General features: G+C 46.9%; 2 protein-coding genes and 2 long non-coding RNA genes across 6 annotated transcripts; 1 reads left to right on the top strand and 3 right to left on the bottom strand.

Moving 5' to 3' along the window:
- Positions 1-34,876: 34,876 nt before the first annotated feature.
- Positions 34,877-40,549, bottom strand: YIPF5 (Yip1 domain family member 5). Of its 3 annotated transcripts, none has more exons than XM_030504651.1 (6): positions 40,459-40,549; positions 40,163-40,249; positions 38,451-38,623; positions 38,173-38,318; positions 36,587-36,768; positions 34,877-35,959 (listed from the first exon to the last, which is right to left on the bottom strand). In XM_030504651.1, the coding sequence occupies exons 2-6, from the start codon at positions 40,237-40,239 to the stop codon at positions 35,797-35,799; spliced, it is 741 nt and encodes a 246-aa protein (XP_030360511.1). In that variant the 5' UTR covers positions 40,240-40,249; positions 40,459-40,549; the 3' UTR covers positions 34,877-35,796. The 3 variants fall into 3 exon arrangements, with proteins under 3 accessions (XP_030360511.1, XP_030360509.1, XP_030360510.1); XM_030504649.1 differs by having other exon boundaries at positions 40,139-40,249; positions 40,459-40,538; XM_030504650.1 differs by lacking the exon at positions 40,459-40,549 and adding an exon at positions 40,320-40,342 and having other exon boundaries at positions 40,139-40,289.
- A 6,494-nt stretch (positions 40,550-47,043) lies between these two features.
- KCTD16 (potassium channel tetramerization domain containing 16) lies at positions 47,044-108,067 on the top strand. The gene is made up of 3 exons (XM_030504689.1): positions 47,044-48,014; positions 48,299-49,436; positions 99,119-108,067. Exons 2-3 carry the CDS (start codon positions 48,605-48,607, stop codon positions 99,568-99,570), a joined length of 1,284 nt encoding a protein of 427 aa, XP_030360549.1. The 5' UTR covers positions 47,044-48,014; positions 48,299-48,604; the 3' UTR covers positions 99,571-108,067.
- Positions 108,068-115,766: 7,699 nt separating this feature from the next.
- On the bottom strand, positions 115,767-137,321 carry LOC115615929. The gene is made up of 9 exons (XR_003994178.1): positions 137,119-137,321; positions 136,461-136,647; positions 129,482-129,665; positions 127,100-127,233; positions 124,046-124,474; positions 123,812-123,930; positions 120,752-123,337; positions 118,129-118,263; positions 115,767-117,116 (listed from the first exon to the last, which is right to left on the bottom strand). It is a non-coding gene; the product is annotated as an uncharacterized LOC115615929 (long non-coding RNA).
- Positions 137,322-138,281: 960 nt separating this feature from the next.
- LOC115615930 lies at positions 138,282-143,273 on the bottom strand. The gene is made up of 4 exons (XR_003994179.1): positions 143,151-143,273; positions 141,760-141,846; positions 140,077-140,256; positions 138,282-138,339 (listed from the first exon to the last, which is right to left on the bottom strand). It is a non-coding gene; the product is annotated as an uncharacterized LOC115615930 (long non-coding RNA).
- Positions 143,274-143,614: the final 341 nt, after the last annotated feature.

The following is a 143,614-nucleotide window of genomic DNA, read 5'->3' as shown; positions in this document are numbered from 1 at the left end:
AAGAGTGTGAAGACTGAAATGAATATCACTTCCTAATCTTTAAAACCATTTTGAAACATGAATATTTTATTAAGTACCAAGTAACCTCACAAAGCAAGAGAACTAAAGTGAACAAAATCCTTCTAATTGCATGAATTGTCTGGCCTGATGGAAACCTAAACACAAATCAGTGTGAATGAGTCCAAAATCATCATCACACATGAAGAAACCCCCATGTCAGAAAGCTTCTCATTGCACCTTCCGGCCATAGGAACCCCAGACCTTCCTGGAGCCAGGACAGTCTGTTTTCCAGAGAACACACACATCTTATCACATTATTTTCATGGCTATTTTCTGCAGGGAAGTTTGAATTCTCTACAGGTTTCAGACAAGAACATGCAGAATTACTTTCCCAGAACTGAATCATTAGCTTTTATAGATCCAGTGGCAACACTTGAAAATAATGACCAAGCCATTATTCATTCCCATGACATTTATTTTAATAACATTAATCATAATGAACTCATTTGGTATCAGTGTGGGTGTCCTAAGGCCGCCTATGGAATTCCTGGGGCATGCATTAACTGGGCCCTTATTTTTATTATTTTTCTAGAAGTTAATCTAACTGTGCCTGGAAGGTGCTGGACTGGCAGAACCTGGTGAAGAGTTCTCTGCTTACCTGGGAACAAATAAAAGTCACTTCCTAAAGCATGGATGCTTTCTGGCTGGGTTTTGATGGGATGCGGGGCCAGAAACCATTTCCCTGTCCCCATGGCAGGACCCTGGGCTCTCCCTCCATCCCCATACTGCTGCCTTCCGCGGGGGGGCCCCACACAGCTCAGATACTGCTGGAATCATAAGGACTATTTGGTAAGTACATATAGTCAGAACATTTTTTTCCCAGGCATGGACACGCTGCCAAGGAACCAAGAAGTGGTGCCAAATCCTGTGTCTTTGCAGGAAGCTGTTAAATGAACCTCTTCTTTCTGTGAGCTACTTTTTAATCGAGCGTGTTCTGCAGAATCAAAGCTATAAGATGATATCTAAAGAGTACACTCAGGCTCGTAATAGTCGGTCTCTTAGAAAGATAACAACACAGCCGATCCAGACTCTTCATTCCCTAATCCAAACACTGCCTTGTCCATAAATATTTGTGTTTTAAAGCCCCTTGCATTGCCAGGAGCAAGCAGGGAGAACAAAAATGTACCAGACTTTTAAACTGAACACTAGAAATCCTGAGAGAGAAGCCTGATCTTTAGGTAAATCAGTTTTCCTCCTAAAGGAAAAGCAATCACATTTGACCTGGATCTCTATAGAGAAGGGTGTAGCCATCTAATGATGAAAAGCTCAGCCAACATTTGCATCTCAGAAACCCAATGCAGGGACCCGCATACAAGAGATAAATTAGGGTAAAAACCACAAAAAGAGCTCCCCAGTACTGCTGAAGTCTCTTCAGCTTAATTTTAGTTCAAGAGCCACATGTCCCTCAGTTGACAGCTCCTTTGAGGTGTAGCAGAGCAATGAAATTATACAAACCCTGGCTCCTTTTTCTGCTTTATGGCACATTTCAAGAAGAGTTTATAACCACCCACATCTTTGAGATTCTTAGATTGTCATAATCTTGGAGAAAATACCCGAAATATCCAGCAGTTGTGCATTAAAAAACTGTTCTTCAACTAGACAAAAAGTAAATGTGAAGAGAAGGCAGACTACCGATGTTCTGCGATGAGAACCTCAGTTATCGCAGCTCCCAACAACACTCACATGGTATCAGGAACAAGTTTAACAGTTATTACAGCTTTTGCAGTTGTGGAATTAGTGTTGCACAGACAGGACCTGCTTTTACAACACTGCATTTTATCTCAGACAGTTTACAATCAGACTATTTTCAGTTTTATATTCCAAGCCTCTGCAGAAAGAACTTTCCAGTAATAATGCAGTGAATAAAATGCCTACATAATCCTGGAATGAGTCAAGCTGAAGGCAGCAGATAATACAGGAACCCAAACTGCTCAGTAGTTAGACCACAATCTGCTTTCCACCCATCTCTGAATAGGCTTGAGGAGAGAAAGATGCTCAACACTCAGACATCTCTGATGTCTATCAGAAGAGCAGGATGGCTTTGTACCCCAACACCCGTGTGAGCTGTGGCTCAGTGATTGTCCTACCAGCTGAGATCAGTCCTGGTCCCTGTGAAAAGGCTATGAGCAGATGGGTGAGCACTTTAATGTGTGCTCCAAAACCCACTTTCAAGGGACAAACTTCCCCAGCAAGGATGCCCATGGAGAAACCACAGCAGGGCAAGTGCTATTTCTGGAGATGGAGTAGGCAGAAAAAAGAAAGAAAAGAAAAGGAAGAGAGGGGGAAAAAAGCTGTGCTGCGTCTGCAGCTTGTCAGTGATCTGAAGCATCCTAGCAGCTGGGACTGTGACACTGAATGTGACAAATCTACAGCTGCTCTTTCATGCCAGTCTGCTCAATGCCTGAAAAGAGTCAATTTAGCAAAATTCACCAGGCAGAGGATAAAACTGGGTCTGCAGAAGGAAGAGCAGCTATTCTCTCTCCATTGCAGCCATAATAATCTCTTCGCAGTCAGGAGTGAGCTTTGCTTGGAGTAACAGTCACACAGAGTCATCAGTCCAGCACAGAAGTTACCCACTGTGTGGTAACCCCTGAGCACACACAGCACCCTGGGCTGGTGTGTTCCCCAAGGGCTTGCAGCAGAGCCCACGGACCTTGCACCCAACCCAAGGGAAGCCTTGGTCCAAGTCATCTGATTGGGAGCAAGGAATTAAAACCTGTCTGACCCAAGAGAAGAGATTTCGGACCACCCAGAGCCAGCACATCAAGGATGCTCATAGGCAGAGCTGTGAGTGCGATGCCAGAATAACACTTGCTTTCCATCTTGCTTGAGTATCCTGTGTCTTTAACCTAGGCTATAACAGAAAGACAAAGGAATAAAGAAAACCTGCAGCTTTTGGGGGGAAAGAACAAGCTTTTTTTTTATATAATATATAAAAAAAGATTTAGGTGAAGTTTGAGTTACTTCGTTATTTCCCTCAAGATTGTTTGTTCATTCTCTAGTACTGTTAACAATGAAGCAGGAAAAGCAGCCTCGCTGCAGCGCCAGGCAGTGCCCTTTTTGCTTTGGTCACAAATGACCAAGAAATAATGAGAACAACTTCAGCACTAGAATCTCAAACCTGACTAGTCTCTCAAGGCATAAGAGGCATATTTTACAGCTCTGCAGGCCTGAACTTTACAGCACTGGACTCTGACACTTGCTTGTGGAGAAAGAGATGACCAAGTCTTAAAAAAGTCTTTCAAAAATGGAAAGACACTTTGAAAGGAAGTACTAAAACATTTCACTCAGAAAATGTCAAAATGGGATGTTTGACATTACCTGCATTTGTCATCCCCTTAGTGCCTTCACCCTCCTAGAAATTAAGTTTTCAGCAATGACGACATGATTACCTGCAGCATTTTCATTTCAGTGATCTGCACTGTGCAGGAGCTGCTCATCAGCTTCTCCAGCTATACACAGTGCACAGAGACAGCTTTTAAAATTTTTTATATGTCATCTGTAGAACAATTACTGCTAAATCTATTTCCACTTCCATTTCTAGCTTTTGGGGAAGAGTTCTGAATGCCTGGGGAGTCCATGAGCATGTGCTTCACCATGCATGACGAGAAAAACAGCATCATAACCACATCTAAATCATAAAAACCTTAATTTATACTTTTGTTAGGATACAATATATGAGAATATTTTATTAGAGCTGCTTCAAAAATAAAACCATCATTAAACAAATGAGATTCTGATTAATTGGTATAAACCAAACCATGATATTAGTCTATACTATGCAGTTAAATTTTCTGATTTATATCTATTTCTTAGCTGCAATTACTTCTGTTTTCGTCAGTACTTGCCACCCGATGCCACTACCTATTTCTCTATCACAGGCAGCCAGAAAAATCTTTATTTGTTTTTTTTGGACACCACTTCTTCATTAACCAGGCTTAGAAGAGAAAAACCCAAGCGTCAGAGTCGTTATTCAGGCAGCCACAAAAAGTTTTCAATAGAGGAGATGAAATTCCAAGAGCAAGCAAGTTTTAAAATATGCTCTCATATTTTTGGCAATAGCATTTGAAATCAATATTTTCCATTACCTCTATAAATGGGGACAGAATGCAGGGTAATGTTTCAGCTGCTAATATCTTACGGCCTGATCTATATAGAATATCTGCTTCTTGTGGTCTGATTGCATCAATTCCTCATTCACCATACAAATGAGGCTCCGAGTTCATTAAAAGGGGAAAAACAATCCCCATAGTTTCTACTTGTCACTTCGGAGACTGAGCTGGATTTCAGCAAACTGATGGGTGAGGAAGATCTATGAGCATGTGCACGCTTGTCCTCGGAAGCCGCATAAATCTCCCTATAAACCCCGTTCCAGGCTTTCTCTAACCTTAATGCCTGAAACACTGGCATAGCTTCTCTTGGCTGCAGTAGAAGAGACACTCCTGTCAAACCAACACACCTAACGATGCTCCAGAAGCAGCTTTCCTTTCTCTCATCAGCCATTTGATGAAGGCACAGCAATGCAGCGCTGCCCGCATCGCTCCTCCAAGGGGTTTGTGTGGACAGAGTATGGAGGAATGTTTTCAACATAAGCACAGATTGGGAACCTGGAATTGATTTTTCTGTTCAGGGCCATCCGCAGCACTGCTCTGGTACTGCACAGACAGAGCAGGGGAGAACTATCAATTCACATCACAACTCTCACCTCATATACATCCAGAGGAAAAACCCTCTATTGCTGACAAGTTGGAGAGCTTGTACTTGGGGTTTGTGATTTGCTCAGTAAGATTCCTGGTTATGTACCTGGTAACAGAGACATGCAGCTCCCATTGCCTTTACCAGACCGTTCACAAACAGCTCTTACAAACCACAAGGCTCAGCGAACATCCTTATCAAACACTAATTTCACTCCCAGGCAGGAATCTGGTGACCTTCCCATCAGTACTGCTTAATGCAATCTCAAGGAAAGCAGATCCTGCAACTGTAAGGTACATCACACACACGTTTAAAGCACTGTAACAGGGAGCTGTTAAACTGTCAACTTCAGGTGACAAAAAGCCTATTTTTCACTCTTGGAATGAAGAGATGACATACCAGCAGGGTGGATGGATGGAAGTCTGAACTGAGATTTCAGGAAAGGCAGTTTAGTTTCCAGAGCCCAGGCTCTGACCTCTCATTTGGAGCTGATGTCTGTTAGAGGCTTAGACTGGCCTAATATTTGATGGAATTCTGAAAAATACAACCCCAATGTGCTCATGCAGAACCTTCAAAAAGTATCAAGCAGGAACAACCTCTGTCCTTATGGAGGTGAGCTAATTTGGATTAATAAATCTGAGGGGAACACCCATAGATCATTCCCTATTTTGTACCTTCTGTGCTGTAGGAATAAGGATACCAATTTCTAAAATCACAGCAACCTGGAAGAACTTGAGCCAAACCATCAGGCCATAATGAACAACAGCCATGTCATTTCCAAGGCTCAGCATGAAGAAAGAGAGACGCATTAGCTACATTTAGGTCTTACATTACAGGAGTTTCAGTGTACTCTGGGTATAAGACTCCCGATACTCTTAAAAACTATGTCCTTGAAAAGGTAATGACTATGTCAGGCAATGAAGTTAAAATAAGAAATGTGAAAGTAATAAAACACTATCCATAAGCCACAGCAGGAGCCCAACCTTTTCACCTGCTGACATGAAAAAAATGTCTCTTTTTTCCAGAAGATAAGCTGTGAGAGATGACTATTCTGGAAATTACATTTTAGCTCCAATGAATCACATTTTCCAGCTTGAAGTCACTCACAGTGAAAGGACTTTGTGCCTGAGTACTCTTGACTTCCAGAAATAACGCTTGGAGTGGCTGGGAGAAAATAAACCCCTATGGCTCCAAGAGGGATGCACAGATGGTATTTAGATGTACTTCAAAATCTCCCCCCAAAGACCACAATCATCCATTTTTTTATCTTCCAGGGACTTTGAAACAGGGAGTTTGTGCTCCCCTATAAAATGCTACCCCGCAGACTGTCATAGGCATCTTCTCCCAACGATGAACTATCCAAATCACCTGAGAAATGATACCGTACATCTGTGCTCTCTTGCTAGCCAGGCTTTATTCAAAAATAACTCCATCTATTTCATCCTTTGCATCCACAAAGCCATCACCTAAATCATCCTTCGCTCCTGGTTTGGATCCCACCTCGCAGCACAACTCTCTGGAACTGCCCCCACCCTCCTGCATCGGCACCTGCACTGGGGTCACCTGCTGCCTCCTTTTACACCCCAAAGCAGCTAAGTCTCCCTTTAGTGCTGTGCCCAGCACATGGGCACACCACCAGTGCTGTCAGATAACTGTAGGAACAGTAAAGAGTAATGCAGACAGCTTGCTTTGATGCCTTCACATAATTTACCTTAACACTTTCTTTCTATACGTTGTTTTCTCTCTGCTGCCTTCCACATGTTCTACTGCTGATGCTAATTATGGTTTTAAATGCAAGATGAAAGGGACTTATCTAGTTGCAGAAAATTATAGTGCTTTATGTATTCATGTAATTGACTGTTTTCCTTTTCCTGGATATTTACATGAGCCATTAATTTTATTTTCTTTAGGTATGGAAGTTGGAGCTTCAAAATAATCATTTGGCTTGTTTATTTGCAAAAGATCCTCTGATTTAATTATTTACAAGAATTATGAATTGAGAACGATGAATAAACATGTGCAACAATTAATAGATGCTTTGTTGAATTCTCCTATGGAACCAGATGGTCTACTGATGCATGTAAATAGATCATTTATTTCATTTGGAAATCTGAATATTGAATAAGAAATGAGATATTTGCAGTTGAAGACCTTACCAAATGTTAAAGCTAATTCAGAACAGAATTAGGGAAGGGATTATACAGAGTCATATGGAAATAAATCCAGGGGCCTCTTCGGGATGATCAGCGTAGTTTAACATGGGCTCATCACAAACCCTCAATAGGCATAGAAGAAAAATATTTGTCTATCTGAACCTTTTAATCATTGCATTTTACATCAGAAGTATTTGTTTTGTCTCACCGGCTGCTGACATAATATACAAACTTTCCTGGTGGTTATTAACCTCCAGTTTTTACATGACTGCTTCAAACAGAAACTGTTTACAAGTTGATCATGCGGTAAGAAGTTAAAGTTGGATGGAAAAACCAAGACAAACTGAGCTGCACCAGAGGTACATTTGCTCCTTGACAAGCCACCATCACTGCTCCTCAAGACATAGTCTACAGAAAAAGACATATCTGAAACCCAGACTCTCAAATGATGCTGCTGTGACATGTTTGCAAATAACCACAGCAACAACAGTCACTCAGACACCCATCACTGTGGTTTAACAGCTCAATAGTACACACAGGCCTTGAAGTCATTGATAAATAAACTCATGGATGCCCTGTAAAGCTGATTTTCACTGCCCACTTTAACAGTAGAGAAAGTAAATACAACTGTGACCTTTCCACAGATCAGTAGAGTACCAGCACTCTAATTAATTGACTCTGTATATTATTCAGGATCTGTTATCACAGTGACCCTGGAAAGGTGATTTATGTACACAAGTAGTAAGAGCCAGTTCTCATCTTGCTGAAACTGGTATAAATCAGATCCCTATGAGGGTACACCAGGGCTAAGCCACATAACTGAGAGAAACAGGTCCCACATCTGCAGTCGGGATCTTCATGCACAGGAGAACATGGATCCATCCAGCTGGAGCCAGGGATGCTCAGGAGGGGGAGCTGAAGGCTGGGAGCCAGTAGAGCTGAGCAGAGGGAATTGCTCTGACCACAGGACACCCTTTCAGCAGCTGAGCAGAGAGATCTTTTTAAATGGGAAGGAGGAAATTACTCCTGTGACAGAAGCTTTTTGAAGCCCATCTCAAGTTTAATATTTAAAATGGCCAGTTCCAGGTGTATTAACACCTCTCAGCTTTCCCACGGAATGAAGCTCAGAGTGCATTTGTAGCATAGCAACACGTGCCTGCGGGCACACTGGAGCTGCTACTGGCATAGATCAAACCCTCACCTCAGCTTGACCAGCTTTTCCAGGGAAGAACACAGAAAAATGCCACTGGTGGGTAAATCCAAGTTGGCTCCAGAATCCAGGAGGGTCAATCTGGCTTTTCTATGGTATGGCTAACAGAGTAATCTTATTTTCCAGGCTTTCTAAGTACAAGAGAGTTTGGTACCTGGCACCTTGTAGGGACCCAGTGACCCTTTCCTGAATGCTATTTCCTAGAGCATTACTCTGCTCATGAGGATCCTCATGGGAATGCTCTGCCCTCCTGCAAAGACTCATTTTCTCCATTTTCTTTCCTCTGGTGTCTTACAACACAGGTTACTTACAGCAGCAGAACAAAGAGCTGGTGTTAGTAGCCTGTTGTAACCCTTTCCTTTGACCAGAACACCACCCAGCAAACCTTGAAACCTGTCCGTATTGCTGGAACAGAGTAACAGAGAGGATGCCAAACCCATACCTATGGTAAAGGCTGTTCCTCTCCAGGGACAAAAAGTGCAAACGTGTGTTACTGTAAGGAGTAAATCTTCAGTCAAAGCCCTTGTAATTCTTTTATATTCTAGAACTAACTATAAATTAGATTTTATTACACTTAATGGCTATAGCAGTTGTGTAGATTCAGTATCGACTTCTTTAGGTCATAATAGCTGGTAACAGTGTGAATTTTTCATCCCTTTCGGCCAAGAACTTCGATACAGGAAAACAAAGAAATTAATTACTGTAGATCTAAATTCAGGAGGCAGGCTCCGAACACAGAGCTGCAGCAGAGTGGGAGGTGGATCCCTGTGGTGGGACATGCCTGGATATCCCAATTGGAGAAGGGGGGTCCATGCCTCACATCCCAGCACTGCATTGCTGATGCTCAGAGGTGAAAAATGCAGCTTGGGAATGACTTCATGAGTGTTTTGAATGCAGTTCCCAGGTGAGCCTTTGATTTCTTATCTTTCTGAAGAGCGGACAGCAGCAGTGTTCTGTACATACAAACAAATAGCTTGTCTCTGCCTTCCAAGGCAAGAATTTCTCCATAGTCAGGTGGAATCTCCTTCTTAGAGACAGCCAGTGGTATTGAAAAACTGCATGTAATCCTCTTCCCTGTGCACTAAGCACTGCCTGTGCAAGTACAGCAGTGGTGTTTCAGAAGACAGCTGCCTGGGGTACTCCACACCATGCCTGCCACCGCTGCACAATTAGTTTCAGTTACACATTTAGGAACTTACATGTTTGTTTTGCATTGAAGGTATTTAATTTTTGTGCAAATTTCACATAAGATATTAAGAATCAGACAAATGCTGAGACCAAGCAGCCAGTTAAACTGATATTCCTCTTTTCCAGTGAGAAATCACAAATGGCACAAGAAAGCTGGAAAAACCAGGTCCCCCTGGTTAAGGTCTATTGTCTGCTGGAAATACAGATGCTAAAAGGTTCATTTTCAGCAAAGCTCAGGTCTTCAACAGGACGAGCTTCATCTGCTCTTCAGTCCCAACTTGCCTACCTGTGATATGCAATAACATTTACCTGCTTCAGAGAAAATGATGATGTTTAATTAAGGACTGTTAAGCCACTTGGGACACTTGATGGCAAAGTTTATTCTTTATTATCAGAATAATCAGCCCTTAATGAGTAAAAATGCAAATTACTGGCAATAAATTCACATGCACAAGTCCCTCCAGCTTTTCTGTGAGATTATTATTTCACATTAGTGCTGAGTGAAGCCTCTTCCACCAGTTGAGCTCACCTACAGCCATCGTACCACAGGGGTGCACACGCATTTCCCGTCCCCAGAAGGGAACAACCAGCTATTGTACTGATGGGATATCTAGAGCATGTTTTCATGTTTAACAACATATCATCGAATGAAACATCAGTCATAACCAACTGATAATCCGAGACCTGAAACATCCACATACACTGGGTACTTGAACAGCTTCTGACAGAAGCTCCCCCACCAGTTACACCAGCTGCTGTGGACATCGTACCATTGTATTATCTCTACCAGCACAAATATTGATCTAGTTAGCCAACTTCAGCAGTAGTCCATCTAGTCTATAGACATACCTTGGCTAGGCCAGACACCTTCTCAGCTGAAGAGACTCAGACTGTCTCAGACTGTCCTGATGAAGTTAAATGGGGGTAGGTGTCACACAAGAGGTGGAATTGAAAGTTAAGTTTTAATTCTAGCAACCCCTGTAGACCTCAGCAAAGGCAAATCCCATGTGTCAAGTCATGCCTAAGCATACACTGAAAAACAGCTTGCAAGAGATGAGCCAAGCAGTGGGCAAAGCACAGATTTGAAAGGAATTGGCTGGGGTCATGGGGCTGCTGTTGAGCTGGAGAGGATGAGAACATCTCAACAATATGTTCTCTTGTTTTACAAGCTGCATCTCAGTGCCCTGCACAGCTCCTTGTCACTTGTTTGGGGGCGGGCCAATTCAACTGGAATCATACTCTGTTTTGTCTCTATTGTTTTCTTATGTCCTAACACTTCACAGATAATTACCGCTGCCATTCAGTCATCTTCATCTTCCCCCAGCACAGGGACATCACATGTATAGTATTCTATACACATTATTACAGTATGTGCCCAAGATTAATCATGGAGAATGAACACAAATGCTTGACATTACTCACTAATGTGAAAGAGAAAATACTTCCAGATGTACACATGCTGTCCCAAAGGTAGACATGGCAGAGGCACTTTGCAGTATTTTAGTTGCATTTGGTGTTCATGGGAGATTCATAAGCAGCATCAATGCAAAGCAGACAGGGCACAGACACTTTGTTCCAATTCTGCACTGCTGTAAAACCGTTTTATATCGACTACAACACGATTTTCCTTAGCAATTACTGGGTAAAGCTATTGGAAAGGCAGAGGTTTAGAAATAATAAAAAAGGAAATAAAACAGAGTCAAAGAATCATTAGTGATAAACTGCAAAGATTTTCATAGCTTTTAACTATAAGAGAACAGAAGGAATATACTTTTATCTCCTTTCATTTTGAGCTTTGGGAGGGCCTGAAGTCCAGCTGGGATGATGGGAGTTCGCAGCACCAGTGAAATCAGCTCCTATTCACATGCTGGGCACACAGGTTTACAATGCTGGTGCTACTGGTTATTTTGACAGCTCCTCAGTTTTGCTTTTCAAATTCTAGGAAAGTCTCAGCACAGATATAAAAGGGCCTGTTCCTGAGACAAGAGCTGAGCAAAATCTGTCTTTGTAGGATGGGCTAACAGGGAGAATCTGATACCTGGTATGCAAGAGATTAATGCAAATGGACATCCTGGAGATTAAATTATTTCCCATTTTCGTCCCTCTCCCCATTTACAGCACCTCCCATTAAAGCCCATCTGCTGTTGCAAGAGAAAGCCCAACTCTTATTTACCCATATATTTCTTATGTTATGGGTTATTTTAACACTACAATGCAAGTTAAAAATGGTAGTGAACAGTGGTTGCAACTGAAACCTTCATGATGGCTTTGCTGCAGTTGTGCATGCCAGTCACACAGAGGAGCGCTCACAGGTCCCGAGCCCTAAGGCACAGGGTACACAGCTCTGTTCCCTGTCTGCACTCCATGAAAATGAAGTGATTTTATGAGGATTTCACAGAGAAGAGTAAAAGCCTGAGCTCATATCCCTACATGAATCTTGTGACAGCAACTGCAGCTGTGGAACCAATCGTATTTGAACCATAGGCTGAAGTTTTGGGTGATGGCAGACACATAGGACAACATATGGTGAAATACCCTTCAAATGGGATTGTAAAGTGCCCACTGCCATGAGGCAGTGTCAGGAAATCCTTAACAGTGGCAGTATTTAGTCACCTATTTTCCCCCAGCAAATATTTTGAAGTCTTCCTGCATTTTATCATGGGATAGGAAGGTGTTTTTGCAGCAGCATTCCCAGGCAACATCTCATCTCCTCTTGCTGAGCATATTAAAATGTTCCCACGATTTGTTATGAAAGTGCTATTAGTTTTCTGATTGAAGACTTCAGTTACTGACTGCATTTTCCCATTACCAAATCAGCGCTTTCATTAGTGCATCCCAGAACCCAATCTGGCACTGACCACAGGAAAAACAAAGACTGTGCAGGCACACATGATGTCCTGGGTTGAATATGCTTCATCAGGAAGGACAGCAGAGTGGCAGAAACGAGTGGCACACTTTTATTCTGCTCTCCATCTGTCTACACACAGCTTTATCCAGAGCATCATTAGCCTCTGGAGCATGAGCTTTTGTCACCACTCAGTCCCTGGCCAGTGGCCCTGCTCACCCATCACCAGTGGCCAAGTTCTCCAGGACGGACAGGCAGGAGGGGCTCCCTGCATGGGTCTTGGATGGTGTCAGCATCACACAGCAGATGGAAACAGCTGAACATCAAGCACTAACACCAGCCACCAATATAAAAACCCAAACCACCCATTTGCTCTTTGATTAAAACCACCACCAGAGCTGCCTGCCCACAGGTTTGGGCAGCAAACCCTCATCAGCCTTCCACATCAACTACAGACACAAACACTCTGTTTCCTAATTACCTGTATTCGTAACACCAATTGACTCCAGGCAGATACACAATCAACAGTGATTTATGGCAAGCTGTTTTACAGTCAGTGCATGTGGCACTGAAGTCACTCAGGCAGTGGGACAACGGGTCAACCTTCACAGCAGCCAGTCCCACACACAGCTGAGGATGGCAGCTTTTCCCTCACACACTCTTTAGCAAGGTCTCTGATTCTTCTGTAATCTTAAAGCTAATTAACCCAGCACAAGGAAAAGCTCAGCATGGGGTGATTTCCTTTTGTCATTTTTGTTTGGTTTTGTTTTTGATTTCCAGCTTTTCTTCTTGCTTTCTGAAGAACTTCAATCCCCCTCAAAATATAAATACATTCCAACCAGACCTCAGGACTTAAGTTTGTTATTTTAAAAGCCCTGTAATGACTCCTGGCTTTCTTCTTCAAGGGATCTTTTGCCAAACTAGGACTTACTCAGTGTAGCAGCTGAAGTTGGCAGCCACAGCATTCAGAGAAACCTCAAAACTTCACAAAGCATTAGCTAAGGTGACATTGAGATTCAACAGCACCTTCACATCATCTGTTCCCTGGTAAAAACCGGCTCAAGGGCAAAGCACACTAAACAGTTTTGTCTTCAGAGAATCACAGAATGGTTTAGGGTTGGAAAGGACCTTAAGATCATCCGGTTCCACCATCCCCCTTTCCCCCACCATGGGCAGGGACTCCTCACATACATCGCCCAAGGCTCTGTCCAACCTGGCCTTGAGCACTGCCAGGGATGGAGCATTTACCACTTCTCTGGGCACCCTGTGCTAGAGCCTCACCACCCTCACAGGGAAGAGCTTCTTCTTTACATCTAACCTGAACTTCCCCTGTTTCAATTTGAACCCATCACACCTTGTCCTATCACTACAGTCCCTGCTGAAGAGTCCCTCTCCAGCATCCTTGTAGCCCCCTTCAGGTACTGGAAGCTGCTCTGAGGTCTCCCCACAGCTTCTCTGCTCCAGGCTGAACAGCCCCAATGTTCTCATCCTGCCTTCATATGGGAGCTGCTCCAGCCCTTGATCATCCTTGTGGCCTCCTCTGGACTTGCTCCAACAGCTCCATGCCCTTCTGATGTCGAGGACACCAGAACTGCACACAGTGCTGCAAGTGGGGTCTCACGAGAGCAGAGTAGAGGGGCAAACACAGCTTAGTATCATCACAAACTTGCTGAGGGTGCATCAGTCCCACCGTCCATGTCACCAACAAAGATGTTGCACAGGATTAGTCCCAACAATGACCGCTGAGGGACACCACTTGTTACCCATCTCCAGTGGTACTGAGTTAGCTCAGATCCCCTGGCAGCTGAGTGCACCTCAAGCCAGCCCCTTCCTCACACCTCAGTAACCACACTCTGCCTCTGGGGTTGGGGTGTTTTGGTTGGGTTTTTGGAAGTTAAAGGGCACACAGTAAATAGGTTGCAAGTGGCAGTGTTGTGGGCTGGAGAAAAGAGGTGCAGTTAATGGAATTTAAGTGATTAGCTAAGCTCAGGAGATGCAGCCACCTCCTAAGTGACTATGAATATTCAGGTAAATATGTTTAGCTGAAATATTGAGTCATCAGCAGACACCACATGCACAAAATGTACTCCTGCCTATTTTTCATTAATTTAAAACCCAGTTCTGGCCAGCACTCCTGACAGCTCACCATGGCACATCTGTAATATCTCAGGTGTGTTATCTTCCAGGTAGGTTTGCTTTCTTCTGACATGTTATAGAATACAGAAGTTAACAGCTCTGCATGCAGCAGCTAAATCTACATAGATAAAAGTTGGGGTTGGGAAGGGAGAAGAGTTAGATTACATGTTTTTCCTTACAGAGGAAAGACTTATTTACCATAAGACAGTGCTCGATAAATGACAAGCTACAAGGATTTCCAGAAAGCAAGGGTGGAATTCTGACCCAGGGCATCCACCCTGTGCAATGTGTGGAAGCACAAACTCAGCAGTTGAGGAGCGGACGGAGCAGGTGCTTTGCTCCTCATGCAGTCAGGGGAGCAGCAGGCACCGGGCAGAAGATTTAAACTGAAGAAGGCAATTCCTGAGGATTAGGAAACAGAGATAAAATCATTCAGGAAACGAATGTCTGCGGGGTGGGGGGGAGGCAAAGAGCACTCAAGCTAATATTTTTCATTAATGGCTGAGAAGTGGGGAGAGCTGAGCTGGTTTGGATGAAGTTTGACACAACAGCAGTGGAATAAGGACAATAAATTTCTGTGATGCTAGAAACAGGGAAAACACAGGCAATGTTCAAGGAGGAGCTGAGCAAGGAGTCTGAAGCAATGGTTCATAGCCGTTGTAAGCATAATGGGAAGGAACTAGAAAGGAGCACAGGAAGAAAGCTGGATCCCCTGCTCAGCCCACTGAGAGCCAGTTGGCAGCTCAGCACATTGGATGACACAAGGACCAGCAGAGATAGCTCCTCTTGCCAGTTCATGGAGTGCATTTCATGCATTTCTCACCAAACCATTTGAAATGGGCTCACACTCACTGCTCCAAGAGAGCTTTCTTTGTTTTTTGTTGGTATTTTTAACACATTGTTGTCCTAGCAAGTTGTTTCAGGTTGCACATTGTCTGATCCCTCTGACAAATCTGGCCCCGTATCCAAAATGCGACAGACTGCAGACCAACATGTAGGCTGGAAAGATGGTGACTAAAGGTCAACAGTGCTCCACTGGACTTTGGGAATCTTCAGCAGCCAGCACCAGGAGAGACAAGCGCTGCACTGGTTTTTATGTATTTGTTTTACATTAAATCACTATTTGAAAGCAGGACCAGGAGCTGCTGCTGCTGGTCCCACACTGCACGGCTGCTGAGCAGCTCAGGTCACACTGCTGCAGGGACATGCACCATCCCGCACACCATCCCCTCTGGCCTCTCCCACCAGACAGCATGACATCAGCTTACAGTGTCAGCAGCTTCTGGAGAGAAGCATCCAGCTGGTAACTCCGTGTTGGGCCATTGGGACCCCCCATTGGTCCCTTGCTGGTCCAAAGCAGATTCTCAAGCTGCAGTTTTACAGCCTGCTCTGAACAAGCGCCAGCAGAATTCAGTCACTGGGGCAGTGCGAGAAGCCAGATAAGTAAAGCAGGAGGTAAAGATGTGACTCAGATCTCGGAGGGAAAGTGTTGAATCCGTTTCACTCAGAAGTCACATTCTCCCCTCTGAGCCTGGCAGCAGCCTGGAGATTGAAGCCCAGCAGGGTCTGGCAGCCAGCAGCAGCATCGCTCCCCTCTCAGCACACCCAGGGCTGGCTGAGGCATGGGGCTTTCTCATCTTCTCTTTACAGTCTATTCTTCTAGAAGGGTCTACAGCTACCACATCTCTGCCGTTCTGTGTTCAATTTGGAAGCCATGCATCTGTAGCTGGAGAAATCCGTTCCTGAAGGACACGGTCCTTGCCAACACCAACAACTGGTTTGTGTTTGTTTCAGTAAACGCTGCCATCTCATATTTTTAATGTGCTGATGGAGTAGGACCAAAGCTTTCCTTGCTCACTGGTGGAGACTTCAGACTGCCAGTGATCTATTTCTATAGGTTGGCTGCAGTGACTTTTTCTCCCAAATCTCTTGTTTCTGTTGTGTGGAATTTATGCTGTTGTTCAGCTGGTGCTGGGTGACTCCAGTTCTTTCCAAGGCTGCATATGGCCTTCAGTTATTCTGTGCCCAGTTCCCTGTAAGAAAGCCTCATCTGCCACACAAAGCCTGTACTGTTCTGGAAGAACATCTCAAGCACTGCACAGCTCAGACTATCTGCTGCCACTTCTCCAAGGCCAGGTTACAAACACACGCTCTGCATTTTCAGAGTGACTCATCAGAAAGTTACCACCATCAGAAACAAACCTATTTGCCTGGTATCCCTGTTTAACCCAGGACTTTCTGACATGCAGCAGAAGGTGTTCCCTGCTTTGGGAAAGGAGTGAGATAGGGAGAGAGGAAGAGCTGTCTGGATTAGAAGATGCACAATGAGATTCCTTTGAAGTTTCCTTTAGCATCTTAAGAGAATATTATCTTTATACTTGACATCTCATCACTAAGACATTTTTTTTAAAATCAACAAAACAATTCACACAGAAGCCTAGTTTACTGCTGCTATTAATCTCTTTACATCTCCAGTTGTTTTAACAAGTGGAGGGCAGTGTCTATTTAGAACAGGTTTAATATACAATCAGTAAGCATCTCAGTTTTCTGATATTCCTTAGTCTTTCTCACTTGAAGCACAAGTCACATCAATACACTTAAAAACTACTGGCTTCTCCTTCCCAAGTTAAAGTCGTCTTCTGAAGATGAACACAAAAGGACCTTACCCTGCCACAGGGTAAATGGTACCTGCAGGCGAGGGGGAAGCACAAGGCAGCAGGCAACAAGACACTGCCCAGAGGGGAGGGCTGGAGATAGAAGGTCTTTTTGGATGGAAATCTGCTTTTTGGGTTGGCTTTAGTTGTGAAGTCAAACCACACCTTGAGAGGCCAGTTACACTGTTATAACACCATTAAACATTATTGTGCCGTTCACCTTAGTAACCCCAAGGCATAATGTCCTGCTTACAAGGGTAGTTCTGATGCTCCTCTGTCCCCAGGCTGTCTGGCTTCAGCCTGTCCAGAAGCTCCTAAATCCCTGCCAGAGAATCCTCCCTTAGGGCCTACAGAGCTGGCAGGTGCTTGCAGCAGCACAGAAAAGCTCTTTTCAGATCAAGACCCCATTTATTCCCCCTCAACTGAAACAAGATGCTCAGGTCCTTGAAAAGCGGAGTCTGTGCAATGAGAGGCACCTCCTTCCTGGGCAAGGTGTCCCAGACCAGTGATGCTCCATTCAGAACCAGCACTTTAATTGCAGCCTCAACACCACAGGACTTTCTGGGCCAACAGTCGGTGAAAGCTGAACATCCAAATCATGGTTTGAATTACTGCTAACAGAGCAGCTTCACTTGCATGCTGGCAGCTCTTTATAGGCTAACTACTTTCATCCTGGTGCATGGATATTTCATCTCCAATAGTATGAAAGAGAGAGAGAAAACAGAGGTCCCAAATTTCCTTAAAAATAATCCATCCCTTTCTCATTATGTGTGAGCTGGGGAGGAGCAGAACATCTGTATTCTTGGCTACAGAAAAACAGCTGTATCATTTCTAATCCGAATAAGCTGTGTTGTAGCTCTCAGTGAGCCCTTTCTTTACAGTCCACAAGCTCTTCTCACTTCACTCAACACATGGATCTTATTTAAACATGCTTAGTGATACAAAGAGTAAAGGAGAACTGGGAATAGAGTGGTGAGGGGGAAGTTAGGAGAACAATGAAGTGACAAGTTTGCAAAAATCTTACATTGATTTACCAATTTCTGGCAGTTTCTGGCCTGCAGGGTACAGAAACACATGCTCAGGAATACCAGCAAAGCACAACTGAGCACATGCACATTGCCATCAGCTTCAGAGAAATCCGAATTTTTCTCCAAAAGCTAGTAGAGATTTCGCCAATAAAATGGCCAAAGAAAACAAGGTATCATTAGGAATGCCCATAGTCTTCCAAGCATTGGTTTAAGTATAGCCTATAGATAATACTGGACTTACTTGAATCTACTCCCACTTGGCAGGAAAGCTAATCTTTTCCTTCCACAGCTGTCTGCATAGATGTCCTGTCTTCTTAATACATCTAACATCTAATTTAATACCTATTAAGTGTTCTGAATCAGATACAACTTCTTTCATTTTAGGGAATAAAAGGAGCTGTATCAAACACAGAGTTTGCACACACCACAAAGAGCGTAGAGAAATTCATAAGATACGAACAGAAACCCAGTTCCCAAGGAGGGCTCCTACACAGCCATCTCTGTGCCACCCCTGTTCTCTGACAGGTAAGCTAAGAGGGTAAGTCACTAAAACATCTCATTACAAACACTTCAAAGGTTTCTTTTCAGTTTCAACCTGTTCCTTTTAACTTTTTTCCAGTATAAGCTCACTGTGGTTTCAAACAAAACATTGCACCCAACTAAACATGTCAGTTTGACAAAGGTCCTTTTCTAAGAGCTTAAAGTAGAAGACTTAGAAGCAGCACACCCTTTTTACAAATGGTTTTTCATAAATTAATATTTCCCAATGGAAAAAGAGGTGATAAGGATTTCCCAGGCACTACCATACATGTGTCTGGGAAATACTGCCGTGATTACTTTGGTAATTGGAAGCATAATGACTCCTATCATATACCCTGGTAACTGCACAGTGCTCTTCTATACACTCCCAATAGCTTTATTCCTCCTGCCTGTCCCAAATAGCTGAGCACATCTGTAAGATAGCCAAAGCTTACTGAAGAGGTGCAAATATATTTAGATGAATACACTGAACTTGAGAACCAAACCCCATGCCACAGAATGTACTAACACAGCCAACAGCAAACACGGCTGGTAACAATGCTGCTCCGCTTTCCCAGCCCTATCCACATCGTTAGTATCAACGACAGTAACAGGATATCAGAACAGCAACCAGTTGAAACATGTGGATATGCAGCTTCTGACCCTACTCCACCCCATGTTTCAATAGCTTTAGCTTTGCATTCAAGAACTGACTCCTCAGTCCCACATAAAGAGCCTTCCCTGGCAGCTCTAACAGCACATTTGTTTGCTAAATAGTGACACTTCATCCATCAGGCTGTTGGCTTCCAACACAGTCCTAAAGGTAACACCATATTTTTACTAGATGTTCATTTTAAATCCATCTGTTTTTCTGTATTTCAATGCATGTATTACTGCCCAGCAAGGGCACCTGAGGACAGAGGGGTCACCATCTGGAGACACAAGTCTCGCTCCAGAGAGCAAACACTCCTAGTAGAAAAGACTGATGGAGTAAATAGGGCAATAGTTCAAGCAGCCTCTTGGTTCAACATAAAATGCAAGCATTGCGATGCAGCACGAAGTGTCACACTGGCTTAGATCTGTGGCATTCTGCCATTTCTTTGGATGTTTATGTAGCTACACAGCACTGCAAAGTAGAGGCCACTACATTATTGACCTCTTCTTGGTGCACCAAGTGCCTATATCTTATGTTGCTTCCTTTTAAAATTAACTCTCAACAATTCCATAAGCTAAGGGCTGGCATTTATTACCAGAGGTTTTTAACTGAGTAAAGCTATTAGAGAACAACAGCCTCACGGCTGAAACATAAGGCTGGAGACCCTAGGAATCTGTTGCTTTACAAGTCACGCCATGCATTTTATCTGTCACCCAGTAAAGATGGCCAGATCCTTCCGGACACAGACGCCTCATGTGAAAATGAAGCTGCAAATGCCTGTACTGCTACAGGCAGCTGTAAAAGCTTTGATATAGCAAGTGGAAAGTGTGCAAGTGTTACTCCAGGATAACCCAAGCTCCAGTATTTACAGTATGAGACAGAGGACAATTCCCTGGTTTTTACCCAGGGAATTCCCTGGGCAGTCCCCAGTCACCAGCACCAGGACCGTGGAGGACTTTGGTGCCATCAGGCTGGATTTTCTCAGGACACTCAGTCTCCAGTGGGTTTGGGCTCCCCATTTAGCAGCAGCCCCAGAAGTCCAGGGGCTGCTTTTCCCCCTCCCACAGCCCTGAACTCAGGCTCCAGTGACCTGGGCTGGGTGCCTGCACCCACAGCTCTGCACAGCCTTGCCAGAGCCTCTGCTGCTTCCCATGCAGGATGAAGTCCTGCGGGTCATTAGGAAACACTCCGGATGCAATGCAATGCCCTCTGCTCCCACCCACCCCTTGGCACAGGGCTGAGCCCATCTCCCCATGTCCAGCACCCCTGGAGCAGAGCTGCCCCAACACAGCCATCAGCTCTGCAAGGACCTTCTATCCCAACATAGCCACAGCAACAGAGGAAATGAGGGATGAGGACAAACAGAGCAATGCTACAGCTGTAGAGACATCATCAACAGGAGATTTCAGAACCTCGTGCAGAAGTCACAAGTTTTACCATCTATTACCCCAGAAAGCCACATCCACAGTAATGAGGGAAACAACTACGACAACCAGGAGCCATTTGCTGCAGTCTCAGAAGAACCATCGAACAGACAAAGCATCAGCAATGCCTCAAACACTCATTAACAACAACGAATTAGAGCCCCAATCCAGGGGGGGCTCCTCAGTGGCACAAGACATACAGGAGAACACTCAGAGAGAGTGGAAAAAGCCCGACTCCTGCACGCACAGCACCGCTCCCCGGCCATCGCTTCCCGGGATTCAGAGCACTGATGGGAATCAGGAGCAGCCTCTCTCCTCCATATTTGCAATTTTTCATGCTGTTGCAATGTAAACAGTAGTGACTATGGGTAAATGTTAGCTTTCAATGACAACCACTGTACATATAGATTCCGTACAGTTTACTTTGGGTGTTTTGGTTAGAAGGTCAGAGTAGTGCTCAAATATTTGGAAGAGGCACAAAATTTATAGCACCTAAGAAATTACAGCACATAGTAAACACACATGCACCCTATTTATACATCTATACATATAAAGAGAAGCAGCATGGCTTTGGCAGTTAATTTGTTCCTGCTGGAAGGCAGCATACAAGAGGTAAAGCTGTGTGCATGGCCTCACCCCTCCCTGCTCTTTGGAAGCACCTTCATTCCATGGCACATGCTAAGCTAATGCATATTTCTGTTTACATTATCTTTAATTACCACTTTTCACACGCACTATTGAGCTCACACTCACAGCTCTGCCTCTGCACAGAGGGAAACCTCCTTTCTGAGGCCCCTGCTCCAGATGTTTGTCTTCTGGCAGCAGGGCAGGACTAACCCAGCTGCAGCAGAAACCAGTGCTGTGCCCCAAACCAGCTCACCTCCACCCCACAGGGGTGCACGCTCCTGAGCTGTGCTGCAGGTCACTGTGTGCAGGCAGCTCCCTGTACCCCTAAAAGCCTCCCTCTTGAGCTCTGCTCCCACAGGGGAGCCTGACCTCCCTTCTCCTATGCACACTTTGCTGTCAGCAAGAAGGGGACAGGTTTTTCTGACTTCTACATCAGCAGCTCACAGCCTGCTGGTGCCTCTGGACAGCTTCCACATTGGGAAGCTGTCTCTCACCACACCTGCAAGGCCATGGAGATGTGTGATCCCACAATTATAGGTCAAGAAACCTCAGGAGCAGATCATCCCCTCCCTCCTTTTTGCACCAAATCCCCAAAAAGGGCAGGTGTGAAATCCAGAGAAATCAGGATAGTCTCCCCAGGGAGCCCAGGTGTGCTGTGCCCAGTCATGAGGGACCTATAGGTAAGGCAGGCAAAGCACATCGATAGTCCTCTACAAGCACAGTGAGACACTGAGAGCTTAACCCCCACACATGTGTGAGCACAGGAAGGGGCTGAGCCATGTCCTGCAGCAGGGAGCTGCCACTCTCAGCCATCGGGAACAGCACCGGCCCCAGGGCTCCCATTGGGATCACCTCAGCCTGCAGGGATAAGGATGGAATCCCTGTTTCTCCGTGTGAATTTGCTGTTCTGGCAAGCACTGCACCCAACCCCCCTGCAGCACACCTTCCCAGCAAGGGATGCTCCACCAGAAGGAGCCGCCATGCCTGGCCCAGCCAGCAACTCCGTGAGCAGCTCCATGGAAGCTTAATTATGGTTAATAGAAGTTTGAAGCTGCAGCTTGGATTGTGACACAACAAAACTAATTTCTCCAGTTGTTCCAAGAATGACTGGAGTTCACTGCTCCACAATCCCAACAGCAGCTCCCAGCAGCTGAACGGTGGGCTCTCTTTCTGATAGAGCAGAGCCATGATTTTGCAATGCAAACCAGCTATATTTAGGGAGCCCACCAAAGCAAGAATGGTTATTATTGAGAGAAAACAATGGACTTGGTTTCCAGAGTTGTCTTTCACAAGACAACACTAGTGGAAAAGCTCCTAACCTGGGTCTGAGGAGCAGCCAGCCAGCTCAGGGCAAACACAGCCCATGCGGAATAGCACAATGAGCTGAAGATTACCTGTACAGTCACTTGTCCAGAATGTCAGATGTGATTATTAGGATAAGCCTGAGAATTGCTACTATTTGACCACCCAACAGCCAGCCCAGAAGCCACATCCTCCCACCAAGCCCAAAAGCAGCATTTTGCACAGAATGATTTTTAAGTTATCCCAAAGAGGAAGCCCCAGTTTCTTTTCCCTCAAATAGAGATTTACAGCTTCAATACATTCACATTCTGAGCAGGACCCCCAACAGACACACTTTCTATCCTTTATATTCCAGCTGCCACCATGGCTGAGCTGCTGCAGATAAAGCCACACCGGAGCTGCCCCTCAGCAGCTTCTGCAGCGCCTGACTCCTGGGCTGTAAGCAACAGAGAAGAGAAACTGAAAAATAAACTTCAGTTCTTCACAAAGAAAGGAGTTTAAAAATCCTCATAATTGAAGTAAAATGTGGTCATTTTGATGTACATCTCTTTTTCCTTGGTTTATTTTTAGAATTTTAGTTGCCATAACAACATAAAGTATTTCACTGTATAGCATATACTGCAATGAGTTTGTTCCTCCTCTTCATGCACAGCAGAGCCCCGAGCAGCACCTATACCCCAAAAGGGAGGGATACTCACTTGCTCTAGGGCACTCACAGCACCAATGCAGAGCATTCACATGCTACAAATGGCCACCAAGAACAAACCCAAGAGCCAGGACTGCACCTACAGCAACCTGGGCATACACAGCATTAGGCACATGGAGAATAAGCAGCCAGAGAAGCAGGTACAGCAGCACAACAACCATTTTCTGGGTAGCAACAACTGTTACACAACCCCCAAGGAGCCCCCCTCTCACACCCCACTCCCCCTACCCCAGAGAAGCACTTACCTGCACCCAGCACTCTCTCCGCAAGCAAAGGGACCCTCCAAAGAAGAGAAGCCCCTCGGCTGGCTGCACATATAAGCAGGGCTGCAGGATGGGGCCCACCTGTGTGGATGGGGCACACCTGTGTGGATGGGCACACCTGAAGCACAGATGATCATTACTGGTCCTTTCCAACTGACCTAGTCTGTTCTACGTTCTCTGCCTGCATGGACGGGGCACACCTGCAGCTCTGCCCCTTCCAAACCACCCCCTGCCCAGCCTGCAGCACCCCACGCTGGGGGCAAATGAGGGGCTCTGTGCTGCCTGGGGCTGTTTTTGCTGGGTGTCCCCTGCCCTGGTCCATGGCTGAGCAGTGGGCTGGGAGCCACCTTTATTGAGTCTCCCCATTGCCATCCTCCCCATTTCCGTGCTGGTTGTATGTGACCTTTTGAAGGACTGTTTTTGCTAGTAAGTACTGTCGTTGCTGTAGCCACAATGACCTAAGGCTATCAGCAAGGGAGAAGGAGATGCAAGAGTGCCTCTTGTGCTGGTGCCGGTTGCATACAGCTGAGGACCGAGGGGGGTTGTTAAAGCTTGTCCTGCTGCCCAAGAGCTGGGGATGTGCAGCAGAGGAGGGAGCTGGGCTGTAACCCCTTCACTGTGTGCTCGGCTTGCAAGCCAGTGAGCAGGGGGTGGGTTTGCTGGGATCTGCTGCTGCCAGGCTTGGCAGCCCCAGGGCCCTCTGCAGTAGGCAGAGCCTCATCGGGATTAGTCATGTATAGAAACTGCTTATTGTTTCAAAACATGTTTTATCTGAAACGCATTTCTTCTGCTTGAGCAGTGCTCTGCTTCCCAAGAGCTGCCTGGTCGGTCACCAGGTAACTGGGAGAAAGGAGTTGGGATGTTGAGCTGGGTTCAGGCAGCAGAATGGCTGCTAAGTGCAGTTTTAACATGTTTTCAAATATTTATGCTCTTGTTTACCTTTTCCTGCAACAAAAATGACAGTATTATTTTCATACGAAACAAACCAGAGGCAGTGGCAGCAGGTTAATGCTCCTGGGTACTCCTGCTGTTCCGAATCCTTGTGGAAAAGCTCTGCTGGTGGCAGCTCCCATGGCAAACCAGGCTCCAGCGCCCAGTCCTGGTGGAGACGGACACTCTCACACACAGTGCGTGGCTGCAGAAAGCACATTCCATGTTCAAGCAACTGAAGGGCTTTAATTAAAACCAGTGAAAAGAGTTTTATGTATAGAAAATACTGATCTTCTCCAAAACTATTTGCTCTGCTTGGAAGCTGACGCTCTGCTTTAAGTCTGCTTTTATATGTCTCTCGGACCTGAGTTATGGCACATTAATTATGGCCAGAGGCGATGAAGAAGTGTTATTCCTTTACAAAGAAGATGGAGAAATGCAGTTAAAAATAGCTCGTAAGGCAGCGCTGTCAGGCACAGGCGTTTTCCTGCCCCCGCTGGATCGCTGTTTTCCATAGACCGGGGAGGAATTTGCTCGCAGAACATATGGAATTTTTATATTACTCAGCATAATTAAGTGTAACTGGTTAAATGAGCGGCTGTGGCGGTCACTAGAACAGGCATCGACTTCTCCCTGCCAAGTCAGTGGCTGTTGGCCAAAAACTCGTTATCTTCCTCCTCCCCTTCTTTTATTTAGGCTCCTGACATGGGGTTCAGCTCCTGACGGAGAGGACAAGGGAAGGGCCTCGGGGCTGCCCTCCTGGCGCGAGAGCAAACTCACTGCAAGCTCTGAAACCAGACCCAAGCGATGGATGGGTTCTTGTGGGACCTGGTGCCACCTGGAGACCTCACGGGGGTTTGTTCCATGGGAAAGGAGTACTGAAACCAGAAACGCCTCCCACCTTCTGGGCAGGAGAACAGAGTTCTCTTTAAACACGTCAGCCACGCGTCAGATGAGACTTTGGATAACTCACAGGTCAAAGTGAGGGTTTCCTCCCTTCTGCTCTGACATACCTGCGAGTGTACTTAAAACAGCATCACGACTTTGAACCTCCTTGCTGGGCTCTGCTGTCATCCAGCGATGCTGGAGAGGATGCTCAGGCTTGTTACCCTCCCAGACCCCTCCTGCAGTGTTCGCATGGCCCTGACACAAGTCTGGAATCAGAGAACTGATTCAGCTGAACATTAACCTAATCCCGCTAAACCTGAACCAGACGTTCCTTGGTCCAGCTCCACAAGCCCCTCACACTGGCATTGGCATGTCTCAGGAGAAAGTGTCCAGCAGCTTCAGGAGCAGATCCCATGATCCAGCAAACATTAGAGCAGCTCAGAAAAGTGGGTATACACAGATTGCCATCTAGTGGCTTCTGAAAATGAGCATCATAACTTCATTCACTCAAGTTTTGATGGTGTGGGATGCTCAGTGAGTCTAACTATTGCTGCAAGGCTGCTCTGGAACGGTCTGACCCTGTGACAGTGCCCAGGTCTGGAGGTTAAATTATATTCCCTCTGTTTTCTTCTTTTATTAAACCTGTATTTGAAATTTTCAGGATATTTTGGGTAGAAAGTAAGGCTAAAGAGTGACTTTGGGAAGAAGGTTCATTGTTGGTGCTACTTCTCCTGTGTGAAACACAGACTGGGGGTCAGGAATGCTCTGAGCATGCTCACACCTTACACCAGGTTTAGGGAAACCCCAGCAGCCCTGTCAAGATCCTCACACGTGTGTGGACCTTTAGGACATGGCCTTTGCCAGCAGCCAGCTTGAATTCAGCAGCAGCGCTGGGTCAGGGCTGCCCAGCGTGGGGACAGGAGCTCCTGCACACGCTTGGCTGCTGGGAGCTGCTGAAGATGCTCCCATGGGGAAGACTGGATGTGTGCTCTACACGAGCCAGCCTTGGTAACCAGCATCTGCACATCTCCTGTCACAGGGTGTGACTCATCTGACTTATGGCAGCCTGCTTTAAGATCAGTGCCTTATAGAGCTCATTTTTTTCCATTGCCTGTAAATCTTTGAATGATTTACTCGTACGACTACATCTGCATTACAGATGTATTATAGTATGTGTATATATATGTACAAATGTATATATGTATATTAGGCAGGAGTTCTTCCCTGTGAGGGTGCTGAGGCGCTGGCACAGGGTGCCCAGAGAAGCTGTGGCTGCCCCATCCCTGGCAGTGTTCAAGGCCAGGTTGGACACAGGGGCTTGGAGCAACCTGCTCTAGTGGAAGGTGTCCCTGCCCGTGGCAGGGGGTTGGAGCTGGATGAGCTTTAAGGTCCCTTCAACACAAACCAGTCTGGGATTCTGTGATATCCATCTGATCAAGCAAATCCCACAGCAGGTGAGTTGAAATAAAGGCTGAAAACAGTGAGAAGTATTGAGAACCACAGCATTATAAATGTAGCAGTTAAAACCAGTTCAGTGGTTCAGGTAATGATGTGGATGACTTGATGATGATGGTATAGATTAATGATCAAAAGGTACAGATAGATACACTTTTGTTCTGGTTTGTTTTTCCCAGTGGAACTGGGGACCTGGACTGTGGTTCTGCTTTGGCTGCTTGGTGACCTCCAGACAAATTATTCCCCTTCTCCATGTCTCAGTTTCTCCCTGTGTGATATAGAAATGATAATAATTAACTGACATCTTTGCAGAATGGATTGACGAAAAAGGAAAAGGCATTTTATAGCAGGAGAAAACTGGAGGAGAATGCTAATCCATGAAGCATTTTTGGCTTTCTAAGCTTCATCAAGTGTTGCATTCATGGGTTACTCTTATGCTTGAAAGTCACCCCTCTTGCCAAGATGCATCATCTGCAGATTTTCCACCTTGCTTACTGCAGGCTGTAAATAAGAGAAACTTGATGATAATAGAACAAAGCCGCAAGGGCCTGAGCTGGGTAAAGACATCAGCTTCTCGAGCCTGCTGTGCGTGTGTTGCTCAAGGCAACGTGGATCCTGGTTTGCCGGGGGCTGGACGTGCTGCAAATCCCAGTGATGCGGCTGGGCTGCGAGAGGCTCCGGCACTGAGTGGTGACAGTGGGAGAGATCTTGGCAGGGGTGTGGAGGGGGTGAGGCGCTGTGCAAGCACAGGCCAAGGCTGTCTGAACTGCCAGAGGTTCTTGGAAGAAAGGAGCAGTGTTTCTGCATTAGTGAGCACATCCATGCCCAGCGCACTCCGTGGTGCATCCGTATGCCCGCCCAAGCCCCTGCGATGGTTCAGGCTGTAATCAAAGGTTACAGACAACAAGACCATAGCAACCAGACCAGCAGCACCAGGTGGTAATCTAGACATCAAGCCCACCCATGTTAGAGTGAGCTGTTTGGGGAATTATACTTCAGGTTTCCATGGAAAAGACTCCCATAGAACATACTTCCAGCTGAATCCCTGTGTAAACTGAAGAGACGTTTCAGAGCTTCAGCTCAATGTTTTTAGTGGGTATAAAAAAGGATTTTCTTTGCCATTTGTGTGCATGCAAACAGGAAAGGCTCTGCTGCTCTTTCTGTCCCGTATTCCCTCATCAAGCCAATCTATGATTTACAAGGTAAAATTTTGGATGTCTTGTAAAACTGTCTGAGAGATACTGAACATAAACAGTGCAAAGAACAACCATTTTTGATCATTTATTCTCTGCATCCTGTTTACAGATGCAGACAGGTACCACCAGGAGCATCCCAGGGCTGCATCCACTTGGGGCCACACTCCAGCCTGGCGTCATGCAGGGTTCGGTGCCATGAGAGGGAGTGAGGAGTGAAGGGCAGGATTTCTTCCATGTCACCACATCCACTATGCACACTGTGATGATTTGTGTATTCAGGGAAAAGCCAAGAACATACTCCCACCTGAACAGTGCTCCTGACTCCTACATTTAAAGAGCTTCACAAGTAGGGATGGATTTTCCTCTCTCCCTTCCTGTGTTTTTCAGTTGTTAGAGATATTACAGCCTGCTATTTACCTTGGTCTGAAGCTCTGAGACCTTTTGTGGCTTTATTTCCTCCTGGTATTCCCTAAATACATCACTGTATATTCACAACACATCTCATGAGAAGTGATAGGAGCAACATGTGGCAAACATCAGCCCATTCCATGCTCACACATGTTCAGGTGATGCGCTGGGAACCCCCCAGCAGCTCCTTGCACTGCTGCGGGTAAGTCTGAGCCCCTTAATGGAAGCAATGACTGGTGGGAAACTACCCCAGTAACGGGCAGGCAGGAGGATCATTTCTAATTGAAGCCCTATATTCACCCCAGGTCTGAAGCAAGAATAGCTATGAGGCAGAATTAGGCCTTTTAAGCTCAATTAAAGCTCAGGCAGAACATTACAATCTTCACACTTACCACCCAAGTGAGGATCACTTGACTGCTGCAAATTTATTCCAAACTAACAGTGGTGCGAAGGAGGGAAGAATTAATCCCATGATGTGGGCTTGGACCAATCCATCATTTGTAATTATGATTTTCTTGTCTTTTGTCAATGTGCATGTGTAAGATTTAGTTCTGATGCTTTAGTCAGACATGAGTGAAGTTGCCAGAGGTGAAGGAGTGAAATGAGGAAGGGAGGCCTGTTCAAGGGAAAAAAAACCCAACAAAAAGCCTCCATGCAAACCTTGGTGTTCAAAGCAGATACTGTTATTTAAACATTAAATAAATGAACAGAAATAAACTACCCCATGGCATCAGAATTGTTATCTTGGCTGCGTAAACATGTGAATAAATAAATGCATTTGGTCTGAAAGACACTGAAATTAAGTTAACATGAAACATCTGCGTCTCTCAAAGCTGTTACTGACATATAAAACTGTGAATTCTCAACCTCCAGATCAAACCTACCATTACATGATAGTTAAGTACATCTAGTTGAGATAAAAGGATTTAGATTATAAGAATTCCAGGAAAGCACGAAATGGCCAGAGAAAACATCAAAGCCAATCGCAGCTCATCAAGCTGATGTCCTTGTTACTGAGCCTCTGAAATCCACACCCAGGCCGTTCTTCCATGTAAGATTATATTCACAGATCCCTTTTCATTGTTAAGCTTTTAAGAACAACACAACTGCTGAGCTTTTATTCAGATAAAATGTAATTAGATGGTTTAAATGTTTTACCAAAGTGCACTTTTTCATTGGCAAAGCCCTGGACTGGTAACTGGCTCAAGCAGAGTCACTCATGGTGCAGCGCTCACCCAGAGTGGCTGTGACCAGTGACACTGCTCTGGTTGCTTGGAGCAACCCCCCTGCTCCTCTGCAGATCTCTGAAGCTCCGGAATTAGCAAAACCATTTTGTAAGTGATGACCTGAACTTGGGCTGGTTAATTCGAGATTTGTTTAACTAAGGGCTGACTACTAAAATCAGTGACCTGGTTTGCAGGGGACTGAGCAAATATCCCTCCAGACAAACAACAACTCAAAGCAACACAAGGACCCTCTTCTCCTGTGCTGTGCAATCCAACAGCACTCATAGCCACTGTTTTGGATATATTTAAAGACTGAAGTAGACCCAAAATATTCAGCAGTGAAATTATGTCTGAAAGGCATTGGGAAGGTTAAAAGACAGTGCTATTTTTATAATAGTCTTGTCTGATTATTTCAGCTTCTTCTCTAAATAACATCTCAATGGTTGATGATGGTAAATGAGGCCATCAAGGAAAGTTTGATGCATGTTCTAGAAAAGATGAGTGAAAACAGGCAGCCCATGCTAAGGTAGAAGGGAAAGTAACAAGAGATCAGTAAACAAAGCTGCAAACAAGACTGACAAAAGTTTCTGTGAATATACTAGAACAAAGAGTAAAAGCCAAGAACACGAGCAGTGGAGGGCAGCAAGTGCTGTGTGACACGCAGGTTAACGCGCCCTCCATGTGTGTCTTCTCACCAGAGCACCAGCTGCGGCCAAAGGCTGAAACCTTGACGAGGTTAATGCTATTTCTGTACATTGTGTCCGTGGAGGCTCATGAAATGCACTGGAGGGTGCTCAGGGGCCCGGCTCAGCCACCTGCGGGTGTCTCGAGGACACATGCAGCAAGCACGGGGATGGGGCCGCAAGTGCTGCAGTCACGGAGGGACAAATAAAGCACTTTGTAAGAGGAGGACCTGAGGAACAAACATTTGTGCCTACAAGGAGGCTGGAAAATAATGAAAAGAATTGGTCTGTAAATACATAGAAGAAAATGAGGTGACGACAAACAATATGGGATTGTACGGGAGAAAGCAGGTTAGGCAAACCTAGCTACCTTCTTCCCCAGGTAACTGGTCTTACTAAAGACAGGGAAGCAGCAGAGGAGATACTGCGACAAGAAACACAGCTCAGAAACATTAACTGTGGAGGTTTAAATGTGAGCGCAAAATTGGGACTGCATCACTATTGAATGTAGACAATACAGCCCATCCTCAGGCTGCAGCACTGACTGCTCTGATCAACTTGGGAGTGAAAGTTAGAGAAGAAGTGGAAGGCTTTGGAGGTGGGATTAGAGTTCAAATTGATCTGCAAAGTTGGAGAAATGATCTGAATTGTTCAGATGGAATTCAGCCCAGCACACGATGCTATTTTAAAGAAGAAATGTCAATGCCTATAAGCAAGATGGGTAACCACAGGCTCAGCAGCACTTGTGTAGGAGAGGGTTTGGGGCTGGCAGTGAGTAGTCAGACAGGGCTTGTTCAAGGAAAGAGAAGAATGACAGAGGAAATCAGGAGTAGTTCACCATTATGTAAGGGGCTGCTGCCAAAAGGAAAAGAATAAACTGTCTTTCATGTCTATTGTCACTAGTAATAATAAAGTGCATTAAAGGGAGGAAAAAATAGGAAGAAATAAGCCTGACATCGTGAACCATTTTCTAATCATAAAGTTAGCAGAGCACAGACAAGGTGTTCAAGGGAGATTGTGCCATTTCCCTCCCACTGGAGTTCTAAAGGACAGGTCAGACCTATTTGGCAGAAATGAGATAATCTTGCCTTTACATCCGGCGATGACTCCTCTGGGTCCTGTCCACAGCCGAGAGCAGAGGAGGATGTGGGAGCAGGCACAGGAGGTGTCCATGGAGGCGGCCAAGGGAACAAAGAACGGGGGTGAATCCAATGGGCAGCATGGGAAAACCAGGGAGCACTGGAGGGCTCCTCATGCAGCCCAGACTGGGCCCTGCCTCCTTTCCATGGTGGAGAGTGGGGCTCCACCACTGTCTATATGTGTTCCCACCCCAGCCCCATGATGGGGAACCTGGAGAAAGGCACTTCCCTGGGAACCAAGCTAAGTGCTCACAGAAGGTGATGAAACGGGGCATCTGTAAGAAGTGAAGGCTCAAAAATCTTATCTAACCTAACCTGGATAGAATTCCATGAGCGTGGCCACTAGACTGATCATCTGCCAACTGCTACAAGACGGTGACAGGCCAGGCACAAGCCTGTGGTTTCATGGTGTATCTGCCATGCGCAGAGCCCAATCTGACTTCCCTGGAACTCTCAAACCCAAAAGATAACCCCCACTCTTTGTATCCTCAAAGGAATGCTAAAGGCTCTCAAATCCCATATAAAATGATTAAAGGCGATTCTGTACCTTGCCAGCTCAGGGCTTTAAAATAAACCACATGGTCATTTGGCAGAATTTGGCTGAATGCATCTGTAAGAAAGCAGAGCAGCAAGTAATGTGACATCTGCTATTGGCATTAGTTAAGTGCAGCCACTGCAGCCTGAAGATCTCCTCACCTTGTCCGAACCAGTAATTTTTAACTGGGACAAAACACTGGAATGAGAAAATGATTCTCAAGCACAGACAGAAACCAAGAGGCTTCCTGCAACGTGACCAAAGCAGCTGGTCAGAAATAGCACAGCTTTATACACAGAGTGAGCTGCAGCAAAGGTTTCCTGTTGCCAGCAGGGCTACCCAGCACACACGGCATCTCTGCTGATGGGACAGGCCACGACTGCAACGAACCCCTTCCCACTACAGGGAACAGAAACCTGACAATAGGAGAGGTTTGACTACCTGGAAATGGGATTGCTACTGATGTGGGGGACAAGCAAGGAAGGGAAAGGCTTCCTGAGGCTGAGCTCCTGAGGCTGAGCCATGCCAGCTCCGGGTCCTGCCTTCCAGCAAATGGAAGTGATGCAGTACAGCAGTGATGGGAGCACATCGGGTCTGTTGTACTCATGGGACATGCTGCAGGCCCACCCAGTGGAGAAGCAGGAAACAGCAAGCCGCAGTTACTCCATCCCTTCATTTCTTGTTAGGATGCAGCGTGTAACACTAAGAGCAGACACTTCAGAGCACCTTGGTGAAGACACAGAGTGAAGGCATAAGAGCACAGAAGAAACATGCTTTCCAGTAAAGGCCGTGCCGTTTGTTGGTACCCACAGAAATGTTGTCTACAGAATCAAACCGGACTGCAGTCAGCAGCTGCCTCAGAGCCAAACTAGTGACCTGAAAAACAAAGTCACTGTCAAAATATTGACAAACCAGGACAGCAGATGGACAAACTAGGAAAGGTACCTTTTACCTGCTGTAGAATAGGAAGAAATTTCAAGATTGGGTGTGATAACGATAGTGGCTTTAAAAAAGCAACACCAGCATTCATATTTGAATGCTTTAAGCTGAGTAACGCAAAATGTTATGAGAATGCAAGGATGGAAGCAAGTAATGTTAGTATTTCACCTGAGAACTGGATGAGAGGAGAATACTGATGGTAACAGACTGTGGGGGAGAGGTCAGATTTAGAAAGGAAAAAGAAAAAAAGACCTATGAAGTACGAAAGGCAAATGCGGGAGTGAAGAATTACAGCACAGTCTTGTCATTCCATGCGATGGCAAGATTAAATTGTCTAAAATGGGACTAAAATTGAAGCAAGATCTAGGACAAAACACTATTACAGCAAATCAATGGAATTGATTTTGGAAAGGCAATAAACAGACTTAATGGCATCACATTAATTAATGTACCAGAAACTGGGGATATTTAAAACTGCCAGTCTAGACATAACCCTGATTTATCAAGTCCTCTATGAATTAAAGTGCTTGACCCCTTCTACTCCCACCCGCTTCTGCCCTGCCCCAGGAGACCAGTCAGAAATTCATTGCTAAACTCTCCACAGCGTGAGCTGAACACAAACTGCTCCTGAAACTCATTACTCAAACCTCACTGCTTGAGTGGGACGAGCAGCATCCTCTACTGCCAGAGCAAGGGCTTTGTGAGCATGTACCTGTGTAAATAAAGACCTCTTCATACAGCCTCACCAGCTGTATTGCCAGAGCCATACTGAGACAAGCTAATTTTAATGGCTTTTCCTGCACAGTTTGCTCGTGCTGTTGTGAGAGAAAAGGTTCTTTGCAGCAGTTTAACCTGTAACTAATCACCCTAGAAGCCACCTACAGCATCAGTGCAGGCTTTAAGAAATAAATCACAGTGGTTTATGCAAGGTAAGCCTCATGAGCCTGCTTCACTAAAATACAATATCCAAGTATCAGAACCCAATGTGCTCAAGAAAGTATGTGAGCTTTTACACCTACTAGAACAATTCTGTATTTAATTAGGCCTCATTAGAAAAGGTAATCACAGTAATGTATTTGCACAAATACAGGACACTGTGCTCCATCAGCAGGTAATGTTCTTCATTAAAAAGAGTAAGAACTTTGTGCACCAGGGCAGAGGTGGTCTACTAATGCAGAGAAATCCTACCACCTACCAAGAGCAGAGTAAAACATGTTGCCATTTTGCTAAGAGATAAAGAATTCAGCTGCCAAGCACATTCCGCTCAATGAAATCAACTCACCACTTATTTAGGATGATAATTTTTAATAAGGTACCAAAGCAGAAAATTATCTGGGCTCTTAAATTCATTCAGGAAGGAAATTGAAGTTTCTTATGTGTGTTTTACAATTCACTGTAACAGCCAGTTACAGAACACAATGCAAGTCACAAACGTTCTGTGCATCAGTGTTCGGTTCTTACAGGCTTTAGACCCAGGACACTCCCCACAACTCCCAGTGACACAGGCAAAAGCTGGCTCTGGATGTTGGCAGTAACTTCCAGTGGCACCAGGAAGGTGTTTTCAGGAGAAGGTGCAGGATGAAGGGAAGAGCAAACAAAAACGTGTGCTGAGCCGTTGAAATCATTCACTCCCATATCATTAAACGAAAGCTTCCCTTGAAGCTGCACCCACACCTCCAGTCTTACCAGAAGGTGTTAACGTAACACGGCTGACCGGCGATTCAGCTCCTGGAGTCTATGAACAGATCATTCCATGGATGTGACAGAGGAACATCAGACTAACACCTGCGGGACAGTCAATGAGATGAAGCGCTCATGCTCTCCCTCTTCCCACACTTACAAGAATTCTCATGACTAACATCCCAAACCAGATTATACTTCTCATTTGTGACTGAAGCAAAGACCAAATCCACTAACTGAATAGTTTGAAATAGGAGTTTGCTTCAGTATTGAAGTTTCTCTTTTAGTAACTGAACTCCATTAAAAAGGAAAATTAGAAAAATCAAACCATCTTTTTCAAAATCCAAGGAAAATTTAATCAATATGCCTTAAATTATTTTACAGTAACTACAATACTGACAAGCATAACATTTTCAAAATGGTGTTTTTCTTGGAAGTACTGCAAAAGAGATTACTCTTCATCTACTAGTATGTGCACCATCAGGAGAAGAAACTCTAGTTGAAGTCATCTTCAGAAATCCAAGGTAACATATAGCTACTCAAGACATCCAAATGTATTCATATTTCAAGTGTGACAGAATTACAGATCCCTTTAACTTTTAAGCATGTTTTCTAATTCATAATTTAAGTATTTTAAATCCTGAAATACTACCACATCAAACGAACAAATAAATAAGACTAATGAGCTTAAGAGTGTATTTGTTAAAATATAGAAAATAGTCTAATTGCTTCTGTTCATTTGTGCATTTTGCTTTTGGTAAGAGGGGACAGGAAACTGGTTCTTTATTACTGCAGATTTATTCAGATATCCCAGATCTACAGCACCTGCAGTTCTGGAAACTCTTTCGGATGAAAATCTATAACTGTGATCCTTCTCCCTCCCTCGGTCCCCTAGAAAACAAATCAAAACAAAACAAACAAACCCCCCTCAAATGAGCCCCACAGCCCTCAAATAAACAACCAAAAGTTACTTGTCTAAAGATACAGGAATGGGAAAGAAATTACATTAACTTGAGAAGCATGGACACTTATTAAAGCTATAGACACCTCAGGTCAATTGAAAACAGTATTCAAAGTCCTAAAAAAGTGAACACGAGACATTTGTTTTCATTGTTCCAGATGATTCAAACCAGGTCTAAGTGTCGTGACAGCAACACCACACAGTTGTTTGCAGCTGCTTCTGGTCCAAGTGCATGTTCCAAGTTGATGTTTCCATTTTGGCCCACGGGAGTCCAGCATTTAGACAGTCTGTTCAAAACACGGAAATGAGAGCAAAGACGCCGTACAACAGCGCGCAGGGGTATGCTACTAGGAGCTGTTGTCCTTCCATTGCTAAGGCAGAGATAAAGATTTTGGAAGCAGAAAAGCTGCACCAGCCAATGATTGCAGCCGTGAAAATAATCCCCAGCATTCCCCTGCAAAGAGAAATAAACAGAGAATTCATGTAGGCCATGTGTATACCTGCCCACAGGAGCCGTAACTGGGCTCCTCCCAACATCTCTGACAGATCCCAAGACAAATTTCAGCTTTTATAGTTGACATTAAATGAAACAGCTCCAGTAGAGACTTCGGAATGATATTCAATTACGACACTATAAAAAATGCCCCAAATTAACTCTGTGCATATGAAATGCAGAAGTGATGAGTAAAGTAACTGGAGCAAGTTCTTTCTTTCAGTCCCTAATTTCACATGGCTATGAGGAAGCACCGATCTTCTGTTTGTCAAATTCAAATTTGCATCTTAAATGACGATTACTTTTAGACTTTACAAATTTGAATACAAAATTGTGAAAACAAACTTGATATTGTTGAGTCTATGCATTTAAAAGCTGTTAACTGACTTTCAGACAAAGCCAATATTCACCTATCTTCTATCCACCTGGAGACTGTCCATATTCATGGTTCTACACTTAGTAAAGATTCCTGTCATATTCAAATTCTATGCAGCTTCATCACTCCCTATGAAAACTCCTTTTAATAACCTCCTTCACCACCTCACGAGAAAGGAACCTATTACCAAATTATAAAGTTTATGTACTTACTGCAAGGAAAACACAATTGCACAACTAGAAAGTAGGATCATGGGAAGAAGACAGTATCCGAGGACGCTGGCGACGCAGCCAAACGAGACACCCGTCATGCTCATTAAGTTCAGGAGACAAAACATCCCTACACATCCGATTACACTGATGCCATACACGTAGCCAAACTGAATTTTACCAGCCTGAAAGTCAAGCAGAGCAATGCAGGTTAGTCACCAGAACGAGTAATGCTTCCCACCAGCACCGGGATGAGGGCAGAGTGTTCACAGAGCACCTTCGTTTTCTCCCTTGTCCCACACCCCTATATCCAAATTCAAGAGGCAGGATTTCCCAGCACCTGAATTCCACCTGTACGTTCTAGGCATCAAGAGGTACATTTAGACTCACTTCAAGTATCTTGATGAACAGAGTTTGATTGAATTGTTATGCTTTGATCTGAGCTGCAAAAGCCTACGAATTCTCCAGGATTCAATCTACTACTCATGTGGGTTGCACATAATAATCTTTACAGAACCAGGGTATAAAGACCAAAAAATTGCAATTTGGGAACTTAACAAAAAAAGAGCTGAAGTCTTAAATTGTGACAGACTCCACACAGTTACAGCACACGGAAAGGATAAAAATCCCCAGGAAGAGCTGCAGCTGAGCCATAGAGCACCGGGAATGATTGGTAGAACTAACACAAGGAGATTCTAAACAGTCAGAATGGGAACTCTGCTTACTACCAGGCATGCAGAGAAGCACACATGCACCATTTAACACACAGCTATCCTGTCTTCATCCGTTTTTCCAACAATGAGATGGATGCTTCCTTTCTAACACCGAAGTGCACTGACACAATGGTGTGCACCCCGCAGGACACAGGACCAGGCAGCGGCTGAAGCTGCTACTGTGTGTGGCTTTGAGCTCTGTCACCCACTGACTTCCAGACCAAGTTTATGTGTAACCCACCTCTCTTCTTCCTCAAGCTCCATGGGAAACAATCAGACCTGCTTTACTCTCTTTGCTAGGCTAAACTTGTTCTCTTTCACTACACTCAATGCTTTTAAAACAGAATAAAAAGCACACAGAAGAAAGTAATAATCTCTTAAGAAAAGAACGTTCAATGTATCTAGTAGAAACATGTTCATTAACTTTACTGGCCTAGTTTCCATAAATAAAGTTACTTATTAAAGTAGGCTTGAAGTCCCCTTGGTACCAAACCACTGTGTTCAAGTGTCGTAGCAATGTGAAATTTTAGGCAAAAACTAAATGTGGTGCCTCAAGACATTTAGAGACAAGAGCTTGTTATAACTATTAAAGGTTTCAACGACAAGGAAGATGTTTGCTGCTGCTCTGTCATTTCATAATTGACACTTCTGAGTCATTAAAGTACAATCTTATTTCAATTAAGCTCAACTAAAAAAAGCTGCTGACCTAGTAACAGGTATAAACAACTGAAAGCAGGTTTACTTTCCGAGTGTTTCACCAGGCTGACTCTTGATACTGACAGTCATCCCTAAGATACCAGGTAATTTGGCTTTTTTCCCCAGTGTTTCCAAGAATATTAACACACAAACGGGAATCTTTGGCAATCAGTATCTTACCAGTAGTAACGTGGCTCCAAACGCTAGACAGAAGACCACTGGTCCAGCCAAATCAGTCTCATTCATGATGCTGCCATCTGCTACTTTCAGTGGGTGCAGCACTGTTAATGTCTTCTGCCAGATGTGGTCAAAATTGATCCCCAATTCTACAAGTTACACGAAAAGAATTACGCGCGTTCATTTCAGTTTTGCCCTTCCTGTTACCCCCAGTTGCTTCACTCAGCTTATCCCCAAAGCGGGAAGAGTTCTGGATTTCAGCCATAAAGCATAAGTTATACCTTCTAATAGAGGAGGCTCATCCTCAAAATTACTTCCATAAAAAGACTGTGCTGAAGTCGAGCTGTATGTCTGCGTTGGCTGGTAGATCTGCCCTGTGTAAGGCTGCTGCTGCTGCATCATGTCGGGAGGGACAAATCCACTTTGCTGAGAGTATTCGTAGCCTCCATACTGCCTGCAAGGAACGACACGGGATCACAGACAGGCACAGAACTGTATTTTAAACACCTCCCTGCAAAAGCAAAGCTTCTTTTCACAGCAACCAATCCTTCCTTCTTTTTATAAAGTGACATTAGATGATCCCCTAGTTGGATCCAGGCCTTTTGGGCATACAGCCACGTCCACCATCCAAACCCTTCCTTCAAACCCTCCCTGTTAAGCTAAACAAGATCATTCTTGCTATACACACTAATACTGCTTTCTGGCTTCAAGTCAGAGGCCTGGAGAAAGGAGCATTACCCATTGACTGAATCCCTACTACAGCCTGCAACAGAGTAGTAAAATTGTACATCTCAAACCTATTTAGATATAGGCCATTAAATACTACTGACATCTGACGCCAGCATTGATTTGCTATTCAGAAAGTTTATTTACAAGCTCCCTGTCAGAGGAGGAAGCTGTTCACACTGACACTTTTGTTCCCCTCCATATTTAAAAAAGGAACTTAGTTAAAATAAATCAATAGAGAAAAGAGCTGTTTTCCCCTTCCCTTGGGCACCACATGTGGCAGGCACATAAGAAGAAGGATATGCACATTAAACACATGATGACCTACAAGACATGATGCAGAAGAAGATAAAATTAGGATTTTCAGTTTCTATTTCACATATTCTTGACTAGGTACTAACAAATCAAGTTATCCTGCCCTTGGAATACTTTCTATTATAGATATTGTATGTATAAGAATATACATTGGTATGTTTAAGCCGAATCAAAGCTATTTTCTGTTTCTAAACAAACTCCTAAGTTATTCTTGCTACTAATCATTTCCAAGTCTGACTACAGAGATTCTAGTAAATGTCTCCAAAACATTTAACTATGAAAATATAAACATAGGGAAGGAAAATCCAGTACTTGTTCTCCTTCCTTTCCCTGCACCAGCAGAGCTCAGCACAGCATTGAGATCCCTCTCAGGACACCAATGGGCATCGCCCTGCTCCATCTATCACAGGCACCCCACGGCTCATGTACCCAGCCCAGACCCTCAGCCTGGGGCTGGATATTCCCAGCGGCCTCCTCAGAGCTCCCCCCCGAGGAACATCCACCACTGCTGACTGCTGCTGACGCCCAGGAACCCCCACTGACATTGCCAGCTCCTTTATGGGACACTGCAGCTGGTTTGTACCCCCTGAGTGTCTGCAGATGGGCTTACAGAACATCGATATTTCTCCTCCCAAAGTTTACCCTTACAATCAAGACAGCTCACACAACCTTTCTTTCCACTTTCTAATCTCTGATTTAAAACCTAGAATGCAGAGTACTCAACAAACAGCTGCTTTATTCCTCTATTTACAGAACGTAAGTTATGCTGCTCATAAAGCAGAGCAGCAGGAACCCACTGACAGGCCACAGCGGGCGGCTGGATTCCAATCCCTTCCCGACCAAACCCTCCATCCCATCCACCCCACCCCACCCCATCCCAGCTCAGCACAGGACGCGGCACACGAGCTCAAGGGGGAGCGGGCGTTACTCGCCGCAGGGCCTCCCGCCGTACCCGTAGGGCTGGTTCTGCTCATCGATGCTGTAACTCGTCTGGAAGAACTCGGTGTTGAAGCTGTCGAACCCGGACATCGCAGAGGATCTGCAACAGAGCAGCGGGGCTGGCGGCGCTGCCCGACCCGACCCGACCCGACCCGGCCCGGCCCGGCCCAGCCCGGCCCGAGGGGAGCGCCCGGGGACACCGAGCGCTCCGCCGCGGGGCCTCCCTGCCCGCCGCCGCCCCCCCCAGCCCGGCCCCAGCGGCCGCTCCAGGCTCCGGGGCCACCCCGCGCCTCCTCCCCGCGGACCCACCGGCAGCGCCGGGCCCGGCTCCGCTCCCGCCGCCGCAGACCCTGCGACGTGTCACCCGCGGCACGACCGCTTCCGGGGTCAGCGGGGCCGCGCGTGCGCACGGCCCCCCGGCGGCGCGCCCGCACCGGGGCTGCGCAGGCCCCGCCCCTGCCGGCGTGGCGCCGCCGCGGTGCCGCGGGGACGGGGCGCGTGGCAAGATGGCGGCGGCGGGGCGCGGCGGGGCACCGGCACCGCTCCGCTCCGCACGGAGCCGCCGCAAGCCCCGGGGTGCGGCGGCACCGGCCGGTGTGAGCGCCCGGCCAGTGCCCTCAGCTCCCCGCACAGGAGCTGGCGTGGTCCCTGCGTTGTTAATCCCCCCGTTACAGCTGCGGCTTGGGAGTCCGTGACTGCTGCCTCCCGTTGTGCTGCCTAAAATGTGGGGAAAAGCAAAACCCTGGCTTTAAAATACATGCAAAGAATAAACTTTTGTCCATATTTCACCGCGTTATTGGTCGGTCCCTCTTTTTCCTGCCGGTATGCTGAGGTACCGCAGCATTAAACAGGAAGAGTAGCACTGATTTATCGCGAGGTGAAGCTGCAGAGCCACCGCCTGTTACTCGGTTTTACTGTTACCCGGTTTTACTGTTCCCTCGTGGTGCGGCCACACTGGCACGCCCAGAGCTAACTGCGGTTTAAATGCCCCCATCAGCACCGCCTGTGCAGGGACCCTCGGCCGCAGACCTGGGGCGTTCCTGCAGAGCAGGGGAGACGTGTAAAACATCTCGGAATAGCTGATCCTTCCTCCGGGAGGCACGGGAGCGGACCCAGGCCCACAGGGAGCACAGGAGGGTTCCAGTGGGGACTCGGTGCCAATGCACCCGGGGTCACAGAGGAATTTATTGCTAAGCAAGTTTTCAATTGTCAAAAATCTCTTTCCAGGAGATTTTCCCCATTATTAATGAAATAAAAATTGTGCATCCTTGTATAAATGTGGAGCAGCGTAGGGATAAAATGTGATTCAGACAGAACTCTTGTTGACAGCAGCGGAACCAGGGGTAGACTTTGGCCTAGAGATAGGATTTTGCATGATGTTCATTTAAGGTGTTCTGGTTTTATCCCAAGGCCACAGCTCAGAGCACAGAGTGGTTTTTCCATGACCTGTCTGGATCTAAAGGCAGCAGCGTGTGCGCTGTTCGCTGCGCGGGTGGGAGCATTGACGTGAAACTGAAGGAAATGGAGCGGGCTGAGGGATAAGTCAGCAATCACTGTCACTTGATGTTAGACCTCTTATCCTTTCACACATCCTCACTGAATAATGTTTTCTGAGGCCAGACAAAAAATTCGCTATAGCCATGAATCTTCATGTCATTATTAAAGACTAGGCATTGCCTGTCCCTCATGAATAAACTGTAGTTGCTGGGAATGCTGTGGAATGGAGAAGAATGACTGAGACTGTGAGGACACTGACGTGAAGAAGCTCCTTTCCTTCACAGTCCCTTGTCACTCACTCTGTTTATCCCCCTGGTTTCACCATTTTGCTCCCGTATTCTCACGTAGGGCCGGGGGAAAAGGCTGTATTTGCACTGTCAGAATTTGTCTTTATTGAGTACCTGAGGTGCTGGTGGTGGGCGCAGGAAGACACGAGAGCGCATTGCTGGCGCGGGTGGGCTCTGAGCAGAGCCAGGCTCAGGAACACCCTGGCTGAGGCAGTTTCACTGGCACTTCACAACGAATGAATTGCGATGGCTGCTTTTTCATTTTAATTAGTTTTGGCTCAGGACACGAGTACAGTTATTTTGGTACAAACTCACATGTATTTAAGTTTCTTCTAGTGATCTCACTTCATGTCAGTGTAGTCCTGTTCCAAGCCTCTCCTTCAGAACACGTTTTGTGGTGCAGCGAGCAAACCTGTGGAGTGTGCAGGCTACATCAGATGCTGATGACTCAGTGGCGCTTTGCTGAACCCTGTGACTTTGCTGCAGTTCACTAGACAGTAAAATGAGACCCAAATCCCGGGCAGTGGGCTGTGCAATTGTGATCTGCTTGTGAAATGCTCTTTGGCTGGAAATCTCTGTGGATTTGTTTAGATTATTAGATTTTACTGGCAGCTTAGGCTGAGCTTGCATTCATGATTCCTCTCTGCACTGGGCGTCTCAGCATTGCTGTAGGGTCTTGTCTGCTTCAGCTTTACAGGACAAATTCACACCCGCCTGCCGCAGGGTGCAGCCTGATACCCGCCTGTGGCTTCAAGGGAAGCTGTGACACTGCAGCCACACCACTGCTGCCTTCCTGTGGGACCCGGGAAGGGTGTCAATGGACAGCCCCGCTCACCCTGCCCTGCCTGAGGACGTACAACCTCCACAGGCATCAACCCTCCCATTCCACCTGGACACCTCCAGCACAGCAGTGGTTATCTGGATAGCGGATGTGGCTTTGCAAAAGGCCAAAATGGCTCCAAGATGGGAAGAGTAAAGATACTGCTAACATTAGTACATGGGTTACACAGTGCTGAGGTCATAATAGTGCTACCCAGGGAAGTACAAACTTTGCTTTAGCTGTAACATTAAAACTACACCAGTGTTAATAATGGAATAATTTGAACCACACTGAGAATAAAAGTATTATTGAAACAACTTTGGAAGTGTGGGAGAAGGGAGAGAGGAGGGACGAAGACGTTTGCTGAAGCAGGCTTTGCTATGGCAGAACGTGTAAGAGAGAAGGGGAGTCCCTTACAGATGGGGGGCTGAAAACAACAGGTTTTGCTTGAGTTTAGTCCAGGGGTGCTGCTGTGAGCGCCTGAGGTCTCTGTCCCCCTGTACATGCTGGGCCTGTTGCAGTGCCAGAGTCCCCCAGGACTGTTTGTACAGTGAGTGCCTTTGTAGAATAGTGCCTGTGAAATTCTAAAGGACTTGTCAGCGTTGGATATATCAATTCCTGCTCAAAACGTTACCTGATGTCCAGCAATTGTTATCTAAATCGGTGGCACATGTTTTTTTCCCTTACTGTGAGTTTTTGAAAGCCTAGAACACTGTGCAGAGCATTTGCTCTGGATTTGGTGCGTGGCAGAAGGAGAGGACAGTTTCCTTGGCAGAAGCTGTGCCCACACTCTGTACATTGCATGATGGAAAACACATTGTCGCGTGTGTCCTGTTGGAATCGCCAGCCTCGTGCCATGCCCGTGCTCACGTGCACAGCAGCTGGGAGAGCTCTGCTGCCCCTTTGCCTTCTTGTGATGAAAATGCATTATGCACTTGAGTTATGAATTAAAGATCAAGGGCAAATCTGTATAATGCTTTACTATGTGCTTGTTAATAAGCCCTGCTTTGTGGCACTTGCTCTTTCGCCAGCAGGTCCTTTTCCAAGGGACATTCTCACATTCAGTGTTTCTTTATGCCTTTTCTTCAAAGCGAGGACGTGTTAGGGCTTCTGACTCACACATGCTGCTGGACTGTAGCAGATGGGGTTTTCACTGTGTGCAGTTCACACTGCTGGATCAGGGGACAATGTGCTATTTTACCTCAGTATCATACTTTTCCTTGCCTGGCTCCCTTCCTGGGGACTCTGTTTCCAGGGGTACCTGAGTGATGGGAAGACCGTTCCACTCCAGGAAGGCTTGTAGTTCTGCAAGAGCCTGGTGTTTATTCCTACCAGGGCTCTGTTACTGTTCTTTGTGGTGGATGGAGGCTGGAGTGGAAGTGTTGTCTGGAACGCTGGCACCTGCCTGCAGGACACGGCTCTGCTGCTCTGTTCCTTTACATTGCTCTGACAATAACCCAGAACCGGGTTCAGCGCATCCGTGGGGGTCAGACATTTCTTCTCCCCTTTGCCATGCCACCCTGCTCAGAAAGTGCGCTCTTCTCTGGCTGGGTGGAGTTTTGCCCTGGCAGAATGTTGTGTTGGCTCCGTGTTTAGCTAGGAGGCTGCTGAGGAGTGCTGGATGTTACAGGAGATGTGGCTGGAGGATCCTTGGGTGGCACCTTGAAACCATTTCTGAATCAAAGCAGAAGCCTGGAGCTGGGAGTATGGGTTTTCTTTCTTCCCTTTCTATGTTAATTATTGAGTGTAAAATCCACCCAGAGTGATGAAAGTTCTCATGTGGCTTCTTAGCTGAAATCTTCTGTCCAAAATCCAACTTAGCTTTCTTTTTTTTTCTTTCCAGAATTACTCCTTCAGTTTCTGGTACTTCCAATTGGTGCTGCTTGGAGCTCCTCAGCGTCTGCATGGAGTTGCTAAATGCTGATAAACAGCTTCCCGTTGCTCATGACGCGTGGGCGACTCGATCTGTATTTATAGCTTGTGTATTCATACGCAGGATGGAAGGGATGTGTACACACAGCGTTGCTACTACACACCTCGCTGGGTACTCCCCTTGCTTTCTAACAGTCACTGCTGCCTCTTTTGAGACACCTTTTTTTAGCACCCACGGAATGCGATGAAGTCAGTTGTCCCGTGGTTCCTGAAAGCATGGATGCTAATTTAGCACTTTGACATCAGGAGTGACCTCAGCCCTGGGAATGATGTCACGTCGCTGGTGTACCGGGTTTAAGGATAGCTCTGCTCTGACTTTGGAACAGATGCTTGAAGCTGAGGCTGAATTTTCCCCTTGCTGTGCTGCAGGTTATGCAGCATCTGTTCACCTCCCCCTCCATGGGAGCTGCTCCCCTTTCCCAGCGGAGCCGCAGAGCTCCTCAGCGGAGCCGCGTGGGGGCTGCGGCTGCACAGTCCTGACACGTGTCTTACCTGTGGGGCACGGTGTGCTGAGAGTTCCCCTCTCCTCCGGCTGCACACTGATGGATTTGGCCAACGGCTTGTACTGAGCTGGGAAGCATTATGGGATGCTTTTACTACTGAAGTCATTTCATCAAAGGAAATTATGTTACAGTAAAATGATTGGAATGTCCTGTGTAAAGAAATAAAAGCAGGTGTTGAATTCCTTTCATTTATTATTTGGAAAGTGCAGGTGTGTTTCTGAAGCTGTTGTGATCAAAATTCTACAGGTTTTGTTCTTTTCAAAGGGTTATAATTTTTCAAAAAGACTTGGAGCTTCAGTCTGGCTGCATCAGCTCCTCACACGGTGTCAGGATACTTCACACAAGCTTGTCAAGAGTCACAGGTCTTACATGACCTCCCATCTGCACCAAGGTACCAAGTTGTCTCCACTCAGCCCTCAAACCTTCTGCCAGATTGTTCTTTGTGCCTCCTGGTTTGGATCATGACCATTCCGTGGGCTCACAAGGGACTTGTTTGAACAAGGATCAGTTTTTACTGGGCAGATTGAAATGATCCTTCAAGCCCTGCCAGTTGTGGCATCCCTGGCTTTATGAAAACTGATATAAATATTATTACAGGATGTTAACTAGCATTAATACCTTCAGGATTTGACAAGCTGATGTGATGCTCCTTGCCTTGAACAGGGGCAGCACCAGGGAGCTGAGCTCCCAAAGGAAGCCGGTGTTTCACCACTCACTGTAGGCATTAAAGCCCCTCATTGACCATACCCTTTAAGTCAAACTCAAGGGTGTGATTAACGGTTCAGCTCTCACACTTGAATTTGAAAAGTCTATGAGTGCAAACATTGCTAATTTCCTGCCTTAGCATTAAAAATTGTAATTCTGACACCAGCAGGTTGTGTTCACTGTTGTTTTTTAAAATTATGGCCATGTTTTCAGAAGAGCCTCACAGAAACAGCTGTGACTTCAGCAGTGAGCAAAGCCAGTCTGCACGTGGGGGCTTCCTCACATGCAGATTTCACTCTGAAGCTGCCCCTACAGCTCTTGTTTAGTGTTTGAGTAAAATGCTTTAATTTGCCATAGAATCATAGAGTACAGACTGGTTTGTGTTGAAAGGGACCTTAAAGCTCATCCAGTCCCAACCCCCTGCCACGGGCAGGGACACCTTCCACTAGAGCAGGTTGCTCCAAGCCCCTGTGTCCAACCTGGCCTTGAACACTGCCAGGGATGGGGCAGCCACAGCTTCTCTGGGCACCCTGTGCCAGCGCCTCAGCACCCTCACAGGGAAGAGCTTCTGCCTCAGAGCTCATCTCAATCTCCCCTCTGGCAGGTTAAAGCCATTCCCCGTGTCCTGTCCCTGCAGGCCCTTGTCCAAAGCCCCTCTGCAGGTTTCCTGGAGCCCCTTTAGGCACTGGAGCTGCTCTAAGGGCTCCCCTTCAGGAGCCTTCTCTTCTCCAGGCTGCCCCAGCCCAGCTCTCTCAGCCTGTCTCCAGAGCAGAGCTGCTCCAGCCCTCGCAGCAGCTCCGGGGCCTCCTCTGGAGTACTCGAGCAGCTCCATCTTCATCACCCCGAGTAACCTGGTTCTTTCGGAACCGGTGTGTGTGGACGCACAGCTGGGCCCCCCCGGTGGGGTTGTGTGACCGGCTGTGGGGGTCGAGGTGGACGCGATGCGGGGAGCCCATCACTGCTCCTCTCGGCGCGGGGCTGTGGCGTTACCGGCCGGGTCCCGGCGCCGCCGCCCGCGCTCCCCGGTTCCGTTCCGCTCCGCTCCCGCTCGGAGCTGCCGGGACGGTTCTGCGCCATCGCCCGTGGCCGCCAGGTGGCGCTGCCGGCGCGCGCAGGGCCGGGGGGAGCGCGCGGAGCCCCGACCGCTCCCCCCCGCCTTCCCCACCTCCCGTTAGAGCGCACGCAGGTGCGGGACCGCTCCCGCCGCGCCCCGCGCATCGGCTCTCGGGGGGCTCCGGCCCTTCCCGGGGACATGCGGAGCGCCAGCAGCGGGGTAAACCCAGCGTCCTGCCCCAGAGCCACGGGCGGGCGCGCCGGCAGCCCCCTCCCGCCGGGAGCCCCCGCCCCGCCCGCCCGCGTCGCCGGCTGAGACCGCCGCGGTGGCTGCGCGGAGCCGGGAAAGGCACGTCCGGGCGGCGGGCGGGCGGGGGACGGGCGCTGCCGGCCGGAGGGGACGGAGCGGGACGAACTTCACCCGAACTCGAGCGGGGCGGCCGCGGCCCGGCGCTGTCCGCGGTGCTGGCGCTGTCCGCGCTGCTGCCCGGTCCCGGCCCGACTCCTTTAAGATGATGCAATCGGCATCGCCCGCCGCGCTCCCGGCCCCGCGCCGCTGAGCGGAGCAGCGGGGAGCCGAGCAGAGCCCCGCAGCGCCGGCAGCGGCAGCGGACCCCGGCGGAGCGGCCCCGGCCCCGGTGGCCCCGGTGGCCCCGGCGGGGCGATGGGTGTGCCGCCCGCCGCGGAGCCGCCGGAGCCCGGCAGCCCTTAGCGCCGTCTGCGGGGTTTCTGCAAGTCATCTGAGGCGGCCGGAACGCGCCCCCCCCGCCCCGTGCTCCCCGAGCCCCGTCTGATTCGTTCGGGGGGTTGTTGTGGGGTTTTTCCTTCCTCTCCCCATCGTGCTGTATGCTTTGGTCTCTGTCCTCACCTGCCACGGTTAACTTTCCTGTGACTCGGGTTAACTCTTGAGACCTCCACGGATGTTGCTAAGAGCACTTTTCCTGCCTTTGCTGTCCCTTGCTGGGATCGGATTTCGTACTCGCTGGACTCTGTGTGCCTGTATGTGTGTTCTGAGTGTCTTGAAATTTTGCTTTCCTTTCCAAGAGCTGTGCATTAACTGTAACCAAGGTAAGGCTCGCTGTTCTTGTTCTCTCATGTGCATGTCTAAATGAGATGTTTCTTTAAAGATGAAGTATGTATTTCCCTTTAATCAGTGGAGTCATATGCGGTCCTTCCCTTGATTAGTGCTTGTGAAAAAGCAGTTTTTTCTTGCAAGCAGAACTTGCAAGAAGCCAGACCTATTTAGCAGGAGACCTAGCCTGGCTTTCTAAACAGAGCTGCTTTTCTCTGTTGCAGCTTCTGTGATGCTTAGAAGAGTAATTTGTGTCCTATTTTGTTTTCCCTTTTGACAGACCCATGAAGGACCGTAGGCTTGGCTTGACCTTGATTTTGATGGCTTTGTTGGAAGATGTAATGATGTGATTGCATTTCGTGAAGTGATTGCTCTCCAGCCTCTGTGGCTCAGGGTAGAAGCCACTTCTGCCTCACTGTCACTCATGGACAATTTGGGGTTTTTTTAAACAAACCTTTTGGCTGTTTTTCTTTTCTCACTTCCCCTTTGCCCCCTGTTTCTCCTCAGTGTTGGGAGCTTTATTCTACTCTTTAATGTGATTGATAGTCCTGCTGCTTCCTGCTGCTGATTTCTGTTTCGAAGTACAATGGCTCTGAGTGGCAACTGCAGGACTTACCTTCCTTCTCGAGAGCAGGGATCGGGGCTGCACTCCTTCCCAGAGGTAGTGGAGCTAAATGTGGGTGGCCAGGTTTACTTCACTCGCCACTCCACCTTGGTTGGCACCCCTCACTCCCTGCTCTGGAAAATGTTCACCCCAAAGAGAGACACGGCCAATGATCTGGCCAAGGACTCCAAGGGAAGATTCTTCATTGACAGAGACGGTTTCCTTTTCCGCTATATTCTGGACTATCTCAGGGACAAGCAAGTGGTTCTGCCTGACCACTTCCCAGAGAAGGGAAGGCTCAAGAGAGAGGCTGAGTACTTCCAGCTCCCAGACTTGGTCAAACTCCTGACTCCTGATGACAAGCAGCAAAGCCCTGATGATTTTTGCCACAGTGACTATGAAGAGGTCTCCCAAGGCAGTGACACAAGAATATGCCCACCCTCATCGCTCTTACCGCCTGATCGCAAGTGGGGATTCATTACCATTGGGTACCGGGGGTCCTGCACTGTGGGCAGGGAGAGCCAAGCAGATGCCAAATTCAGGAGGGTCCCGAGGATTTTGGTTTGTGGAAGGATTGCTCTGGTCAAAGAGGTCTTTGGAGAAAGTTTGAACGAAAGCAGAGACCCAGACAGGGCACCAGAGAGGTACACCTCCAGGTTCTATCTCAAGTTCAAGCACCTGGAAAGGGCTTTTGACATGTTGTCCGAGTGTGGATTCCACATGGTGGCCTGTAACTCCTCGGTGACAGCTTCCTTTGTCAACCAGTACACAGATGACAAGGTCTGGTCCAGCTACACTGAATATGTCTTCTACCGTAAGTACAAGACATTTCTGAGGGAAATACGACGTGCTTTAAGCTGCTGTCTTCCATTGACCGTACAATTCTCAAAGCACAGAGTGCAAATTGCCTCCTGCCTGCTGCGCTTTAAGGCTTTATTTAGATCTGGGAATATGCTTCAGTTTAAGCTTTTGAAATGCAAAGCAAGGCTGAACCCGATGGCTTGGTCCTGGCTAGATGGCAGCACAGACTGCCAGAAGCACCCAGCCCTGTGGCTGGAGGGTGTTGCTGTCTCTGGCTGTGTAAATCAGCCATCTGACTGCCCCGCACGCCCTCGAGTCCGTGCGGGATGAAGTCTAAGCCTTGCAAACACACTGCAGATTTAATTACAGAAAATCTTCAAATGGGATTCAATTTACAAAGGTAATAGCTGCTTGATAATAGTCAGGCGCAGTCAGCCAAGCCATCTGTCAGCAAAGCTGACACACTTGCCCACAGGGAAGAGAAAACAAAATCCCGTCCCTGGCTGCTTTTCCACAGGGAGCCTCCTTCGAGCCAGCCGGTGCGCTCTGAAATGAGGGCTCGGGGCAGAGGGAGGTGATTGCTGTGCCGTGTTATGCAACATGCCTGTGAGAACCCAACTGGCCTCAGAACGGGAAGTACCTGCCCTGCTTCCCGCAGTCACAGCGGGTCACCTGCCGTTGTGGTGATTTCACCTGATGGCTCTGGCAGGCTCATTAACTTCCGAAGTTGCTATTCAAGTAGAGGTACCGTTACCAATGGTAACTCCAGGGTAATTTTGATTCTATAATTCCATACCAGAACGTCATTCCACAGCTGCTGAGCTTAAATATTTGAGAGGCACATGCGGCTCTTTTCTTCTATTTTCATTTCAGGAGCGGGAAGGATGGGGCATTTCCCCAGCCCATTGGTAGAAATGGGCTTCAGGCAGCGGCTGCGTTGGCAGCGGGGCTGGGCAGGGTGATGCTCTGCGGTGGGCACCGTGCGCTGGGCTCATCAGGACCAGGCTGGTACCACAGAGAGATGGCAAAAGTTTGGGATTAAAGATGTATTGGGAGGTGAACAGTTCGTGTGTGGTACCGGAGTCAGCACCATCTACTCTGGTGTCTGGGCTCAACAGGCAGCCCTGATCAGCTTATGTAATGGTGCTTAAGTTAGCATCCTGAAGCCATCTGTATTTCTGACGTGCATAGATTTACTTAAAATTAGTTTTCTAGCTGGATTTCTTAGCAAAATGGTTCTAAGGTCATGGATCCGCTTATATTCCAACGGGGATGGATGAGTTCTGTTATTAGGCTTCTTCTGGATGAAATCACAGTGTCTTGTACAAGTTTTAGGAGGAGAATTACTGTAGTTAAAGGAATGGATTAGGATAAATTGTGTTTGCATTTATATATAAAATCAGCAAAAAAGATGAGTTCCTTGGAGGCACCAGGGTTTGCTCGTTGAAAGAGGATGAACGCGGGGTTTGCATGAGTCAGCAAACACAGACTGGATTTTCGTATTACTCAAATTTCTACCTTCAGGGATTGCTTATTGCTTCCACATCGCTCCAGCCAGGGTTGGGTACCCAGAGGTGCCTTGGGAGCATTGGAGAGCGGAAGTCTAGAGTAGGTGCCACAAAATCTTCTCTCACCAGTGCAGTGGAAGCCCAATCCAATTCAAGTTCCTGGAAACTCTTACCCAGTGCAACAGGCTTTGCATTTGGCTCATGCGAGTTTTGTGGACTTTGGACACTGCTGCAGCTTCAGAGATGGGTTTTTCAAAGGGTCCTTCCCCAGGTAAAAGCAAAAGGAGTGACCATGATGCCAAACCACTCTCTTTTATCTCAGTGCTACTCGCTCTGTTGTGCTCTGTGCCATGGCTGCTGGCAGTGAAGCTGCTGGTGGGCTGCAGAGGTTCTCCAGCCACGTGCTCGGCGTCTGGCTGCAGCCTAAGAGCAGGCAGGGAATGTACAGAATGCTCCAGGAGGGAAAGAACCCCCTTTCCAAATTTCCCAATATCATTTCATTCCAAATTTCCCCAAATCATTTCATTTGAAACTTTGAGGACCAATGAAATTGACATCTGGCTTTCTGGTGGCATTACAACTTCTCTGCAGCTGCTTAGCCATAGTTACTTAATTAGAAGCTACCAAGTGTGTCTATAGAAGCATTAATTCATCAAGCAGTTGTGAGCAGGTTAACAGACCTAAGCATGGGAGGTGTCTCATCTAAGTGGTCAGGCAGATGCAGAGGTGGCCTGTGCAGAGCCACGCTGTGGCTCCTGTGAGATGCATGGCCGGAGGGAGTCTTCAGAGATGGGAAAGGAAGGAGGAGGAGGAAGAGAGGGAGGAAGGAGGAAGAATAGAGGGAAAAATATCTTTTTGATACACCAAATACATTGTATGCTCCAAATATTGTTAAGAAGGTAAATGCCTGTGGTTGGCACAAAGATGAAGAACATTCTTCATGTGCAAATCCCTCTGAAAGCAGATCAGATGGGCTGAAGGGGCTGGAACCTGCAGCGACTCACATGGGTACAGCGTGGGCTGTTAACAGAATGGCACATCGAATGTTGTATGACGCCTTCTCCCCTTGTTCAAATTTAGGTGCTATTAAGGTTAATGGGAGCTTCCTGCTTTCTGGGGAGGAGGCTTTCCTGAAGCACAGGGCACACAGGGAACCCAGTGCAGGGAACCTGCAGCCGTTTCGAGTGGCTGCTGGGAAGGGCTGTGGATGACACTGCAATCCTCGGAGCGCTGCTCGGCTCTACTCCAGTTTCAAACAGGCCGCTGCAAATAGGGTTTGTAGCTAGGATGTCTTGGTGTGGTACAGCTGAAATCAAACGGTCCTTTGAAGCACAGTTCCTGCAGGGTGGGTAGGCAGGAATCACAGCCTGGTCCTGCTCACAGGTGGAGTATGAGCTGAGGAAAGGAGGTGAGGTTCTGCTCAGGCATCTGCTTTCCCTCCGCTTTCTCTTGTGTCAAAGACATTTACTCAAACTTTATGCTGGTGAAGGCTGGGTTTCAGACTTGAACCATTTTGTGGGTGCTACCCCCTTCTCTGGTTTGATGATGTTAAAGTAAAACCTCATCTCCAAACACTCTCATTTTTGGAGAGGGTGACAGCCTGTGCTTGGATCTTAATTTTTACATGTTTTCAACCTTTGCAATGGGATGAATCAAAAGTGTGCACTTGAACATCTGGTAAATGTGGTGGTGGGGGCGGGGGGTGTTAAAGCATATGGGCTGGCTCAGCCTTCTGCAGCCTGGCCCCATTCCTGACGTCGCAATGGCAGCAGCACGCTCCTTTTCACCGCCTCCCATAACCTACAAACCAGCTCTTCTTGCCTTGTTCCAGTCTTGCAGCCTTGCCAGGCTGTGGTGACAGTCCTGCACGTGGATGCTGTGATTGCCAGAAGAGAAAACCAGCAGGTTGGGAACAGAGAAAGCTTTAACTTCAGAGAGCAGATCAGTGACAGGGCAGGCTGTGCATATGCCTGTGGAGCAGTGAGGAACCGAGTGACACGGCAGTGGGATGGGATGGGGAAAACGGCACAGCAGCCCCTGTCTGCACAGTGCTATTGCCCCCAAACCCGTGGTGCCATGTCCCTGCTCTCTCTGCAAGTCAGTGGCTGAGACTGCAATAGGATCTCAGAACAGTTCACAGTACAGAGCGGGGATCTTGACTCCAATGTATCACATCAAACCCCTTGCTTTACTCACACAGCTGTGGGTAGCACTAACAAGGACCGTGGCTGGCACCACAACGAGCAGGTTCCCCCTGTCAGCTGGAACACTAAAGAGTGGGGAGAAGAGAGTACTAGGCAAAAAGGAACAAATATAGAAGTACAGATGGAGGAAAAGGAGAGAAAAGTCACACACAATCTGGAGAGAAAGAATTAGGGAAAAGATGGGGGTACACCAAGGCATGGTAAGGGAGAACTCATTAGGTACATCAGGCCTTCAGCTTAACCTAAATTTTTTCCAACAGGGGGAGAGGGGTTGACAAATTCTCCTTCCAGTTCAGTAGCAGAAAAGAATACAGGGATTTCAGATAAACTGTTCCTGCCCTTCCTAAGGCTGTGCTTCAAAGTCTGAGCAGGCATGAGGAAATCAGGACAACCAGTCTGATTTGCTTAAACTTTGCCCTGCGCCAGCCACTGCATGTCTGCACATGGGGAGCAGCTTAAGCACCTGCAGATGCTCCTGTGAGATGTTCCTGGCTCTGTAGCTCTGAAAGCCCCAGACGAATTATCAGGCTCTGGCTCCTCAAGGGCGTGTGCTCCTCTGCTCGTGCTAGGGACAGTTGTAAATCTGGGCTGCCTCACCGTACTCTTTCAAGGAGGTGCTGGCTGGGAGAGCTTTCCTCTTGCTGGTAGGAGGCTGATGTGCAGAGAGGCTTTTGAAGTAGGTTTCTGATTATCCTGGCATAAACAGATGAATCCTCTTGGGTGGGGTTGTGCAGCAGGAAGGAGAAATGTCAAGTGAAACCCTCTGCGAATGCGCTCTGTTGGCCGTCCATCGGACATGTATATCTGGGATAATCCTGTTGTTCTTTAGACAAGATGATCCACTTGGGATTAATGCAGCCAGCCGCAGCGTGTCACTTTGCAAGTGTGAACAGAGCTGAAAGATCCCATACTGATGTACCTACCACTGACTCATAAATTAATTGTGTGGTAGAAATTTGACTAACAAAACTGAATGCTCTTGCACAGTGACACCTACAGCTGTGCTGTCAAATGGGGGAAGAGGAGTATTGCCTGTTTTCCTCTCTCTTTAAACTGATACTGTCATATGTTTTAGTAGTTGGTTCTGTCTGGTTTTAAATCAGTGGAGACCAAAATGACCCAAAAGTTAACAAAATAATGTCTAATCCAACGAATAATGCAAGCTGTCTTCCCTGTGGACAGGAGATGTTTCTGCTTCCAGGTAATTATTGTCATCATCAGTGACTCTGGTTCATCTTGACAAACAGAACTCCCTCTCACAGGGATGATCATCTGCAGGCAGTGGGGCTGTAACCAGCCAAGTCTGTCAGCATATTCATGTCAGAAGGACCTTACTCTGAGCTTTGCTGCTCAAACTTGAGTGGGAGTTGAATTTTAACCAGTTTGTCATGGCAGGCTGAAAAGGCTGCAGAGTTTTTGATTAGAGCTGTTCCATAGATGAAAAGTGCTGTTACGTATTGGAAACCAGTAGTGTCAAATCCAACAGTTAGATAAGTCTAAGAATCTCCAGCTTAATGGGTAACTGAAGCAAAACTTGGTAAAAAAGTTGGCTGAAGACAGGACTCAGAGTTTGTTCTAACAGCGTATGAACAGTGATGCTCAGGAGCCGGCAAGGATGGCTTTTAGGTACTGGCCTCTGTCTCTTCCTGGTATTCACACGCAGCTGGTTGTTTCATAGCCCTTTGGGTGTGATCTTCATTTGGGATAGATATTTAGCATGAATGTACAGATCTGTTGCCTGGCTGCTCGCAAATACCACTTGGCAATGCAGATCCTCCCTCTGGTGCAACACCTGCACAGCAGCCAGGCAGATTCCTGCCAAGGAAAGCCCTTAATCCTCTGCCCTGCATCCCTGGAGATCTCTGCGGTGCACGGGGGGCTTTGAGTTCAGGAGGCAAAAGCAGCACTGCCCGAGGAGGGTGTTGAGTGGGTTTTGATCCGGTGTTTGTATCTTCCCTCTCACTCCAAGCTGTGATGAGCGCTGTGGGTGCTTCGTGCAGTGCAGGCATAGGGAGGCACTGCAAATACTCGTGTAGGATTCAGTGACGTGAGGGCCTGGCCATGGGCATGGGCTGCAGTCACGTCCTCACTGTGCCCGGCCCCCTCTCCTGCTGCTGCGGGACAAACCGGCCTGCACTGGAGGCAGAACCTCACCAGGGACGCCTGCACTGCTGCTGCTCGGTGATCCAGAAGAGGCCATAGTGACTAAAGGATTAACCAGAGAGGGCTGGCAGTTAGGGGGGGAAATATAAAATCAATGCATTTTGAACTGCAGCCTTGAGCTGGATGTTTTCCAGGAACCACATGCATGAGGTCCCAGAGCACCATTTTGGTAGGCTGATCACAGGAGGGGTTTGCTGTAATGTACATGTGTGCCGGTGAGATACTGCTCCAGTCGGGGAGGTGTGGAAGCAGGAATGCCCGTTCTGCTGCCCTGTACAGCAGAAGTGCCCAGGGTCCCTGGAGCCGCATGGAGGGGTTCCCACCAGCCTGTTCCTGCAGCTCTATCCAGCCTGGGCAAGTCTGGCCTTCTTTAAAACTTGCTGAAATGTAGTTGTGGTTCTTATGAAAACCAAAACCAGAAAGGGCAAAGGAGCATAACTCAGAAAACACGACACAGATACTTGCCATTCAATTCATAGCAGCAACATATTGTACACACAGACAGACACTTGCGGCAGGTTGGTTTTTTCTGTCCAGCCATCCTGGATTTGTTTAAATTTGTAACCACAACATTTTCTCAGTTTCTTCTCCTTTTTTTTTCCCGGCTTTTCAAGTTCAAGGCTAACACACAGTAAATAATGGAGACAAGAAGCAAAATCTAAATTCCATCTTTGCAAAGAGAAAGAGTAACCGCTTAAGAAACTTGTCCAAAAATGTGGTTTTTGTAAAGGAGGAAAACAGACTGAAGGGAGTAGTTCAGTTTGGTGGGATTGCTTCAGTAGTGATGAATGAGCTGGCCAAAGAATCCTGCCTGAGTGGTTTCCCGCAGCTACTTTCAGAAGACATGCTCCACTTAGTACCGGAATACATAAAACATCACTGCTGTTATTCTGCCTCCTAATGTTGACCCAAGTGCTTAAGGAACAGTGGAGCTCAAGCTCCAACGCTGATGATGTTTTGTTGATTTGGGAAGGGCTGGTGCCTCTCAAGTCCATGCGGAGGCAGCTCTGGTGGCTGACATGTTGTATAAAGCCTCAGTGCATGAGGTGAGGTCTCCTTTTGCTGGTTTGGTGTCGGAGGCTGGTGTTCATTTCTCTGCTAATGGCCTCATTGAGGCTGCCCCAGGAACCTTGGGCTTTCATTCAGGAGTGAATGTCCCTTGGTTTTGTCTCTGCTCATAGGATCTGGGTAAATAACATAGAGAATGAGCAGCGGTACACTGGGCATCAGAGTGCTGTGTAGGCTGTTTCCCTTAGTTTTCCAAATTAGCTTGTTAAATTAGTTTTCTGATAATGTTTAAAGGAAAGCGAGGAGTCTGGAAGTCAGAATAGCTTTTACATTTCAATGGCTGGGTATAAGCTTTGCTGAAACACCCATAAATATAAGGTGTTCACTTAGAGAGTGCTCCTATTGACCACTTTGTATTGACTATCATCAGCCGCGTAAAACGCCTTTCCACCCGTGAGCCGGTGCTGGGCTGAGCACTGCGCAGCTCCAACAACCCCCTGGACTTAGGAAGCTGGGTCATAAATCACTTAAAAATTTTCCAGTGCTGCTTCTGAATCTACTCACCAAGTGATTAGTGATTTATAGGAGCTCATTGATTAGCTGCTAAGGCAGCTAAAAAATTTCTCTACAGAAAATAGAGTGAAGAGAGCCCTGGTTCACAATCCATCCTGAAAACCTCCAGACAAACTCCTCTACCTGTGAAAACCTCTATCGCTGTGCCATGGGGCTCTGGGGCTTGTTGGAAAAAGACTGCAACATCCCCAAACCTCTCATTTCAAACAGGAAAATGACCCCAAGTTTTGGTGTGTGTTTCTGGAGGAACAGAATTACTTTGAGGGAGCAGCAGCCCAGGGGATGCTTGTCCTTGCTCCAAGCTGGTGCTGCAGGTGGAAATGGAGCCCCTGTGCTGCTGTTGGGTGTTAGGCTTTGGCCAGGGCCTGAAAGCCAGATTTAAAGAAAAATTTCTCTCCCTGCATATTTTGGAGGAGACTTACTTCAAGACTTCAGTTTTAGTTTCCATCAAACTGAATCACAGTGTATTTTTACACCAGAATTAAATCAGGCTGAAATAGAACCCAGTGGATCATGCTGATTTTGACTGAATTTTGCACTTTAAATATTCTCAAAGACAAAATCTGAGAGCAAAGCTTGAGTGAGCAAAAGGCAAAGGCATGTCACTGGAGAGCTGGGGAAATGGTTTTGTGCTCCTACACAAGGAATTTTACTGATTCTTTCTGAGCTCACGGTTTTCTCTGGTGGTGGTGGCAAGTCCAACATTTTGTTCCCCAGAGGACAGGAGGATTGCGGAGGCTCATCCTGAGACTGGGAAGTGAAAATGGCTTCTTGCAAATTTGCTGCTTGCATGCTCATAGGACAGTGGGATTACTGATCACACCCGTATCCATAATGTACTGATCACACCTGTATCAATAATGGGTGCTTTCAGACAAAACTTGACAGGATTATCTCTTGCAGTGTCGGTGTCTTAGTGTGTTGTTATATGGCAGATGAGTGTAGGCTGGGCAGGAGCAGGAAGACTGGGGCATCCAAAGAAAATGAGATCTAAACCACAAAAGATCAATAATGAGGGATTTGATGAGTTGCTGCTTATTTCAAAAGTACGTTGGCTTTAGTTTGTTCTCTAGTTTTTAGGTGATCTCAAGGTCAGTGCAGGGAGCTGATCCTCAAGAGCTTTCTCAATCCTCCCATCACCTCCTAAACCACAGGACTTGTAGGTTAGAGAGGGTTTGTACCCATGGCTCAAATGAATTCTGTCATTCCTTTGAACGCTGTTTCCCCTAAACCACAGGCAGCCCAAGGCTGTCTGTACTTTCCTTGGTGAAGCCACAATTATCAGGATGCGAAAGCATGTGTTTCCCAGCTGGGAGCAGAGGAGTTTCTAGCTATTCTTGATTTCATTCATTTGTGAGCATTCAAGAGAACAAATCCTCTATTCTCTCAAGTCAATGCACTTGTATTATGTGAGGATTAAATCATTCCCTTCCTTCAATTCAGAGTGCAGGTAGAAAGCTGGTCTGCCTTACTTCTAGTAGACAGAGAATATTAAAGATCTGATAAAAATGCTTTCACCAGTAAAGATTTGATTAAAAAATCTGCTGCTTTAGAGTCCTGTGAGTAAAGGCAGAAGTGAAATGATACCATTTCATGAACTCTGCCAGGGATGGGGCAGCCACTTGCTCTACTTGTCATTTTTCTTACCCTCTGTGTGCGTGTGTGCATTTACATGTGTGTCTGTGACATAGAATCATATGTCCAACCTGGCCTTGAACACTGCCGGGGATGGGGCAGCCACAGCTTCTCTGGGCACCCTGTGCCAGCGCCTCAGCACCCTCACAGGGAAGAGCTTCTGCCTCAGAGCTCATCTCAATCTCCCCTCTGGCAGGTTAAAGCCATTCCCCTTGTCCCGCCCCTACATCCCTTGTCCAAAGCCCCTCTGCAGGTTTGCCGTAGCCCCTTTAGGCACTGGAGCTGCTCTGAGGTCTCCCCTTAGGGAGCCTTCTCTTCTCCAGGCTGAACCAGCCCAGCTCTCTCAGCCTGTCAGTACAGCAGAGGTTTGAGTTTGTGTATTCCCAATCCAGCAGCAGCAGCCTCAGGATCACACCACATCTGGGTATGACCATGACTCCCACAGCACTCACTGCTGCTGACAGCAGAACCAGCTCTTGTTCGCTTTACATTCCTGTTCCAGCTTTGGCTAGTGGCTCTGGTACACACAGCATCGTACTTGAGCTGTGTCTAAATGCATCAATAGCTTTTCTTTGCAAGAAGACAGCCAACCGACCAACGGCGAAGGAAGAGCAAACCTCCCCACAGTCTGTCAGGGAGGCAGACTCTGCTGCACACCTCCTGCAGCACAAGCCAACCTTCTCCTGGATGAAAGCTAAAAGATACTTGGCAGATAGTAAATAAATAATTGCAGGGAAATATTGCACATAGATTTCTTGGGGAACAAACTTAATTACATTTTGTGAACATGCCTACGTAGTTCCATTGATCAGGAAAAAATGGATGCGTGCTCTGTCTTTAAGATTTACGTGCTTGACAGTGTTTTGTCTTCCTCCCCTCCCTCAGTTGCATTCACTTTATATCCTGCAGTGGTAAGGAAACGCATTTCTGTTTTTCTTTCTTGAGGAAATTGATTCCTAATAGGCACAGAACATGATGTATGGATTGTCACTCTACAATATTGCTAAGCCAAAAAACCCCAAACTGAAATGACTAAAGAAGGCTGGGCAGATATTATATTAATTTCCATTTCAAAATGGATTTTTTCTCACTAGGACCAATAAAAAGTAAGCAGAGGCTTTCAACAGCCTCCCTAGCTATAATTAGTTAAAAGATGGTATGAATCTTGCAGGGCTAATTTAGCAAGGTAGGTTTTTTTAGACACTTCACAAGATGTTTTTTTGCCATTGAATCCAAACTCATCCCTGAATTCACAATCCCAACCACTCTGGGTGTCGCTGGGATCTCATAATCTCCTCTTCCAACCGTCACAGAGGCAGCCGGGGGGTGACCCCATGGGCCTGGCAGAGGTGCAGAAGGATCAGCCAGCCCCAGCCACTTCCATGCCCAGCAAAGGCTCATGTCAAGGGGCCAGAACCTCATCCCGGCAGTGGTGGATCCCTCCTCTGGAAGGGCTCTGCTGGAGCTGTCAGCTCTGCAGGGTGGCAAATGTGCTGCTGTGCTTGAGAACAAAATACGTCCCGCAGGAACCCAGGGGATTTCTGCTGTTTATTTGTCACTCTTTGGATGTCCTGCCCAAACTGCCTTTTTACATTAGGGCTGTGCGGGCAGCCCCGGGGTGCGCGGATGTCTTGGGCCCTTGTCCCTCACCCCAGGGGGAGCAGCAAACACCTTGGTGCAGTTTGCTCCAGGTTGGCTGCTTTTCGTTCTCCCTATCGTTACAGCACAGCAGCAAGTTGTGTGGTGCAGGAGGCGGCTGCGTCCCTGCTCGCGTGGTTGTGCTTTGGCATATTGGTACAGTATTAAAATTCCAATTGAACAGATGGTGTCAGGATTTCAACTTATGAGCTGCAGATGGTCCAAGGAGTGAACTTGCACACTTGTTATTTTTATTTTAAAAAGGTTAAGAACAAATTACTTTTTGACTATTGTTGTTATTGCTCTACTTGTCATTTTTCCTTCCCTCTCTGTGCGTATGTGCATTTATGTGTGTGTCTGTGACATAGAATCCCAAACCGGTTTGTGTTGGAAGGGACCTTAAAGCTCATCCAGTTCCAGCCCCCTGCCCCGGGCAGGGACACCTTCCACTAGAGCAGGTTGCTCCAAGCCCCTGTGTCCAACCTGGCCTTGAACACTGCCAGGGATGGGGCAGCCACAGCTTCTCTGGGCACCCTGTGCCAGCGCCTCAGCACCCTCACAGGGAAGAGCTTCTGCCTCAGAGCTCATCTCAGTCTCCCCTCTGTCAGGTTAAAGCCATTCCCCTTGTCCTGTCCCTGCAGGCCCTTGTCCAAAGCCCCTCTCCAGGTTTCCTGGAGCCCCTTTAGGCACTGGAGCTGCTCTAAGGTCTCCCCTTTAGGAGCCTTCTCTTCTCCAGGCTGAAATTTCCAGGGTTTTTAATAGAAAAAAAAGATTTCTCCTGCTACAAATCAATAATGTCCACATGAATACCTCTCACCCACCACATGGTACTGATTTTCCTGTAAAGATACCAGTGTGCATAAAGCCCTTGCACACATTTTCTGTTCTGTTTCTCCCACCCCATGCCACACACTTGGGAAGGATTGTGACCATATGTTCCAGGCTGCCTCTTGTGTGCCAACCTCCATTCTGCTCTGGCTTCATGCCTGCGGGGGCTGCAGTGGTACATCTTCCCAGGCGGTGAGGCTGACGTGGCTCGCTGCTCCTCCTCCTCGCTGGGGTGTTTGCTGTGGGCAGCTGGTCACAGGGAAGCTTGTGCCAGCCTCTGGTGTTGGTGTTTAACTGAAAGCCCAGCCCAGAGAGCAGGAGAGTCCCAGTGCCTCCTGCTTTGAAACACGCTGTAGGTATCCGAGATCTTTTGACTGGGGAAAACAACATTTCCCAAGGGTTAAATAATTGAGTAAGTGTCTACCCAGCTTGTTCCTAACAAGGGAACATATTTCGGAGGTCTGACTGTGATAGAGTGACTGGACCAGCAAAAATAAATCTTGGCCTGTTAGCTGTCCTTGATGCATTCCACGTGTTCATCTGGCCACGCCGCTGCAGGGAGGGTTTCCACGAAAGACACTGCAAACATATGGCAGAAGGGCAAAGCCTCCAGTTGCAGGTGTAGGTATAATCAGGTTCATTTATTCCTCCCTTGTGCCTGCTGCCATTACTCATTCCTCTCGCATGCAAATGTACCAATCTCCCTGCTGCTCATTAAGCCCACGGTGGTTTAGAAGACGCTGTTCCAGTCCTTAAACCGCAGCAGGTCTGGGATGGAGGCACCTTCCCACAGCAGGGACCTGGCACCCAGGGACCCCAGCTCCCCCCGCGGGGCCCTCGGTTCCAATTAGTTCTGTTTCCTGGGAAGCTGGTGGAGAATGTGAAGGGCTTTGGTTGGCTGGAGGGTGCAGCAGGGCTGGCTGGGGGCTGCAGGGACATGGGGGCAGGCTGCAGACCAGAGAGCTGCTGGAGTGAGGTGCCCATGGGGCTGGTATGTCCCCTCTTGCTGGGGCAGCTGCACTGATGCAGAAAGGGCTTTTGGGATCCCCTGGAGCACAAAAAAGTGCCCTCCCACTTATTTCTGATAATTAGTGTTTTCCATAATTATCATGGATAAGATGACATTGACCGAGAAGGCTGTGCCATAGCCAGGGGGTTTGAGCTACTTTGGTTTTCCCCGCAGTCCCAGGCAGGCTGTGCACAGCACTGGGGCTGCCGCTCAGCCTCTCCTCTGCTCGGGTGCTCGAGTGCTGATGGGAACAGGGTGAGTGGGGATGAGTGATGAATATTTCATGGGAAAACATTGCAGCACTGCATATGAGAGCAGCTGACTCCATCACATCCTCGCAGCTGCCTCCTTGCTTTAGACAGCGTGGTTTGTCTCTCCGGTTACCTGCTGGGAAAGGACAGGCACATTGCGCTGATCCCCCTGTGGCACACCCCCTGGATGGCCTGAAATCAAACCCAGCCTTGAAACCAGTGTCAGTACAACTGCTTGTTAATACAGCCGTAAAACCAAACCTGAACTCCAGTATCATATTCTAAGTGTCCCCTGGACTGTTTCGTGACATAAACCATTGACTTGGGGAGAAGGAAATTTTCCTGTATCCAAATTTCCTGCACCTCACCCTGCCATGTTTCTCCACGGCATGGAGTCATAGCAAGTATGTGATGGTATGTAAAGTGAACGGCACAACTAGTGAAATATTAGCCAGGATGTGTTTGCTCAGCTGTAGTCACAACTTCAGTTACACGCTGTATTTTTGTTTGCAGATGCAGTTTTCCAGACTTATCGCTATAGGAGAGATTAAATATTGTTTGAAAAAGTGATCAGAGATTTTGTTTGCAGTCGTACTGTGGCTCTTCTCTAAATATTGGAAGCATTTTAAATCGGTTTGTATTGATAATGGCATTGTAATGCCTTTTCTTGCTTGTACAGCTCGTCAGTGTTTTAATGTGCTTATTCTCAAGGGATGAAGTAACTGAAGAGAACAGATTAAGTTAAACCATAAAGAATGTTCCGTGAGGGAAAATCACATTTCCTTTAAAACGGCTTTGCATAAGGTTATTAGGTATTAGATTGTTTGTGCTTCTCACTGCTTACGGAAACAGTCCATGGCCAGTGCATTGTTATCAGTGTTCTGTTGGCGACGCTCAAGTCAATGCAGAAATACGCCTGATCCAAGTCAGGGATGTTTCAACAGCCCCTCAGGAGAGGTTGCTCCCACCATGTCCTCTCCATGGGCCTGGGGTGGGAGGGTTGTGTTGAAAGGGGGTACCCCGACCTCTGCCGTGCCCCCTGCACCCATCCTCTGCTGTGCCGCTGCCAGGGCTCAAGGGAGGCAGGCTGGAGCCATGGACCTCAACAGCACCATGTTCAACCTAAAGCCTTTTCTTGTGCTCCTATATGAAAATGCAAGCCAGGGGATGCTTGTGTGTGTGTTGAAGTGCTCATCCATGGTTTTGCCTGTCACAATACGCTCCATCATCTTCTGCACCAACTCAGCGCGCAGCGACGCAGCCACTTTGGGAAGACAGGTCAGGTTTGATAGATTCATGAAGACATGGTTTGCCAAAAGCTGTTTGCATGTACAGGAATCCCAGTTTTACTGAGCTGTTCTGAACATGTCCACCTGGATATACCATTATACAAAACAACCCCCTTCTGCAGGACAGGGACACGTCACGTATGTCCCCAGAGGAGACCAGATCCATCTGACGAGCCCTTGCTCATCAGCCCTTCGAGCTGACACGTGCTAACCACAGGTCCTGAGTAAAACCCATTAAGCCCTTGGTGGTTGTGGGAGCAGGGTTGCTGTGCCCTTTCACTGGCGCTGTTCAAATGATTTCAGTGAGACCTTTAAATTCTTTTCAGGCTTCATAGCCGAAGTTTTAGTTGGTGTGTATTGCACACCCCAATAGCAGTGTGCCAAATAACACATGTGTTTATTTGACCCTCCCAAATTAATCAGAAATACAGAGCTAGCTTCTACAACAGCAAGAGGTTTCCTTGTGCTTGGAACTACTGTTTAAATGTAGGATGATACAAAACCTGTCTTGTCACTGTGTTTTCTCCTTAACAGTTTATTACTGGGCATTAAAAGCCGACCCAGTGTGTTTTCCCTAGGAATGGGGTTTTTCCCTAGAAATTGGGTTTTCACTGGCAACACGAAGAGGACGTGTGACATGGATCAGCAGCTCTTTAAAACAATGCAGAAGGACCAATTCCATCTGGTACCGGTGTGGGATTTACTGGCCGTAGCAAGCTGCATGTCCCCACCAGGATGCCAGCCTTCCCCTCCCACTGGTCTGCCGGGGCAAGCAGGAGTGGAGCAAGAGCCTGGGCTTGTAAAACCGCTGACTCGGTCAGCTGCATTACCTCTGACAGGGTTAAAATGCCTCCACCAGTGCCTTGCCCCAGGCACAAGAGTACTGGTGGTTCTGGAAACCTCAGGTAACACTTGTACTTACCTTACAGACCCCTCCAGACACCCCAGGCCCCGAGCACCCTGTCTCTAGATGCTAAACATCATTAGCTGGAGGCTGAACATCAGCTGTCAGGAGATGCTCAGAAAAAATCACAAGAGCTGGCAGTGCTGGTGCATTGCAACACTCTGTTTATGTTTGTTGCAATAAAGAATGTGATAAAAATCTCACATAACCAATATTTCAGCTGATCAAAAACTGGCTTATTTGTTCATTTTTATTGAGGCTCTGATCTCTGGTGAGAAAATAATTGGCTGAAGCAGCAGAAGCCTATTGGTTTCCAATCAATGCCAGCTCTGTTCTGGAAGCAGTAGGTGACCCCATCGAGAGTAAACAAACAAATATTCTTACTTATGCCCCAATTATCTGTTATATAATTTAAGCTTCAGAGTATCCGGTTTGCTTTGCACTAATTACTGCGCTGGCTCCTTGCGAGTGCCTCCGCTTTGCTAATGGCAGTTTTTAAGGTTCTGATTGTGCTGCAGAGCGCGAGCTGCGAGCTCTGCGCGGGGAGCGGCGCACCGGCGTTCACATCACTGATACCTCTGCTGTGCACAGGATGGGGACCTTCTGTGGTTTAGCCAGGCTCAGCAGGGAAAGGAGGGCAGAGGAGGCTGGATCCGAGCTCTTCAGTTCCTCCTCCAGCTCTTCAGCTTGCTCTCGCAGCGCTGGGATGCAGCAGGCTGGCGATGGCAGGAGCAGCACCTGGGAAGTGATGCAACAATGTGAGCCACTGGGTACAGTGAAGTTACGTGACCTGAGCACAGCCTGGTCCTCTAAAATTGAGTGTCTTTGTATCCTGAAGTCATTTGGTTTTGATAAACACCTCAGCCTTGCATTGGTTTAGCAGCAGGACAGTGCTCCTGTGTTCCACTGGCATCGGCTTAGCTGCAGGTGACTTCTGGGGCCTCAAAGAGCTGATTTTAATCTTACAATAGTCTCTAAGTTCCTCCACTTGTTGCTAGTGATGAGCCTGTCATCTGCTTATTGGAAACAGTCCCTACTACCATTTCTAGCCCAACTTTTTCTGTTGACACAGCTATGGTTTGAAGCGAAGCCCATTTATCTGCAGGGGTGGGCTCTAGGGATGTAGCAGAGGGCAGAGCACTGGGGAGGGGTATGTGGGGACATGTGAGGACATGAGAGCGCTGGAGCGGTGGCTTCTCAGCTGCCTTGAGTGCTTAGGTACAAATTTTTAGACTGGTTTATTTTAAAGCTAAGCCTAACCTGAGAATTCTTTCTGTAGAGACCAGATCCTGTGGCTGTTCTGGTAATCCAGAAACACCTAATCTAACTTGATAAAAGTTAAACTTCAATGCATGATTTAACTATATGATCAGCTGAGTGATTCTGCATATTGAATTTATTTGGAGCTTAAGTGAGAATGTAACGAGCCTGAGCAACGTGGAAACCTAATTTTCTGTTAAGATAATCTGCAGGGATGTACCAATCTTTCATAAGAAAGCTCAAGCTGAAGGAGCCGTTTCTTTGCTGCTATTACAGATGGAAAAAGGAACTTTTTTTCACATTAGCTGAGTTTTGCTCTGTTTAGGAATGAGTATGGGATAAAACTGATCAGCAGAAGCACAGATGCTTTCCCTAGTGCTTAAACCATGCTGCTCGTAATGATTAACATAACGGAGACATGTGCTGGTATATTCTATGGATTTAGGGAGGAATGTCAGCCAGGGATGTCAAAACATCTGCACAGCCCTGGCCGCTCCCCGAGCCCCTGGGCAGCTCCCCATCTCCTCTGAAGGCTGCAGGACGTGGTCCGTGCCCTGGGTCTCTGTCCCTTTGCGGCAGAAGCCTTGGCTGGGCAAGAGGGCTGTGGCCATCGGGGGGGCTTCACCAAAGTGCTCTTGGTCACGGTGAGGGCTGAGCCCCCAGTGATTTGCTCTTCAGCTTTCCCTGCACCAGCCCAGGTCCCACCACCCCTCCAGCCCCGCCTATAAACCGCATCTTCAGGAAGACCTTTTCTTCCCTACACAAAGTCCAGCAAGGCCGGGCTGTCTCACCGAGGTAGTTTTATTAGAATTGTGGTTGGTGGTTCGGCAGCTCTCATCCCCCTCAAATGTGAACATTACTCAGATAACGCTATTCACATGAAAAGATTTCTTGAAATTCTGTAAGTGCACATTAATATGCAAATCTGTCTTATTAAAGATTTCTGGAAGTTCTCTGACTACACATTTAAATGCAAATCACTGGAACGTAGTCTCACTATGAAAATCCAAACAATTATTGGATCCACATGCTGAAATGAAAATGGGACCAGGTTAAATGTCTCTGTAGAATCAGTGCCACCTTGGCAGCAAACAGGAGGCAGCTCTGTGGGGGGCTGAGCTGGCCTTTTGGGGAGCAAGAGGGTGGGATGAGGCTCAGTGCTGTTCAGTGCTGTGTCCTGGAGCTCCTGTCACACCATGGGGACATCATGGGCTCAGTCTCATCTTTGGTGAGACAAAAGCTCCAGATGTGGATCTGGACCAGTATAATGGAAAAGCACAGCTGGCATCTACAGTAAAGTATCCCTGATGGCCTCAAGTCCTCTTTTTGTCCAGTTAGGATGTTATCAACATAAAAATATATGTGTGAGAAGCAAAGGCAGAGCACTTGAGCTCATGCAGATCTGGACTCATCAATACCCAGGAAATACAAGTGGGAGCATGTGAGGGAGCAGAACAGCCCATTAAAATACCTTTAACAAGGAAGAAGCTACAGCTTGGTTTGAATTTTCCCTCAGATTATGCAGTGTGAGGTTAAAGGTCTGCCCCTGCCAAATTGGTGGTAATTATCTGATGGAGTTCTGATGGGTGTGCTCTGAGGTCAGCTCTAAAAGCTCTTGGTGTTAGGGGATGCAGCTCAGCTGAACGCGTCTCATCTGCTTTGGTTTGAAGTATGATAGCTCATTAAGATCAACAGGCTTTAAATACCTGCAAGACTAAAGGAGGCCCTTTCTTCCTTTTGCTCTGCTGTGCTTATGAAGTTCCTTCAGGAAGACTCGAGAGGAGCAAAAAGTGCTGCCATCTGAGGTTTGTCCAGAAGAAAAGGGGGATTCTTTTCTCCCATGAGCTGGATATCCTACAAATAAGCTTTGCCAACACCCAGGTTTCATTTATTTGGGGTATTTGTGTCTGGGGGATGTGAAGCTGTGCTTTTGTTTGGCTCTTTTATGTTAGTTCATGTGCTAATCAGGGCTTTTTAACTTGACTCTGTCACTCAAATGCTTCTTGATGATGATGAGCAAAACTAAGCTATTTTACTGCTGAGTGTGTTTCATCAGTGAATTTTAATTTGCAAGAAAAAGTGGGGGTTTTCCATATTTTCAGTATGACTATTTAACAAAAACAAAACCCAAAACCAAACCAGCATAGGGGTGTTGGACAGATAATCTGCTAAGTACGATTGAATCCAAAGTACAAAATGAATCTGGTTGTTTCCCATCCTCCATACACAGTTTGTGTATATGAAAATAAATGTCATGCCCAAGTAATTTGGAGTGATTCAAGGACAAAATGTTCTGCAGCTGGTATGTGTCAGTGTTGGAAGGAGAGAAAGAACGGGAAGCCTGTCAGCTCCTCATGCTCCTGGGTTACATCTCTCTGCCCCAGCTTTATTTCAAGCATTTCTGTGTTGGGGTAAATGGAAAACCAAATGATGAACTGTAGCTGTCAGGTGATGGTCCATGGCTGCTTGGACCTATGGCATTGGTGCTGATAGCAAGGCAAACACAAGCCAGGTCTTCTCTTCTGCTTTTGTGGCTCTGATGAGGAGCCAGGTACCAGTTTCTGTGTGTCTGGCCCTTGTGGGAAGCTGGTGCATCTTCTCCAGTTGGAGATGTGGGGGTAGAGGGATGGGTCCTTCCCTTCTCTGCCACAGGGCTAAGGAGGCTGACACCGCAACCTCCTCCTACAACATGATGGATTAAGACATTTTTCCCATGCTGCTGGGTTTTGAACTGATGTACTTCTCCATGGGCCTTAATTTACAGCAAAGATCTGTATTTTCCAGTGACATACACTGCAGAAGAGCATAACTGCGTGTCTTACCTTCTTAGCCAGTGAGGAAGAATAACTCTTGCCACTGGCTGCAGGCGATGAAATCCCTGACATGTGCTCCATATTATAGGCTTAAGAAGCCCGGAAAATCGGGGAAGTGGCAATCCCTCAACATAATACACGTTAGCTGCAGTGTATGGTACAAATTATATTGGAAAACTGTGTTATTCTTGAGCCATTTGTCCATGGGTTTTGTTGCAAAGTTGATGCTTTATCAGTCAGAAAATGACAGAAATGCAAAGTACCTAATGTTGTGGGTGCTTAGATCCATGTGGAGAATATCTGCTGTACACTGGGTATGTAATGCTTAACTGTGTTCTTCATAGAATCATAGAATCACAGACTGGTTGGAAAAGACCTTAAAGCTCATCCAGTCCCAACCCCCTGCCCCGGGCAGGGACACCTTCCACTAGAGCAGGTTGCTCCAAGCCCCTGTGTCCAACCTGGCCTTGAACACTGCCAGGGATGGGGCAGCCACAGCTTCTCTGGGCACCCTGTGCCAGCGCCTCAGCACCCTCACAGGGAAGAGCTTCTGCCACAGAGCTCATCTCAATCTCTCCTCTGTCAGGTTAAAGCCATTCCCTCTTGTCTTATCCCTACATGTCTTTGTCCAAAGTCTCTCTCCAGGTTTCTTGTGAGCCCCTTTAGGTATTGGAAGAATCCCTGCTCAGACCCCTATATCCTGAATCAATACTGGAAATGTCTTTCGATAGTAGGAATTCATAGAAATTCCTAGAAATGGTTCCCTTTTGGGGTGCTGGCACTGAAACAGCCCAGCACCCTCCCTGAGCATCGTCACCCTCTGCAGCTCGGGCATGGGAGGGCTCGGGCATGGCCACGCTCGAGTGCTGCTTTATGGGCTTAAAATTCAATTTCTCATCCTTTCAGTCTACGTTTCTCATGCTCCTTTTTAAGCGCTGCTTAAGCATGTGTCAGCGCATTCGCTCCAGTCGCACTCACTGGTGGTGGAGGGGAACGCAGTGAGCATGGATCTGCACTAAGCTCTCCCAGTTGGGGTGGGGGCTTTCAGCACAGACCCCCAGCTGCTCCGCACAGCAGCTTTTCTAGATCTTTTTAATGCCTTTGATTCATACTTATTTATTTATTAACCATAGCAAGGAAACCTGCAGTTCACATTGATGAGCTCTGCTGCCATGAAAGGTCCCTGAGGCCGAGCAGGGGCTCCCCTTCCGGGACACTGCATGTTGTGTACCCTGTTCTATTCTTCACTTATTTTTGTTCACTGGGATCTTTTTGGTCCTGGAGTCGCCTTTGCACGCATCTGTTCCCCCTCCCCGATGACTCCTCCTTGCTCTCCCCTGGGGTGCAGTGAGGGATATTTCCATTTTGCTACCGAATTTGTGCGCTCGGGTTAGGAAGCTGCTGTCCTCAGGCTTTAGTTGAGGTTTCTGGGGGAGCGAAGACCCAACCACACACAAGCAGTGACCAGCTCAGCCCACCCCACTTCACCCTCCTCCTGAGTAGGGTAGAAAAGGCATTTCTCCAAACAGAAATCACCCCTTGACCTGCCATGGAAAATGCTGCCCCAAACCCCTTTCCATAGGGATCCCAGAGCAGCTGCCAGTATTGAACAGTAGCTCTTTAAAGCCGCATTCCAGGCTCTGAAGAGAATTCCTAAAGAAACATTTTGTAGGAAATGTTTTGGAAAATTAACTTTGTGTTCATCAACACATCATTAACAGTTTTCTCACCCTAACAATCAAAATGTCCGTGGTTGTTTCCAGCATGGAAGAAGGTGAGCACTGGCACCAGGCAATATGTTCTCTCATCATTTACTTCTGGCAGTGCTGTTCCCAGGGGGCTGCAGCTTCCTAATGAGCAGGGACAGCAGAGAAAAAGGCATCTGGTGTGTTTATGAGCCTGTTTACAGCACGGACTCCAAACCCAGGCAATGCTGGAAGAGATTCTGGGCTTTGGTTTTTATTTTTACAAGGAACAGGCATCATCCCTTATTCCGTTTTGACATTCTCAGCTTTCCTTCCGCCTCCTTCCTGGCCTCCTTGGCCATCCAGTGCAGCTCCTGTGTTTTCTGATCTCCTGTGTTTTCTGGCATCTCTTTTCATTCTGTGTCAGCCTTCTCCGCTGCAAGGAGAACATCATGTTTTTACATTTGTATTTCCTTTTGTAGGCTAGTCTCTGAGTGCTGAGGGTGTCAAAGCTTAGTTTTCCTTTTTGCTTGCATGGGATAAATATTAAGACAATCCCCCACACACACGGTTTCTAACGAGTCTCAGGAGCGTTGTCCTGCAGCCTGATTCTCCCCACTGCTTCCTATGAATAGTGACAACCAGGATCACCAGATAACTCTGCTGATGGTCCCCGGAGCAGAACTGCTGGAGGCTGGCAGGGGGGTATTTGCAGGGCTAAACTGGGCTGTGCTGCTGCTGGGTGTCAGGACGAGAGGCTGTTCTCAACAGCCTTGGAGGGGTCACCCTTCCTGTGGGCATCACGAACCCCAGTTCAGGTGGGGGTAAAGCAGCAGCAGCTTATGGCTGTGAGGAAGCAGGGGCAGAGAAAGGGTTTGCAGGATGATGTGGATGAAGTGACACTTGGGGGTATGACCTTTCCCAGGATCTTCTGGTAGCATGTGGGTGGCAGGAAGGTAAAACAGCCAGAGAGAAGAGGTTTGCAATTACGGGGATGAGGATTTTGTTTACACGGAAATAGGACAGAGATTGTATCTTTAATCATTAGGATGAAGAACTGGCAAGGTGTGGGTATAGCCAGGACATGGGGACATGGATTGACCCAAGCTGAGGATTATCCCAATCTATGAGGCTGAGTTACTTGTACAATCAAAATGATAACCACATCATCTTGACCCAGCTTTGCAGGTGGCCAGTTTGGTGCCAGTGGAAAAGTGGAGTTGTGTTGGAAAATGCTAAAAAACAAAGAGGATGCTCAGGACTTGAGGTGAAGAAATTTGCTGCCAGGCTGAGCCAAGCAGGAGCATGCTGCATTTAAATTGTGTTATGCCTTGTGGGTGAACAGTGCTGAGGGATCTCCTGTTCTGCTCATTCTGACATTAGAAAGGGAATAACAATAGGGTAACAAAACAGAAAAACAAGATTAATTTCAAGCAGCAGTTGCTGGTGCCAACAGCTCCCTCACACCTTCCAATTACAGCATTCGTGCTTCCCTCTGCCTTGGTTCTGCAGCCACACACCTCAAACAAGGTCTGCAGCATCAGTCGCCAGCTTTTAATTTACCTCCGTCCCCCCTTGCCTGTGGGAAAGTGTGAAAGCGGGGCTTGTAGGAAGAAATCTCCTGTTATAGTCATCGTTACCAGTGTTGTTCCCTCTACCTGCAAATAGGACATGGCTGAGAGCCGGTGCACACGCGTCCTGTCTGCTCCTGGGCTTTCTGTGTTCATCTTTCAGCCCTGTTGCTTCCCCAGGCACCGTCCCCTGCAGGGACAGGGCAGGAGGGGGCAGCAGGGCCTCAGCGTGGTGCAGTCAGACTTCCCATGGGCTGTCGTGGGGTCGTGCTCTCCTAAATGCCTGCCACCCTCGGGTTTGGGTCATAGTGTCCCCAGGGAGAGGCCACGAGTGTTCTGTTACACCTCGCTCTGGAACAGCATCTCAGCCGAGTCCAGGTCAATACAACCAAGGTGAACATGTCCTCTGTTTACCAGGCCCGAACTGTCTTCCCTTTCCTCTCCGCTTTTATTTGCATTTCTAACCAAAGCAAGTGTTCAGGACGAGTGGAGCTAAAAAAGAAAATCAATGCCTGTTAGCTGTTATTCTAGAAAGGCCACAAGCCGCACAGGAGACCTTATGCTTAAAAAGACTTTGAGGATGCCGAGAGACCTGTGATAATACCCCTTACATTTCAGGCTCACTTTTTGCACACATGCCATCCAGCCCTTCTGTTCTCTCCTTTGCTTGTGGTTTTAAGGACCTTAAGTCAGGACCCCAGGGCAGGGCCAGCACCAGCCATCGGCTGCCATAAAACGCAGTCTGGTGCCACAGCAGTGTTGCACATTCACACCCAGAAATACCAGCTTGGCACCTGCAGCCAGCTCCAGCGTCACCACAGGGCACTGCCTTTCCCTTGGTCCCACAAATCTGTGGCTTCAGTAGTTTCAGATGGAGCATCTTGCCCTGGTGCAAGCAGGCAGGAAGGGTGTGCTGCCCTCCACTCACTCCCCCTGATCCCTTTTGAGCCCTGGGTTATTGATTTAGGATTTAAAATTGAATAATTAAATAATCTGAATAACTGTGATATCTATATGAATAAATTCCTCTGAAAGAGGATAGTGGTGATAGCGTAAAGTAAGTTACTTTAGCACTTACTTGTTTGTACAGTTCAGAAGCAAACTTGTTCATATGGATCCCAGCAGATCTGGGATAACTGATGTTGACAGCGAAGAGACCTGTGCAAATGCAGGTGTAACAGGAGAGGAACAGGTAATCCGGGGAACAAGAGAGTGAAGAGTTTGAGCCCTGAGCCTGCGTCCAAGCAAACAGCAATTCTGGGGGTAGGAGCTTGCTCTGGGCCCTGGGGAAAGCCCTTGGCTTTAAGTGGGGCTGTGCTGGCCCTCAGCAGTAATTGCATTTCAAGATCTGGAAGCAGATTCTGGGCAAATTACACTAGTATCTTCAAGGGGAATGATTTCATATCCCGGCCTGTGCTACTGACAGCCAGCTCTGACCCAAATGGGGCTGTTGTGCACCCTGTGATACACACACAGTGTGATGCTCACATGCCTGTCTAGTGCCTGGCAGGGTCCCACCAGCCCAATCAGCCCCATGGAGAAGCTCCGTTGGGCAGATGAGCTCGTTACCATGAGCAGTCATTGCACTGGTATCTATGGCTGCTGTAAGTACACACAGGAGCTCTCTGTTCACATAGCAGTGATGAGCTAGCCCTAAAATGAGAACAGATTTTCTTAAACTCATTTTCTGTTGAAATGGGGTGATTTCATTCTTGTCCCTGCTTGCAGAAATCAGTGCGATGTACACGATAAGCATGAATGATACATGTAATGTATTGCCCGTGGGAAGCATTATAGGTTATGGTAATGCTGGGATGTGTGTGTGAGGGCTGAAATAAGCTGAAGGGATGTAGAAATGCACCTTGTCAAGTGTAATTCATCCCAGGATAATGTAGGTATATGCACGTAATGGGATTCTTGGCTTCCCTGCTTGGGGGGGGTGAGGGTTGTGTTATTACGCTTCTGTTCCTGCACTCATTACATCCACTGCACCAGGAGCCTGATGGTCCCATCTTCCCTGCCTGCCTTTCCTCCATAAAGTCCCTTCCCTGAGATCATCTTTCAGCCTGTGATTTATCTGACTCCCAGACGAGGTGCTTTGAATGCTGCAGCTCTGCACGTGAAGACATTCCCAGCATGCCTGCAGTTGTATATCTCCCAATTCCCACCAGCCTTTTAGTGTTTCCATTTTTATGGGTGCTTACAGGGGAAAAGAGAAAGCTGGTTTTAGGGAAAGAAAAAGGATAGAGAACCTGGGTGGCAGCAGGGATTTCCATAGCCGAAACCAGTTGCTCCTTGTTTGCAGCCCTGTCATTTGGAGGCCGCGGATACCCCATGAGCTGGTGATGTCCACCCTGCAGTTCCGATCTGGATTTCTGAGTACAAGGCAGTGGATTCGTAACTCTCTCAATGTGTTTCATAGGATCATATAATGGTTAGGGTTGGAATTGCTAGTTTCATGCCATGGCAGTAGTAAAAAACACCCTTTGCCTGGTCTGCGTCTACTGGCTTCACTTCACCTCCCTTTTCATTGCAAAAATGAAGGTGTGAGAGGGGCTGGAGTGGCTGGTGTGTGCTGCTGTGAGCATGCAGCGAGCAGGGGCAGTGTGCTCAGCCGCAGGCTGTGTCAGACGCCAGGGAAGAAGGAGATGTGTAAGTGGCTCTACAAGCTGACAAAATCAGATAAAAGTGGCCTTTTAGGCAGAGCTGGATATGGTATCTGTGGTCTGCATTCCTTTATTGCTTTCATCCACCCACCCATTTTAGTGCAGAGGGGTGTTTGCTTGTATCCACATAAGTGTTCATGGATTTATACTCACACAGGTAAAATCAGAAGTACTTTAAAAGCTGCATTTAGGTCCTATTGGGCAATCAGCTGCCACCAGCAGCATGCTCCCTGCTGCCAGGGTTCATGACTTCCTGTCAGCATTGCCTCCAGAATCCCAGGCTGCTTTTACTCCAAGTTCTCTTTGGAGCAAAACTAAGATGGTCCACTTACAAATGGACCAAATGCTTGAGCCCTGAGAGCCAGGAGCTAAGGAAGTGGAAATGGGAGATTGTGTTGAGAACGAGCTCATGGCAATGTGGCAATGAGCCCATGAACTGCTTCAAAACCATATGATCTCTGCAAGCCCTCACTTGGTAGGGCATCAAGAGAAGACAGCGTAAGGTGGGGGTGATGCTGATGCTCAGCACTGCGCTCAGGAGTGATTTATCTTCGTGCTTGTTGGAGTTTCCTTGCTGAAGAAGCTTCAGTGAAGCATATCCTGAGATAGCAGCAATCCTTTCTGCCCGGTGCTGTGGTGCTGAGAGCTGATGTCAACCCAGCTCCCGCTGGCTCCGCTTTGCTGCTCCCTAATGAGCAAAACAAATGGGATGTGGGCACATGCCTGTGTGGAGGACCAAATGCATAAGGGCAGGGATAAGTGGCCCTGGGTGTGTGTTGCTGTAGCAGGCTCATGTGCCTGTGGGTCTCTGCAGCACGGGAGGTATCGCTCTGCCCAGCCTCTCCTGCGTACGGGGCTTTTTCAGAGAGCCAATTACAGCCTGAATAATTATTGCATTACACGAGTTTTGCAAGCTGCTTTGTTCTCCATCTTGTCTTTGGTTGCTCAGGAGCATTTCAGGGTGAAATAATTGCACGTTCAGGGAATTTGCTTAGAAGCTGGTAGTTATTAATTTCATGGGTTCGTTTTCCGTGTGCATTTGCTGCATGACAGGCTCCGAGAGCAGCAGGTCCTGCTGGAGAGGGGATGGTGGAGATCACAGGCCACTTCTTCCCTAACGCAGGGTCCAATTACAGACAGTGACTTTCCTGCGGCCTCGAGGAAGGACAGTGACATTTGCTTGGTTTCACTGCAGTTACATCACCGTGGTGCCACTCAGCCTCATCGTTTCTTGGTCTTAGCTGATTTTCCATGTGTTTTCTGGGCCTTTTCAGCTCTATGGCTATGCAAAATAATCATCTTGTATCTTTTACTGGATGACCCTGTTTTATTAGTATGTGCTAATCATTCTGGCTCTGAGTGTGTGTTGATAATTGCTTCATATTATGATAGCAGTTTAAAGATCGCAAGTAATATGCAGCACCTCATCTTAGGAGCCGTTACTAAGTTGTACTGTAGCCCACTGAAGATTCATAAAATCCCAGGCTGGTTTGGGTTGGAAGGGACCTTAAAGCTCATCCAGTTCCAACCCCCTGCCCCAGGCAGGGACACTCAAAGGTTTGCACTTGCACTCTCTTTTAAACCAAGATCATATCTCAACTTCTGAAAGATCTATGCAGAAATAAATTCTCTCTCCTGTATTTTGCAAGAGTTTAGAACGACTGAACAAAATCTGACATATGAGACAAAACAGTTATCAAAATCTGTGTAATACCTGAACACACAGCAGTGGAGGGACATGCTTTGTGTTCTAAAACAAATAGGAAACAATTAACTGTTTCAGAAGGATTTAATTAACCTGAATGAATTTAGTTAGGCAGGCATTGCATGTTTTACCCAGAGCATACACTGTCTTCTCTTTTCACTTATCTGTGGAAATGTTCCTTGCTATTTGCATGCTACTTGGAGGTTTTTAGTAACTGCAGTGTTTTCATTAGCTACCTGTAATTAAATATTTATGGTACAGCACATTGATATTTATATAAAATATTGAAAGCAGAAAGGAAATATGTTTTCAAGAAGCAGAGAACCCGGCTCATAGAAGGACAGAGCTCAGCACAGTGCTGGATGGGGGTGGTCTGTGCCCCATGGGGGTGATGCTCGGCAGTGTTGGGTTCTGCTCCTAATCCAAAGCTTCCTGTTGAACTGTGGGCTCTGACCAGCTGCGAGCCAGGGGCCAACTGTGAGAATCCAGAACATAAAGGGGGCTGCGGGCAGGGCACAGAGCAGGGATCTTAATTCAATTGTTGCTCCTAATTCAATGTCTTCTGTCAGAACGTGCACTGCTTCACCATGAGCAGGGCAGCATTTAGTGTTTGTCCTCTTAAATCATGTTGTCAGTGTCCATAATTCAGGCTAGTAAACTAGGCATGAAATACTTGTGTGGTACCTCACAGGGCCATAAAATCTGGGAGGTTTAGTTAGATTTAATTAGTGACATGAAATGGTCTTTGTGAGGCTCTTTCCTTGCAGAACCCTGGCCGTTGTCCTTGGCTGTGCTGACAAGCCCAACGCGGTCCTTGCAGAAGAGGCTCAAAGACATAGGTGGGAGCTTCTGAGAACAAAGGAAAATCCATCTGAAACCAAAGCAGGATGCATTTTTGCCTCTTTGAAATTGATTTCATTAAGGTTGTGTCAAGTGAATTTGATATTATATACAGCAAAGAATTCGGGTAACGTTTTTGGCTCTCTGGCTTAAAGGAAAAGACAGATCTCTTAGGGATGAAAAGCTCAGCAGCTCCCACAGCAAGGCTTTTTTCTCCTAAAACTAGCAATGCATTTTTGTTTAAATGGAGGGAAGAACAGACTATTTATTGTTGTTCAGAAATCTGGATGGCATTAGCAGCTCTGTAAATTAGTTTAACTCCATTGACTTCTGCAGAAACAAACTGATTCATCTCTGCTGTGAATCTGGTTTCATGGGACTTAATTGATTTTCAAGCTGACATTTTTATTAGTAATAACATTTAAGGTTCGGATAATGCTCATCAAATATTTGCTTACATGCTACACAACATCCTGTCTAGGTAAATAAGATTGTTGTATGTGTATAAATCTGGATAAATAGGTAGAACTGTACAAGGAGTACGCTGAGCAGCTGGGTTGCTTGAAGGCGGGAGAGACCATGAAATCCAGTGTATGGACCACACTGCCTGCACTGGGGGAGCACCAGCGGGTTTTGACAGGCAGTGGGGCTGTGCCAGCTCCTGTGTGGGCACCCGTCTCTCTGGAGCTCCTCAGCCTGTCAGTCGTTCCAGCTGTACTTCAGCGGGTGACTCTGGCTACAAGTAAGAGGAAGCAAGGAACAAGCGAGAGGAGGGAAGTGCGTTGGATCGGCGCTCATTGACAGTTCTTAATCTTACACTGCACCTTCAGTGGCACACGTAAAATGCTGTCTGGCACCAGCAAATTGTTCTTTGAGTAATTGTATTATGTACTTCAGTGCCTCTTTGATAAGATGTAATTTGTGTGAGCCGATAGTAAGTCGGTAATCCCTCCCACTCCCAAATCATTTTAGAGGGAATGTTTCTACTAATGGAGATTGCTGGCTGAAACCTGGGTGGGAGAAATGGGCTTGTTTTGAGGGGGGAAATGATACCTGCAGCCTAATTAAGGTGATCCTTGCATGTAAAACCTGCTATACTTAACTGCTTTCAAGTGTAAGGAGCTGTAGGAGGCTTTATTTACCCTGTGAAAAAAGGGGGTTATAGTGCCAGCTGCCCAAGGTGGGGGCTTCTGTGGGGGGGAAGGAGATGGTTCCCCCCAGATCTCCACCAAAGCACAGGTAATACAGGCAAATACAGGGCATGCCAGGTATTATTTTCCCTTTATTGCTGCTGTATTAAATGCTGCTACTCTAGAAACAAACGTGTTGTGCAATAATTTGGTTAAGCGCCAAGAACAGCATCTGCATTTGCATTCTGTGAATTAGAAAGCAATCTGTTGCTGGAGGGGAGCTTGTGTATTCATTTCTAGATCAAAGTACTCTTGAGATATTTCACTGCAAACACTGTGTCCAAGGCCTTTCCTTCCTCATGTCTCAGATGAAAACGGCCACACAGGTGCTCTCTGAGAAAAAATATTTATAGCTTCTTGTGTCACCTCATCTGGCTCTGGAGAAACAACTGCCAAGCAAAAATAAGTTGGGTTTTTTCTCCTGTGTGAAGCTTTTCTCAGTAAAACAAAATGCTTGGATGTTGTATCTTCCTGTTCAAAAAATGGCAGCATTTTGCTGAGATTTTTGCTAACGTGGATGGCACATGAGTGCCGCACTGAGAGCGGAGCTGTGTGATATCCAGCAGTCATGAAGGGTTTATTGTGAGCAGAGGATGCTGACATTGGGTGGCCAGGAAGGTGAATGGTGTGTGACTCTGACACATGGCTCCTGCCTGGATGAACTGTGCACGTGGTGACCTGTACTGACCACCATCCTGAGACGAGCTCTGCATTTTATGTTGTTCTGTGTCTGAGGGGTTTGCAATGGAAGCTTTATGTAAATAGAGAGGGGCTTTTGGCAGGGGCCTGTAGGCACAGGACAAGGGGGAATGGATTTAACCTGCCAGAGGGAAGATTGAGATGAGATCTGAGGAAGAAGTGGGTGCTTGGGAATGCCATGGCAATGACAGCCCTGCGTTCAGAGTGCTCAGGCTTCACTGCCAAGAGCTCAAAACCAGCTGAGTTTGTGTGAGCACATACACTTTGTGAAATGAACATAAGAGCCTGAGCCCGTGAGTGCCAGCTGGGACAGCGAGTGCTGCTTCAGTGGGTTCTGTGGATACTCAGCTGGAGTAACACCGTCCGTAACCTAGATACACCGGTGGTAAATGGAGACTTCTACATTGGTGCCTGTTGCTGCTTGTCCTGGAATAAAACCAGTAGTGATGACTTTTCCCATCGAGCCTTTACCTGACCATAGCTGCTGCTTGCAGCCGTGCTGCCCAAGATGGGAGCTTTGGGCAGCTGTGATGGAAAGAGCCGTCGAGGGCCCGAGAGCTGCTGTTCAGTCTGACCCAACCAGCCGCAAGCCTGTAACAGGAGTGGGTTTTCCTCCCGCTCTTTCAAACAAAATAAGCAAACCATTGTGAGTGACCGGATTCACCGGACCAAAAGGACCTGAGTAACAAAGGGAATGGCACTCGGTGAAAGCCCGCCCAGGGCAGCGGACACCTTTTAAACCATTTGCTCTGCTGCGTCCTCTTTGCTGCATCAAAGGATGAAAGCTTTCTCTCTCAGCTCAGCCTTACTAATGAAACCGCTCAGCTCAGCTCCCACAGGGGCAGCCGGATCAACCCCACCTCTGCTTTCAGCCTCTCCAACACGCTGCACTTCAAGATAATATGGACTTGGGAAGGGTTTGTGAGAGCACGCAGCATCCGCTTCCCTGGGAGCCAGGGATTAGTGCCAGCCACGTCCGCCGTGCTTCTGAAACAGCTCCCTGTGAGCCCTGTGACCTTCATACAAAGGCAGGGTTAAAGCGAAGGGGAAAAGCCTCAGATTGGGGAAATTGCCGGAGCGTGGCTGGAGGCAGCAGAGCCGCAGAGGTGGAGACCAAGAGAAAACAGAAAACAATGTGGCCTGGAGTGAGGAGGCAGCCGAGGGAACAGCCTCTTGAAACACATAACGTTGTTATGCAAAAGCAGTATATATTTCTCAGCTCTCAAAGACCAGAGCTCATAACTCGCCCATAAAAAGTGCAGCTGGCCAATATTTTTCGCTCTTTCCTGAGTGAATGGAAAATGAAGGCGTTTTTCATGCTCTCCAATGAAACTCTGAGCTGCTCTGAACAAAACCCAGGGCTCGGTGAGTGTGGTGCTGGTCCAAGACACCCATCAGTGGGTCTTGCTGGTGTGGGGTGCTGCGGGGCTCCCTCCACTCCTCTGGCTCTTCAGCCTCTCCCCTGGACTGTTGGCAGCACTCGACTCCTTATCTCTGTATCCCCACCAGTGGATCGCAGTGTTAGCTTGGTCCCAGTATGAACTGTGGCCTCAGCTGCGGGGGGCTGTGATCTTCCCAGCCTGCTGGAGCTGATGGGGGGCTCAGTGAACATCTGATCATACTGTAACTGCTGGATTTCTTTCACTGTGAAAGAGCAGGTCCTAGTTTTAATGCCTCTTTCTGTCAGCATCCCTGGAGATTTTATTTACTTCAGCTGCTTTCGTTGCAAACTGTGCCGATTCATTTAGCTGAATCCTTGTCAAGTTGCTCGAGCTAAAAATGCAAATGTACAGCAGCTATTCCCTTTTTTTTTTCCCTCCCGATGCAGAACGCAGGCATTGGAAAGATAAATTACCCCAGTTCCCTTTAAGCACATATTGCAGAGAAGCAAACACTAAAACATCAAAATAAAGCCTGCCTTTCTTCTGTGCTCTTTTTAAAGCAAGAATATGATTACACTCCATGGGTCTCAGCAGAGCACAGATCAAAGCAATCAGCAGCTGCTCATGGTGCTCTGACTGGTTGTGAGCGGTGTGAACAGCACTGGCACGGGTGCCACGGGCTGGGAGCAGGGCTCCCAGAGTGCATGAGCACCCTGGGTGCTGCAAGGAAGAGGAGGGCAGCAGGCCCGGGGGGGCTGTGCTTCCCTCAGCCCCTGACCTGCTTTTCCAAAGAAAAGGCACGGGATTAGGGGACAGCGCCTGCAGGCTGAGGGTGAAATGGATGCTCATATGGAACGTTGCTTGTAGCTTCAGTGGTTGCTTGGCATGTTTCTCATGTAGGATGAAAATCTCTCTCTGAATCTTGGGGATGCCTAAAAATGGAAGGTCCGTGATCCATACTTTCCAGCAGGACAAATTGGATCCTAAATCCAAGCATTGACAACCCTCAGCTTGGAATTTGGCAGTGGGCATCAGGTCATTTTTGCTAATACAAGGAGGCAGAGCAGAGCAGAGATAACCATAATTTTTCACATAGGAAGACTTGGCAAAAGAATGACATTCCAAAATTGAAACTATTTTCTATTTCCCCATAGAAATGTTCCCCTATTTTAAAACTAAAATAGTTTCCTTCTTGCCTTGCTTCTGAATGCATGCCCGCTCACAAGGCAAGTCATAGCACCATTTTGCTTCTAATTGCAGGGAAAATTCCTATTTCTGATTCACACTCTGGTACTCGACAGGCTTTGTGCAATTGTTCCTTTCATGGGACTCCTGGTACAATCAGTGTGTCGAACGAGCAGAGAATTTATGACAGCAGATTGCAATACAGATGAGCTGTGTAATGCGGTTCAGAGAGGATCCTGTGCTCGGTGTTACCGCGGCATGGGGCTGGCTGCGGGCAAAGCTCCAGCCGCATCCCCGTGCATCCCATTGGGAGGCAAAAGGAGAGGCTGATGAGAGAAGCCAGCCATGGAAAGGAGTGATGAAGAGACAGGATGAGAAGGAAGGGGAACAGTCCAAGTGGGGAAAAAGAGGGTGGCCCTTGTGGGAGCTGCGGCATCACCCAGATCGTGGCCACGTTCAGCCTCACATCCCAGTTGTGAGAAACCTACCTGCAGCCGGGTTAATGCAACACAGTGTTTGGCCAAGACCCAACCAGGTCCCAGGTACACAGGGATCCACTTTGATGTATGTGCAGCATAAGTGAAAACCAGCTTAAAACACGCCTCACGGGGTGATGGTGACGGTGGTCGTGGGTCTGTGGTTTGACTGGAGATGTCTTTGAAGAATGACTTCTGGTAGAAGGCACAGAGACCTCCCCAGAATCTGCAAATGTGGGTTTGTTACACTGCAAACCCAGAGCTTTTTGCAAGCCAGGGTGTGGGAAATAGATTCCTGTTTGTCTTGGGTTAAATTCCAAATATTCACTTGAAAAAGGGCAAAAGAATTGTCATGAATGATGTCTTCATCACTTGCACCCTCTCCCAGACTGCGGGAGGAAAGCTCTCAAACCACGTATGGATGCGATTTGATTGCCAAAAAAGTAGACTTATCCTAAAGTTTCTCTGAAATGCACAAGGATATTAATTAAAACATGTAATTGTGGAGCTCCCTTAGAAAGTAATGATAGGATGCAGAATTGTTTCTCTGTGATTCTTGTTAATCAAGAAGAGAGCCAAAGAAACAATATGTTAATCACAAAAGTGAAGATTTTGGAGAACATAATGATGGATAAGGACCCAACTGTCATTGATTATCACTGGGAGTTTTACACACAACAGTCTTTTGTGCCTTTCAAAATCTGCCTGAAATGGAAAAACCACGAATCCTTTCTAAGTCTGGGCAATGAGGACAGGACAGTAATTTGTCTGCCATAATTGCACGGAGGTTTAGCAATAGGAGGATTTGAGCTTCTCTCTGGGCACCTGCAAATCTTGAATTCCTGCCATCGCTGCTGGTTTGCTGAAATAAAAAATGCCTGCCAGAGAGCTTGGCAGGAAGCAGCTTTACCTTAGCTAATGCAGGAGATCCTCTCGTTTAATCAAAACCTCCTCAGTGGAGCTGGAGATTGTTGTTCAGCAGAGTGCCCAAAGTAAGAAACGCACTTCTCACTGCCCCAGGAGGGGCATGGAATCCACCTTCTATTACACTGGAGGACTCGCATTTCATTTTTGAGGTTTAAGTAACTACCAGAGTATTCATTCAGATGTAGCTGCAGAGCCCGGGCAGGGCTTTGCTCTGCCCGTGCGTGACTGGAGGAACAGGGACTCGAGCCCATTGCTTGCCATGGCAGTTTGGCGTGTTCACAGCCCCGATCCCAGGCTCTGGGTGGAAGTGGTAACTGATAAAAAGCAAACCAGCAAGTCATTGCTTTATAATCAATGAACCTTTAACCAGATAGAGCTAGCCATCTCCTGTGGTGGGTGCCCTGGGGCTGGGGTGCTCGGCTGGGCCGCTGTGGCTGTTGGGGTTGCTCAGCTGAGCTCTGGCTGGGGAGCAGCATCGTCTCCTCAGGGTGATTCCTCCCTCCAAGGGATGAAGAGCTGCAAAACAAATTGTCTGAGCTGAGTGTGGCAGCGCCTGCTCTCTGTGCAGCATGGCATATCTCTCCTGGGTTATCTGAGGCTCTCCTTATCTCTCAGCTAGTTCTCTCATCCTGGTTTTGCTTCTGGTTTGAAATGCATTTGTTGAGCAAGCACTAAATCTGTCATTCCAGCAAGAGCTTAATTGAGCCATTCAGCCTTGGGAAGTCTTTGTTTCCTTTCAGAGGATAAGTAAATACCATCTACCAATGGATTTCTTCTTCCTTCTCTACCAATGGATTTCTTCTTCCTTCCCCCCTCCATTCATCCCTTTTCCAAACTAAACATTTCCAGGCAGTGGGATTCTTCCTCCATTCTGCATTCCTTGTCAGATGTGAATCCCTGGAGCAAGCCAGTGCATTTCCAGCACAGGGAGGGAGCAGTGGGATGGTTCCAGCAGTTCCTGCCACTGCTCCCTGCACTTGGGGCTGCTGCTCAGTATTGCTCCAGGTTCCCTAAATTAGAGCAGCCCTTGGCAGTGTCTGAGGATGATGTGAAGAAACGCAAGAGCGGGCATAAATACTCTGCTGGCTCCATTCAGCTCAGTTCCAGCCTGGAATCGGGGCCAAGGCCATTAGATAAGGCACTTTCTGCAGTAGTCAGCTTGCAGGCTCCATGGGCCTCGCTCAGAGCTGTCCTCTTTGGGCACATCGAGGTGTGCCCTCTCTGTGTGCGATGCTGAACCCTCCCGCGCACCCGGCAGTGGGCATGCAGGTGCTTGGTTCCTGCTCTCCCCCCTGCTCTCGCACAGTGGTGTGGAGCTAACGGAGCTCTTCAGCCATAACCAAACTGCCAACAGCCCTTAGAAAATAGAAAAAGAAAGCAGACTTTTCTTCTCTTGCCGCTAATCCAATCAATGGGGATCTCACTGAGCACGTATTGGAGGAGACAGTGTAAACTAATGAGGCAGGCGCTGGCTGAGGGCTGATGCTGCCCCAACCCCTCATGTCCCAGAGAAGGGAATCAATGTGGGTGCTGCCCTGCAGGGTGCAGCTCCTGCAGGACGCTCCTTCCTCTTTGCAACCTGAATTCCTGCAAATCCCTCCTCCTGCCTGTGGTGCTACAGAGGTGATGGACTGCAGCCAGCCGGGTGCTGCCTTGCTGTGTGGAGATCGTAGAATCCCAGACTGATTTGGGTTGAAGGGACCTTAAAGCTCATCCAGTTCCAACCTCCTGCCATGGGCAGGGACACCTTCCACTAGAGCAGGTTGCTCCAAGCCCCTGTGTCCAACCTGGCCTTGAACACTGCCAGGGATGGGGCAGCCACAGCTTCTCTGTTCATAGGATGGTGTGGTGGAGAGGTGGGAGCTGCCTGGGATGGAGCAGGACAGGGTCGCTGATCTGGGCCCCAGCAGCACATGTAAGACTCCTCTGCCTGCACTGAATGGCCTCGTACACTAATCCCAGCGTGCACATCCCGGGGCGCCCGTGGGAGCCGTGTCTGCACCGTGATCCACCGCATCAGGCTAATTAGAGAACAACACGATTTGCTCTTACAATAATTTTCACTGTCAAATATTTTACTGTTAATTTGAGCACATGAGGCTTTCTTTAATGCTGTTTAGGGCTTTGAAGTTAAATTGCAGTTTCATCACTTGCATGATAAATCACTTAACGGAATTTCCCAGATGTTTTAAAATTCAGTTTATATTTCCTACAAGACTGTCAGGCTGTGATGGGAGCTGGAGGGACTCGTACGCTTTGCTAGAGACTAAACTGCTTTCTTGATAGCCCGACGTCCAGCTCCTTCCATCTGGGTGTTTCGAGGGCAGCCAAGCAGGGGCTCGCTGAGCTGCAGCAGCTCGAGGCAGTTCTCAGTCACTGTTCCTGGAGATGGGCCAATACTCACGGCTTGAGTCACCTCAAAGCAGCACACTGGTTTGGGTTGGAAGGGGCCTTAAAGCTCCTCCAGCTCCAACCCCTGCCACGGGCAGGGACACCTTCCACTAGAGCAGGTTGCTCCAAGCCCCTGTGTCCAACCTGGCCTTGAACACTGCCAGGGATGGGGCAGCCACAGCTTCTCTGGGCAATTCCCACTTCCCTGTTCTACAGGTGCACAGGTGAAGGGAGGTGCAGAGCAGGAGGGTCCCGGTGTGCTGGTGGCCCCTCTTGTCATGCAGCCACACCAGGATTCCTGTGGGTTTTGCCCCATGTGCTGGGGCTTTGCACCATTCTCCAGTCCTCTCTCCAGTGCTCTCATAACAGCTCCAGCAAAGCCACCCATACTCAAAGACGCTGCAACTGCTCATTTCCAGAGCTCCCTGGATGCAGGCAGCAGCAGCTTGCCAAGCGCAGCCCTGCATGTAAAACTTCTCTCAGTCCCCCTTTCTGTTACTAGGGATGGATTTGGCTCTTACTATGTTTATTCTGGAATGAGGTTACCAGAAAACATATATTAGGCCAATAACCATATCATAAATATGTATTTGTATTAAAGTGGACAAATACATATGCTGAAAGATTTTTTTAGAACAAAATCAATTCACAGGATAAATTATTCAGTGATTAATATTTGCCCAGTTGCAATGTATGCAGAGTTCTCCTAATGTGTGTGTAGGCCAGAACTGACTCAGTAGTGCAGAGAGTGCATGTGCAGTATTTCTACAGCTGTTAAATATTAAAGGTCTGTTGGTCATATGCACAGAGGCCCCATAAATCATTTTGGCTCTGTAAAGGGGCCTTGAAACATGAGGAAATTACATCGCTGCTTGTTTTATGGCCTTCGTATGCAGTAAGACAGGTTAGGAAAAGGTTTAATGTGAACATGAGACTGACTGCACTGCTGGTGGATTTGTGAAGCTTTCCCAGTGACAAAACATCATGAAAGAGAGTAAACTCTGGAATAGTTTTGAGGCTTGGCAGGTCGTGCTCCCTACAGCCTCCTTCCCCCTTGCTGAGGACCAGACACCCATTCTGTAGAACAATCTCAAACATCACCCCACAACTGTGCTGTGTTAAAAAGACAGGGTGTCTTCTTGTGGTTTGGAGTGTTTCAGAGCAGTGACACGGCCCACTCTCGAATCTCTGAGCTCAGTAGCGTCTTTTCAGAAGGGGCTGGTTAGTACTGGAAGGCAGGAGACCAAAGAGGACTGAGTTGAGCAGTACTGGGGATGTGGTGATACCCTAGAGCTGGACACCAGAGACTCCTTGGTGTCCTGATGGTTGCGTGCTGCGACGGATGGTGCTGCAAGAAAAATGTGTGCTCACACCACTCCTGTGGGTTCCTGCTCAGGGGACCAGCAGTGGGACAGGACTTGGTGCGGGAGGAGGAGCAGCCGAGATGTCACTGTGATATCATAACTAGTGCAAATGCCTGGTGATGGCAACGATACAGACCTTGAGCTGTAAATTATTCGTGTAAAGGACTAATACAGCAAACATTACAGAGCTGTGCCAAGCCACTACTTAGTTATTTATTATGCTCGACTGCGATACAGACGAATGATCTCTTTGTCTTAGGCAATATTTGGTGACACACTGATCTCTAACTAATGCTTATCACAGCACAAATGCAAGTACCCATGAAATGAAATTTCACTGTATTAATTAAACATTTTGGTTACAGATTAATCTCCTGTGTTGAATACAAGTTTGTTTTGTTTTTTTGAAGGCAATAGGTTGAACTTCAGGAGTGTGAAATGTAATATTAAGCTCCAGAGAGTGCATAAACCCTGCGTTTATTCCAGCCAACTTGTTGGATGAATGGCATTGCACCTATAGCAGAGAAACAGAAGTGCCGTACGTGGGGTAGTGAGTGACATTTCCAGGCTCTAACAAGAGATGAAATGATTTTCACACTGCCAGAGGTAAATACATGGGAAAAAAGAAAGATTAAATTAAATGAAAAATCAGACATTTTTCCTCCAGACTGGATTTTATGATGATTGTTTTCTTTGAAATACAATTAAAAACATCAATACAAAGTTTGTTCAACAAGACAAAAATTCTGTGCTTAAAGAAATGTATTTCTACCAGTTACTACTTTTATTCTGCTGGAAAGCATCTGTGATCTGGTGCTAGGATATTATAGAGCAGAGTCAAGAAAACCCATCTACGATTGAGCCTGAATTCTGGCATTCCGTTTTCCCACATGCCTCTGCTTTCCCTCTTCTAAAGAGTTGCTTTTCAGGCTATCAGGCCCATGGGTTTAATTAGAACAACAACCCCATGTCTTGCTATGGGTCAGAAGCAGCCTGGGCTTGAGGACCCCCAGGAATTATGGCTGCTTCTCCTTTTGCGGGTGGTTTCCCCGAGTTCTGCTGCAGCTCCTGTTCCTCCTCCATGACTGGGTGTGAGTGGGTGGGACCAGTCTGGGTGCTTCCTCAAACCCACACCGGCTGGGCTGGCTCTGCCTTGGCTGCTGCTGCATCGAGGTCTGTGTTCATGGGCTATCACAGAACCACAACCCATCACCAGCCTGCCCAGCACTATGTTGAGGAGCAATCCCTAAGCCAGCCTGGGAAGCCCGACTGACCAGTCCTGCAGTTCACTCTGTATGTATTTATTTACTTTTCCCCTCTGAAGCTCTCTTTGAGCCCAGCCTGCCCTCACAACCTGCCTTGTTAGCTTTGAGGTAGCTGTGGGATGGAGGGATTTCTAAAGAAGTAAAGACTCTGTAAGGTAAAGAACACAGAAGTGCACCACAATGCTGCAGCTGGGGTGCTCCTTTGAAATCCTTGTCAGCCAGTGGAAATACATTATTTCCAGAGGGATTAGGAGCACATCTTCCCACAACTGAGAGCTTACTTATATTTGCAGCATTTCTTCTAGGTCAAAGGACAGCGAGTCCGATTTTTTCTGTGTTTGACCCATTTCCACATTACAGCGTGTAGAAAAATCCTTCTGTTATTATTATTTTGGATACATGTGTAATGCTCTGGGATCTCCTATGAATGTGGTTTACATCCACAGAGGTACCGGCATCATAATCCTTAAGATTTTCTGCATTGTTACAGAGAAGTTTAATAGAAACCACTAACATCTCTAAAGACTTTTTGCATTCTGCTTTAGAAATATATGGAAGAAAATATCTAATAGTCTGTTAGATTCAGCAGGAAAAAAAATTCTGGAATTTCTTCTTGTGCGAATGCAGGGTGGAGCTGTGGGAACCAAACCCACTTCAGCGCATCTTCCCCAAACCCACCCAACCCGGTGTGTGCCCACCTCGAAACAGCCAAGTTATCCTCCAGACAAATTAGGGAAAACCCTTTCAGAACGTGGCAGGAACCCTCCCTGCAGGGTGAATATCCCAGGTAGCTGCTGGATTTGGTGCCAGGGGATGTCACTGCCCCGGGGGTTGTTGGGGGCTACGGACAGCTTGGGATGCCACATCCCTGCCTGCCTCTCTCGGTGCCCATCTCCCCCCCACTTCCCAGTCAGAGCTTTGCCTGGTTGGTGTGTTCCGGCACATCCCTCCATCACCTAGGCATGGGGCTGTGTCTTGTTTTACATCAGTAAGTGTCACTCATTCCAGATTTCACTTGGTTTTACTCCCATGGAGCAGGTTCACAAATGTTACTGGTTCATTTTCTGGAATTGCTAGTGCCCCTCTGCGCTAGTCCCCACATCATTGCAAAAATAGAAGTAGTCAGGTATTTCATTCATGCTAACGCTGTGCTAGAGAGCTTCAGAGTGACCTACACAGACCTGCCTTGCAACAGGAGGACAAGCCCCACTGCAGTGCTCACTGTTGAGGCCCTCGACTTCATGGAAGAGCAAAGCTCATGATCCCAGACCATTTAGGACTGCCCAGGCATGGGTAACTGGATTGGTCTTGGAGCTGGTGCTAAAAATGTTTGCAATAAAGCAGCACCTGAAGGGTGTCCCACTGCATGCATTTATTTGATGCAGAAGTACTTTGGTCTAGAAGGTAAAACAGATAAACCAAACCATTCATTTCTTAAAGTTCAATTCACCTCTTAGAGGATAGAAAATAAACCAGGCTAAGCCACAGCAACAATGAACAGCGAGATACGGGATTTAAGGCAAAGCCCACTGTGGCTGGGAATGTTTCTTTCACATAAATCAAATTTATCTCTATGGAGCAGAAGGCTGTTTTATAAAGTTCAGACAGGAAAAAAAAACAATAACAGAAAACTTCCAGCGAGAGTGTCTTAAATAGCTTGTGAAAAACAAGCATCTGCCCCTATGGAAAGGGATATCTGATATTCCAGAAATGCAGAGCACCGGTACCATCTGTGCCCTGGGCTGTGGGTTCAGACCCAAACCAGCCTGTGATTTTGATTGCCAGCACCAAGCAGTGGTCTTCTTAAGAAGCTGTTTATGAAAAATGAGGTTTGGTCAAATGCTATTGAAAATATGCTGTTACATTAAAGAACACGAGTTATTTGTTAGTGTGAGTGAAATACCACCGTTGTCCTAAGCAGTAAATAAGCAGGGACTGTGCTACAAACACCACTGGTCAGGTACAGCATTCAGCAGCATTGCTGTTGCAATATTAATTCCTGGTAACTCCGGATGTAATCTGCAGCTTCATTTGGGGATGCAGCCTTAGGAGGGAGGATGGTACCCAAACCACCCAGCGTGCAGCCGCTGTGGTCAGGAGGTGCCACGGCCACCGGGCAGCTGCTGCTGGTGTCCCTGTGTTAGGTGTGCAGGGACATTTTACACAACACTGATTGGTAAGTGAAGGATGTTAGAGTGTTTAAAACAAGTCAAAGTTAAGACAAAAGCCATATCATGGCAATTAGGAGATTAGTGATAGCTTTAAGCATTGAAGAAGAAAGGGATTTCCAAAGTAACAGTTTTCAATAAGCAACTTTTTCCATTGGATCTCTCAGCAGAACCATTTCTGGTGTGAGCTGTTCCGCTCCCGTCCTGCTGCCCCTGGCCCAGGTGCACAAGCCATGGTTCATTTCACACCATAATAATGACATCCATCATGCCACTGTTCACCACCCAGGCAGCAGCTGCTCCTCTCAGCTCTGCCAGTGCCACCCATCCGCAGGGGGAACGCTGGCAAACGGGGCTCCACTGGGCTAATTGCTCCTTGTGTGTTGCTAACTTCATGCTGCTGCTGCTGCTGCTGTCTCCTGTGCAGGTGATGCTCAGTGGTGCTCAACAGGTGGCTTCAGCCTGTCCCAATGGTACCGACTCCTCGCCAGGCACACAGCACCGCTGGCAGGGGCTTGAAGAGCACCAAGGAGCTGGTTCCCTCCACCTCCCACCCTGTGCACGGTGTCCACATGGGTGTAGGGTCTTGCCTGGAGTCTTCAGATCCCCTGGGCCATGGCAGGAACCAGCGGCTGCACTCCTTTTCCTGAGGAGGAGGTTCAGCTCTCCAAGGATGAGCAGCATGGATGTGTTAATGAACCTGTAGTAACCTTGGGTTTAGGTTCATCATCCTGCCTTATTCAACTGAGTGATTTCAGTTCTGAGCTGTAACAGCTCACTGCCTATTGTTACAGCGTAATTACTAATTTATAGCATCCTAAGCGCCCATGCTGTGAGTAAAGTGAAGGAAAAGGACTGGTAAAGAAAAGAGGCAAGAAGGTGATAACCACAAGGGAAAGGAGAATTGGACAGCAGAGTCCGGGGGGAGACTTGAGTGAGGAGCCCCAGAAGAACAGTTCATGGGAAGGGTGACTTTTGGGAACAGCACTGGAGCAGAGACAAAGAGGCAATGGCAGGATGCTCCAAGAATAGCAAATCACTTGATACTGAGAGTAAGAGATGAGAGAGAAGAAACTGGAGCAACAGAGGGACTGCAAGAATAGAAAATCTGAGGTGAAAGGGGGTGAATTTATCCCTATGATGATAGCAAGTGTAATTGCCCACTGACAGCATCCAAGGAGATCGATACTTAAATATGAGGACTAGGTGGAAAGCAAAAGGCAAGAGAGTAGGTGATTAAAGATTGTTCAGGTAGAACAATTTTAACTTGCATCTTTTTAAAAGAGAGCTGAGTTTGCTCCAACTAGAACCATAGTAAAATGCAATGAAAAGACAGCAGAGCTGCAAGTTGATTAAAATAAAATCTCACTTGTTGGTTGAAACCAGCACTGTTAGCAGAAACTCCTCATTTAAGAATTAGTTATCTCTTTGCCTGGGAATTTTCTGCTTGACATCATGAAATAGCTTGTCAAGCTGGTGCGTGTCTGAATGTAGCTGTTGAGTGGCAGCCCTGCTGTCCTTGAGTGTACTGGTCTTGCTTGTAAACACCTCCTGAATCCGAGTTCTATCCTGGTTGGATTCCCCTGCTCCACCAGCTTTGGCAGGAAGCATCCAGCCTCTTGCTGAATGCTGTGCAGTTATTTAGGGCATTTGATTTTTATGTCAAAATAACTCTGTTGGGATTTGGGGGCCTTTGTTGTAAAGCCAGTCCAGGGGAAGTCACAGCCCAAGCTGCTGTGTGCCCATGAACACGTCCCAACTGGGCCTCCTTTCCCTGAGGATGTGCCCTTGTTTTTAAAACACACACTAACGTGAGGCATGAATGTAGATCTTTCTGTCTGCATCCCTGCTGCCAAGCACCTCTCCTTCTCCTTTTCCTCCTTCTTCTCCTTTTTCTCTTCCTGTGCAAGTGATGCCATTGCAAACCTACTAATTTAGGTACGTTTTAAGCTCACCTTCTTCCTGCCTGTAAAACCACATTTTCTAAGACAAGACCTCTCCAGAGCCTGTGACACATTTTTGGACAACCTCTTCCCATACTATAATATACAAACCAGGCTCCACTTTGCCTTCTGCCTTTGGCACTTTTTCACCATTATTCATAGAATCCCAGACTGGTTTGAGTTGAAGGGACCTTAAAGCTCATCCAGCTCCAACCCCCGGCCATGGCAGGGACACCTTCCACTAGACCAGGTTGCTCCAAGTCCCATCCAACCTGGATCCAAACTTGGCTTTGAGGTGCAGTGTTCTTTGAAGACATTAGTTTCAACAAATGAGACATCTGTACTGTCCGTAAATCCAGGGAGCAAGCAAATAGATGTACCCAGTAATATCAGAGCTGCATTTTTGGAAGGTTTTAGAGGTGAGACCCCAACAGGTGAATGAACTTCCTTTTCTCAGCCCTTGTCTCTTACATCTTTTAAATCTACAGCTCGTAATTTTATTGTACCTGCCAAAAAGGCAGAACAGAATCAGGAATCTGGCTCCTGGTCCTCTTCTTCACTCTCTTCCTTGAGATTTCTTTGCACCAATGCCATTTGTGGTGGGGGCAAAGTGGAGCACAAATTACGCTCAGAGCAATGGCAAGTCTTAAAATAGCTTTCAATTAGCAATTGATTGCAATTAACTGGAACAACATAGGCTGACATGATAGCTTCATATCTCCAGAGCATTTTTGAGTTCATGAGTTCTAATTTTCAAACATTCAAAAGTGGTGGCTCCATATTTCCATGACCAGCTGTCGGCATGTTACAGAGCACATCCTCGTGAAGCAGGAGGATTACACACTTTGGCTTGGCTAATCACAAGACGTGTCCAAACCAGGGCTCAAGTGGGAATGTAAACTGAGGTTTTTACATACAGGTATGCAAATATGTACATATATGTGTATCTCGAGGTCTTTCCGATCAGACCAGAGCTGTGTGGAGTCATGGATCCAAAGTGCTGTGGGCACTCCTGCCCCAGCTGAGGAAGCTGCCCTGGCTTTGCCTTCAGGCACTGATGCTTCATTGACATTCATCTAATTCCGAGTTTCTCTGCTCTAGCTGCTGAGGAGTCTGCAGGAATGCTCATGAGGGTAATGCTAAAATTAGGGCACTGGAAGGAAACGTGTTTTCTGATGATTCTGGCTAATTTGGTTTATACCTGTGTTGTAATTAATGGGTGATTGGAATTTCTTTCTCAATAAACATCAGGAATACATCAGTGCAAAACAGCTGTGGGGGTTCAATCCCCGGTCGCCTGCATTGCTCCCTGGGTTTTGTGTCGATTCAGTGTCCTACCAGGGAGGTTTGTGTCTTTTCCTGCTGAGAAGGTGGCGCAGATCTGAGCTCCCCACGTGGTAATGCCAGGGGATTGCTCAGAGAAGACAAGGAAAGCCCTTGCTCTTCAGCCTGGGTTGGCTTAATTCAATCACACTTCACTGCCAAGTTCTTGGGTGTAAATTTAAAATAACGGAAGGTACAAGGAAAATTGTATTTAGATAGGGTGTAAATACAGCAATAATAAATTAAAAAAGATACAGAAAAGTCTTACATTTGAGGGGGCAAGGCTGGACTTGAAGAAGGAAGATGCGGGTAGCGGCAGCTCTTAATTCTCTGTGCACCCAACTTAAACAAGCTGGAGATGTTTGACAGAGAGGCAGAAAGAGCAAACACTGTGGGCAGGAGAACACTTGTGCTTCCGATTTTATATCAGTGTAATTTTCCCAGGGGAAGATAAACGCCACAGTCCTGATGGCCAAATATTGTTTCTAATCACAGTATTTGGAAAGGGGAGTACAAAGCAAGAGGCCAGCAGCACTGAATTAATCCTTGAATCACTTCTTCTTATACTGGGAATGCTGAACAGCCAGACCTCTTCAGCCTACAAACCAGGCTATTCATTTCCCTTCTTCGGGCTAAATGCTTGTTAAACTGTCAATGAAGAATGCAGGTGAGAATTGGAAGGGTATTGCTCAGCTGTGCTCTTGCTTCCATACAGCCAAAGATTTTCCTTAGTGGAGAGAGCTACAGGGTGGAAAGGCAGATAAATCTGGTTGTGCAAGCCTGAATGATGTTTACAGTGCTAAAAGAGGAGGATTTGGTGAAGCAGACAGCTATGGTTAGGCTGACAAAGAGGTTTCAAAAAGGCTTGATTTGAAGAGACCATAATCAGAAACAACTAGAAGCTGACAGATGACCTGAATGAATGATGGAGACATTTGCTGAGGTATCACCCTATCCTGGGAAGGATGATGACGGGACAGGCCAGGCTGCTCCTGCAGCGGGGACAGCCATCCTCACCGACAGCTTGTTGTGGTGGGAGATGCCTGAAGCTGAAGAGTCCTCCCGGGATGGGTTTGCTGGGTATCATAGAACCATGGAATCCCAGCTTGGAAGGGGCCTTATGGATCATCTGCTCCAATCATTCTAGGGAAAGCATGGCCTGGACTAGATGTCCCAGCACCTTGTCCAGTCAAATCTAACAGTGTCCAGTGTTGGGGAGTCCACCACTTCTTTGGGAAGATTATTCCAGTGGCTGGTTGTTCTCAATGTGAACTCAAGGCTGTTTATTGCATACAAAAGTGATACCCAAAAGAGCAAATTGGCCATGAAAGTAGTTTTCCTCTAAATAAACAGGCTTTGCTATGAAGTGCAAGGGGGAGCCTGCACACCGTGGGGTACATCACGGCAGTCAGGAATGCCTGACCATGCTGATGGCCACGGTTGAGCAATTTCTTCAGATGCTTTCTGTTTTTTACCATACTGCTGCTCACACTTTGTGCTTCCCTTCCCACCCTGAATTTCAACTTCATCACATGTTACTTTGAGAAAGATCCATATATAAATATTTTGGCTCATTTAATATGCCTTCTGGTATGTTAACACCAGGTCTCATATTTTCTCCACCATTTGGGGAACTTATTTTTATTTTCAAACAAATCTGATACTCTTACCTAAGTTCATTTTCAGATTTCAGTGTTTTAGGGAAAATCACAGGAGTGCTGGTAAAATGACACAGTGCTGGGAGAGAGCCTCCTGATAGAAGTGTATGTGCTGGCTGGGGACAGGCTAAAGGTTTTTTGCACGAGTCATAGACCTCTGCAGACAGAAAGGCCATGGGCAAATAATTCTGGTTTTTGCACCGGGTTGGCAGGTTAAGAAAATATAAATGGAAAAACCTTTAAAATAGAAAAAATCACATTAGTAGGCTGGACTAGGAAGGAAGCTGGGATCTGAGGAGAGCAGCTCATGTCCTGGCTCCACCAGTTCCCCTCTTTCCCCCTCACTGCTGCCTTTGAACATATGGGAGAGTTCAAAGCAATAACATTACTGTCAAGTCCATCCCTGGCTTTGTTTGCTTGCTGAAATTTGACTGAAGATACTTGATCCTAAATGCAAATAAACCTGCCGCATGCCCGTCCTGCTGCCAGCACCCATTCCTGAGCCAATTACTTGCATGGCATTTGTCATTGTTCCTAAGCTTTACCTTGGTAATTTTATTTAGACAGGGGCATTTTCTGCTGATAAATCTGGCTCGATTACCAAGTCAGAATGTATTTATTAAAACACCAATTAGACCTTGGTCTCTCATCAATCACAACACCTTTAATTCATGCATGGATGCAAAAATTGTTCGAGGCGTTGTGCATGCATGAATGAGTGATCGAAATCAAATTGTCACTTCACCAACATCACCTTATCTTCAGACCTAGAGGCAATCCATTTTTATTTACCATATGAATAATGTGCAATATTTTTAAAAGCTTCAACTCTTCCATGGTTTTGGTGTGGAAAGGAGAATATTTGCTTCACCAGGTTGGAAACAAAGGGAAGCGTGGAGGCGAGGGCATCAGGCCCTCAAGTGCTCCAGGAATAGGACCTCATGGGCTGGAGGGGATGGGGGCTGGCCAAGGGTGGCCCAGAGGCTACCTGGCTCAGAGTGGAAGCTACCCCATTCCCACCTGCCAATAGTCCTGGCTGTGGTGTTAGTTACTGCTCAGATGGGGATCATTTGCTGCAATTAGCCCTAGCAGAAGAGATAAAGTGTGGAAGAGGCAGCAAAGCCTGAGAATAGTTGAGAGGTTAAAGGTGTAGGGATAAGGAAGAAGAAAGGGAATATGAACTAGAACCCTAAAGCAAACAGCTTTAGGGCTCTAAAGCAAGAGAAGCGGTAAGAAGAATACAAGGACAACAGAAATGGACAAGATTGGATTGAGAGCAAGTAAAACAGAATGGCTCGAATTAGGATGCTCACAGACAAAGGTTGGTACAGCCCACGTGTGTAGGGGTAAGGAATGTCTGGACAGTGTTTCAAGGAGCGCTCAGTGCCAAACCTCTGCCCTGCACTGTCCCTTCCCTTTGAGCAAGAAAACCCAGTGCCTCTTGCTGAGCAGTTCGTTGCTATCTCTGTATCTGTAGCAACAAACCTGCAGTTTGTTGTCTTGTGCCAGGCTCAGCTGTCCCTCTTCCCCTGGGAAAAAAAACAATCCAAAAGTAACCCCGAACATCAGGGAAAGGGCTGTGAAAACTGCAGGACCTAAATAAAAGGTCTGTAATCCTGAGAACAATAAGCTCTTCTGTCTGTAAGGTCAGAGCTGTGTGAGGAAGCAGGTTCCATCCTGCTGTGTGTTCTCACACATCAACACAGGCTCTCATCTCAAATTCAGCAGGAAAAAAAATTATCAGATTTCTGAAATTTCTTGTAGAACAGTAATTTTCAGCGTTCATTCTGAATATTTCAATTCTGGTTCATTCTGAAATATCACAACACTTCACTTTCATAAGTCTGAAGCATTATAACAGAAAATCAGTTATAGGTAGTGTGATATTAAAATTTCATTACAAGATAGGTGTTACAGTGAAAGGAGGGGTTGCAGTGATGGAGCTGAGCACTTCCCCAGTGCAGATGCCATCAGAATCCTCATGCTCTGAGTATTTCCATTTCAAGACAACAGCATTTACCAGCGAAAAGATGCTCAAGAAGTGTGAAGTGTTCAGCCCTTTCCCCTGGGTTCTGTCCAAGGTTTCACATATTTGCTTGTGCTCCCCCTGTGTTCCAGGGAGTTGGAGAGAGGGGGGTGAGGGTCTGCCCCCTGGGCAGCAGTAATTAATTAGATGTTAGTAGGGTTTAAATCTAGGGGGGCTCCCACGGGGACAGGCTGGGGCTGGGCACAGCAAGCAGATGCAGCCATATGGTGAAACAGCACTTGGTTGGGAGTTCCTTATGGAGAGCATTTGAATTTGAATAGTGTTATGTTTTCTGTTAGCCTTTTTGTGGGTGAACTAATGTGAAACCCTTCTTGAGTTGTGGTCTTCCAGTGCCTGAAAGGGCTGACAAGAAACTTGGAGAGGGGCTTTAGACAAAAGCCTGTAGGGGCAGGACAAGGGGAATGGCTTTAACCTGCCAGAGGGGAGATTGAGATGAGCTCTGAGGCAGAAGCTCTTCCCTGTGAGGGTGCTGAGGCGCTGGCACAGGGTGCCCAGAGAAGCTGTGGCTGCCCCATCCCTGGCAGTGTTCAAGGCCAGGTTGGACAAAGGGGCTTGGAGCAACCTGGTTATCTGTGATGGACTTTGTGATGGCCAGGGTGAGGGTCTATGCGCCATTTCTTCATTGTTTTTAGTGTAGAGGTCCTGTGCTACTTTTATTTTCTATCAATCACAGTTCTCTCCCTGGTTTTCTGCACACCAGCAATCCCTTTGCACAGGGATTCCTGTTCCCTGCTTGGAGCGGGTTTGTTGTGGAAGAGGGAGAGAGAAGAGAAAACTGGAAGGCTGATGGTTGTGTGTCAATTATACATCACAGTCTTTGCTGCTTCTTCAGAAGCTTCTAATAATAATAATTATAATTAGGGCACTGGGAGACGAATATGCTGAGATCAGGGAGAAAGCCAGGAAAGCCAGGCCAGAATTAATTAGCCTCTTTTATCTCAGAATCTCAAAGCATTTAGACATTAATTAATGAATTCAGTGGTTAAATCAGAGTGATGTTCAGTTTGCTGCGGGAGTGGTGGCTGGTGCCGGGGGCTCAGCACCCATCCTGCTGAGCCACGGGTGCTGCATGGGTTGGGTGCTGCTGCAGGTACTTCCCTCTCACTACAAAACACAGTGCACTGTCCTGTCCCCCTGACAGCACCCAAAGCCAGGATGAGGAGACCCGTGCCCTGTGCTGGGAACTGTGTGAGTCCCCAGGAGATGCATGTCCCCTGGGCATTGGAAGCTGATGTTTTCTCATGGTGAATAAAGGTTCTCCACTGCCCCAGATCCAAACTCAATGAAATCTCCCACCTGTGGCACTGAGGTTATCCCAGGAACCTCCCAAAACCCACCACTGGCTACAGTTTGTTGTTCTGCCTCACGAATAGATGCATTTTCTGCCTCCTTGGCTCACCCGCTGTATGCCCATCCTTGGTGAATATTCATTAAGTGAAATTAGCATCTATTAGGACTTAATTAACTTATAAAGGCTTATTTTTGTGTGGTAATGAAGTGTACACTCTAGATGTGCCTGATGGCAGCTGGTGTGTCCGGTCCTGCCCATAGAGCACACCCTAGCAGGGTCTGGCCCTCCAGCATGGCATGGGGGGCTGCACCCCTCCTTCTTCCCCATAGCTGTGAAATTACAGCATGATGGGGTGTCCTGTGACCTAAATGTGTGCCAGAGTATGAGAGTGCTGAGGCGCTGGCACAGGGTGCCCAGAGAAGCTGTGGCTGCCCCATCCTGGCAGTGTTCAAGGCCAGGTTGGACACAGGGGCTTGGAGCAACCTGCTCTAGTGGAAGGTGTCCCTGCCGTGGCAGGTGGTTGGGACTGGAGGAGCTTTAAGGTCCCTTCCAACACAAAGAAGTCTGGGATTTATTCTGTGATTCTCTGAGTTCCTGGAAGCCAGGGAGGGGAGATGACCCCGAGGGGAACTGAGCAACACATGCCAGCGGAGCAGGCGAAGGAGCTCCAGAGTTGGTGGAGATCAGTTCCCGCCTGAGACTGGGTGGAGGTTTTGATGTCAGTTTGTGAGGACATTGAGGAAACCTGCCTGAGAGGTGGGAGTAAGCAGCCTGCCACAGGCACAGCGGGGTGTCAGAGCTGCTGCTAACCCGGGCACTCTCTGTTCCTCTTGCAGGCGAGCCCTCCCGGTGGTCCTCGTCCCACTGCGACTGCTGCTGCAAGAACGGCAAAGGCGACAAGGAGGGAGAGAGCGGCACGTCGTGCAACGAGCTGTCCACATCGAGCTGTGACAGCCAGTCTGAGGCCAGCTCCCCGCAGGAGACCGTCATCTGCGGCCCTGTCACCCGCCAGCCCAACATACAGACTCTGGACCGGCCGGCCAAGAAGGGGCCGGTGCAGCTGCTGCAGCAGTCCGAGATCCGCAGGAAGAGCGACCTGCTCCGGACTCTCACCTCCGGCTCCCGGGAGTCCAACTCCACCAAGAAAAAAGCAGTGAAGGAGAAGCTTTCCATTGAGGAGGAGCTGGAAAAGTGTATCCAGGATTTCCTCAAAATCAAAATCCCAGACAGGTTTCCAGAGAGGAAACATCCCTGGCAATCCGAACTGCTGCGGAAGTACCATCTATAGGCTCAAGGCGGGGGAAGCACACGACCTGCTCACTGTTAGAGCAAGGTTCTAAGTGATATGAAAATAATTCCCAATAATAATTACTTGTTAGGTCACAAATGAAACAAAATCCATCTCTATAGTACTGCCTAATTTGCCTCTTTCACCTTAACATTTTAGTCCTAGGGCAACCAGATTTTTTCCCGGTCGTGGAAGCACAATGACAAACACTTTTCTTTGTAACTCTGAGTCTTACACAAGATAAATACCTTAAGGGGCACATCCATGCCGAGGGCAAGGGATGCCTCAGTGCGGGAGGGGACGGCTGCTGCTCGCTCGGTGGATGTGGCCCATGGGCATAGCAGTGTCCTGGTCCGGGCTTGCTGCCTCCCACCGTCTCCTTGTAGTGCAACAGTATTGTTTGGGAGGATGTACACCTGCTCACAGAAACAAGCTAGCCATGACAGTTTACCTTAAGCATGTGTATATATAATATATGTGCATATATTATGCTGTGTATATATATCTCTTTGTATATATATATGTATATATAATTCAATATATATCTGCTTAAAGATTTTCTGGCTCCTTCTCCTAACAACTGCAACTTTCTCAGAAAAGAAGCATTTTTAAGCAGTCTCCTGGATGTATTGTTTCCTTCTTCAGGTCTCTTTGAGGGTTTGAACAGTAGAGAACTCATCCCACGGTCCCTCTCCCTCTCTCCTCTTCCCCTCCTTCTCTGAGACACTGTAAATGTATTTCAGTGGAGACCAGGGAGCAGTGTGTGGGGCTTTGTTGCCGTCAGCAAAATATTCCGTTTGTTTTTTGATGATCTTGTTCCCTCTGTGTCCTCCCTGCGCCTCTTGTTGTGTTTCTCAAGGCTCTCCGGTACCAGTGGGTTGAACGCATGCTGATCGCAGTTGGAAAGCTGTAGGAATTCTGCCGGTGCTGGTGAGGATGGTGGATTGCTGCAGGCACGCCAGGCGCGCTTGGCCTCAGCTCCTGCACAGAAGCCATTCCAAGGAATTACACGAGCCATGTGCAGTGCAGTGACTGGCAGGGGATCCTTGCTGCAGGACGGGAGGCATGCACGTTTCAGGAGGCAAAACAAACCCCAGGAGGAGGTACCCGTGTTCCAGCCCCGCAGCCACCCCCTTCTGTGCCAGTCCCATCCGCAGCTGGTGGCAGGACGGTAGCCAGCAAACCGTGCCATGAGCTCTGCGTTGGCTGGGGAGCCATGGGCAGGGCTGGTCCTGCACGGGTCAGATCCCACAGCCACAGCCCTGGGGTGCAGAGCTCGGGGAAGGGGAGCGGTGGGGTGCAGCAGGCTGTCAGTGCCGGGTAGTGTGTGAGCAAGGGCTGAGGGTGCCGGGTGTTGGCAAGTGGTCCAAGGCACAGGGTCTGTGAAACCCGGTGCAGGTACAGGCTGGGGGCTCAGCTTGGGGCTGAGCTCAGGCTGCCAAGCCACGGAGAGTGATGGAAAAAGGAATTACTCCAGTTACCTGCTTTGGCCATAGCTGGGGACAAAGCAGCTGGAGTATTTGAGCTAAATTATTTGTTTTCTAAAGGCATAGGAAGAAGGAGATACTTCATATATATGTAAAAATATGGGAAGTGATAGTACTGGTAACACAAAGCACTTTGACTCTAACTTTTCTAGTGTCCTGCAGGTTCCAGGGCTTCCCTCCTCTTTACTTTCAGAGGCTGCTATGGGAGGTGATGTCAAGTATGCACAGATGATTTCTGTTCTTTTCACACAAGGTGATGTCTTCATCCTTGCAGGACTCCATCGCACCCACCCGCCTGGCTGGGACAGTGCAGGGACACTGGTGTTGGGTCTGCCCAGGCACACAGGCACAGGTTCGTACCCATTGCGCAGCTGCAGCAGTGCTTATTGAGAGATGCAAATTTTACCAGCAGCAAAGGAAGCAATAATTGTCCAGAGGGATCCCTGAGCATGAGCTGGCTTTGGGGAGGGGAAAACCCTTCCAGGAAGTACATCTCCCCGTCTTTGGAGCATGGGGCTTGGACGTGGCAGCAGGCATCATCTCTGCTGAGGTTTTACACGAAGGAGGGTGCTGGTTTCTTGCAGCAAACATCAGCGTTGGTAACAGAGTGAGGGTTGTGAAGCAGAGGCTGACTGGGAAGAGCAGGGCTCGGTGAGAAAACGCGGCACTTTCTTTGGATCAGGCTCTAGAACCAATTCAGACCTGGAAGTCATGCAGCCCTCTGCTTACCTGCTCAAAATGCCAATTTTCACATGGAAATTGATGTTTTTCACAAGATCCATGGATTTGGCTGCTCTTAGTTATTTGTTGGTTAGTTTATAACATTTTTCTTTTCCTACTCAACATTTCCCACATCTTGCCCCCCCTGCTCCGGCACCAAGCAAACAAAACTGGGGGACAGACAGGGCTGTACTCCAATTTCCAGCTGAGTGTGTGGTTTTGGGACGGGTCACCACCGGCAGCAGGCTGCAGCTAAAACCTTGTCCTTCCCACCATGCCAGATGATCCCCTTCTCTTTTTAATGTCACAGATACTGGGGCTCTAAAATGTGTGACAGTGGAAGAACAGGCTCTGTGAGTGTGTGCGTGAGTGTGTGTGTTCCAGTGATGTTCAAGGCGCGCAGGATTGTGCGATGATTAATAACTGTAGAAAAATTAGACCAAACGAAATGCGCCCAAATGGGCTTTGATTTATGTGGCCTTCATGTCTTTCAGTTTTAGATGAAATGTTATTATTCTCCAGTGCTACAGAAATAAAGGTCTTAAACTTCAGTAATCACACACAGGCCAACCTGCCAGGAACCACAACCAGGATGGGGGCTGGAGGAGAGCGGGTGCCTGGATATGGAGGTACATGCGGGTGTTCATGTGCTCTTCTGCTGCTGTGTTACTGCAGGGTCTCAATTTCTGATCCAGCGTCATGTTGCAGTTGTTTCACAGGAGCTATGGGGCTGTGCTTTGAGGCTTTGTGCTGGCAGGCTCGAGATGTAAGAGCCCCTGCTGCCAACAACCCCTGGGCAATGGTGGGGAGCCCTCTCCCCTTCCCGGTGGGGCTCAGCCGCTGGATGCTGCACAGCATCTGTTACTGCTGCTTCCAAGCCCCTTCTTCCCCTCCTTTCCTTGCTGCTTTGCTCTGGACACCAATCACCTACCATGGCCAGAACTGGCACCCCACCAAAGCAGCCCACGCGTCTTGGGCACCTCATTCTGCCACCATCAGCTGGGCACTGGACCCTGCTGAGGAGCAGAGACGGGCAGCGTGGCCGTGGAAAATGCTGCTCTCCACAGCCCCTTAGTTCACGTGCGGGCGGCAGCGGGTCAGAAAAAAGCAACCAGACCTTGTGCTGGTGGTGATGGTCTCCTCCCTGTCCACAGAGGATTTCTTATCACACGAGGGTGATAAGGTGTTAACTCTGGAAGACATATTCCCCAGAATAGTGTTTGTGCACACATACATACATACAAGTCCATATCCATACCTACAGTAGATGCATGCACCGTGGGAGGAAGGCATACACTCCTGCCTTCCTGGCATGGTGGTTCTCCCCATCTCAGGATGTGGCACCATTGACTGTTGGAAGGGGCAGGAAGAAATTCCTGCACTAGGTGGGCATGGAAATGTTACAGCTGATATGGGGTGATCAGGGAAAGGAGGGGGACAGATGCAATGGCAGTGAGGGGAAATGAAACTGGAAATAACAGGTTGTCTGAAAGGTAGCTGGGTTTGGAGCTCTGGGAATATTCAGCTCAATTCTACTTTCTTTCAGTGAGAGAACCCGTGTCTGTCCCTAGCACATTTTTGGTCACTTAGCGGTAGCAAGCTGGAATGAAACTCAGTTAAAAGAGTAACTTTATTCTTTCTAAAATACCTGGGGAGCAAAAATGGGATTTGAGCTATTTTCCGCACACAACAAAGACCAAATACAGGTTCTGTTGAAACTAATTTGAAAACTTACATTGACTTCAGTGGGACTGAGACTCCCCTAAAATACATTTTCTCAAGAAAAACGGGCACTTACATCAGTGAGGGTGAGGGAAGCCATTAAGCTATAATAAATTCACATCCACTTATGCTTCTTATCACTTCTGTGTATGGCAAAGAGGTCTGGTGTTTAGGGATGCTCTTGTGCGGGCCGGTCTTTCATTGCCACGGTCTGTTCATAGTCTTGCTTAAGGCACTGAGCTGAAGGAGTGGGGAGGCTGATGCACCCCTGTATGAGCGCAGGGTGGGCAAGTGCCTTGTGGGGGGACTTGAGCAGGTCTCAGAGCAATCACGAGGGGAGACCAAGGGAGAACACGGGATTACATAGACCTGTAGGAACCAAATGACTTTATTTTTTCCGCTAAATCACATGCACGCACCATATAGAGGCCTCACAGCACTCTGGAGAATGTTTTGGGTTTTAATGCTACTTTAGTGAGTCCATTTATTATTTTACTTGCAAGACTGTGGCTGAAGGAGAAAACAAAGGTTGATCTTTATTGGCGATGACCATAACGTAATGGAGTCCTTCAGCTGTACCACATGCGGCTCTCCAAGCCCCAGGAAGGCTGGAGAACACCCCCCCCAAGTTCTCACCCTGCCCTGAAGCCCTTCCCACCATTGCAAGTACAACATGGACTTGACTTGTAGAGTACTTTATGCATAAGGCCCCATGTGTATCATGGTACAAGATAATTGTCCAGATCTTATGGATAGTTTATGCCCCAACGGGGTTTTGTAGATTAAAAGAACAAAAAAGCACTTTTAAATTTAAAATTATTTATATTATAAAAAGACACTCTTTATTTTTCTTGGCAGCGATATCACCTTAGCTAAGGGATCAGTTTATAAGGATGATATTACAGATTTTAAACTATAGCAATGCGAAAGCAAATGGGAAAAGGCAGAATTGGGAGCTGAGCAGGGCAGAAGGTTCGGAGGAGGCAGCAGGGCCCGCAGCTGCCCCGCGACACCGGGGCGGGGGGGGCTGGGAACGTCCTCACCTACTCGGGGCCTTGCATATGTTACATTTTCGGAACCTCATACAAGCACTCGATGACTTTGCCGAGGCTGAGTCAGTCTGTTGCACATTGATGTAGATTAAGTGGCACCCACTGAATTACCTCTCTACTTTCCAACGTGGTTCACTTGTACATACGTGTAATGTCAAACTGTTTACAGGTTATTTTGTGCGTAATAATTGTGGAGAAAAAAAAAAGTTTTAACTACAAATTTCAAGGAATCAATTTTACTGGAAGGTGTTTAAAGAAATGAATGTGCTTAATACAGTATAAGACATCATTGGTAATGGTCTCACATGAATGCATGTATCTCCCGTGTTGTCAGTCCCACCAGTGAGGTTATTGGCAATATCTGCAGTCTGTGAATAGCAAATATGCATCAACTACTGTGACTCTGACAAATATAAACTCGGTAACTGTTTCTACTGTGGTATGTAAAAAAGAAAATAGTCATGTAGCTTTTAGCCTGCTGTATTTCCCTGGTACAAATAACACCATGAAAGAAAGAAAAAACAGCTTGGAAAACCCAACCATGTCATAGTGACCTGTGTGGAGTCATTCCTGCAATGGCACCTGCCAGGTACTTGTGGTTCAGCTGCTAAAAAAATGCCTGTTTCTAGAGGCTGGGAGGTGCTGGCGGCAGAGGTGAACCTCGTGTTCAGAGTGGTGATGGATGAAGAGAACTGCTTGGTGTTCCTCATCCCAATGCGCTAGTTAGGCATTACACAGCGTGCTGGTGAGAAGTGCAGGCCGTCAGTGTTGGGGTGTTGAAAATGCTAATGTGCAGTTAATGTGTGTCCTGCCATTCAGATAAACCAGTGCAATATACACTGTAAAAGCACAGACAAGAATAAGTAAGTTGGTATCCTTCAACTGTCATATACACACACATAGATACATGCATATGTACATACACAAATACATGCTTTCTTGCTGCCTGCAATCTAGCATTGGTTCCTGCAGGCTGGGGGTTACTCTCCCTAGGAGGTGGTGGGGTTGTTTTTTCCTCATTTATTTCTGGGTTGGGCTGAAAACACCAGTTGAACGGTCACAGGTGAGATTCTTCCACCTCTGTCTTGAAAGAGAGATTTTCTGATGCCATGATTTTGAAAGTACTGTCACCAGCAGCAATACTTCTGGAAAAGCCATCGTCGATCAGGGGCTACCTGCCAGGGTATTTACAAGGATACTTCGAATACTTTTTATCCTCTGTCGCTTCAAAGGGACTGGCTTCATTGCAAATGGAGAAAGCACAGGGCACAGCAGGAGGAGAAGGATACAGAGGAAAAGGTGGGATATCTCTTCTGGAGGTGGAGAGCTGTCCCCATGCCGTCCATCCACAGATAATGCCTGGTAAGCAAGCTCTACATTCCTCCAGAGCTGCTAGAAAGATGAAAAGAGGGAACGGCTGCTGAGGGTGGCAGGCAGCCATTTGCCATCCTCTCCCCCAGCAGTGCTGTCCTTGGGATGACAGGCTCATCAGTTGGGTTTATTGTCACAGCTTCTTCCCTTCTGCACAGCCACTTGGGGGAGGATCAGGGCTTCAGCGCTGGCCCGGCTCGCATCACTCTTCCAGCCCCATGTGCAGTATCCCTACTCAAATTGGGGAAGCATCACTGCAGGCCTGGGTCTGAAGGAGCCAGAACCCAGGCATTGCTCATTTTGGGGGCTGAGTGCCCCAGGTGACCTCTTTAATTTCATTTTAATCTGTGGCACATGGCTGTTCAGAAGAAGCCCTTTCTGGTGGCCACTTCCCAGGAGAAGGTGAAAGAGCCCAGCGCTGCAGAGCTCTCCCCATATGGCGCCTCACCATCGCAGCGATTTGGCTGTTACAGTGTCTGCATGAGCATATGGAAGTCAAAGCATTGCTGGAGGTTAGGGCTCCTCAGATGGCAAGCGGGATGCTCGCGCTGCTCCAGCCTGCGGTTGGCTGGCGCTGGAAGCCCTGGAGCCACATGAGAACACGATTCCCACCCCAGACGTCTGCCTCCTGCACCAACGGCTGCACGCCAGGGCCTGTGCGGCCAGCAATGGGTCCCTGCCAGCCCCACACCGCTGTCACGGCTCCCACAGGAACCCACCGTGCCTGCAGCCGAGGACATGAGGTGTGTGTGGATGAGACCTTTGTGACTGCTGGATTCTGATTGTGCTGACTGATCAGGGGTTTTTAATGACAGTTTGGAATAAACAAAACAAAGTTGGGGTTTTTAACATGAAACTACAAATATCATTTTGTCTAAACTGAAACGAAAGAAATGCTTCAAGCAACAAAGAAATTATTAATGATTTCTTATACCCATTTTTGCTCTATTCTGTTTGAATTAGTTCAGGTTTGAACTGAAAAATGAGAACAAAAGTTGAAATCCTTCACTTTTAGAGCAGCCATGTGGCCGTTGTCACACGATTCAGCGTCTCCCCCTTACACACGGGCTTTTCCCAGCCTCTGTCCTGAGCAGGGCTCAGCACTGCACTGCCTGCACGCCTCTGGGGGCAGGAACCTGCATTTTGCTATACCTGACACTTGTGAGTAGTGCCTGGTCCTCTTGTTGTGTCAGGGCCAGTGTGAGAGCAATGGATGTTCGGGTTAGAATACCTGTAAGATAATTCAAGTTACAATACCTGTACGATAATTACTGAGGATTTAATTACCTTCCCTACGCAGCACTGTGTGATGTGCATGGGAAGCAGGAGAGCTTCCCTTTGGTACCAGGTGATATCAGAAAATAACTTTAATATGCCTTACAACTATATAATTAAAGGAGCTTATATATATAGAAATATATATATATATACACACACACGAGTATTTCTTTCCCTCACTGATGGAGTTGCAGTGGTCGGGGCGGGCAGCACCAGGCCAGCTCTGTGCCACACAGGTAAGTGGTGGTGGGAAGAATGGCACCAACTCATCGCTGTTCAAACCCTGTCAGAGGAGAGGAAGCCTCTCCCCAGCTCTAACCTGACCAGTGAGAAGCTGCCCAAGCACTTCCCGTATGGAGAAGAAGGTCTGGGATGGGGAGGCTGCTGCCCCTTCTGCTCTCTGAGTGGAGCAATTCCCGCAGGCAGGGTGAGGCATCACCATGGGCTTGGCAGGATTGGGAATACGTAATTGCTGTGCCCCCAGAGCAGATGGAATGCGGTATCCACTGGAGAAGGAAGATCCCTCCACTGTTGGTGGGACTGTGGTGCTCAGGACGCAGCCCCTGCACCTCCCGCCTCTCCCCACTGACCGAGGGCAGGGGCAAGGCAAGGAGGAACCTTCTGCAGGGAACTGAGACATGGAGGTTGTCTCAGAACACGAGCAGAGCACAGCAGAACCTCTCTTCCTGCTCCACTGCTCTCCCCATTGCGGAGACCAGCCCCATCACTCAGCATCTGCAGAGAGAGCTCTGTAAATACAGCAGGTTAAAAACTGGCAGAGTAACAGCGGATCTGTATTTAATGCAGATGTTTCCCATGTTTTGTAGTATTGTTTTATTGATAAATAAAAATCAGCCAAAGACAAAAGAGGTGTTCGGCGTTTGTGTGACCCACAGCAAACCCATCACATGCTCTTACAGGAGGGGGATGGTACCTGCTCCTACTCCAACCCAGCTTCACCCCTGGGTGGGTGTTTGGGGGGTGACCAGGGGTGACCCCATCCTTGGGTGCTGGTTACACTGTGGTTGATCCTCGCGGCACCGCAGGCAGTGCTGGGCCCAGCACCGGGCTGGTGAGCACAGCCTGGGTCACACAGTTCAATTAACGGTTTGGGAGTCATCTTTGCAAAGCTTTTTGTTGGATATACACCACTGAGCAGCTGAGCACACCCCTGTCACCTGGCCAGCCACAAGCCTGTGGAATCAATGAGGAATTATGCATTGAAAGCAGGAAATGTAATCATCCCTGTGCTTCTTCCCTGATCCCACTGGCACAGGGAGCTGCAGGGAGAGAAGAGGCTCTTCATCCAAGGAGGGCACTAGGGTATTCCCTTTTTACCCCTGAAAGCACACAGCATCTCTGCTGGGGTTGGTCTATATCCCATTCAAAGATTAAAAATATGATGCAGAAGTTGAATTTCAAGATAAACCAGAATTTTCTGTCACATAAGAAATAATAAATATATTTAAAAAAAAAGGCTCCCAGTGCCTAAAGGGGTGACAAGAAAGCTGAAGAGGGGCTTTGGGCAAGGGTCTGTAAGGACAGGACAAGGGGAATGGCTTTAACCTGCCAGAGGGGAGATTGAGATGAGAGCTTAGGCAGAAGCTCTTCCCTGTGAGGGTGGTGACAGTCCTGCTCTGCACCGGGGCTGCTGCTGTAACCCTGGGTCACGGAGCAGGACGGGGATGACAGAAATATCACTAATGACTGAGAGTGATCCCAAAACACTTGGGATTTTTAAGGCCCAGCAAGACAAACAAAACTTGAAGCCATTTGACTGCATGTAAAATAGCTGCCTCCCAAAGATAAGCTTGAGAAAAATGGGTTCATCAGAGACTTGTTAGAAATCACTAAAAGCATTAATACTGTAAACACCTTTATGTGCCATAAACCAGCATCTTTCCAGATGTATTTTTGTTATTATGCCCATTTTATGGGAGGAGAAAGTGAGGTGCAGCTATCAGGATCATTTTGCCCCAGAGATCACAGCAAACAGCAGCCAAGAGGTACTAAAACCATCTCATCTTATTGAGTTCGCAGTCAGGCATGCCTGTGCTGCTCCAGGCTGCCGAATCTAAACCCCTTTATCAGATTTTATTTAGTCTTTATTGAAGCAAAACGTTCCTGATTTCAAGATTTAGTGCTGGTGGAACCGGGAGGCGATGCCTGCGATTCCTGAGAGTGGCCATTTACCGTGAAATAGAGCTGGGCGAGCAGAGGATGGGGGAAGAAACTGCTTGGGATTTAACCCCTTGAACCGCCTGGGAAGTATTTACAGAGCTCCAGACAGTGCTGGGCTGCCAAAAATTATTGAGTGCATTTGACTGTAAATGTCCTCCAGCACATGGACTTGTTGAGCTGCTGAGCAGAACGTGAGGAGGCTCTTTGAGGGTGCTGAGGCGCTGGCACAGGGTGCCCAGAGAAGCTGTGGCTGCCCCATCCCTGGCAGTGTTCAAGGCCAGGTTGGACACAGGGGCTTGGAGCAACCTGCTCTAGTGGAAGGTGTCCCTGCCTGTGGCAGGGAGTTGGAGCTGGATGAGCTTTAAGTTCCCTTCAACCCAAACCAGGCTGGGATTCTGTCTCTATGATTCTCTTCCTGCATTTGCCCCAGCGTCCTGGACCTCATCTGTAAGCCTGAAATCCTGGAGGCTGGAGTGCTGGGTGTTGCTGCACCCACCACATTTTCCTCTTTATCAGCCAATATTAAATGACAATAACCTACAATAACGGATGAGCAATAACAGATAAAGGGCTCCAGTGCATAATGGCCTGTACATAGCAACAGCCATCACCTTGGCTCTACCTCCAAGGATAAATCCACATTTTCCTTTCGCTTGTGTTTACCTGCAGGTGAAATGAAGAGCCTGCCTTGGCACAGCTCCTCTCCAGGGCCCTGAAAGGACCAGTGCTTGTAGACAATACAAAATGGTAATTCTTCTTCCTCTCTGATCGTGCCTGCGTTACTTTGCAGTTGTTATTAAGCTACTCTAATATTTTTTAAAATCCAATGAGACATTAATATGTGTATTTTAACATAATGTATTGGGAATACTATGTACTTTAGTGATATTACCAGCGCTAAAGAAATGGTGCTACTCATGTAGCTATGAGCTTTTTCGTCACCATTAGCCCAAAAGAATAGGTCCTGATCTATTTGTAATTGTTCATTAGGACCATTTCATCTGAGACCTTCTCTCCTTTGCTATAAGATGCTCTCTGTCTTACTGTAAGCATTGCGAATGACCACAGTGTTTTGCTTATGTTGTTCTCTTGGTGATGGAGGATGTATAGATATATATTCGATAGATAGATAGGGCTGGGGCAACCTGTGGTGTGTCGCTGGATAATCCTGTGCAACAGAGCCATGTGAGACACAAACATAATTTTTTCCTACTGCCACCCCATCTCCCCCGGCCTTCTGCATTAGTGAATTAATTCAGCCAAAACCTGGGAGAATTGAAGAGAGCACAGGCTGAAATAGCATGGCTTTAGGCGAGCTGATAATGAATGCAGAGGATGCAGGCAAGGCTGCAGGTAATAACAATAACAACAATAATAATAATAATAATAATGATAATGATGATAGTGACGATGATGATGATGATGGAAGCGTGCTTGCCAGCACTTAATGCAGCCAGGCTGCCGGCTATGGAATTACCCAGTTAGACTGTGGTGCACAACATGGGCTGGTGACAGTGAAGGTCAATGCCCACACATGCAGTAGTAGAAGGATTAAATATGTCTCTACTCTAATAATCCCTCAATTAACAGCACTATCAGCCTGGAGGCGCCTGCCCATCCATTCAAGCCGGCTGCCTGGCCGTGGGCCCATTCCTGGGCTCCAGGAAGCACAGGGCAGGGCGCCAGGCTCCGGGTGCTCCTGTACCCACCGTGAGAGTCTTCAGTGCAGGGAGAACAGGGACCAAAATCCTTTCCCATGTCCAGGGACCCCAGCTGCAATCTCCTGGGCGCCGGCAGCTCTTGCAGAAGAGATTGGGATCCTTCTTCTGTTGCTCTGGGCAATCAGAGCTCACAGTGGGTCCCACAACCCCTGCAGTGTTTACTGGAGGATTGTCACTGCTGTGCAGACTTGTAGGAAGAAACCAAAGCCAAAGCAAACAAGCCAAAGCAAAGCAAACAAGCCAAAGTGGAGCAAACAGACCAAAGCGAAGCAAACAACCAAAGCGAAGCAAACAAAACCCAAACCAAACCAACCACCACGAAACCCCAAATAAAACAAAACAAAACAACAGGAAAAAAAGAAAAAAACAGAACAAACCCAACTCCCTCTCTTCTTTCAAGTAAAATTGTTATTCAAGGGAAAACTGGTCCCTGACTGCAGCAGCAACAAGATGAAGCCCCCTAAAATGCAGAAGCCCAGATACCTTCAGCCACACTTCTCCCCTGCCCTAATGTCTCCACCTTTCCCTCCAGCTTTGTATCCTGCTTGGAGCTGTTCTTCTCACCTGGATTATTCCCCACACAGCTCCCGCCACATTTGCCTCTACATTCCAATTCAGCTCTTTAAGCTGTCTACAAACCCAGTATATTGATCCAAATTAACTACAGCAATTACTCCAGCCTTCACCAGCCTCTGTGCAGTTTTGCAGCTTTCAGTCAACACAAAAGATCAAAGATTTGCCCCTCATAATTTCATATATTTTTAATCACTCATGTCTTTGTGCCATAGCTAATACCTCCCTTTCTGGCTAGGGCAAGCTGCACTGGACAGAAAACATTCTCTGGCTCTTTACCCCTGCTCCTGCCTCACACCATGCACAGCATCGCAGTGTTAGCACCAATCTCTGACTCACAAACACGTTTGTGTTTCCAGCACTAGGGCTGGGAAATAAATTCAGCTCGCGATGCAGAATCAAAACCCAGCAGTTTAACTGCAGTTGCACAAGATGCCCCCCCGCAAACAAAACAGGATCAAGAACGTTTCCTTCGCTTCTTCCCCTATGTACCAGGTAATCACTGCTGTGGCTGCATACCTGGCACTATAGACTTGATGTGGGGAGGAAGGAGCTCTTCATCTGCTTTAGACTCTGAGTGATGTGTTCAGCTCCATCTGCAGCAACCTCCCCTCTCCTGCTGCTCTCCCTGGACACTCAGAGCATCTCAGAGAGGCACAGGGCTTATACACCCCCCCAAGGCACCGCTTCTGAATGCACTACCTGCTCCTCACCCTGGCACAACATGGACTGACAGGGGCTGGACCTTGCTGGGTACCACACCAGGGCCAGCTGCTGAATGCACTTTAGGTTTCTGACTTCAACATGCCGAAGCTAATATTAAGCACAACAAAAAGCAAAGCTTTTTTTATCACCTATCGCTATGTACCATACACTTCCAGCAGTTCCTGTGTGTTTAAAGTTAATTAAGTACCAAGTGTTATATCAGGACCTGGATGCTGAACCCAGCTTCCATAATTTAAACTGAATTTGCTCCTTTGGGTTGGTCTCTTCATAAATATTACATCATTTAGTAACATGGACCATGGTGAAATATCATAGAATCACAGAATACCAGGTTAGAAGGGACCTCAGGATCATATGGTCCCTATCAAGCTGCTGTGGCTTGTGGGGCAGGCAGTGACTGGCTTTGCCCTGCACCAGAGCACAGCCGGTCCCTGTTCCTCCAGCCAGAGCTCAAAGAAAGGGCACTGTAAGGGGCAGGGGGTCAACCCACTGTGCAGTTCCTTCCAACCACTAATCTACGCCCTGAAACAGGATAATGGATATTCCCTTTAGATCTACCTGCTAGAAATACAAATGCTTTTTATGAATGCCCTAATACTGTGTTCCAGCTCTTTCTAAAGGACAGAACAGGAGCGCTCCTTTTCCAGCCATCATTTCTCCAGGCAGACCATATTTTCATCCTGCAGCTGTATTTTAGCACTGTTATAACTAATCATCTCCTCCAGGTTAAACCTGCAAAGGCATCCCAAATCATGTATTTAAATGGTAGCAAAAAAATTCCCCTAACTCCTTAAAGTTAATGATGATCTTCATTTTCATTTTCCACATATTTCTCTCCTTGTAATAGCCATGTGCTAAATCTTCATGAGATTTTTATAGTTTCACTGAAGGAATATTTGCATAATTATTAGCGCATAATCTGCTTTAATGGTCCAACTGATTTTACTGTTACAGGTAAATGTATATGGTGTCAAACTCAAGCATATAAAGTTCTCGACAGTTCCTGGGCAAATGCTGTGTCTGCTGGAAGAAGCGTGCCCGTAGCTGTGCTCGCTGCAGAGGGAAGAACATCACCGTGCCTGGGCTGGAGCCCTCTCTGGCTGGTCCCCATGCGATGGGGTGCAGGGCTCAGGGCTCACCCTGCCCCAGAGGAGCAACAGAAAGGATCCCACTGACTCTTGCTGACTGTTACTGGGGAATAAAGCCGCAGCAGAGCCCACATCCCCTGGTACCACCATGAAGGGCAGGACCCGCACCCAGGGCTGCTGCCCCAGCACATAGGCAGCTCTAGGAGTGGATGTCGGACACCAGGACCCCCCAAATCCACCCGTGTGCCCCATGGGACTGGCGCATCTCCCACAGCCACACACCACGACCCCTTTTCTCTCAGGAGTTGTAGCTACAGCATGCCAGTGGGTCCTATACCCTGCCAGACACAGTCCCCTTGGATCCCTGCATAGTGCTTGGCTTTGGGGACTTAGGGGCAGGAGCCAACAGAAAATTGCAGGCTTGATGCTGCTGGTTTTGAGGCAGTGGAGCAGGGTCTGGCCTCCTGCTCGCCCATTTTGGAATCTTCCCCCGTGGGAATGACGTGGAAATATATAAAAAGGATCTGCTAAAATAAGAGGAGGGAGGTGTGGGGATGGTGTGATGACAGCAGCTATATAGAGAGGCAGCACAGAATTTCTGAGGGAAAGCATCAAGCTTCTGCTATTTTCCAACCGGATCATACCCCTCTATGAAATGTCATTTCTGAATTTTTTATAGACTGTTCTAATAGATACTGATAAATGTTTTTCACCTTAGGGCTTGTCAGGAACAGACGTGATTGATGCTATCTTCAGAAGCAGATGGAAACGTTCAGTGTGGTATCTGCCAGCGCTATGGATCACAACAACAATGATCCAAAGCTGATCTGTGTGAAACGTTTGAAAGCAACATTCCAAACTCCTGCAAGAGCAGTTGAGGTTGAACTCGCCCCTGTCCAGGAAAGACCCTTTGACCTGTAAAATCTGGGAAATAAATAAGATAAGCAAAGAATCCCCTGCAAAAACATAGGCTGGAGTGTGGTGTGAGCACAGCCCTGGGGCAAACTGCGGCTTCTGGAAGTGTCGTTATGCAGTGAATATTATTTAATAAGAATACTACATGTATTAACTCAGAATGCCTCTTTGCTCCCAGATCCAAGCTCAAGCCCAAAATTAGGCTCTTAATGCCTTATCAACAGCAGAGTTTTGAGTGTAAAATATGCTTTTTAATTGATATATTAACTTTCCTTATGTATTTTCAGATGGAAGTTCAATATTTTCACACAGCTCCGGACAAGCAAAAGACCTTCAAGTGGGATTAGCTGAACATTCTGTTTCCATTTCCACTGACATCCAGTGGAAGGGGGAAACGTGGCCACTTGTGCTTGGTTGAAGCCATTCTAATAATGAGCATCCTTGTGTCTGTCACATCACCTGTGCTGCTCTGAGGAGTTCAGCTTCCTGAAGCACTGTGCAGTATTCTGAATGTCTTGCTCCCTAGGAGCTGACCAACACCATTCATTGTGATCCTTTCAGCCACATGCAGGCAACAACAGCTCAAGTTTTGGTTTATTTTTTTCTACCGGGACCTGTCAGAATGACAGGATTGACTGTTGCTGTCAGAGCCCACATTGGGCACGCTGTAGTATTTAGTTTTTGCAGCAGTTCTGATGGTACCAGAGTTCCACACCAGCAGCTGAAGAGTTGTACAGAACAGGGCTGTAATTCCACTGATTGTTCCTGGCACTCTTGCACATGGTGACAGCTCCTGCAGTTCCATGATCTCTCATTTGGAGCTCAAGATGCAACTCTGCTGCCCGACCCGGGCTCACGTTCTACACACAATCCGCTTACATTTCACACCCCGAAAATAAAGAGAGAAGGATCATATAGGCAACTGATCTGCAGGGGGGCAATAAAGTGCCTCATTAAACATTTTGGGCATCAAGCAGTGCTCAGTGCACCCAAGTGGGGTAAGATTGCTTTGCTCCAGTGGTCCCCCTGCTCTCTTCCCACCCAGCAGGGACTGGGGCACCTTCTTGGGGGCTTCAAGCAATGTTTGAGGTGTGGAAGAGAAAAACAGCTCCTGCAAAAGAGAGCCTTGACCTGTTCAACTTCCGTGTCCATCCTGGACTGCCTCCAAGGGCTCTGTCTCCCCATGGGACAACCAGACCCAACAGTGAAGGAGATGGTGCAGTGATGGGGGCTGCCATTTGGGAGTGTTCATGGAAACCACCACCATCCAGACGTGGAAAATCCAGCCTTTTTGTCTCTGATAGACAAATGATCCATATCTTCCTTTGTAAAGGATGCAGCTGTAAGAAATTAGGAAATAACTTCTGGATAAATAGATTTATTGGTGCAATTTGGTTTTACATGGTGAAAATGGCGTGTTTATAAAATATTTATAGAGTTTTCCTTCGCAGTGATGGAGCAGGAACCAGTTAAACAATGCCTGGGTCTTCATTAGCGCTGTCTCACATGCAGGTTTGTTTTCTGTCTCGTCTTGTCCCTTCATTAAGTTGGCCCTTGTGATAAATTGGCCCAGATCATTAATTAATAATTACCTCTTCTGTGTAAAATCAGATGCCTCGACTTAGCACTACTGGTTATGAATTCAAGATTATGCATGAACCTGTATGTGTTTCTCTGCTCCATATTTAAGTCATTCCGCTATTCATCCAAAACCTCATCAGAACAGATAATAAACCACTTCATGAACAGATGTGCCACTTATTCATCTAGTTCTGTAATGATAATGAAGAAAATTTAATCTGGAGTGTCTATGGAAGATGATCTAAAAGACAGATTGGTATGAATAATAAAGACACTACACAAAACATTTAAGAACTGACATAAGAGGCAATCATTAACTACTCAACAATGCTGCCTTTGATGTAGCCCAACAGTGTATAAAAACAAGCACCTCTTGGGCGTTGGGCTCCACAAGGAGCTACTGTTTCTGCAGATGTAGATGCTCTAAATTGCTTTTACTTTAAAGAAGTACAAAAGATAATTCCTGTTGCAGCTGTGAGCAACATCTGACATTGCAAAACGCTGAAAACACACTGAAGAGAGGTTGGAGGTTTCAGGCGCACTCAAGGTGAGTGGGATAACGCGCAGAGCTGAATGTCTGTTCAAAAAAGAAGAAAACGCAGAACAAGGGGAAATCTGTGAGGCCAACTTGCTCTGAAGAGCCATTTACCTCTCATTAGCTAGATATATATTTATCTGTTTCCTCATATATGCTACTATTGACTCCTGTCAATAGAAAAAAACACCCACAGAATGAAGTAGAGGCAGGAGACACTTATTGTAGCTGAATATTTGCAAAGCTTTAATGAAGCTGTACAGCTCCATTGTTGACAGCCAAGAAGATCATATAAAATCCCTGAAGAGTCTTTGGAGAAGAAAAGCCATTGCATTCAATGCTGGTGAAATGTCCTGGATTGACACTGTCATCTATTTATTCCCAAAGCAAGAAAAACACAAACTGCGCAGGGTAAGCTCTCCAAGTGGTATACCAAAAAAACCCAGAGAGACTGCTTAGAGGATGGGGCAGGGAACAGGAGATCATCACGATGTCCATGAAGTGCCACTAACCCGGACGTTTACCTTGGCCACACAAACACACACGGTTCATCATGAGCACATCAAGCAGTCCAGGGGGAAAACCACCCTTTGCTTCTGTGGAGGACAAATGAGGAGACCTCATTTCATATATTCATCTCTGGACAAGCCGCTACTTTGACTTTCTTGTGTGACATGTAGGACATTGTCCTTGCCTGTGGGCCCCGGTGTCTGCGTGTCCCCTGGTGTGGTGCCCCCACATGGCCTCAACTGACAGAGCCAAAGTTATTCCCTCTAGAAAGTGACCCTGAGGGGAAACAGCCCCATAACAGTAAATCTTTTTCTTAACAGTTTGTCAACAAAGCAGCACTGCTTTTAGCACCAGAAATATTGCCAGCCTCTTCCAGCATCTGTCACAACAGCAGCAGCCGACACTGCCACAAATTCTGGGTTAATGAGACAGGAAAAGAAATAGGCTCGCAAGGGCAGCATGGAAACTAGACTTCTCCTTCATGCCAACTCCTTGAGCCTGAACCAACAGCAGCACTCAAGGGTAGGGATCCGGCCCATACACATGGGTCTTATTTTGCCGTGGGATTGGGCTCTGTGGCTGCAGTAACCAGGGGCTGCGAAGGCAGAGTTTTTTCACTTTGTTGCTTGCTTACCAAATTTGGGGTCAAATCCTGATTTGTGAGCTTTCCTTCAGTTTTCCTATTGATTCGGATGAAACTGTGGCTTGCTTTAGTTATCTTAGCTGCCACATTTTAGGCTCAAGGTGTCCCACTTGCTCTAGCTGCTTACCACAACAGAGGACACACAGTACCTCTGTGGGCTCAGACTTAGCATGTAGGAGCACAAATAAATCAACAGAGTTTAGCCATCAACTTGTGTACACATTTGCTGTGGCAGCACCCAAAGTTATCAGCTTGTCCAGACTCCCATTTGCTTGATACCATCTGTACTTGTGCCTGTCCTTGGTCAGGAAAAGCCATTGGGGTTCCGGGTCTGCCTCCTTCAGTCCCAGGCTGGTTGTGGTAGAGGTCACTTTTCAACAACAGTGGTCAGAGATCACAGTGGGGGCTTGAGATGGCTTTAAACCCAAGAGAGAGACAAGTAGGAAAGCTGTTACCTGGCACCACTTGATGCTTCTTGTCCTTGACTCAATTGAAGCACACTGCCCCCAACCAGGAGCATCTAACTCAAATTACTGGAGACATGAGGAGCCACCAGTGTTTCTTAGTTTCCTTGGTGATCACTGTCAGATCTGAAACACAAAATAAAATTAAAATAGAAGTGTGTCAGAATTAGTTCTGTACATTCACATGAACTATGTACCTTTCTAACAGCTAGCTTTTCAGGAAGTAGATTTCCATACTTTTTACTAGGTCACTGCTTCTCAAGGTCTAGAATGAACTGGTCAAAAGAACAAGTATTTAGTCTTCTAGTGATAGAGCAGACATTTTAATAGTGAGATTGCTTTATATTTAGGATACATTCCATAAAGGATATACATCTTCCCAAGGCTGAACAGCCTACAGCAATTTGTCTATGAGAATGACCCTGAGACTAGTTAAAGTTCGTAAGGTGGCACATAAGTCAGATTAGAAAATAACAGAACTACTCCTCTCAATGGCACAAGGTGAAAATTAAACAGGAAATTGGTATGAAATATTATGGCCTAAACTAAATCAGGGATGAGTAGGTGAGGAATTACAGTTGTTGCTCATTTGGGAAGTGAATGTGAGACTATGTATTTTGGGTGCTCGAGAGGAAATCTGGTATCTTTGGTAACATAAAGATATAAAGGAAGAACATCCAAATGGTTTCCATTTGTTACTGTAGTCATGGCACTTGGAAAGGCAATGACTAATCCCAGAAAGCATTTTAAGGACTTCACCTTCAAAGTGCTGGTGTCTCAAGAGCGAAGGGTCTGGTGGTCCAGCAGCCACCCCAGACAGAACACAGCAGAGTGGGGAGCTGTGGGGAGCCAGGCTCTGCTCCTGCTGAGTGCAGGGTGCGGACAGGCTCCACAGAACCACCCTGTGAAGCCTGGCAGTGCAGGCACAGAGCAAGCAAACACAGCCACTGATCAAGTCTGCGCTCTGATGGATTACACACAATCTTAAATATTATAGAAGAAAGTATTTCATCCAGACAGGAAACTTTAAGCAGGACACAATAGACATTTTTCTTACAATATTAACAATTTACCATCTGAACTTTATCTTCTCCTTGGATAATAACCACTAGACACTGGGTAAAGGAACAATTGATTTAAGATCTCAATCAAAGGAAAGTATTCCTCTTATCTGTATAGCCAAGCAATGAAGTAACAGTCATCTGGGGTTATTGTACATTTGTCAGGCCATTAAAAGCATAGGCTCAAGATCTATATATGGGATGTAAGACATTTGTGGAAATGACTCTTACAAAAATCTTTACTGGTTAAGAGCCTGCAATCTCTGCCTGTCCCTTACTTTCCACAAAAAGGCAAGGGAAAAAAAAAAATCATACTTCCTATAACGCTGGGATAGAACCCAGGACAAATGTTCTTCCCTCTTTCCACATGCTTTTGCTTGATGATTTAGTTGCTCCTCGGACAAGGAGTAATGTGACACACAAGATACACTTCCCTCCATCCCTCCACAGGCATTCAGGGTGACCTCACCCACTTTCTGCAAATGCAGGGAACTTCTGCGGGTTTGGGAATGGAGCACAGCACTTAGTAGCTATTTGAGTTCTGTTATTTTGGGTTTTCTGAATGTCTCAGTGACCTGTTCCTGACAAAGCACAGGAGCCCAGTGTGCTGGGCTTGCAAACAAAACTGGAGGAGTATTTGACATGGATCTTTCCAATCCCACTCATCTGCTGAAGGTGGAGGAGGAAATCATGACGTTACAACTGCGAAAAGCACGTTGGGCTTGTATTGCATGTGCAGCACTGAGCGTGAATGCAGCTTGAAATGCACAAACTGATGATGAATGGCTGATTTCAGACAAGAACAATTTGATAATGATTTTTTACCACATTCTGCCATCTCTTTGTACAATATGTACTGATGTGAAGCAGAGATATCAAATCCAAACTATTCTGAGTTTTTAATCACAGTATATTCATTGACAAAATGACATAACCAAATCCTTTTTTCTTCCTAACCTTTTTATAGCAATTATTTTTAAGGCACAGCTTACAATCTGTGCACCCTCAATTACTCTTACCTAGGATTTCCAAAGCAAGACCTTGCTTATCCAAGGTTTCATCTGCTGTCAATGGATGATGCACTCTTGTCAGTCAAATCTGAATTATTACTGGTCTAGGGCAGCAGTTATAAGAGCAAACATTGATCCCAGGTGTTTTAATATGTCAGTACGTAAGCCGTATGAAATACAGTAATTCCTGCTAAAACATTACCTATCTTCTTCAACTATCCTGTGGAAAACCAGCTGTGCTTAGCAGGCAAATGTATTGGTGTACCAATAACTTCAGTGCATGTTAAGGATTTCCCTAAATAACATAAAAATGAAATAAACCCAGAAGTAACCATTAAAAGATCATGAGGTACTTCGGTCTGCACAGAGCTTACCAGCAAGATACCCTGTGAGTGTTGGGCTGCAGAGCCAAAGCTGCCGGGCTGAAGTGGATGAAACCATGCCCAGAGCCTTCGTTACACTGGGTTTAACTTCGGCCAACCTTGTGCTGCCACAAAACAGTCCTAAAGGCAGGTGCCCACCTCACACACATACAGCTCTTACCTCCTCGCAGGTGCATGGAGGCTTTTGCTGCTCCATCACCCCCCAGATCCTGATGTTTCGTCATTGAAGCAGGGCACATCCACCCCGAAGCCCTCTCCTGCTCCACATCAGTGGACATGGAAGCACCGCAAAGGTCATCTTCTTCTTCCCCAGATGCAGGTCAATGAGGAATGATGGTAATCGGCAGACATGCCACCAACACCAACCCACTGCACAGGCCTCAGCATGCAATGCACTGGTCCAAACTACACCCAACTTTCAGCCAGTCTCCCACATGGAACAGAGCAAGGTGTTGAGGAATCTGGTGCAAGTCCTGTTTATTTTTAACATGACTGTTCTGCAAAGATAATTGTGTCAAACCGAAAGCACAGCGGACTGGTTACACTTCTACTCCAGTTACCATGGTTGCTAATACTTAAAAAACTGCCTGAGAAAGGAAGAGAATTGCTCTCACCATGCTGGGAAATGTCTCCCTGGCTCATCCCTGCCCACATAGTGCAGCAATGCTGCTGGTCTCCACTTCAGATGTGAAAGCTGGTGAAGATCTGCCTCGCCAGGGCTGGCAGATGGAGCTCAGTTTCTCGTGGTTTATCACCATGCTGGCAGAACAAATCTGCTCACCTCTCCTTTCGTTTTATGTAGGGAGAAATCTTTCTTACTGTTGCTGCCAGTAGGCATCTGTGGGAGAAAAGAAAAGCACACTTACATCCCAGAGACAGTTCTGGAGTATTTGATGTGAGCCAGTAACAATGTGAAGTGCCAGGCGGACAAGAACACAGTAAAGCCTAGAAGAGCAAACCAAGTGCAGACAAAACCCCTGCTCCTGTAAGCACAGTGCTCCCCTGTGATAAGCAAATAACTCACCAAGGTTTTCAAAATAAAGTGGTCAGAGAACAAGTATTTCTAAATATGATGGATTTGAGTGTGATAAAGCAAGTTATTTAATAGCATGAGCCTTTGCCTCAGTCCTGTTGCTAAGCACGGGGACGTTGGCAGCAGCATCTCCCTCCCCAGCAGCAGGGTCATGGCAGGACACACCATGGGCTGCCCCACACTGTGTCAGGGCCCCCAGCAGCAGCAGCCTGGGGCTCACCTCCCAGCGCCGTGGTCTGTGAATGGACAGACCGACCCACCTCGCTCACAGGGGGCACAGCCAGCAGCATCTGAGAACCCCCCCACTGCAGTATTCCCCAGAGCTCAGAGCATTGAAATATAATTAATTAATATGGATTTGAAGAGACTCTTGACTCCAGGTCTGCTGCAAACCCTCCAACAGGTTGATCTCCCTCTGGCTCTCTGCCTCCCTACAGCCATGTGACGATTCCCTGCGTGTGAAGAACTAAAATGTCACACCAAAAAAAATACCTGAGTTCTGTGGAGTTTAAATTCACAATGAATTATGCATTATCAATCAGGCAAAACAATTAGCTGAATCATTAAAGCTCTAAAATGGTTTCAGAATCAAAGGGACCTTGGTTCAATTTACCTTCATTTAGGAGACTCAAAATAGAGTTTAGTGCCAGTTTAGCTAAATTTATACCTTTTGCTTTCACTTCCCTGAGCATTTCCATGAAAGAGTTTCCCTTTGCCCATACGATGCCTTTCCTGAGCAGTATAACTGGTGAGGTCTCATCATCAGCACCAGTTTCTACTGGTGTGAGGAAGTCTTTAAGCAGAAGGCTGCTATGGGAAGCCTCACTCTTCCCAAGCATGGGGGACTGGGGCTCTGGTCAGTGCAGTAACGATGCCCTGAGGAGCAGAGGAGGACCTGGGGCCTCATCCTGCAGCCTGGAGCCAGCTCCTGGGGTGTTCACTGTCACTGTGAAGCGACAGAATGAAACAAGGGCCAGAAACTAAGTGAGCCAACAAAACAAATCAACGCTGCTTGCCCACCCGACCGTCTGGTGATACGCTCCGTGTTCCTCCACGGGAATTGTTTATTTCATTGCTAACATGTCAAAGGAGGTTATTAACCATATCCATTTGTACTGCAATGGATTTTTCCTGTTTTCATAAAGAATGTTTTGACCAGCTTTTCCCAGGCACCCTGGCATGTCATTCCCTGCAGGAATTCCTAGACCCAATTATTTAAATGCCCAAGCAACCATTTGGAAACCACTGCTCTGCAAGCACTGTTATTTTAACTCTCTTTTCTAGCCCATGGCTGACCAGAAGGCATCATTGCATGTGGTGAGCTGCAGGCACACCTGTGTTTAGACACATGAATCCTACTGCCACAAAATAATTGATTGGAAAAGGTCTCAACACATATCCAAGACACTGTCATACATCTGTGCTACTCTCCGAGCCTCTGAAATGGAAGCTTCTCAATACTCCCGTCCACCTGTCCCCAGGCTTCACATTCCTGTTCTATTTTTTTTCTGAAGCTGCAATGAAAAAACAATGTTCCCATCCCACAGTGTCACCGGATGCTCCGGGATGGCAGCTCTTCTCCGATCAGACCCTGCAGTTCTGCAGCACAGTGTGCGATACACTGCAGGACTGCCCGGGAAGTATTTTGTCCTTGTGCTCTCGAGAGATCAGCTGAGACTTCACAGTGGTTCCTTTTGGTTTCCTTTTCTGAGTCTGCCAGCAGAAAAAATGCAATAAAAATACTTGAATCATTGACATTTCAGTGAAAAGGAGACAGGGAATTAAGGCTCACCTGGCTCTGCTGTTTCCTACTAAATGACTATTTGGTTTATTGCCACCTATTCATAAAGTTATCCATCATTCCTCACAAAATTTGATAGGAATTCATGTGAAAAACCATTACAATATTCACCTTTCATTACTCTCCTGTTTTTATGCCCATTCGGCCCCAGCTGCAGAAATAATACTGAGTGATGCCAGCACCAATGACCAAGCAATGTTGTGCGATGAAGTGGCCACGGCTACGGGACATGTGCCAGCAGGACACGTGCCAGCGGCTCCGGTGGAAGGCAAGGACACGAGGCAATGTCTCATGTGTACACATAATCTGCTCTGTCTCAATTACACAGTTCACAGGCAGCTAACAGCCCAGTAATGACATGCTGGAAAGAACTGGCGGCTACTTACAGGCTGCTACACCAGCAGAATGTCAGATGGAGCTGGGAGCTGCGGCCGTGCCAGGTGGAGGGTCTTGTCCTGGCTGGTTTCGGTCAGAAACACTCCCACTGGTGTCACTCATGGAAATCCTAAGAATGGTAGAAACACAGGGGGGCAATGGCGTTTCCTCCCTCCTGGCACCAAGAGTGCCGATTCCCACAGGCACTGTGGCATAATGCGAGCCACCAGCCAGTGCACATAGACCTGCTGGTTTGGTTATTAATTTTAAGCCTGTTTGAGCAGAGATCCTTTTTGAGAGGCTCCCTGGCCAGATCTAGGGGGAACAGGGACATTGACATCTCTTTGAGATATAAAAAGCAACTTATGAATAATGCGAAATTCCATTGCCAATGTGCATAATGTGCACAAGAAGCATGGGAGAAGGGAGGGCACTGGAGAGCCAGGTCACAGCAAGTGCTCCACATGCAGCATCTCGCATGAGCAGATCACGTAGGATTTTAGTGAGGGCTTATAAATATTAATACGGCACCTGCTTCAATTACCTTCAGCTAGCAGGGGCTGTCACGCCCGGTGAGCGCGGTGACACAGAACGGGACCGCTCCTGACAAGTCTCCCATGTTTACTTTCATGCTCTTTTGTAGGATTGTATGGGCTTCTCCTTTAATTGGCGCTCTGGGGTAAAAGCAGAGGTAATCTCATCACGGGCTGGAGAAGGTAAAGCTGCATAATCTATGTGCACCACATCCTCACGAAGAGGAGAAGGATACCTGAACTGAAGAGGGGATCTCAGGAAGGGATGCAGGTCTAAGTACAAGTGCCTGGATCTAGAAGTGCTGTTGGCTACTTGAATTATTGAGAATTGCCATCATATTACTTTGTAGTAAGTGCCTTGCTACACAGAGGAAAATGCAGCAGAATTTAAATTTTGCTCAGTGTCAATACAGAATTTATTGCTGCCTTCATGCACCACGACAGTCTGTTACCAGTCAGAGCCCGCACAGGGGCTACCTAGGTTACAGCTCATACAAATGCTACTCTTCTGTAATAGAGAAAGTACATTTTTGGGTAAAGGGCAATCCATTCAGCTCTGCCCACCTGAAAACTCACAGTGCTCAAAAGCAAGTGACTATATTTCACCTGATCCTGAAACGTTCCTTCCCACAGGGCGTCTAGATTGAATTCTGCCATGGAATGTGAAACAAGCCTTCCCGGGCAGCACCGTCTTGTCTCTCTGACCTGGCACAGGTCTGCACACCATGCTGGGCTTCAGGTGCTCATAAATGAGGATGGCACAGCTCAGGAGTTGAAAATACAAAAGGGAAAACCAGAGGATAGCCACAAAACCTGTCAAATAAGCTCAAAGTGGTTCTGTAACCGTTATTCACACCATGAGATACTGCTGTGATACAGCAATAAACACACCCAACCTTAAAAGCATTAGGCATTTGCTTTCTAAGTCACCTTCAAGTATTTCAGTGCAGAAAACTTCTATATAAATCATTGTGCTTTTCTCTAATATACCACTGTAGCACCTGCAGCCCGAGGGCTTCGGCAGCCAGAGCAGAAGGGAGCACGGTGGGACTGGCCTCTCACAGGCGAAGGACAGAGACACATGAAGGGACTTGAAAGGTCACAGAGACAGCCTGCGCTCCACGGAAACTCGCTCCAGCATCCTCTGATGCCAGAAAGAACAGACCTTATTTCATCATGAAATGCTGGAGCTTTGCAGTGAGGCAGCAGTGCAAGCGATTCTGAATAACCTGAGTCAGGAACGGAGGAGAGAAGATACTGTGGGAAACGGGTATGTTGGTGATAACCTGACATCAGTTCATATTCTGCATAATCCCCTTTCTCCATCCCTCTTTTTCTACAAGGGCCCACGTGCGCCAGGGTGAATCTGATCGTGGTGGATTAAGCAGTTCTGTACTGCAGCCAATTACATGGATATCTTGGGACCAGAATCCAGATGTTCCCATTCTCATCTTCCCTGCTTTGTTTCTGCCTTCCTGTTTTAGCCAGATGGACCTCAGCTATTCCTTGAAGCTGTATTCAGCTTCTGATGTATGAGTGAAAGGGGAACTTTTTTTTCCTTCCATCAGCAATTTTCTACAGTAAATAAGAAAAGGAAATGGAAAACCTTGTAGGAAGTCCCAGGCTGCTGAGGCTTTTTAAACAGGCTCAGAGCTCAGGCACGAAGCAGATTAATCACAAAACAGACATGTTGAGCCAGTGCAGAAGATGACATTTCAGGGGTAGTGTAAGGAAGAAGGATTAATTGACTGATGGGACTAGGAACAAAAGAAGCCTGAGCATGAACCACTAGGTACAGGAGAGTCAGGATGTGACAGCACTGAGACTATTCAACAACATTAAGCATGAACACTGTGATCTTATTCTAATGTGCTTGCAAGAAACCGTAGATGATTAATTGGATCATTTTCATATCCTGCTTCTAAGTGAGGTACTTGAGGGAACCCGTGTTTCTGTTGCTGCCTGACCTACACATACAGAGTGCCAGCCACTCCAAAGAAGCTTCAACATGAAAAAGTGGAGTGATGAGCAGTACATATGAATGAAACAGACAAATCAGGTAATAGCCCCTGTGTCCCCTGAAAAATATCCCACTCCTCTGGTTAACACTTAAAAAACTTATGGCATGGAAATGTACCCCTCGTTTAACCGAAATAAATAACCAAAGTCACATAACAGGTTGCTGCTGACAGCAAGCAGCAATTGCCAAATACACCAGTGCCTTTTCACGCAGCGTTAGCACTCCAGAATGGTTAATCTTTGCTCAGTGGTCTTTTTACCCCAAAAATCCAGGAGATAAATTGCAGTGCTTTCACCGTGGGGAAACCCACACGTAATACCTCAGCCATCAAACCGAGACTCAAATCCCTTTGTCAGTTCCTCCCCTCTCATTCGCCCACAAGTGCTGCAAGGTAGAGCCAGAAAAAGATAAGGAGGCAGAGCAAAGCTGCTGTGCCTTGGGCACAGCCTTGCTCCTCCAGCACGGTGCAGGTCTGTTCACCGAGCAGCTGGAGCCTTCCTAATGCTTCATTACCCCCCATTACCAACAGTGGATCTCCTTGTGTATCTTCAGCCCCAAATATTTAGTTTTCTTGGGGCTGGAAGCTGGCTCTCGGAGCACCTAGAAACTGTTTTCCACATGTTCTGTTTCCACATAATTATATTGCCCATGAAAAAGCAGAAGGAGGGGTTACTCCTGTCTAAACCCAGGCAGGTAAGCAAACGTTCTGTATCGGGCACGGAGACAAGCCGGCAGTGGGATTTTACCTGTAGTGTGCTTAAACAGCTCCTGCGTTGGGTAGTCTGGGTGTACAACACACAACAACCGCCTTCCCGTGGAGGTGTGTGGATTCTCTGAGCCAGCCAGGAAGGATCAGTTCCTCGGGACAGATGTCTGGAGACTGAACCAAAAAGGTTCAACTTGTGTGTCATTCCAAAAAGCTTCTCATCAACCCATGACTTCATTTCAGTTTCCCAGCATCACTGAAGCTGCCATTGATTTACTGCTCAATTTCTGAGCAGTTTGGAGAGTTTTTCCCCCAGAATAAATGCTACTTATTTGAAGTACAAATTGAATCTGATGGGAAAATTTCTTTTAATTTGCAAAACCAGAGAAGGTAAAAAAAGCAGAGAGAAAAACCTCCTCCAACTGACAAGTTTTTACATCACAATGGTACAAAAGCAGTTCCCGTCCTGATTTAAAGCAAAAACAAAAGCACCTTTCCAACCCTGTCATCCCTGGGACACATGGAAAGGACCTACCAGAGCTGCCGCAGTGTGGAGCATCATGGTCAGGATGTTCACAGAGCACATACTGATGCATGAGGGTACAGCTCACTCATGTCATGGTACCATGGTTGGTAGCAGTATTTGCAGTGCATGATTCCAAACAAACCTATGGAGATTTTAAGAAGCTTCACAGGTATAAACAAGTATTAAACCTAACTACACAGTCTCTCTTTGCTGAATTTATTTGCCATTTACCCATGTCTGCATATTTGCATTCCTTGTTCTTGCATTATGTTTGTAATGAATTTTCATTTGTACGTTGTAGAGAAATGTCTCTTTCTGTCATCACACAAATGGTGCTTCTTGTTCCCTCATCCAGTAACTCAAAAGCAGACACTGTAATTTCCAAGTGTAAAGGAAAACGATGTTTTTGAAGGCTGTATTCTCTACAGAATAATTCAAAGTACGTCACGTTTCTTTCACTGCCAGAGCCTTGATCACTGGTTTCTTCTTTCTGCTAATCAGCTGTTACCAGTAACACTGAAATGTAGGTTCCTGGGTGAGCATTACAAACTTAAAGTGAAATACTGTGACCTGCTGCTCCCTGCTGCCTGCCATTCCCGGAGGAGAAGGACATTGCCATTGCACACTTTGCCCTACCTTGGCCTCAGGCAAAGGCTCAGCACAGGGTGTTTGAAAAGCAGATGAAGGGTGCAGGAGGGGCTGGTGCACATTACCCTGGTCTAATGTGTGTGTAGGAGATGCAGCAGCAGGACAGAGCCAGCCGCCAGTGAGCAGCTCTGGATCCTGCTGTGCTGTGCATTGGGATGGCTCACTCTTCCACAGCTAGAACTGCTCTTCCGGACACCACTACCATCCATAGTTCAAGATAGGACTAACTGTGAATAACAGACTGCACTGTTCTTTTATCATAGGTTTTTGATTAACATGAGACATTATATTATAGGGCCCTACAAAAAAGCTGGAGAGGGGCTTTGGACAAGGGCCGGTAGGGATGGGACAAGGGGGAATGGCCTTAACCTGACAGAGAGGAGATTGACATGAGCTCTGAGGCAGAAGCTCTTCCCTGTGAGGGTGCTGAGGCGCTGGCACAGGGTGCCCAGAGAAGCTGTGGCTGCCCCATCCCTGGCAGTGTTCAAGGCCAGGTTGGACACAGGGGCTTGGAGCAAGCTGCTCTAGTGGAAGGTGTCCCTGCCCGTGGCAGAGGGTTAGAACTGGATGAGCTTTAAGCTCCCTTCCAACACAAACCATTTTATGATTCCATGGTTCTCTGCCCCACGCAGCCCCAGGGCTGTGGGATCCCATCATCCCTATCCGGCTGAGCATTGTGTCCCTGCTGCGACCACAGCACTGTGCCAGCCTCCACCAGTTCACGGGCTGGAATTAGGTTAGCTGCAATCCGGTGGACCAGATTTCGGTCACTTCAAAAACAACAACATTCCCCTGCTCCCCCCTCCCAGCCCTCCCACACACACATCTGCCATGTTTAGCTGCAAAATTAAATCACTTTTCCACTCAGCTGGCAGGAGTCAGCCCATAGCTCGTGAGAACAACAGTGTGAAAACAAATTAACCCCTTCAGCAAAGCGGTGGAACACGGAGGGCTGGAGGGTCTCCCCTATAAACACCTCAGCTTTACCTGTGATCCACACATCCAAGCACCACCCAACGCACATGGACTGTCTCATTTGAAATGAAATGTTCCCTGTCGCAGGCTAGGCAAGACTTTGATCTTTCTGGAGATGCACCGAAATGCCAGGACCAGTGTCACTTCTTGGTTGAACTGGCATTTAGGTGCATTTCCAGAGCAATAACACTCCCTTTTGGAAATTTAAGTTATTCTATCTTATTTAATTAATTGGTTTTGCTGACCTCCTCTCTATAGTGTATTTCCACTTACCTTGTGCTTCATTAAACTTGCATGAAGTCTATCCAGCCATCAGTGGCTTGCACTCAGGATGCCAGGAGCTATTCTGACAAGAGATTGGAAATCACCATCTCGAGTAATAAGCAGCTTTTGCTGGGGTTAGGAAGACAGCTTTGTCGCGTAAGGCAGTGCAATTAGCAAGGAAGCAGCTGAGGTCCTAATAGCAAGAGAGAGAAGATGACAGAGAGAAACAGGGTTAAACCTGCTCAGGAGGGAAAGGGGCTGGTGGCAGCTCTGGGGCTGCCAGGGAAGCAGCAGGCAAGGGGAACCATGGGACAGCCAGAGCGGGTTTAGCTCTGCGCTGCTCTTTTAGTCTCTGCACTGAACTGCAATCCAGGCTGCATAAAACATTTATAGGCACACTGTGCCTTCTCTATGGCACATAATAAAACACGCCCTTCTGCAAGTGTCCCCACACAGGTTTGATTCCAGTTGTCAGCATCCAGCTAGGACTGTTACCTGGATAAAGCCATCCTGATGGGCCCGCCCGGAGCCGCGAGCAGCCCAGCCCAGACACAGACCCCATGAGGGACTCGTCAAGGTGCTTGTGCCATGAACACCATCACTTGTGCCGAGGCTTTTATCACAAACATGGATGTCGGAGCAATTTCTAGTCCACGGTGCAGGTGCTCCCTCAGGGATTAGCAAATGATGAGAAATGTGGGGCACTGTGTGGCAGCTGATGCATTCTGTGCACCACTCACTTTTGTGAAAAACCTGTTATTTTGGGGCAAACTCAGCTCACTAAAGCAGTGACCTGTGTGAGGAGATTCAGCTGTGACAAGCCTGTTGCACCTCTAACTTTTTTGGGGAAAAAAAAAAAACCACAACTGATTTGAAGTAACTTTACATTTTAGAAACTGTTGCTCACTTCTGGTTTAAAGCAGCTCCAAGGAAAACCCAGAAGAAATTATGGTGTGATGAAATCTAAGTGGCATGCTCTGTTTGAGAACTCCCATTCGTAACGCTGGATACTGCTTCAGGAAAATTCTGAGAGTTTGAATTGTTCAGCGCAGCCGAGTGAGAACAGGGCTGACATCTCCAAAACGTCCTGCCCATCTCTCCCGCCCACAGCCCGGAGCTGCTTCCAGGAATCTCTATAGGTTTATTTTTAGCTACCCATTTTCACATAGATTTAAGTCCAGAGCATTTAAGCTCACTCCCATTTTAAGCAAGCATGTTTAGTATTCAGCTCTGGACCGGAGGGCACAGAACAACAGGCTCTCCAGCAGGTCCCTCTGCAGAGCTCTCCAGCAGAAGGTGACCTGCCCTGCAGCTGCCCGGTTGCATTTGCAGAAGGTACCAGTCCCTCAGGGACACTGGCTGTAGGAACAGCTTAGGAACAAGGGTACAGCAATCCTGGGTGAAAGCCTGGTTCAGCTGCAGCCAAAGGAAACCCCTCAAACCCAGTGACTTTAACGTGCCTGGGATTTTGTTCTTCACATTAGTAAGAGAAGATTAATTTCAACGTGTAGATGTGAATATTAAAAATAAGAATGACTTTTAAGCCCTTCCTTGTAGCATTTTAAATGGTGAAACAAGCACACAGGCAAATACTCCCTGGTGTACTTGCACCCAGCAAAACATGAGAGAGGATCAGCAGTCGGTGCCAGAACAAATTGGTACACAATCATCATTAACAGAAAGCATGCAGACCAACAGCACGCAGTGCCAGGAATGCAGAACGACAGATGAATCCAACCCTGTTGCTGCTGAGCCAGGGGAGTATTGAATTATAGTGATGGCAGTGCTGTCAGACCGGGCTGCAGGGACATGTGTCTCACTGGCCATCAGTGGATCACACGTGAGAACCCTCCACATTTCCCAGACCATAGAAAGACTTGAGGGACAAAAAATTAAGAAAAGCACACAAATTGGGCTGAGGCCAATGGGCTGAGGCACTGCCCCACATCCGCTGTGATACCTTATGTACATCGGGCAGGATTTGGTTAGAGATTTGATCTTTTCCTTTGACCCAAATATAGCGAGGAGCAACCCCAGAACCTTTTGTGCATCAGCTCACTCGTGTTGTTTATTCAAAACACATACAGTCAGTGGCATCTCTTTTCATTTAGCATTAATCATGGCACACAGCACAGTTTATGTGGCACCACGTTCCCCTGCACAGCACGCTTCACATTCATAATATTCCCAAGTTCTTGCAAATCAGTAAGATTCCAGCTCTGTTATTCACACTTGCAGTGTGAATTGGCAAACATCAGAGTATTTGAGAGCCCAATCAGGACACTGTGAGGTTTGAGAAGGGAACCAGTGTTTGATGCTACACCTGGGAAAAGCTTTTTGCCAAGCAGCAGTTCCCAAAGGTGAAGCCATCAGCTCCAGCTTTGCCGCAGCGGTCGAACTCAAGCTTTGGTGAGCTGCTGCCACCAGAGCACAAAGACATGCTCTCTAAACTGTTGAGAAATGCCACATGGTGAGATACAGCTACCTGCTTTCCTCCTTACCCTTGGACACTGCGGTGACTGTACCCAGTTCTACCTCTGAGCATTCTCTTAGAGAAATGAGATATTTCCCAAGCCATCCTTTTTTAGCTTAAACTCTATCATAACCTTTCTTTTCTCTTTAATTAAGTTTAAACATTTTAATAAATGAACCAAGTGAGTGTTTATGCAGAACTGAGACTCCACATGGACATCTGTGAAGGTATTTGGGGAATTTCTCATGCCCAGAGCAGCAACTATTGCTGCAAAGCCAAGTGTCCACGGTGGCAAGCTGTGTGTGAGCGTGGCAGTGGGTTCCTGCAGTGCGCCACACACCAAGGGCAGGACAATCCAGGGCATCATTCAGCAAAGCCTGTGATGGCTTCCCATTTAATCTAAGTGAAAACTGGATTTATGGGAGAGGAGTAAGAGCTACCCGAACATGGCCCATAAAACTGGAAGAATCATATTTTTCTCTCCAGCAAGCAACTTTTAACAGCTCTGCTGGGTGCTTATTTGCAGTCACCAGGCAAAAATTTTCTCTCTGCTGTTTACGACCCTTTTACTCATTTCTGTGGCAGAGGGGGGTGGTTTGGAGCACGCTGCCAGTGATGCTCTAGTTACTGGGTGTTATTTGCTCCAGGGACTCTTTTGATATGTAGTCCTCTGCTGTACTAATGTCCCCATTAGTCTTGATTGCCTCTGCAGGGGGTGGTAAAGACTTTTGTAACAACATGCCTCAGAAAATCCTTCTTGAGCCTTTGATATCTTCTTTGTAATATTTTCCTCATCTTTCACAAGACAACAGTTTGACTTTGAAATTATTTCCAGGTCTGCTCTTGTCATTACTTTATACTTTTATTGTGTAGCTGGATGTTTCTTGTGGGGATCAAGGAGCTACCAAAGAACCTCCCTTTCTGTGTTCCTTATGTGGCCCTGAGCCATGGAAGTGTGGTTGCTTTAGGAGGCTGAACTGAAACGAATGCAGATTTCCTGGTGAAATGTCGTAAACTTCCCGCTCATGGGTAGGATTGAATTAGTAAAAAGATTATTATTTTTTTTCCTCTGGAAAACAATGTAGGACTTGAAATGGAAAACTGAAAATGAAGAGCTAAAGGGCCCTCTCACACCTCTGCTGCCAGGGGAGAACAGCCCCTTTGTGAAAGGGCTTTATAGCCCCTGCGATAACATTTGCTTTGTGTGTTATAATTGCTGTAATTTTCATCAAGATTAGCAACAGAAAGTAGATTTTAAAATACCCAATAAGGGAAGAAAACTTAAATGAACTTTTTTAATTTTGAAGATTACTGCAGAAGCCTAGGAGAATTCCGGGAGGATTCAGAGAAGCTGCAATGAGGCTTCTGCTGCTGTCACCTGCGATGGACAGAGCTCCCAGCAACATTAACACTTGCCAGGAAAGAGTCAACCAGACTTGGATTTGACTGTTTCAGTTCTGTCGTGCTCCAGTCCTGAACTGTGATTCAGGCACATTTCTGTAACATGCAATTCATGGAGCCAGACATCAATTTGCTGTTACTATCTCCAGTTCCTTCGGTTCAAAGATCCCTAACATTATTTCCCATTACAGTTCATGTCTTAAAAATACAAAGCAAGGGCAAGAGCAAAGCTGAAAAACATCCCTGCGCTGGAAAGCTCAGCAGCAATAACCATACAGACACAACAGAGTGCACAGATACAAAACCAAGCACAGGGTCATCTCCACTGCTAGTTCTTAGCAGCCTTCCAATACCTAAAGGGGCAACGAGAAAGCTAGAAGGGGCTTTATGCAAGAGCCTGTAGGGATGGGACAAGGGGAATGGCTTTAACCTGCCAGAGGGGAGATTGAGATGAGCTCTGAGGCAGAAGCTCTTCCCTGTGAGGGTGCTGAGGCGCTGGCACAGGGTGCCCAGAGAAGCTGTGGCTGCCCCATCCCTGGCAGTGTTCAAGGCCAGGTTGGACACAGGGGCTTGGAGCAACCTGCTCTAGTGGAAGGTGTCCCTGCCCGTGGCAGGGGCTTGGAACTGGATGAGCTTTAAGGTCCCTTCAACCCAAACCATTCCATGACATATGTAACCCAAGCGATACCCAACCTTGAGCCCATGTGGCTTCACTGTATGATTGGCAAGAAGCCGCATCACCACCACCAGGCATCTTTCCATGCTGGAACCATTCTTCTTGTCCCTGCGGTGAGCTATGCACAAGAGGGGACCCAGAGAAGGACAATAGGATGATTGAGCTGCTCTTTACTGCAAGTTTAGCCCACAGGGAGGTGCCAGGGGGAGAAAGGGCTTTTCCTGCATGAATCTGCTGTGCTGCTGGTGCTATCATGTTTGTACATTTGCAGGATGGGGATAAGAAGGGCATCGAATTTGAATGTTATGCTAATAACATCTGTGTACTTAAATCAGCACTGAGCAGCTGGTACATTTAAAACAGCCCCCAGCATGTCTGAACACTCTGTAAATACAGAGTTAGTACCCTCCTGGGATCAATTTATCATTAATAAGTTATAAAAACAGGATTTGATGCACACTGAAATAAAAATAGTGTCAGAAAAGGCCTACTCTTTACTTCCACTTTTCCCACCATCTCAACCCTCTGGTGTGTGAGGCCCCCAGCCAGACACTGGGTTGCACAGATGGGCTCAGGGCTCACCTCATCCTGCCCAGGACATCTAAGCATGAATCACAGCATCATCTGATCCCCGTGCAGTCAATGTGGAGATGCAGGCACCCCTAAAGGGGATATGGGCCATGACTTCTCAGCTCAGTGCCTGAAATCTCAATGTGCAGGTTAGGACCTTGGCTTATGCTGCTAAGTGATTCGCCTTTACTTAGCACGCCCAGCTTCACTAAATATGCTGCAAGGATCTGCATGTCCCCAACAGACTCCAGATAGCATCGGAACTTGCTTTGAACACTTTGGGATGCCACCTACTGAGTCATAAAAATTAATCATAATTACTGTGATGAAATGAATCCCTTCTCCTCTTATGCCCTGAAATAATCTGTTGTGAACAGGCATTGGACATACATATCCTATACTGCACTTCTTAAGCTTCCTGGATCCACGGACTGGTGACTGCTTCGTTAAACACATATTTTATGCATCCTATAAGCTCAGGGAAACTGTATAATTCGGGGTACCAGCCACGGTGTGCAGGTGGCATTTTGATTGATGCTATGTGCATCTGTAAAACTAAGATACGCCTCTGCTTATTTGAAGGGAGGTTGTTGTGGTTTTTTTCTCCTGCTCATCTCTTCCCAGAACGCTTTTATCTCACTCCAGTAATTGCCAGCAAAACTCACGAACAGTCAAGTCCATGAACAAACCTTATCAGCCATGTTACACTCAACAGCACTCCTCTCCACTTCCATATGGGTCACATCATGAAAGATGAGCACTACTGTCACCACCAAAGGTAGTCACAGGTGTCCTCGTCCCACAGGGTTGGTGCACTGGAGGCACGTCTGGAAGAGGGTTCCCAGAGAAGGGACTATATTAAGGTTTTATTATGGTCCTAAGCTGTGTACGCAAATGCAGACGGTAATTTCTAATTTTGTCCAGCTCCAGCCTGGTTGGAACAGGAGGACTGAGACATAAAATACACCAAAGCCCATTAGGTTGTTTTATGATCTTAAATTGCCTCATGGACCAAGGCCGAAAACCTCCAGAGCATAAGATCAATCGTGCAAAATGCCAAAGTCCTGCCTTTGCACTGGCTGTCTGAACTAGCTGCTGAAGATCTGTCTAGAAAGCACATAAGATCTTTATCAGGGCAATGTAAACCCCTGTGTTGTTTGTATGATTTATAGTTTCCCACTCCCCACACCACATGGATCGTGTGAAGACCCAACAGCAGTTCCTGTAAACCTGGAGAAAGCTGCCTTGGGCAATTTGCTCTGGGCAGCTGATGTAATTGATTTGCTGGAGAGATCTGTCCTGCCTGGTGGCCTGGCTGAGGAGATGGGGAGAAGTTTGTTTGCTTGGTTATCCCTTCCCAGGGGCCTCATTGGAATTACGACTGACCGCAGTTTCCAGGCTAATTGGTTTCTTAATATTCCTGCGTGAAATGTGAAAAGCTGCATTAAACCTAATGTGGGAAAAGGGAGGAGGGTCCGTGTTTTAGCACCAGGAAACCATGCTGAACATTTTCATGACTTTGTTGGAAGAGGCCGCCTCCCTTGCCTCGTGCCAGCAGCTCTCCCCTTCCCAGTGGGTGGCTTCAGTTAATCGAGTCCTAACAAGAACCATGTCCATAAGCTCAGCCCTGCACTCACCACTGCAGGTTGGCCTCTCCTGATTTAAGTTCCCTACATTGCACCAGGGCTTTAAGAATTCTTGCTGACATGAAAGGGCATCTGTAAGATCTACACACTGAGAAAACTTCAGGGTGAAAATGAACAGGATAGAGAAGACGATGCATAACTACTGGGTACATGCACGAGAACAAGTTTTCTCTCTGCTGTGTGCTCTCCTGACCTTTCCCTCAGCACCGACATTCCACATACCTTGTAAAATCCTTCTTTGGTTTGTACATTCCTGCGTGTTTTTTGCAGGTCTTCCATCACTCAGGTTGTGCTTTTGTGGTTACCAGAGCCCCCAGCAGGTACAAGTAGTGTTGCTGCTGCTGAAATAGCAGGAATTCTTCAAAGAACAATGTGAAGAAGGGTGGAAAATCAGCCTTTCTCTAGCAAGCTGTGAATGTGTAAATAAACATAAGCAGTGTAAATCATTTTTTCCAAGCAACACAAATAGGGCTTTTTCCTGGCCAGAAGCAAGAAAAATTTCTTGATGTATTGGGATGTCGTATACTAGAGATTTGTTGTATATTAAATTGCATTTAACATTTATTGTCTTTCCTGCTCTCTCAAGCTGAGCAGTGCAGCATTAGGTAGTTATCCTGATTTTTGTATTTCCTTAATCACATTTGTAAGAGATCTTACCCAATGCTCAGCCCTTCATTAACACAACTAGACTAAACCCGTCATTAGGTAGATATCAAATAAGAGATCAGCTGAAGTGATCAATTAAAACAGTTATAAAATTCAAAGCTATTTTTCTTCCACCCACCATGCAGTTTTCTGCTAAACTGTGCATAATCCCTTCACTTTTCAACTAGTTCTGCTGGAGACGTGCAAGTTTCTGCAAGGTTAGGAAATGGTTTACCTCGACAGCCGATGGGAATGAGTCCAACCCCTCCAGCCAGTAACCTTGCCCTTATCCCTTCTGTCCACAGGATATTTCTGGACTGCTCCTCAGTCATGTCTGGCTGAACTTGCTGGATTCAGTCCATGGTGGCAGAGAGCTGCTGGGGACAGGCGCTGGCAGGTCGCTGCCATCTGAGGCACCGTCTGTCTGAGGAAGAAAATGGTTAATCAGGAATCACATCCTGTGCCTCACAGGTTTGCTTTGACTGAAGGACTTGACCCAAACATTAACCAAAACAAATTTATAATTCTTGAGAGGTATAAGAACAATCCCTGTTTACAATAGGACAAAACATTTGGTAAAACAAACAAGCAGAAGATTGCTAACAACTTCTTTTTGAGATAACCAACATTTTAACTGAGTTTGTGCAGTTTTGCCAAATGCTTTAAGCTTAAGAACTTATTTGCATTTTGCCCATGAGGAATCGTTTGTGACCATTTGGTTATTTCTTGCACTTCCGAGCAGCCAGTTACAGCTCAGGACACCAATGTCAGCCAACAGCCGCCACCTGCAATTACCGAGATGGTTAAATCTGGTGACAAAGAATGTGCAGAGGAAACAAAACCATTAAATATGTAAACAACAGTCACTAACCCCTTTAATTTATCTGCTCCAGGAATACACTGTGCAGGCTGCGAGGCAAGATAATGCTCCCTGCACCAGAGCAGATAGAGCCAGGCGGCAGGTTGTCCTTTTCTGGAAGAAACAAGGGTGAACAAAAACCCAACACTTGAGCTATTTGAGAAATGCTGGTGAAATTCTCTTGGTCTGAAAGGAAATGTTCTGAAAGGAAACGGTGCTCTTCCAGCATTACCTGGTGGGATACTTGTGGGGATTTTTTCCTGCTTCTGAGGAATTTTGTGCTTTGTCAACTGCAACTTATCCTCCTTCCGCCACCACTGCTGCAGCACCTGCTTTTACGTTTAGATTCTTGGCACAAGAAGAAATACAGCCCATTGTCACTGGCGCTCGCTTCCTTCTGGTGTGACACCGTGCTCATTACAACAGCTATTTAAATTTCAGATTCTGTAACTGAAATACAGAAGCCATGCAGTAAATGCTGATTGATGAGTAATTGTCACCTGCACATCTTGATCTCTGTGTATCATCAGCTCCAGGTAGTCATCTTTCCTGCCCCAGCGCTCAGCAGGTTTCTGCTGGTCCCCTGAGCACAACAGTCTAAGGAGGAAAAAATGAGCAAGAAATAGGTATGGTAACGTGCAGTCTAATCCAGTTTAAGGATGTGAAAGCACCCTGCCAGACACAGCAGCCTCGCTCTACACCATGTTCCTCCATAGAAACAGAAAATGAGGTTCTGTAGTTCAGTGGCAGGAACCAACTGATGCCAATGGAGACCCCACTCATGACCAGCTACCAAGTACTCATGTTTTATTGCACTAAGATACCCCTGCATAAACCCCCCCACCCCGGGGTCAATAATCCCATCTCTCATACCCCAACCCAGCCCTCTTCCAAATGAGCAGATGAAATTAGACTTTGTTCTGCAGGACTTGGGCAAATGCACAGCTTGAGACACTGCCCTGCCTCCCAAAGCCTCCTGCACCTGAGTACCCTCATTCTTTCCCTGATAAATTCACTGCACTTTTAAGGTTCTCCAGATTTAACTCAATCACGTTCCCAGGGGCTGGCAGGAGAGAACAGAAATAAAGAAATCAATCACTCGATGAGAGACAGGCTTGAACCAGCGCCAGAACTAATAGTGCCGAATTCAGGAAGGGAGTATTTCAATATTTATTAGGAAGGGACGCTTCTGTCAGATGTTTACAAGTCTGTTTTTCCCAGTGCTGCCTTCAGAAGGCTCACGCACCTTCCCCGAGGCACGGAGGACATTCCTTTGCAGAGCTATCTCCACAAGCCTTGCAGAGGATTGCTATCACCAGTTCTGCAGTGAGATCATTCAGAGGCATACTGGTGCTCAGCTCATTTAAACTTCTTTTTGCCCCTCAGGGACTTTGGGGTTCCACCCTCCCTCTTTGCAGGTGACTACATTTTCAGACTGTTGAACTGCACTCAGTCACATAAAAATAATTGAGGGCAACAGGTAATCATTTATTACCACGGGAATGTGGGTTTCCTGTGCAGGTAATTCAGAATATTTCTAATAGCACATCAGGTTAAGCCATTTACTGTGGAAATGAACAGGTCAGCCCCCGAAAGCAGGACTGAAGATGCAACATTGCTTCTCTTCCTTTTGCTCCTGTGCCAGCCACTTGTTTAATCTACTTGTGACAGTATTAAATATAACTTAAAATACTCGACTGTTTATTCAATCTAATATCTTCAACCTCCAGTTCAATTTTTAACTGTCCGAATTACTGAAACAGGCAGTTCAGACTCTCACAAAAATTAATTTTTCCATCCAATCTTAGTTATCTCTTTGAGAGGCTTCTTTCAGGCTTCATTAAAATCTATACACCAAAATTACCATTTTCCCCATGAAAAGCAGCATCGATGTAACTAAAACAAGTGCAGCCCTGCCTTTCCAGCGCTGTATTGAACAGATTGACTCACATAAGCCAATTCAAGAATAATCCCATCAGAATGGGAACAACCCACTCTCTGACCACAGTGAAGCACTATGGAGGGGCAGTGCCTGCCATGGCTATGGGTTGGCAGGTTGTGATGGTGCTCCCCACTGCCTGTGCCTGTCCTGCTCCCACACTGGGTACCTTCAAGCTCCCACCCACTGACTCGAATCTTATCCCACAGGATGGGTGTGCATAATGTGTTCTAATGCCAAAACAAGAGGATAAACAAGTCTCACATTGGGCCAGGAGGGAACATCCACCCACCCCGGCATGAAGACACTGCGTCCTTCAGCCACTGAGTCTCAGCACAGGAGCAGATCCAGATATAAAACTACACCTAGATAACCTTTTCTCGAGCTAAACATACTCATCAGAAATCCAACTGGAACAAAAAGTGCATCTTCTAATATAGCATGAAGAGAGAAGAAGGTCCACGGGGGATAGCCTGGGCAGCTGCCAGAATATTAGACAGGGTACTGGGAAGCACTGGGCACTAGTGCTAGTTCCTGCTTGTCTCCGATGCTCCATCAGTGGTTTTCATCCTGACCTTCAGATAAAAGCAAAGTAATTTGATAAATAGAAGCACACAGGTTTGGCTCAGACAAATAGCCAGAATAATTACTTGGATCAAGAACAGATAGCCAAAACTGCTTTTAACTAATCCACTGCCTCTTTGTTGTTAGAAAAGGAAATCATGGCCACGTGGACAAGGGGCAATGGGTACAAGTTGCACTGAGAGAAACTTCAAATAAATTTAAGGAAAAGCTTTTCTTGCCATGAGAACAATCGGTCACTGGAACAACTGCCCAGGGACGCAGTGGAGTCCCCAGCTGGCAGGGGGTTGGAACTGAATGAGCTTTAAGGTCCCTTCCAACACAAACCAGCCTGTGAGTCTATATTTTTGACAAAGCTGGTTTTGACAATTTGGTCTGGTAGAGCTCTTGAAAGCTCAATTTTTGAGTAGTGCCTCAAATCCAAAATTGTCCACCACACTGGACTTTGCACTCTCACTGAAAACCCCAAACCACAAAGCCTGACCACAGAGCTGAACCACATCCACTCCTTCCCGCAGAGGAGGTGGAAAGACATCCCTTCCAGCCCCAAGGTGGAGGAGCATCACTAGGAGCTGCTGTTCGTGCTCCCGCACCCACGGCCTCACACTCCAGCTATGCAGGAGAGGAGAACCCCAGAAAAAGGCGCAACCCCCATCATGTAGCTGCAGTCCTTTAAATAGCCAGATGTGCCTAAGATCAGGTTCCTCCAATCTATTCCATTATGGATTAAGTGGAGTCACTGAAGAAAATCATTAAGACCATTTTGGTGTCACATCACCTCCAAACGACTAAATGATTTACTGGAGTGCTTCCCCCTCTGAGTGGCTGGACGTGGCTCACGTCTGCAGCAGTCCCTGTGCTCACCCACTGAAACCCAAATTCAAGCTGAATTTCTCATTTCCCCTGGGAACCTTAAATCAGTGCTTTTCATCATAAATTGGTTTCTAAGTGCCATCTTCCAAATAGGTATTTTGGTTTAAAAATTGGAAACAAAAAGACATCAATTCAAATGCTAACCCACTGTGAAATAAAGCATTGTCTCCAATATATCTTATGATCTTTCATTCATAACACTGAAATTTGAGTTCCGGCATATATCAAAACAACTTTTGAAATGCTGACTTGGAAAAAAAGTTTTTGTTCTGAATGGAGCCACTGAAGACCCAAAATTCAGGATATTGAATTAACACAGTGACTGTCTTTGGTATAATAGTCTCGATGACTGGTAGAAGAAAGAGCAAACATTAAGAAAAAAAGAAGTAACAGAGTAGTTCTGTTGAAAACTAGCTCCAGAGCAGACATGCTCCTATCTGGGCATAGGTGTGATTGTGCAAACCATTCTGTTTTGTCCAGCTTTTCTCTTGTGTGGAGAGAGGGAATAAGCAGTTTCATTCCATTTATCCTCAGTTTCACTGTTCAGAGCTAGATAATTAACACTGTTATATATAGCCCTCTATTTATTGGCTAAACATCAGTGTGTGAACTGGCATACTCACATGTATTGCATATCCATATGCAGACATATGGGAACGTGCAGTAAACGAAGCGTCAATCAGTTTAACATGGAAGCTGTGATGAAATTCCTGCATGTCAAACATAAAGCAATTAATAAAAAGACAAGAAACAAGTCAGAGTTTAAAATCAACACCCTGAATGCCCACAAAAAGGAAGTGTCCATTAAACCCAACCTCACCAAATTTTCTTATCAGCTGTGCTAGGTCTCAGCCACCAGTTATTCTATTTTAAAACTGTATTTCTATCATTTTGTTGAGCACTTATTTCTACACACTCTAAACCCACTAAGCCATATAGTAAGCTTTCTATAAGACATGTCTCCAGATGTTTGCAGCAGGCTGTTTGTGTAAGAACCCACATTAGCAGAACAATTTTAAGGCCATATTCTGGCAGCGGGTTGAAGCACTGTTATATTTCTTTACATAAACACACTTTCTAGGGATACGTGCCCAGGTCCATGCAGACATGTACCACCTAAAACTGAAAGGTGTTTCTAAACTGAGCAATATTACTGAAAGTGGAACCTGCCTAAGCCACCCTGGCACTGACCTCTGCAGGGGAACTGGCTCTGTGGAAAACTCCCTTTGCATCCCTTATTTCCAGGGCATTAAATCAGTGCAAAGCTTTCTGCAAAAATCACGAGTTATTACATTTCACAAAGGACTAATGACAACCAAGTGTTGTGAATTTTAGACATCATAAAATCTCCATTAAAGGAACAGCTGGCAAACACTCTGATGGGAGTAGAAGGGAAGATAAAAGCTAAAAAACCCAGCACATGTGAGAATGATGAAGTAGAGACAGTTCATACATGGCATTCGAAACAGTGGTCCAGCTCACAGGTATGCTGCTATTACATTTAACATGGGTGTCACAGCAGAGCCCTGAGAGTAAGAACACAGCCCTGCCCTCAGCAATCTTCCCTTTCTTCAGAAAGCACTGCTGGGATTTGATTTACAAGGGAATCAGCACAGAATTGTTATGCTTTATACAAAACCCCAAAAGTCACAATTTCATGTTTTTTCAAGGCATTTTCCAGTCACCTCCCAGTGCCCGGGGGGGATTATCCAGCTCTGGATCAAGTGCTCCCTCTGTCCAGCCTGCATGGCACAATGCAGATACACATGGGAATGTCCCATTTTTTCAATTAAAAAGTCATTTAAATAATCTTAATACAACCCCCAGTAATTACAGGTAAAAATAGATCTCCTTTGGAAAGGAGACAAAGCTTGAACATTTTCTGGTAATTTATTCTGAAACTCTACTGCAGAAGGAAGCTTCCAGCCTCTGTATGGCATTAGTTGCTGCTCCTAATCTGAGAGTCCTGAAAATTTGTAATTCCAGCCAGTTTCTGTGGGGACAAAGCACTTACAGAACATGATTGGACCTGAGGGAAAGCAGAACTGTGCTCACAGTCAGGGCAATCCTCACCAAATCTGGTTTCTTTGGGAGGCTAATAGGGCATCATTATACCGACACCTCTGGAGCAGCTCTTGGCTTGAGCACATGTAAGCAAGAATCCAAGCTGGTTAACACAGTCTGTGTGAGTTAGGAATTGCATCCCAGATCATTGGCAGATGTTTTTCTTTCTTTTAAGAGAGTTGTGAGTCTATTACTTGGTAGTGATGCTTGTTTGGAGAATTTTGACATATCAGAAGGGAAATCTGTGAATTATGAGATTAAGAAATAGGAAAATCAATATGGTTAATGCAAGAGTCCTTCCTCCTGCCAATTTTAATAGGGGATAAATATTCACAGAGGAAGGGTGATGTCAGGAGGCACATTTTTCTCCTGATCCACATGGCACCAGCGCAGTCAGCGCTGAGGACGTGCCCT

This window comes from Strigops habroptila, chromosome 12 (assembly GCF_004027225.2).
Source record: "Strigops habroptila isolate Jane chromosome 12, bStrHab1.2.pri, whole genome shotgun sequence".
Lineage (NCBI taxonomy): Eukaryota > Metazoa > Chordata > Aves > Psittaciformes > Psittacidae > Strigops > Strigops habroptila.
Note: the sequence above shows the minus strand (reverse complement) of the source record. Positions and strands in the feature narration are given on the sequence as shown.

What these genes read in the sequence shown, in the direction of transcription:
- YIPF5 (XM_030504649.1), bottom strand. Translation starts at nt 40,239, where the DNA reads ATGTCCGGGTTCGACAGCTTCAACACCGAGTTCTTCCAGACGAGTTAC. An exon ending in TGAGCCTCCTCTATTAGAAG is followed by an intron (nt 38,319 to 38,450) that starts GTATAACTTATG and finishes TGTAACTTGTAG; the next exon opens with AATTGGGGATCAATTTTGAC. An exon ending in GCAATTGTGTTTTCCTTGCA is followed by an intron (nt 35,960 to 36,586) that starts GTAAGTACATAA and finishes TTCTCTTTGCAG; the next exon opens with GGGAATGCTGGGGATTATTT.
- KCTD16 (XM_030504689.1), top strand. Translation starts at nt 48,605, where the DNA reads ATGGCTCTGAGTGGCAACTGCAGGACTTACCTTCCTTCTCGAGAGCAG. An exon ending in CACTGAATATGTCTTCTACC is followed by an intron (nt 49,437 to 99,118) that starts GTAAGTACAAGA and finishes TTCCTCTTGCAG; the next exon opens with GCGAGCCCTCCCGGTGGTCC.